Source organism: Pyrus communis, chromosome 15 (assembly GCF_041283825.1).
Source record: "Pyrus communis isolate YQ-2024b chromosome 15, ASM4128382v1, whole genome shotgun sequence".
Classification (NCBI taxonomy): domain Eukaryota; kingdom Viridiplantae; phylum Streptophyta; class Magnoliopsida; order Rosales; family Rosaceae; genus Pyrus; species Pyrus communis.
In genome coordinates, this window is record NC_142579.1 from 31,896,808 (window position 1) to 32,001,113 (window position 104,306).

Sequence of the window (104,306 nt, forward strand, 5' to 3'; positions counted from 1 at the left end):
TGGCCCCATTAACGTTTCTATAGTCAACACAATACCTAACTGTATTAGTTATAGCTTTTAATATAGGTACAATGTTGGCCAACCACTCAACATACTTGGCAGACCTAATAAATCCAACCTTCACTAGCCTTTCAATCTTTTCTTTGACTTTTTCTTCGATTTCTTTTGACAATCTCCGTGGTGCTTACTTCATAGGTTTATATCCCTCCTTAATAGGCATTCTGTGTTCTACTAAGGTTGAATATAAACTCGGCACCTCGGTGTAATGCCAAGCAAAATAGTCTTTAAACTCATGGATGAGACTGACTATTTTTGCCTGATCTTCAATTTCCAACAGGCCACTAACCTGTATAGGCCTTGAATCTTCCTTAGTTCCCAAATTAATGGTCTCCAAGGGGTCTTGTACCTCTAGTGGTGGCTTGTCAGGTTCTGCACACAAAAATTCGACTAACTCTAGGCTCTCGTGCAAATCTTTTGGCCCATCCCGGTCATATATACATTCAACCATTTAGATGGCTGCTTCTAACTCCCTTCTAAAAAACTCTTCATCACCTCTGTTCTGGCTGCTTGAAGTTGCTTTCTCTTGTTCCTCGGCTAAGCTCTCCCTTTCTTGTTTTCTCTCTCTTCCATACACCAACAGTCTTTTGATTAAGGATCTGACTGTAAATACTTGGTGCTTTTTTCTTTGTTTTGACATTATTGCTGTTGAGGAGTTGAGATGATATGGGGTCTATCCCATTCCTCCCTTATGAGGAACAATTCTTGTTCCAAAAGCTTTTGGGCTGTTACCTTAGTCAGGCGACCGTTCTTATTAGCTCCTAAGCAATAGAGAATCCCAATACTAGGATTATAAAAGCTGGCTTCTGCCACATTGGCTGTAGGGAGGAATAGTTGTGACTTGGCCTTCACCATTGCCTAAAATCCTGGTCCTATGACTCTTTCCTCATAGTAAACTGCTATTTGTTGATGCAAGGTAGAAGGCATAGAGAGACTCTGATGAATCCAATCTCGGCCTAGTAAAGATCTATAGGTGGAAGTACTGTCTACAACAAAGAAGGCTAGCATGATTTTCTTGGAACCCAAGTCAACCTCCATGGGCAATATCCCATGGGTTTTGGTGATGGTTCTAGAGAAACTGGAAACTGTTAGATATGTGGGGATAAAATCATCCTCACTTCTATATCATCTGTTTATGTGGCAATACATTAACGCAGCTCCTCTATCAATCAAAACCCTTTTTGAAGGGTACTTCCTCTAGATGAGCTGTTACATAAATAGGCTTGAGATAGTTAGCTAGGGGTCAAGCTCGGGTGACTAAAGACCATTCTGTTTGAGTACACTTTCTCGAGCTCTTTCTTTGTGAGTTCGGGCAAACTTATTCTGCCCAACTCCTATTTTCCTGTTTCTTCAACAATAACATGTGCCATTAAGTTTTGTTGCCAGGTAATCACCCTCCATTGTGGCAGGTTGATTAGGCTCGGTGCAAAACATGGCAGATAAAACATATTTCATGTTTACGTGGAAGTTGTTAGGTTCAGGTAAGTCCTCCTTCTTGCCCCCAATATGGTCCATGAATTCATTTAACCAAGCCTGTGCTTCTTTTGGCAACATCATCTTGGGCAACTTTTCCTCCCAAGTTATACCAAAGTTTGGCATTTGTTATGAAACTTCGCAAAGAGTATCAACCAACAAAGGTGAGGGCATGTTTCTTTTAAGCGAGATAGTTCCAAAATATATTGGCTCCGGGCTCCATCTTGGTGTTGGCATCATTACCATGTCCTTTTGAGCTTTTCTCAAGATTATGTACTTTCCTAGATGAGGGCTTTGCGGCACATGATCTCCTTCCCCCTCACTCTTGCTATTTGCCTTCTCTACCTCCCTTTTGGTTCTCCAATGAAGTTGATTTCTTCCCCTATAAGGTACTTTCTCAAACTTCACATTTTCCAAGGTTTCTGATGTAGCAAGGACTTTTAAAGAGTTCATATGGGCTTTGTGCTACTGTTGACCCTAAAAATTACAAAGCCTACATGGCCCACAGGCCGAATAACTAATAAGCTAACTAAGTCATTCGGTTGAATGCGGGGCGTGCCAAGTCGTCGGCCGAGCTCGGCCGAGGAGTAAAATTTGTTGATGTTGCGTTGAGCACTTTGCTGACTTCTTTATCTTGCGACTGGGACCGAGGAAGGAACACTCTCGGTCTTTAGGTTCTAGAGCCTGAAGACGAGGTTGCTAGTTCTACAAAGTTCACAAGTCGTCAGTGCCTGATTCGGTCACCGTGATTATATTCGTAAGAGTATAAGCACGTCGAATCGACACCAGACTATACGAACACAAATATTCAAAGGTGATGTATATCTTGATGGTGAACGTAGTTCGGCTGTTAGAATGCCGAACTTTAAAACTTACTTGTGAATATCCAATCATAAAATCACTCGGCGTCCGATACGCCAAACGTCGTAACTCGTAACACCTTACTTTGTTTAGATGGCTGATAAGATAACCCCTGCCAATAAGGATTCGAAAACCCTTCTCGACCGAGACTTGGATAAATAATTAGTCGGCCTCGACGCAGTGCTGTTTATCCAAACTGAAGATGCTCCTCGGTCGGCTGATTCTGCGGCAACAGTGCTGTTTATCCAAACTGAAGGTGTTTGCTGGTTGCCTCCACAGTGCTGTTTATCCAAACCGAATGTATGTTGACGGAAAAAGAAAAGGAAAAATCTCAAGGTATTTGAGAGGTTTTGCGCAGGGTAATTATATGTTGAATTGAATGTCCTTCTTTGTTGCATGATTTCTTGTATTTATAACACCCACTCCTTGAGACCGAATCAAACCCCTATCTGGATTGGGAGTCCTTACCCCATTCCAACTTTACTTCGAACAACCCTACTCCCATTAGGACTTTGAACTTACCCCCCATTCGAGGCTTTATTCATCGCTGGCCGAGAATCCTAGTTGCACCAGAACTTCCTCGACCTTCTTTATTTATTTGGACTATTCCTTCTTATGATAGGACTCGACCGACCCTGCTAAATGGCCCGGAATCCATCAGGCAGCCCATAGTATTTGACACAGCTTTGGACCGAGCACAACCCTATGCTCAGCCCAACAATATTATTTCGGGCCCAAACATTGCCCCCTCGCTTCTGAGGTCACCGACTGTCAACCTTTGGTCGGATTTCAACCTTGAATAAGCGGAACCATCTTTTGCTCTTTAGACTTCGCTGTTCTTGATAACCATTACTATGCACATTTATGGGATATGATTGCACTATCCTCGTTATTCCCGACGTACAGCCATGTGTCGACTCTTTGCCAATCTTAACAACTTTCAATCATGGCCCTCGAAAACGTGCACCCACAGAAGCGTCTCTTCCTCATTAATGCATTAAAACCGTCGCCGCACGCAATCGTGCGTCCTGGATCCTTGAAAACCCCGATCCTATCCTTGCAGGTTCCCAAAATATCCGAAATGATTGGGGCCATTTCCCGGTTAAATTTCCCCCCAATTCAAACTCTAGTGCTTTCGAATACCAAACGTTTGATCTTCTTTCTAAAACGCCTATAAATACCCAAATTTCTATCATTCGTATCCCACGCTTTCAGAAATTTTGAAATCTTCCTTTCGCCATTCCTGCTTGCTCAAACTACGCGCCCTCAAGCTCATCTTTTCGAAACCCCATTTTTAAACCTACGCACTACTCTATTCCTTACCAATGGCCTCCTTCATCTCCAAGCTTTCCGATGAGTGCAATAAATGCAAGGACTTCATCGACCGGAGCACCATCAAAACGTTATGCTTCGAAAATAACCTAGCCACCACTCACCAAAATCTGGGTCTCAAGGAACAGTGTTTAACACCCTTGTTGCAGGGGTTTGATTGGTCGAAATGGTGCTTGGCACGGCCCCAAGGAGCTTGGCCTTCGATTACTGCAGCCTAGGCCGCCTGGGTCGACCGAATGGGCGCATTCTTCGGCAAAGAGTGGAAAGCTCTCGGCATTCATAATGCCATCATGCTCTCGACCATGGAGATCACCATGGATTGAGAACTGCTCATGGTGGTCCTGAGTTTATGGTGTTCGGCTACCAACACCATGATCCTTCCTTTCGGCCCCACCGTCCTTGATATCTCGGCTATCCTTGGGACTTCCCCGTCTGGTCTCCCAATCGATACCGCCCTTTCTTGATGCCCATTGCCTCTCGACCTAAAAGTGCTGTTCGACGAACGGGCCGTCGAGACACTCAACCGAGGCGATCGGGAGCTTTCGAAAGAAGAGGTTCAGAAGCTACACAAGACCTTCTTCAACTACAACACTCTTATCCACCACTTCACCGGTCGAGGCGACGAGAGCCTTAGGAAGGGAGAACATGAAGCCTTCATATTCTACTAGTACAACAAATTCATTTGTTGTACCAGGTCGAACAAATCTTTGGTCTAGAATATGCCGGTGGCTAAAGCCCTGGCTAGCGGTAACTCCTTGGCGTCAGTCCGGCCATCCTCGCCAATCTCTTCCGTTGTTTGGTCGAGACGACCATCAACAAAATCGACCCGCACCAGAACAGACCCCTCTGGGTATTCCAACTCTGGCTGCAGGTTTACTTCTCCATACTTCGGCCCAAGGTCCCCGTTTTCCAGCGTACTGTAGCGCTTGGCCCTCAACTAGCCTCTCGACCGGCGCCTCCTCACTGGGCCGACGAAGTCCTCAAATACTTCTTCGGTCTAGACGTCATCTCTGACGACGAGTTCCTGGTGTGCCGGCGTCAGGAATACCCCACCTCGATCAGGCTTCCAACGGCAGCATGGGCAGAAACCGAAGATGCTGATCTTCGTCAACATTAGGGGTCATTCGTACTGGCCCGCGACCTTCCCTTTGGTTGCGATGTCCGCCGAGCTAGCTGGGAGGTCTATCATCCCCATTTCGTCGTCTGGCAGCTCGGCTACCTCCAAGGTTGCCCCGTACCCCTGCTCGCTTCTCGCTCCCTCTTAAGTCGAGGACGTCTTTTTGGTTCCTCCGAGAGGAAGTGTAAGATGACGAAAAAGGAGTTTCAGGACAAGTGTAAAAAATTTCAGCTTCGACCGACCATTCCTGAATCTTTGGGTACCGACACCTTTGGGGACTGGTGGGACGAGTACACCTGTGACTTTTTCGGCGTCTCGGCTGAAGACGTGGTAAGCAGAATCTTCGGCAACCAGCCCAGACAAGCTCCTGCGGCTCAACCCAAGGAATCGACCCAAGGTACATTGTCCTTTCGTCCTTTGTACTTCAATTACTTGCCCCTGTTACTGATTACTTCGCTATCTCAGGTGGTCGTGTGTTGAGAAAGGCGGAGATGGTCATCGCGACGTTGGCCAAGAAAAAATTGGTCCATACGAAGAAGACCGTTACTACTGGGTGGACATTATCAACCAAGCGCCCCCACAAAGACGTCGAGACAGGGGATGACGCTCATCGCCCTTCCAAACGCGTCAAGAAGTTGACGAAGAAAGGCGACCGAGAGATTCATGTTATTCCTAGCGACACCACAGGGACGACTGCTCTTGCCGTCTCTCATTCCATCCCGGCTGCCCCAGCTTCGGCGGACCCTATTCCTCCAACCTTCCCCACGACTGGGGTTATGGCCGATCCGGTCGCTGTACCAGCTGTAGCTTCGGAGCCGGCTATTGCGCCTGCCTTGGGGGAAACAGCCGCATACATCGAGGCATTCCCCATCCAGCGACCGACGGTCATTCTGGAAGAGGTATGATTCCACCGCTATCCTTTATTTATTTAACCTTATAGTCGTAACAAAAGTTTCCTCATGACGATGAAAGCGATGAGAGTGACGAGATCCCGCTGGAGCGTCGCCCTCGACCAGCCAACTCTCCTCCCGTCCATCCTCCTTCTGTGGTCGAGGCAGCAGTCCAACCGGATCCCCTTACGGCGGATTGTGGGAAGAGGCCCCTGGCCGATCCTGAGGCGACGGTCGAAATACCGTTCCATCCGCGAGATGAAGACCTTCCCATTCCTCCACAAGAAGTTTCCTCGGCCTTTGTAAGTCTTACTTATTTTTGTTGATTTTATCATAACGCACTTGTTCTTAAAGAAATATTAAATGTTAGGTGCCCGAACGTTCATTTCATCGATAATTTTATACGCCGACAGGCGTTGTCTATATTTTCTGGCCACCGTCGTGGCCATCAAATGTAGATAACCTCCATTGGCCGCTTGAATTGAGAAGCGGTCTTACGCACTGGGCTCGGCCATTAAGTTCCATGGGTTCGAGCAATGAAACAGAGGGCATGGCCGAAGTCTCATCCCGGCAGGTCTAAAAACAATCATTTTGTCATGCACTTCATGCATTTCACATCTTATTTTCCTTTACGAATTTTCCTCTATGTGCAGCCTTCGTGGGAAGTAGAGCTCGACGCTCTTCTTCAGAGCACGATTGGTGTGGCCGGCTCCTCTGCTGCCCCTGCCGAACCAGTGAAGGCCGTGCCCGAGGCCCAAGCTTTTGTTAAGCTACACGAGCTCATGTCCCTTTCTGCCTCCCAAGTCCTCCAATGCAAAGGTCTTGACTCTATTGGGGAGTGCTTAAACGACTTTGCCAGCGGCGGTTACCTGAGCACGGAGAATATCGCTTATCTTATTGACGTTCTGGAGCAGACTCGGCAGCACTTCACTATTTTTGAACAAGCTCTACGGGCCGAGGACGACTTGAAGGCGGCCAAGCTTGCGCATGAGGCTGGCCGGGCAGAGGTGGAAGTGATAAAAGCAAAGAAAGCGCAGTTGACCGAGTTTGTTCACCGGATCTCCGATCTCCAGCGTCAGATTGCTGAGCTTCAACGGCAAAGGTCCGCTGCTGCTTCAGAGCTTAAGAAGGACTTTGAGGCGAATAAAGCTCGGCTTACGGCCTTCACTGCCGGCGTGCGGCATATCCAGCAACTGCAGCTTAACAAAAAGACGAGGCAGGCTGAGTTAATTTTGAGCGAAGTGAAGTGGCTAGAGTTGAAAGCTGCCCTCTAGACTTTCCTCCCTTTGACCCCCCTAGAAAATTATTTTTATTTTATTTTAGGAGCCTCTCGAATGTATCTGTTCACCCTTTTCTACGAATTAATACAATGGTATTTATTCTTGCATTTCCCATGTGACTGGATAATACTTTTTTAAAAAATTTTCATTAATCGGCAATTTGTGAATTAAACCGGTCCGATCTCTGAGATGATATGCCCCTTTGCCGAGAACTTTGTGAACAATGAAAGGCCCTTCCCAATTTGGCGACCATTTGCCAAACCTGGGGTCTTTAATCCCAACAGGCAACACCGTTTGCCAAACTAATTCTCCTTAGCCGAACATTTTTTGTCTGACGCGCTGGTTATACGCTCGCTCGGCAATTTTCTTCTGTGTTATTAATAAGTTACCCGCGTCAATCCGATTTTCTTCCAAGTCTTCTAATTCTTGTTGCATAGCTTGACTATATTCGGCACTAAACAAACTACTCTGCTCGATCACTCGTAATGAGTTTATACTCAACTCGATTGGTAACATAGCGTCGTGTCCGTAAGTTAACGCGTAAGGAGTTGTTCCGGTGGCCGACCGGGGTGAAGTTTGGTATGCCCATAATGCTTCGTTTAACTTTAAATGCCACAGCCTAGGCCTCTCTCTTACCGTTTTGTCGAGAATGCCGATCAACACTTTATTGCTTGCCTCAGCCTGCCCGTTTTCCTGTGGGTAATACGGCGTAGATTGCTCAAGTCGGATATTCAGACTTGCTGCGTATTCCCTAAACTTGGCGGCCGTGAATATAGTGCCATTGTCGGTTATGATCGTTTCTGGCACGCCGAATCTGGTCACAATATTTTCCTCTACGAAATTGCATACTTCTTTGGCCGTTAGTTCGGCGTATGACCTTGCCTCGACCCACTTAGTGAAGTAGTCAGTTGCTACTATTATCCATGCATGTTTTGCCGCCCCCGACGATGACGTGATTTTTCCAATTACGTCCATTGCCCATCCCCTGAACGGCCATGGTTTAGTAACCTAGTGGAGTAATTTGGCCGGGGCTCTCTGCACAGGTCCATGAATTTGGCACGATATGCATCTCCGTACATATTCGATGCAATCCTTTAATATACTGGGCCAAAGTAACCGTGTCGTCGAAGCAACCAGCGTATTTTTCATCCTGATTGGTGAGAATTCCTTCATGTACCTCAACCATCGCTTGGGCAGCCTCGTGTGGGTTGAGGCACAATAGTAGTAACCCGTCCTCACCCTTTCGGTATAATTCATTTTGGTATGACACGTAATTCATGGTGAGGACCTTCGTTCTCCGGTTGTGTTTCCCATCGGGGTTATCGAGGTATCGTAACATCGTCTTTCTTCAATCGTCTGGTTGTACCTCGACGGCACATACTTCTACGAGGTCTCCCCGTTCTAGTAAGGATGGTAGCGACATCACCCTTGTGCGTATTATGTGATTGCGCTGGAGAGTTTGCTGATTGACCAAGGCTGAGTACGATTGCAGAGTGGGTGTTACCCAGCTTAGCTTGCCCCCCGTGAGTTGTGCTCTGGAGGCGATTTGGGCGAGTTCGTCGGCGTCTGTGTTATGAATACGCGAAATATGCTCAAATATGAGTCGTTTAAACGACTCGGCCAGATAAGTGGCGACCATGTGATAGGGCACTAAAGTACAACTCATGCAACGAAACACGCCGTTGAGTTGGTAAATCACGAGTTCAGAATCACCGAGGACGAGAAATACGGGATGCTCGTAAATCGTGTAAAACGTGAAGGCCGATGATGACAGCTTTATACTTGGCCTGATTATGTGTACAGTTGAAATCCAACTTGAGAGAAAAATACCAGCGGTATTGGTCGGGTGACTGAATAGCAATACCAATACCAGCCGAGGTCGAAATACTAGAACCATCAAAATGCATAGTCCGATGGTTATCGCGTGTTGTGACTAAACCGATTTCGACATCGCTACCCCCAAAACCATAAGGAGAAGGGTGTTGGGCCAAAAAATCGGTAAGAGCTTGGCCTTTGACGGCCTTTTGGGGGACGTACTGGAGACTGAACTCGGATAACGCGAGCATCCATTTCCCAATTCGGCCTTTGACGATAGGCCGAGTGAGCATGTAACGAATCACATCTGTTTGGGAAATGACCTGCGTAACAGATGGGAGCATGTAATGCTGAAGTTTTGATGCGGCGAAAAACAAAGCTAAGCACAGTTTTTCGACGGGTGAATAATTGAGCTCCGGCGAACTCAGATTACGACTAAGATAAAAGATAACTTGTTCACGCCCCACATTGTTATCTTGCAGGAGGAGACAACCAATGGATTCAGCGGCTGTCGAAATATACAGTTTAAGAGGTTCGCCGCGACGAGGTGGAGTACGGGTGGTGTGGAAATGGACACCTTGATTTGCGTAAATGCCGTTTGATGTTCTTCGCGCCATTCAAACTTGTCGAAATCCTTAAGTTGGAGAAGCGTAGAGAATGCCTTCATCTTGCCGGCCGAATTGGAGATGAAGCGACAGAGAAAATTTATCTTCCCGAGCAATGACTGGAGCTGCTTCTTTGTTGTCGGGGGTGGGGCGCTAATGATTGCACATGCTTTATTTTTGTCGACTTCAATGCCGCGATGGTGCACCAAAAACCTTAAGAAATTACCGACCGATACACCAAAGACGCACTTGGCTGGGTTCATTTTGAGATTATTCTTGCACATGTAAAGGAATGCTTGCCACAGATCATCCAGGTGCGTTTGGCGGCGCTTTGATTTTACCACCACATCATCGATATAAACTTCGACGATTGTACCGATTAAGTCGTGGAATATCATATTCATGGCTCGTTGGTATGTGGCGCTGGCGTTCTTAAGGCCGAATGACATGACTACCCATTCGTAGGTACCGAGTGCTCCTGGGCAGCGGAAGGCGGTCTTGTGGACGTCGGCTTCAGCGATAAAGATCTGGTTGTAACTGGCATAGCCGTCCATGAAAGATAGCAATTCATGATTGGCTGCAGCATCAATTAGCAAGTTTGAGATTGGCATTGTGTATTCATCCTTGGGAGTGGCTAGATTTAGATTATAGAAATCGATGCAAATACGGATGACTTCACTTTTCTTTAACACCGGGACGATATTGGCCAACAATTCGACGTACCGAGAGGTTCTAATAAACCCAGCTTTTAGAAGTTGAACTAATTCGTCCTTGATGCCAAGTTGTACTTCGGTTGAGAACCGGCGTGGGGGTTGTCGAAAAGGCTTACACCCATCCTTGATGCGCAACTCATGTTCTACAAGGTTTCGGTCAAGGCCTGGCATCTCATGATAATTCCACGCGAAATAATCTCTAAACTCATGAAGCAATTTACAAAGCTCGACCTTCATAGAAGGTGGTAGCAACGCGCTGATAAACAATGTTCGAGGATCATCAGCTGTGCCAACATTGATTTCTTCCAATGGGTCCTTAACCTGGGGTCGATTGTCTTCGAGTTCGGCCGGTGCGGCCTAAACTTTGTCAAAAGATAGAACGGGGCCGTTATCTGCTTCGGCCAAAAATTCTATTAAGTTTATGACGGAATGTTGCTGCTTGGCAATGGCGTAACAATGGGCCAGCAGACGTTCCATTGTCGACGAAACCACGGCCTGACGCCTTTCTTGCTTGGTGGCGTCAATCATCGGCATTGGTAATTAAATCTGCCAAGTCGAGTCTCGCCGAATCCTGTTGGACAGTCTCGGTGCCTACCTCAATAGCTTTCTGTACCGAAATTCTCATCGGCCGTCCATTCTCATTAAAACCCTGGAGGGTGATATAGCCAACGTGATCGTCGTAATAGCGAGCCTGAATCATGTTGGTTTCAAATGGCTGATTATTGGCTGGGTGTACTACGATCGATTTACCGTCCTCAAAGATGAGAACTTGGTATAGTGATGAAGGAATGCAACTGGTTTGGTGAATCCAATCGTGGCCGAGTAATGCATTATAGTCGGTCTTGGAGTCAATTATAAAGAATATCGTCATGTGGTGACGACCGACAATGCTGACTTCTAACGGGAGCACTCCTTTGGTCTGAGACTTGTCGCCGATGAAGCTGCTCATAGTTATTCCTGACGGGATAAGCTCGTTATCAGAATGGTGTAAGGCCTTCATGATAGACATCAGTATAATGTTGACTGTGGCTCCGCAGTCGACAAACATTTTAGAAATGGGAAATCCTTCGATATGAGCCGTGACATATAACGGCTTTAGATGTTGGAGATTAACCGAGGGGGAACGGGGGAATAGTTCGGCCAAAGCTGCCTTAAGGTTGTTGCCATTTTGGACTTCCCCATCGTCGTCATTTGTGACGAAATCCACTTGTGTTGCTTCTTCAGCAACTACGTCCCTATCCAAGAAATTTAACTGATGGGTACTTGGTTGGAACTCAGCCGGTAGGACGTGGACTATACTGATCTCCATATATTCGAGGATCGAGGGACCCATCGGGTCGTGGTCGTCGTCTTCCACAAAAGTAATCATAGTATCAGTTGTTGGAGCATCCTCAATCGAACTTTTGAGTGCTTCGGCGCGAACCGGCTCCTGAGGCGTATTGACCGAGTCTATCTTATTCTGGCTGTCTTCCTCGACCATGTTTACTGTCGAAGATTTATTTTGTTCATGTACTTTACGAGCTCGTTCTTCGTAGGCGATGCGGGCATTCCTTGTGTCCAAATACGCATCCAAACGCCCCACCCTTTTTTCCTCATCGTAAGGCCAAAGAGAGATACAGTCGAGAAAACTTCAAAATGATATCGCAAATGCTGAAGGTCTTCGAGTGAAAAAGGTAATTCGGCTGTGTCGATATCCGTGTAGGGATCGACCTCAAAGCCGAGGACCTGAGCCTCCCGTATATGTTGGAATCTAGCTTTCATTGTTGGGTCAAAAGTTTTCTAGATAATTTGCTCGGCATCAGGGCAAGTTAGTGGTAGGTCGAGGAATGGAGGGTGTAGATTGCGTCGTATTTTGATGAACGGTTCTAGCGGTGGTAACGAAGAAAGTTTCCTTTCGGCCCCTTGTCTAAAATGTTCGAGACGAGCTCTCGTCTCCCTAGGCCGGAGAAGGAACTTGATGCATTTCTCGGACTCTTCAATGGTGATCTCAAAGTCACGAGCTGCTACCTTTTTCCCTTCGAGTAATTCGGTCATGATAGTCGGGGTTAGCCGATCATCAATGCTTCCCACGGCCTTTTTTGGCTGCCACCAGTTGGCAGGGTTGGCCTGCGCTTCTTGTCGTCGAGCCATGCAATCTATTCGTTGACGACGACATTTTTGAGATTTAGACAACGCCGTATATAGGCTAGTCGGAGAATTGTAACTGTACCAGCGTTGATCTGGTGTCCTGGGCGGTTTGAAAGTTTTTCGATCTACTGGCGAGCCCGAACTGCTGGCATTGCATGAGTAATAATCCTCGTTATAGAAAGGTACATCAAATTCAAGACGCCGCCTGACCGGGGCCTGGCCTTTTGTTCGTACCTGTGGGCCGAGTTTCTCAAACACTTGGCGTCGTGGACCGTTACTAAGTTCCCTTGGCGATTTTGTAAAGGTCGTGGACGGTGGGCCTACAGTTGGTGCCGAAAATGTCCTCTTTCTAGGTTCGACTGGTGTTTTATAATGATCGCATAAATCCATTGATTCATGAGTTTCCTCGGAACTCGACCCCGTCATAGGTTCATCGATGGTCGACCCCTAGCACTCGGTAGGTAGTGCATTTGAAAACAAATCAATCTTCAGTCTTGGTTGACCATTCTGCTTACGGACATGCTGTACCGGGCCGTATTCGGCCCTCCCTTTTCCTTTGTTTTAAGGGAGATGACCATACTAATTGTTGTTGAGGGGAAGAGATTGACGTCGACGGCCATCTGTTTCTTCGAGAATTTTAGCTTTCCTTTCTCGATCCAACTTTGAATCGTGTCTCAGAATACAACATAATTATTGGTTGCATGCTTATTAGAATTATGATACTTGCAATATATTTTGCCCTTCAATTCGTCGGCCTTAGGGATGTTGTGTCCCGGCCGAAGTTTGATGATTTTTGCTACCAATAATTGATCAAAAATTGCATCGGCCTTGGTGATATCGAAAGTGTACACTTTCGATGTTTTACTCATCTCTTTGGCGGCCGAGCTGGTCTTCGTGTCTTTGGAACTAACTTGAGCTAATGCCTTGCAGACATAAGGTTTATCTATTATTATCTCGGCCGTGTCCACACTGGCATACTGGGTATCCTCGCTTTCGACCAATGCATAGCTAACCGTGGGATTCTTATACAACGTTCCCCGGGATGGTGACTTCGACATCTTCTCTTCTCGGAGCAAATAATCATACTGCTTAACGTGTTGAGCAAGTTTGTATTCCACGTCCAAACTGTTTAGGGCGATCCTGACAAATTCAACTTCAGGGAAAGGTACTCGGCACCAATTCTTGTCCGACTTAAACCTTGTTAAATATTCCATTAGAGATTCGTCGAACTCTTGAGCCATCCTAGCCAACGATGATACAGACATTTCCATCCCCGGCTGATAGAATTGTTCATGGAATTTCTCGACCAATTCCTCCCAACTTTGTACGGAGTTCGGTGGGAGATTAATGTACCAAGCGAAAGCTGAGCTTGTCAGTGAAAAGTTAAACAACCGTAGTTTATGGAAGTCACTATTGACATCTCCACAATGCGCCGTGAACCGAGCCACATGTTCTAACGAGGATAAGGATGATTCTCCGGCGAAGAGACAGAAATCGGGGATCTTGAAGCCTCGCGGGTATTCGAATCTCTCTACATAAACCGGGTATGGATTGATGAATTTTGGAAACTTCGGTCCCTTCTTTAGGGCCGAGTCGATCATTCTTTGGACCTCGGTCATGTTGACAGAAGCTGCTTCTTTTCCCTGGCTTGGTTCGTTAGATCTATTACCTGGTCCGCATCTTTTCTCTAAGTTGATTGGTTATAACCGGGCGGACCCTTTCTCAGCTTGTACTGGAACATTTGTAGAAGAAGGCTGCCGAGGTTGGCTGACCTGGCTATCTTCAAAGACTTTACTAACCAATAGTTCAAGCATCCTGGTCTGTGTGTCGTTGTTGCTTCGAATTGCGTCTAGTAAATCATTCATCTTTTGACCAATCGACTGCTCGACCTGTCGATATTGTTCATCGAGTCGTCTCCGAAGAAACGACCTAGTTAGTGGATCAGAACCCTCCCCACCATCTTCGTCGTAATCTTCCACTATTCCTTCAACGAACATGCCTGCTGTTTGGTTAGGGACTTCTTGGTTGCAAAGTTGTCCGCCGAGACAGATTTCATTCTCTCGGCGCGTCGCACTTGTAGCCTCGGGCGGCGCAACAATGATCGAATTTTTCGCCGGATGCAAATCCTGCCCAAGGCCTTGCATTGGTAAGTCAGCTATTGACTTTCCTATGATTGTTTTCTTTTTTACGGACCGTGTCTCAATGGTCATAAACTCCGAAGGTCTGGCACAATGGTCCCACTGGGCGTGCCAAAATGTTGACCCTAAAACTTACAAAGCCTACGCGGCGCGCAAGCCGAATAACTAATAAGCTAACTAAGTCTTTCGGTTGAATGTGGGGCGTGCCAACTCGTCAGTCGAGCTCGACCGAGGAGTAAAATTTGTTGATGTTGCGTTGAGCGCGTTGTTGACTTCTTTATCTTGCAACTGCGACCGAGGAAGGAACACTCTCGGTCTTTGGGTTCTAGAGCCTGAAGACGAGGCTGCTAGTTCTGCGAAGTTCACAAGTCGTCGATGCCTGATTCGGTCACCATGATTATATTCGTAAGAGTATAAGCACATCGAATCGACACCAGACTATACAGACACAAATATTCAAAGGTAATGTATGTCTTGATGGTGAACGTAGTTCGGCCGTCAGAATGCCGAACTTTAAAACTCACTTGTGAATATCCAATCATAAAATCACTCAGCGTCCGATACACCGAACGTCGTAACTCGTAATACCTTGCTTTGCTGAGACGGCTGATAAGATGACCCCTGCCAATAAGGATTCGAAAACCCTTCTCGGCCAAGACTTGGATAAATAATCAGGCAGCCTCGACGCAGTGCTGTTTATCCAAACTGAAGATGCTCTTCGATCGGTTGATTTTACGGCAACATTGCTGTTTATCCAAACTGAAGGTGTTCGTCGGTTGCCTCCACAGTGCTGTTTATCTAAACTGAAGGTATGTTGGCGGAAAAAGAAAAGGAAAATCTCAAGGTATTTGAGAGGTTTTGCGCAAGGCAATTGTATGTTGAATTGAAGGTCATTCTTTGTTGCATGATTTCTTGTATTTATAACACCCACTCCTTGAGACCGAATCAAACCCCTATCTGGATTGGGAGTCCTTGCCCTTTTCCAACTTTACTTCGAATAACCCTACTCCCATTAGGACTTTGAACTTACCCCCTTTCAAGGCTTTATTCATCGCTGGCCGAGAATCCTAGTTGCACCAGGACTTCCTCGACCCTCTTTATTTATCTGGACTACTCCTTCTTATGATATGACTCGACCGACCCTGCGAAATGGCCCAGAATCCATCAGGCAGGCCATAGTATTTGACACAGCTTTGGGCCGAGCACAACCCTATGCTCGGCCCAACAATATTATTTTGGGCCCAAACAGCTACCTATGAACTCTCCTGATCATAGAGGTTTCTATTTCTCTAACAGGCATTCCATATTTTCCAACTACGTACCATTTCCACCTGAGTCGGGCATAATCTTTCTTAGTGAATGTGGACACAATGCTCTTTGTTCTTCCCTTCATTCTGACATCATTATAACTTGGTTGGGGCGCCTTACATCCACCCATTTTGGTATTTTGGCTTCTTTGTCTTCCACTTCTTCAAAGGCTTCGTAATCTCTGAATACTTCTGACAAGCCCTTCAGTTGAGAATCCCCTTCCAACCTTTGGAAAACATTCTTGGAAGTCTCTTTCTCAGCTGCTCGCATGATGCTTCTGCGGGTTTCTTGTTCTTTTTCCTCTTTTCTTCTGAATAACTCCAGATCAATAATAGCTCTTGATGTTGGCACTTCTAACTCATATTCACATTGACACTTACTACACAACACCAGCCCTTTAACTATGGTTGCTTTTAGTGTCTTGGGCAACTTGATAGTTCCTTCTGTCAGTCTATCAACTTGCCTCATTTCCGCTTTCACTTCCCAGGTAGCTTTCCCTTTCTCAGCCCAAGTCAGGTTGATCATGTTTATTGGGGCTTCTGGGAAGGGATCAGTGTCAATCATCATGTTAGCTTGTGGTTTCTCCAGCAACAACTTCCCCTTCACTATGAGGTCTTGTATCCAATCCCAAAACTGGACACAGTTAGTTATGGAATGGTTGAAGGTATAGTGCAGCTTGCAATACTTCTATCCTCTTAATTCTTTTGGTTTAGGCATCTTTTTTGTGTTGTCGAGTACAATCATTCTTGCCCGCACTAATTCTTCATAAATATTCGAGGCCTTGGTTAAATCAAAAGAATAACTCTAGTGTTTAGAGGGCTTTATAGGGATAATTCCACCATCATTCATCACCACTTTCTGATCTTTGACTGGTTGGACTAACCCCTTCACTATTAACGGTTTGAAAAGGGTAGTCATCTCTGCCGCATACATGTCCATCCCTTCTCTTTCGTGGTAATCACTTGCTTCTGGCTTTGTCATTTCAAACTCTACTTGGTGGATTGTAGATTTATTTTTATAAAAAGGGGAAACCTTGGATAAGTGTTTGACTTGTTGTTCCTCAAGCAATAGCTTCTCGTACTTTGTGGCAGCAATTACCAACTTTTGCAACTCATTGAACTATACATCATAAATTTTTTTTTCTCAAAGGCAGCCTCAAAGCCTTCTGAGCAATGGATATAAATTGCGCATGATTAATAGGGAATTGGCACCTCATTCTTGTCATTCTGAACCTCATCATGAAGTATTCTATAGACTCATGTTCATATTGCTTCACCTCTACTAGGTCATTAATAGACATCTCGGGCTTCATCCTGTAGAACTGTTCATGAAAAGCCATCTCCATTTGCCCCCAGTTAGTAATAGAATTAGGGGGGCAAAAGAGAGTACCACTGAGATGCTAGACCCACCAACGAGTTCCTAAACAATCTTAACTTATAATTAGGATTGTCTTCAAATGCCATGCAATGGTCGGAGAACTTGAAAATGTGATCTCTAGAGGACACACTGCCATCATCTCTACTAAAAGTGAGGAACGTGGACATCTTGAAGTTGAGTAGAAATGAATTATGCTCATTGCATTTATGTTATTAATTCTTAGTTATTTTAAATCTTCAAGCTTCTTTTGTGTGTTTTCAGGATCATAAGACGTATTTGACGAAATGATGCATTGTGGAGCGTTTTGGGGCCTTTTGGAGCACTTTTGGGCTAAGGATGGATAACTTATGCTTGGAGCCAAAGTGTTGGACGAAATTGAAGGCCTTGTATGCACTTTAGGACATAAAACAAAGGGCCTAGCCCATTCTCTTCCCAAAAACCATCCTAACCCATGCATAACCTACCAATTTCAGCCACATGCATCACAAACACACAACCTTTGTGCCGTGGCCTCCCACCCCTAATTCCAGCCATCCCATTTCATCATTGCAGCCACCATTCACCCTAGTTGTCAATCACATGCTTTCCCATTCTATAATTCATCCACATGCATCTTTAATCATTCACTCACATGCTTTCCCAACAAACAATTCAGCCACATGCACACAAAACCACCCATTGCCGTGCACTCACTTCCCATTTCCAGCATTCCCCTTTGCATTTCCAGCTTTCCACCAACCAACCTAGTTGTCATTCCACATGCATTCCCTCTTTAATCATTCCCTCCTAACTGCCATTCACATGCTCTCCCATCCATTCTCTCCCTATAAAACCATGCAATGCATTCATACACACCATTTCATTCACAACACAAAACAATCACACAACACACCAACACAAGACATCCCTTTGTGCCGTGCCTTCCTCCACCATTCCAGAAATTCATACACACTTCACACCATCACACAACCATTCCTCCATACAAATACCACCCCAAAACCTATCCTTAGACCTTGTGCCGCAACAAAGAGGAAGAGAAGAGGGCCTAAATGTTCATACAATTCAAGTTTGAGTTGTTGGAATGTTTAGGTGTTTCTTTTCCTTTGATTTCAATGTTTAATTTCAATTCTCTTTGTCTTGTATGTATGAGGAACTAAACCCCCTTTAGCTAGGGAGTGATTCGAAACCATGTTTATGCTTGCAATATGAATTGATTACCTTTGGTTGGAATTTCATGAGTTGTGGATTCAATTTGTTTAACTGTTTGATTGATAACTTATTTATGTATGTTTATTGAGAGTGCACGCTTAATTTTCATGCATGAATATTGATGCGAGTTTTATACGCGCACAAATTAAACCCTCTTTTTGTCAAATTGTAGTATAGGTGCAAGTAGGGATCGTTCTGGACCGGGGATTAGGAGGGATTGTTAATCTCTTGGAAACTGACTTAAAAACGTAAAAACAATATAAAACACTAAACTAGACTCAAAGAATTCAAAAAACTCCAAATACTTAAAAACATAAAATAAGACAAATCAAATGATTAAGACTTAACAAAATAGGGGGGGATTGTGGTTGGACGAGATTAAACTAAACGGACAGATTATAATTTAAAACAGATAGTAAAGATGAATGTGATGAAAATATGGATGATGGAATAGCTAAGGGGTTTTTCTCCACACATGTTACACTTGCATACAAGATTGATTTTCGGTTGGTCTTTCGATAAATTATGAAACTCAATGCTCCAAGTTAATTAGGTCCGCTTAAATTAACTTTCAGATTTCCCTAGATTCGTTGGATTGAATGGAATACGCATTACAACCAAATTATTCTTAATCAAAGTCCCTAACTATGGAATACGCATGATAGAGACATTCAACAAAGATCATTAAGTTCAACGGAAATCATAAACATTGACGAGGCATTCGTTACTATGGAATACGCATGAAACTTATGCCAAGAATTCGTTTAACGCAATTGTTTATAAGCAACCTCCACTACTTGTGAATATAAGTTCGTAACTATTAGGTGAAACTCACTTATATTCTAGCGTCATATTCATTCAAACGGTTAAACAAATTGAATCCACAACTTATGAAATTCCAACCAAAAGTAATCAATTCATATTGCAAGCATAAACATGTATTTTGAATCACCCCCTAGCTAAAGGGGGGTTTAGTTCCTCATAACTTTGAAATCAAAGAAACACCTAAACATTCCAACAACTCAACTTGAATTGTATGAACGTTTAGACACTCTTCTCTTCCATTACAAAACAAAGAAAATTGAAGTTAAACATTGAAATCAAAGAAACACCTAAACATTCCAACAACTCAAACTTGAATTGTATGAACGTTTAGGCACTCTTCTCTTCTTCGTTATTATGGCACAAGGTCTAAGGGATGTTGTTGGTGTGTTGAATGGATTGGGGAATTATGGAAATGGATGAGGAAAGATAGAAAATGGAAAGAAACTCACGGCTAGGGAAGGGAGAATGTGTTTGTAATGTGTTGTGTATGAAATGAGATGTGAATTGAATGAATGAATGCAAGGGTATTTATAGGAGTAGTGGAGGGAACATATGGCTATGTCATTTGTAGGTGAAGTAGGTGGATGTTGTAGGTGAAGTAGGTGGATGTTGTAGGTGAGTAGGTGGATGTTGTAGGTGAAGTAGGTGGATGTTGTAGGTGAAGTAGGTGGATGTTGTAGGTGAAGTAGGTGGATGTTGTTGGTGAGTAGGTGGATGTTGTAGGTGAAGTAGGTGGATGTTGTAGGTGATTATGAGTGATAAGTGATAAGTGTATGATATGTTAAGTGATAAGTGAATGATTATGATAAGTGATAAATGAATGTATGATATGATAAGTGGTGAATGATATGTGGTGAATGATAAGTGGTAGTGTTTAAGTATTTAAAATAGGGAACAAAGCCCTTCCTTGCATGGCAAGGAAGGGAGACACAAGGAAACACACGACAATGTCCTAAGGTTGCTAGGAATGTTGTTTTTGTGTTCTAAAATGCGTAGGAGTTTTCAATGATGCTCAAACATGAGGTCTTTTTAGGATTTAACTTTCCTACTTCAAGTCTTCAATTTCGTCCATCCTTTTGGCTCCAAGCATATGATATCCATTCCAATCTCTAATTTGCTCCAAAAGGCTCCAAAAGGCATCATTTTGCATACTTTGCCCTTAGAACCTGAAAACACACAAAAGAAGCATAAAGAACTAAAATAACTAAAGAAACATAACGTAAATGTACGAGAACAAGCCATTTAAGTCGCATAAATATGCTCCTATCAAATACCCCCACACTTAGCTTTTGCTAGTCCTCGAGCAAAACAGAAAAACAAAACAAAAAGAACAAAACACAACCTACACCTTCCAACAATCGTATCAGGGACTTCCAATGCACATGACAAATTAAAAATCATTATTCTCACAGATTTGAGCCATCTTTACACTTAAGTACATTCTTACTCATAGTCACCACATACTAGTTCACAATTAAGCATTTAAAACCATGTTTTGAATGTAGTAACATGCCTTAGAGAATTCCCTCAATTTCTTACTAGATGTACTCTCGTTTTTCACACAGATTTTCTGACTACACACCCTACACTAGGTATATGTGAGAAGATTGATGTAATCATAAAAACGAACAGTCACATATATGTATTTCAAAGGAAGCAATTTCTGGAGTTAATAAGCATGTTTAGATATGATCTCATGAATGGAATGCTACTACTTAGACGCGAGGACCAGTGATACCATATGCTCATACCAAGTTCAAACTCCACAAATTGAAATACACAACACTCAAGATAGAAGTCAAGGGTTGTAACGGGGCTTGGGGTATGTGGATAACAAAGAAGGGATATGGAAAACAAAGGTTTTTAAAGAAATAGTGAGCAAAGCATTTGAACCAACTTAGAATTCACTTTTGAATGAAAACTCAACTTTTGAACAAAAAGGGAGAATTTAGACAATTTACGCCCAGAATTGGTGTTTTGGAACCTTTCTTCAATCACTTATTCTTTCATTTTTTTTTTTTTTTTAAGCTCTTTTTTCTTTCTTTCTTCCTTTTCTCTTTTTTTTTTTTTTTTTTTTTTTTTTTTTTTCTTTTCTTTTGAATCTCAAAACATAAACACTTAAACATTCTCTCCCCCACACTTATTTTCTTTCATAATGTAACTCAAAAGGAATTCAATTAAGTCATGCTCACTATCTTTTAAGAACAAGGGTGGGGATTGTCCTAAACTAGGCTAGGTGAGGAAAATGTGGGTAAACAAAGAATAAAGGCTAAACAAGGCTCAACGGGGTTAAAACTTACAACATATACGAAGTATGGGAAGTAAGGCTATTTGGCTATGGTGGTGGTCACTACACAACTTCTTCTTGAATATGTGTTATGCAAATCAATAACATGCTTTGAATGAAATGGGCATGAGTTCTAGCATTTAGTTCTATCATGATACAATTGCATTCTAAGTAGCAACCAAGCAAGGCATAATGAGATCATGCAACAACTTTAGAAAATAAAGAATCACAGAAAATAACTCTCCAAAGAAAGTAATGGCTCGAGTCTCACAGGGATGTAGCGTTTGTTTGAGTTTCTTCCTTCAAGCATGTTACAAAAACGAATTTTTCTTTTATGATTGCATGTGAAGTCATACATTATAACCATAACCAAGCATATACCAAGAGTAAATCAAACTTTTCTCTATGTTTATAACTCTTTCTAACCGTCATGCAATTATAAACCAAATCCTTATCATTGTGTTGGAAGGTACCCTAAGACACAAACACACAAAAACGACTTTTAAAACAACTCCTTTTGGGTTTTTCAAAACAATTTTTCAAATTTTTATGGGATTTTCGAATTATAAAACAAAACACACTAAAACACTCTAAAACAACTTAAAAACACCTTAAAACAGCAAGGAACAACATTAGAAGTTATGGTGGATAAAACCCTACGAATTTGCATCAAAACACTTTAGTTACCCCCCCACACTTAAATCAAACATTGTCCTCAATGTTTTAAGCATAGATTCACACAAAACATAAGTAAACACACAAAAAGCAACTAAACATATTAAACATGGCATAATGTAATTAACAAAGAGAAGAGTTTAGGGACGCAAATCTGGTTATGGAGTGTAAATTCCCTCTTCTCCTTGGTGATTGCATTGAGGCTTTGATCTTTGTGATTCCACAGGCTTACTCTTGAACTGGTTTCTGCCCATCGTTGATTTTCCTTTGTGCTACTTCTTGAACTGGGCAGCAGGATGGTTCTTTTGGTTTCCCCAGAAGGTCTGAGCTTCCTCCTGTTATCTGTTTCTTTGTTCAATCTTTGCAGGAGTGGTCCCTTCTCTGGAAGTGTAACAACCGTTGAAGATGACTACTCGAGAGCAACGCTAGGTAAGCAATCAGGAATAGATTCCAGGCAGTTGGCTCCAGATCGGAAGACTGACTCCAAGTGCCGGCTGATTGCTTCTTTTACTTTGCCATGCAAGTAAGAACAAGGACAAAGAAAAAGACAGGGAAAGAGCATGATATGAGATACTTTTGCTTTTGACCTTGATGATATGAGATACCTTTGCTTTGAAGAAGCGGTGAATGAATCACCACATGCTTCAATCCGCCGTTTCCTCCTGGGTCATATGTACTTCAGGCATCTGGTATCATCTTTGGGGAAGAAGAAAGAATTGAGTATTTTGAAAGGCTTTGCTGGGAGTGCGCCCTCAGAGGTGAGGGAGAGTTGGGCATTTTCTTCAGGTTTGCCCTGCCATAAAAGACGAAGGTCGACATATATAGAGATAATATCAAGTGGTGGTACTTTTTACCCTTTGTCGACAAACGTTTTGATCCCGCAAATCTGGCTCTTTGAAATAGTGGCGCCTCTTCGATCTTTGAATACGCCTCTTCGATTTCTGAGCAGGCACCCCTTCGATTTCTGAACGACGCCCCTTCGCTTTCTGAACGACACGTGGTAGTGCAGATGCGGCTCCTTTTGACAAAGCTGCACGCGTCTTCTGAAAAGCAGAGAAAGCGTCGCCGAACTTTGCGCTTGTCGGCTAAAGATGTGTAGATGCGATGATGGCCTCCACGTGTTTTCAGCTTTGTCAGAAATCTTTTGACAAAGTTGAACGCGTTTTCTGAAAAGCCGAGGGAGCGTCGCCTAAATTACGCCGGAAAATCCGGCTCTTTGAATCGGTGGACGCGTCGTCTTGGCTTTTTATAGAGCTATCAATCACCCCAACACACACACTCTGAAGATTTCCCATTCCTGAAACTCGACTCCGGCCCTTTGTGAAATTTTAACTCCATCCACCCCTTCTCTTTGAACACTTTTGAAAAAAAATGGCAAACTCATCGAACCTTAGCTTAGATTTGAGTCTTAGCAGCGATCCGGTTGCGCCCCGTCAAGGTAATGTATGGCGCCCTTCTTTTTTATCTTCTAACGGTCCTCTTTCAGGTGAAGACTCTGTGATGCAGGACGCCACAACAGCTACAATAGTAGCTAAAAACCTCCTCACTCCAAAAGATAGTAGGCTGCTGTCAGGACGGTCCGATGAGTTGGCCGTTCAAGAGTCCCTCGCACTTAGTGTTCAGTGTGCGAGTTCTGTGTCCAACATGGGCCAACGCCTGCTTGCTCGGTCCCGCCAAGTGGAATCGTTGATGGCAGAGGTGGAAAGACTTAAGCAAGAGATCCAGCAGCTTAAGTACGAGAATAGAAGTTTGCATGTGCTTGCAAATAACTATTCGTCGGGGATGAAGAGGAAGCTTGATGAGCTGCAAGAATCTGAGGGTCGAATTCACAGTGACCGTCAAAGGCTTGCGTCTTATCTCCAGAGGCACCTTTTTCCTGGGTCATCCAGCGTTTGGCCAAGTATTGAGGCCTGGAATGCTCTAGCTCCGATGCCTCCCGCTCCGATGGCTTCCGCTCCGATGCCTCCCGCTTCTATGCCTCCCGCTTCTATGCCTTCCGCTTCTGCGCCTCGTAGTGGGGCTTCACGCAAACAACCTTTGTGAAGCTCCACCTTTCTCCATGTTTAGTATCTTTCTTTCTCTCTTTTTTTTTTTTTTTTTTTTTTTTACATAAATAAAATCAAACGGCATGGAATTTATCTTTGAATGGGCGGTGATACTTGAAATGATCCGGTAATAGTTTAAATTCCAGATTGGGTGCCTGAATCATTAACCACATGTTAGTATAAAAGAAAATTGAAATTCGGGGAGGTGGCTTACCTGTGTGCTCCAAAATGAACTCCAGAATAAACACCCCTTCGAAAGTTATGACTTGTCCCGTGTCATAAAATCCAACTTCCTTGGGAATTGTGGTTTCAAATATGTCCTCTTTGATGCCTTCTACATCTTCTCCAGCCACTACCTTCTCTTGAATCATTCTTCTTGGTGTACAAAGTCCTTTGAAGAATTCAACACCATCTAAAACTTGCTGTGTTGCACCAAGAATTTGAATAGCATTTTGCACCTTTGGGAAGGCTTCCACGATGTCCTTTTTACTCTCTTCTTGGTTGGGAATCAAAAACCTGCTAGGAAAAGGGACATTGGGTGGAATAACATCAGAATAACATGGAATTGGGACGTCCTTACTGGTGGTGGGTGGTTTAGAGGGCTTAGGGGGCTGCGGCAAGGGTTGTTCTACCCTTGCCGTGTGCATGTCTTCTTCCTCCTCCTCAATTAGCAGCTCTTCATCCACTTCTAGGCTATGTTTGGACATTTTTAGGTCAGCTCCAACCTCCATAGCACTTCTCAAAGTGATAGCATTATGGATTTCAAAATCTTCCTTCGAGTTTTCAATAGTTGAGTTGGAGAGTTCACTTTGCTCTTGAATTTGTTTCATGAACTCCATAATCTGCCCAAATTGCTCGTCCAATTTACCCAACTTCTTGTCTTGATTTTGTTCGTCCTGCGTCAAAGAGGTTAGTAATTGAAAATTTTTATCATTATCCATGGACATACTTGAACTTGATTGGAATTGTTGTGGGGGAGGTTGTGGTGGCTGCATAGGTGTTGTATTGAACTCCTCATATGGTTGCCAATATGCTTCTTGTTGAGCCTCCTTGGCTTGATTTTGTGACCCCTGCGCCAAAGAATTTATTTCATTAAGAATTTGATTATAATCTATTGGCGAACTTGAATTTAATTGAGCATATTGCATATGAAGTTGTGGTGGCTGCATAGGTCTTGAATAGAACTCCTCATATGGTTGCCAATATGCTTCACGTTGAACTTGTTGATCTTCCCACCATATAGAGTTTGAATGATCCCTCCAATCTCTTTGTGGACATTGATTGGCTTGAAATCCTTGCCTATATGAAGCACCAAATGTAGGGACACTCTGCATTGTGGTCCTTTCGGCATACGGCGACAATTTAGAAGTAAGATTTGCCAATTGAGCTTGAATGCTAGCAAAATCCATATCTTACTTCTCTAGTACCTAAAATCAAAGAAAGAGAACTAAATCAAATATCAAAAGTAACAACAAACAAAGAAAACAACACTAAGTGAGAAACTAAAACGAAAACAACTAAACAAAAAAAAAAGAAAAGAACCAAGGGATTAGCAAAGTTGCTAATCCCCGGCAACGGCGCCAAAATTTTATGCGAGTTTTATACGCGCACAAATTAAACCCTCTTTTTGTCAAATTGTAGTATAGGTGCAAGTAGGGATCGTTCTGGACCGGGGATTAGGAGGGATTGTTAATCTCTTGGAAACTGACTTAAAAACGTAAAAACAATATAAAACACTAAACTAGACTCAAAGAATTCAAAAAACTCCAAATACTTAAAAACATAAAATAAGACAAATCAAATGAATAAGACTTAACAAAATAGGGGGGGGATTGTGGTTGGACGAGATTAAACTAAACGGACAGATTATAATTTAAAACAGATAGTAAAGATGAATGTGATGAAAATATGGATGATGGAATAGCTAAGGGGTTTTTCTCCACACATGTTACACTTGCATACAAGATTGATTTTCGGTTGGTCTTTCGATAAATTATGAAACTCAATGCTCCAAGTTAATTAGGTCCGCTTAAATTAACTTTCAGATTTCCCTAGATTCGTTGGATTGAATGGAATACGCATTACAACCAAATTATTCTTAATCAAAGTCCCTAACTATGGAATACGCATGATAGAGACATTCAACAAAGATCATTAAGTTCAACGGAAATCATAAACCCTCTTTTTGTCAAATTGTAGTATAGGTGCAAGTAGGGATCGTTCTGGACCGGGGATTAGGAGGGATTGTTAATCTCTTGGAAACTGACTTAAAAACGTAAAAACAATATAAAACACTAAACTAGACTCAAAGAATTCAAAAATACTTTAAAACATAAACTAAACAGATTCTAACAAGTTCAAAAGACTCAAAACTCTTAAAAACACAAACTAAATTGATTTCTAACTAATTTGACATTAAAGTAAAGGGGGATTTAGGTTTTGACAAAATTAAACTAAATGAACAAATTGCAATTAAAACAGAATGTAAATATGAATGTGAATAAAATATGGATGATGGAATAGCCAAGGGGTTCTTCTCCACACATGTTACACTTGCATACAAGATTGATTCTCAGTTGGTCTTTCCATAAATTATGAAACTCAACGCCCCGGGTTAATTAGGTCCGCATAAATTAACCGTCAAGTTTTCCTTAAGTTAATGAATTGGATGGGTTAGCGCAACGCAATTCACCACATTCTCCAAAAGTCCTTTACGTGAACAGCACAATAAAGATACAATCAAAGATCATTAAGCATTATGAAAACTATAAGTGTTGACGAGGCATTCGTTACTATGATGAGCATGAAACTCGTGCCAAGAATTCATTTAACGCGATTGTTTATAAGCAACCTCCACTACTTGTGAATATAAGTTCATAACGATTAGGTGAAATTCACTTATATTCTAGCGTCATATTTATGCATGAAAATTAAGCGCGCATTCTTAATAAACATTCATAAATAAGTTATCAATCAAACGGTTAAACAAATTGAATCCACAACTTATGAAATTCTAACGAAAGTTAATCAATTCATATTGCAAATATAAACATAGTTTCGAATCACCCCCTAGCTAAAGGGGGATTAGTTCCTCATTACTTTGAAATCAAAGAAACACCTAAACATTCCAACAACTCAAACTTGAATTGTATGAACGTTTAGGCATTCTTCTCTTCCATTCCTCATACGTACAAAACAAAGAGAATTGAAGTTAAACATTGAAATCAAAGAAACACCTAAACATTCCAACAACTCAAACTTGAATTGTATGAACGTTTAGGCACTCTTCTCTTCTTCGTTATTATGGCACAAGGTCTAAGGGATGTTGTTGGTGTGTTGAATGGATTGGGGAATTATGGAAATGGATGAGGAAAGATAGAAAATGGAAAGAAACTCACGGCTAGGGAAGGGAGAATGTGTTTGTAATGTGTTGTGTATGAAATGAGATGTGAATTGAATGAATGAATGCAAGGGTATTTATAGGAGTAGTGGAGGGAACATATGGCTATGTCATTTGTAGGTGAAGTAGGTGGATGTTGTAGGTGAAGTAGGTGGATGTTGTAGGTGAGTAGGTGGATGTTGTAGGTGAAGTAGGTGGATGTTGTAGGTGAAGTAGGTAGGTGAAGTAGGTGGATGTTGTAGGTGAAGTAGGTGGATGTTGTAGGTGAGTAGGTGGATGTTGTAGGTGAAGTAGGTGGATGTTGTAGGTGATTATGAGTGATAAGTGATAAGTGTATGATATGTTAAGTGATAAGTGAATGATTATGATAAGTGATAAATGAATGTATGATATGATAAGTGGTGAATGATATGTGGTGAATGATAAGTGGTAGTGTTTAAGTATTTAAAATAGGGAACAAAGCCCTTCCTTGCATGGCAAGGAAGGGAGACACAAGGAAACACACGACAATGTCCTAAGGTTGCTAGGAATGTTGTTTTTGTGTTCTAAAATGCGTAGGAGTTTTCAATGATGCTCAAACATGAGGTCTTTTTAGGATTTAACTTTCCTACTTCAAGTCTAACCCTCTTTTTGTCAAATTGTAGTATAGGTGCAAGTAGGGATCGTTCTGGACCGGGGATTAGGAGGGATTGTTAATCTCTTGGAAACTGACTTAAAAACGTAAAAACAATATAAAACACTAAACTAGACTCAAAGAATTCAAAAATACTTTAAAACATAAACTAAACAGATTCTAACAAGTTCAAAAGACTCAAAACTCTTAAAAACACAAACTAAATTGATTTCTAACTAATTTGACATTAAAGTAAAGGGGGATTTAGGTTTTGACAAAATTAAACTAAATGAACAAATTGCAATTAAAACAGAATGTAAATATGAATGTGAATAAAATATGGATGATGGAATAGCCAAGGGGTTCTTCTCCACACATGTTACACTTGCATACAAGATTGATTCTCAGTTGGTCTTTCCATAAATTATGAAACTCAACGCCCCGGGTTAATTAGGTCCGCTTAAATTAACCGTCAAGTTTTCCTTAAGTTAATGAATTGGATGGGTTAGCGCAACGCAATTCACCACATTCTCCAAAAGTCCTTTACGTGAACAGCACAATAAAGATACAATCAAAGATCATTAAGCATTATGAAAACTATAAGTGTTGACGAGGCAGTCGTTACTATGATGAGCATGAAACTCGTGCCAAGAATTCATTTAACGCGATTGTTTATAAGCAACCTCCACTACTTGTGAATATAAGTTCATAACGATTAGGTGAAATTCACTTATATTCTAGCGTCATATTTATGCATGAAAATTAAGCGCGCATTCTTAATAAACATTCATAAATAAGTTATCAATCAAACGGTTAAACAAATTGAATCCACAACTTATGAAATTCTAACGAAAGTTAATCAATTCATATTGCAAATATAAACATAGTTTCGAATCACCCCCTAGCTAAAGGGGGATTAGTTCCTCATTACTTTGAAATCAAAGAAACACCTAAACATTCCAACAACTCAAACTTGAATTGTATGAACGTTTAGGCATTCTTCTCTTCCATTCCTCATACGTACAAAACAAAGAGAATTGAATTTAAACTTTGAAATCAAAGAAACACCTAAACATTCCAACAACTCAAACTTGAATTGTATGAACGTTTAGGCCCTCTTATCTTCCTCGTTGTTGTAGCACAAGGTCTAAGGTGAGGTTTGGGGAATTATGGAAATGGATGAGGAATGGTGGAATGGGGACTCACGGTTTTGGATTCTAAGGGGAAGTGTTTGTGTTAGTTGTGGTGTGTGAAATGGAGAGATGTTAATTGAATGAATGAATGCAAGGGTATTTATAGGAGTAGTGGAGGGAACATATGGCTATGTCATTTGTAGGTGAAGTAGGTGGATGTTGTAGGTGAAGTAGGTGGATGTTGTAGGTGAGTAGGTGGATGTTGTAGGTGAAGTAGGTGGATGTTGTAGGTGAAGTAGGTGGATGTTGTAGGTGAAGTAGGTGGATGTTGTAGGTGAGTAGGTGGATGTTGTAGGTGAAGTAGGTGGATGTTGTAGGTGATTATGAGTGATAAGTGATAAGTGTATGATATGTTAAGTGATAAGTGAATGATTATGATAAGTGATAAATGAATGTATGATATGATAAGTGGTGAATGATATGTGGTGAATGATAAGTGGTAGTGTTTAAGTATTTAAAATAGGGAACAAAGTCCTTCCTTGCATGGCAAGGAAGGGAGACACAAGGAAACACACGACAATGTCCTAAGGTTGCTAGGAATGTTGTTTTTGTGTTCTAAAATGCGTAGGAGTTTTCAATGATGCTCAAACATGAGGTCTTTTTAGGATTTAACTTTCCTACTTCAAGTCTTCAATTTCGTCCATCCTTTTGGCTCCAAGCATATGATATCCATTCCAATCTCTAATTTGCTCCAAAAGGCTCCAAAAGGCATCCTTTTGCATACTTTGCCCTTAGAACCTGAAAACACACAAAAGAAGCATAAAGAACTAAAATAACTAAAGAAACATAACGTAAATGTACGAGAACAAGCCATTTAAGTCGCATAAATATGCTCCTATCAAATATGACGCTAGAATATAAGTGAGTTTCACCTAATAGTTATGAACTTATATTCACAAGTAGTGGAGGTTGCTTATAAACAATCGCGTTAAATGAATTCTTGGCAAGAGTATCATGCTTTTCATAGTTACAAATGCCTTGTCGATGCTTATGATTTCCAAAGAACGTAATGATTCTAACTTGTATATTTATCATGTTGTTCATATAGAGAACTTGTTAGGAATAATTTGATTGCGATGCATATTCATCCAATTCAATGATTCTAGGGAAATCTGAAGGTATTAGGTCAGCCCTTGATTGTTAGATAGATACCGACAGAATATCATAGTTAACAGCTTCTTGATTGCATCCGTGAAAGTTCGAGATTGATGGTTCGAGTTAGCAGGTAGTTCCGGAACGGACCTAATTAACTTGGAGCGTCGAGTTTCATAATTTATCGAAAGACCAACTGAAAATCAATCTTGTATGCAAGTGTAACATGTGTGGAGAAGAACCTTCTAGCTAGCATTCATCCATATTTTCATCACATTCATATTTACATTCTGCCTTTAAATTACAATCTGTGCATTTTATTTAATTTCATCAAAAACTCAATCCCCTCATATTTTGCTGAGTCTTAGTCATTCGAATTTGTTTTATTTTGTGTCTTTAAGCATTTGGAGTCATAAACACTTTTAAATTCGTCCAAATTAAGTTCTAGTTTCTGTTTTGAGTCTTTTGATTTGTTTTAGTGTTTTAAGTGTTTAGTTTTGCATTCTTTGAGTCTAGTTTAGTGTTTTAAACTTTATTTTACGTTTTTGAGTCAGTTTCCAAGTGATTTTGCAATCCCTCCTAATCCCCGGTTAAGAACGATCCCTACTTATACATATACTACAATTGTCACAAGATGGTTTAATTTGTGTGTCACATAAGTTTCGCATCACTCATCGATATACTCAGGGTATGGCTTCTGATAGGTGATCTTGAACAACGGATGAGCTTGGGGTTGAGCATTTTGGACCATCATCCTTCTTAAATCAGCTAACTCATCTCTAAGTTGTTGGTTAGCTGCGTTGTTGTATGGGGTATGTGGGGTTCCCTATATCGGGCTACAATCATTGCCCGATGAGGTTTCCTTATTTGGATCGGGCTGTCTCCACTTGGCATTCCCTCCCTTACTAGCCAATGGTTGGCGTCTATAAGGAGGAAGTTTGTCTGCCTTGGTAGGCTCGCATTTTCCACTGGATTCTCCGATTAACTGGGGCATTCCATACTTCTTTTTTTCTTGCCCGCTTTGCCCCTACTATCTAGTGAAAATAATAGAGGGTAGGGCAACTCCGCTTCTTGGATTTCCTCTAATACAGGCTGATTAACTCCAGATCATTCCTTGTTTTTTCCTTTATCCTTCTTTTCCTCGAGCAAAGGAAATAGGGGGATAACTGGTTCTTTCTCAGGACTTGCTTCCCTCATCATTTCCCTAGCATAACCATTCTTTGGAGTATTGTACTCCAGATCTAATTTTTTTTGTAGACTTCCTGTTAAGGAACAGACTCTACTCACTTCTCCTTTGGTTTCCAGAATTATACTTTCCATAGTTTTTAGTACTTACATCATGGTGGCTTGCAAGTCTTCATTGGTCACCTTCCTTCTTGACATCTCGGATAAGGTTGGGCTTTCTAGAATAGCTGGTCCTTTGGTTCTAGATTGCTTTTAATGAAAACATATCCATTAAACAAACAGGATCCAGATGTAAATGAGACTCTTAAAATAGGAAAACATATGAAATAACTTGAATACATGTTGGAGAATACATTTAAGCAATAGATCTACTAATTTAGAACACAAACAAAGAGCTTTAGGCAAGATTTCACCTTGTCTGGCAAGGTTGAACTTCTTGCAGTCACTTCTCTTTGAGTTTACAGGGGTTATATGCTAAAAAGGGATGGATGATAAATGAGTTTACACGAGGGATTCGATACTAGGATGCTAGAAGGTAGCAGAGCTTTAAACTAAAGAAAGATAGGCTTTCTAAGGAAAACTATTGGTAAAAGATTTCAGATCTGGGTTGATTACAGCTTATGTTTGTTTGTTTGTTTGTTTGATTGGTTGAGTGTCATTGTCTTTGGGGTCTCTTCCTCCCTTTATAGACAAATTAGTCGATTTTCATGACTTTGTTCTTACTCAAAAGCACTTAGAGGGTAGTGAGTGATCAACTTTTTACTTGAAATGCCACTAGAAAATGTTATTTGGCTAATAATCGGTTAATGTTCATCACTTGTCACTTCAATGGTATTGTCACTTCAATGGTAAGCACATGGTTTGTATCTTGGCTGAGAATGCCTTAATTTGCCTTTGGGCTTGATGTTGGGCTTCGGGCAAGTCCCCTTTTGATTTGGCACCCTTGGGCTTTCCTTCATCTAAGTCCAATGTTCAAATATTAACCCAAAAACATTTCTTAACTTTCATTTCCAAACCTCGAGCCCTTTTTTTTTAAAAAAAAAAATATTATTATTAAAGAGAAGGAGAATGATTTCAAACTACTACAATAATTTAGGGAGGAGAGCGTTTTGAACCCAAAACACATGGGTAGAAACTCAATACCTTATCCACTAGGATAAATTGGAGACTGCAACAAAAATCTTGTCCAATTGCTGCATGCATATCAGACATGCATAAGAGCAGCTCCACCAGAGTTGATAGCCCGATGGACTAGCTATCAAATAGTGCCAAAACGCCCAAGCAAGAAAGTCCAGCCCAAGCTGGCAATTGAGCCCGAGAGGGCCCAAGAGAGAGTCTCATGGGGAGTTGCTGGCCCAAGAGCCCGGAGTAGGTATGATGCAAGGCTAACGTTAGAGCGACGTCAGCTCATCCTCATTAGCTTTCTGCTTCTTTAGCTTTCTGCTTCTTTTTCCTCCTCACCTTCGATTTGCAGATGTCCCAGGCCTCCACTTTACCATCCTCAACTTTCAAACCCATTTCTCACAAACCCTAAAACAATCAAGTCTAGATACCATCAAACACCCAAACCCACCACCTTCCCACCCCCGCAGAACCACCCAAAATCGCCTCTATCCACCGTCGACACAACCCATATGAAAAACCTTTCCGAACTTTACAAAAACCCAACTGAATTTAGAGGAAAAAAGGACGACCCAGCTAAGAAAACAGCTAGATCACGCGTAAAGCAGATCAAATTCGACGAACCCTTGAAGCGAAATCAATCAGCTCGACAAACCTTTTGGTACTTTATTTGTTGGGACTGTTGCCTTTCTGATTTTTTTTTCTTTTTCTAAAAATTTAGATTAACGGGTTTTTCTTGGTTGACTTGATGGATTAATGTTAAAGCTTGAAACTTTCACACTTCCCATTTGAATTAATGTAAGAATTGATAAAAGATCGATTATTTTATTAAAAAAAATATTAATATTTTATTGCTTATTGCCAGGGCTATTCAATGTAGAGGTGGAGATGCAAAAGGCAGTTACTGTTATTAAGGGCAATTAATGTTCACTGGGTGGATTCAATAGTGAATAGCCCTAAAAGACCTTTGCAATGGTGGAGTTGCTCTAAACGTATGATGATTAGCTTGAGATAGGCTTAATTAACTAATTGGGAAGAGTTTGTTTTGCATCGCGAAGTTACATCAGTTAAACAGAAATGAGTAATTGTTGTAAAGGTGACTAGATGGTTGGCCACTAATCACTATGTTGCTCGTGATTTGCTTCTATAAAAGCAAGCCTTATGGAACACAACACACCTAAGGATGAAAGTAAGAAGTTCACAGAAGAGGAAGAGAGAAAATAGAGGAATAGGAGAAGAGATAATAAAGAGAGTTACTTTTGTACTCCTATTATTCTAAATTATAACGAAAGCACCACCGCTGCCCCGAGGACGTACTCCAGTCACACTGACTGTAAAGGAACCTCGTAAATTTTGTGTCTTGTTTTATTTATTTCACTGCACACACCATCGATTTTACAACATTAATCATATTATATATGAACCTAAATAAAGATGCATCAATATGCAGAAACAAAATATGAGACATCATATATATGTATATGATGAGTCATCTTTATAGATGTATGCCAATTTGACCTTAAGGGAGACTAAATGTGTAGCTAAAATTTTGTCAACTAAATTACATGAAAGTTGATAATTGAATTATTACTTAATTATTAATTAACGTATTTATTTTTTTATTGGTAACCCATAATTTAATTTGTAAATTTAATCTATAATTTTAGTCAACTTAGTATTATTCTTTGACCAAATATGAGTCATCACATGTATGACCCTTTTCCTGTATTATTATGTAGTTAAAGTTAATGCAGGAAATCGAAATCCATAATCTATCTAATTAATTAATATAATTAACCTTAAAAGTGATAAGACATCCTTTGCTTCAGAGTTCAGACTACAGATATTTTGCATTCATTAATTCAAATTTAATTAGATTGACAAGATCTGCTCACCACTGTTAAAACTGATCGATATAAATCTTTCATGGCATTGCCATTGCAGCTTACTGATATTGTTAAAAAAATCAGAAAATTTTATTTTTCATGTTTTAAACAACTGTGCGGCTGTGCCCACTTATCTATCATGGCATTGGAAAAATAAAATGATAATATAAATAAAATAATATAATATGGGGAAATGACAAGAGTCCAAAGGGGTAATATGCCTGGTGGGATTAATATTATTATGTTGTTAAAGTTAATGCAGGAAATCGAAATCCATAATCTATCTAATTAATTAATCACCTTAAAAGTGATAAGACATCCTTCACTTCAGAGTTCAGACTACAGATATTTTGCATTCATTAATTCAAATTTAATTAGATTGACAAGATCTGCTCACCATTGTTAAAAAATCAGAGAATTTTATTTTTCATTTTTTAAACAACTGTGCCCACTTATCTATCATGGTATTGGAAAGAAAAATGATAATATAAATAAAATAATATAATATGGGGAAATGACAAGAGTCCAAAGGGGTAATATTTCTGGTGGGATTAGGGCTGGTTTGGTATTGCTGTGCTTTGAAAAAAAACTGCTTCTGCTGTGCTGTGAGAATAAGCAGCTGTGAAATAAAGCAGCAGAGTGTTTAGTAAACTTTTTTGTAAAAGTGCTTTTGAAAAGAAAAAAAAAACAGTTTTATAGTGTTTGGTCAACTTTTATGTAAAACAGATGTGAAAAAAAGCTGGTTTTTCAAAGCTGGGTTTTGCAGCTTCTTGTTTTTGGCTTTTTTCATCCAAAACTGTGAAAAAAAACTAAAGCTGAATGTTTACCAAACACAAAAACAGCTCCTGGCTTTTTTTTATACCAACTTTTTTCAAAATCACCTCAGTACCAAACCAGGCCTAAGAGTAGGGAGTGGGGAGTGGGGACTTGCTTCTAGAAACCCCAAGAGGGTTTGCCTGCTCAAGTGATGGGTTTCTTTCTTTTTTTCTGAGTTCTAGAAACCCCAACAGGGTTTGCCTGCTCAAGTGATGGGTTTCTTTCTTTTTTTCTGAGTTCTAGAAACCCCAACAGGGTTTGCCTGCTCAAGTGATGGGTTTCTTTCTCTCTTCTTTTCTGAGTTCTAGAAAACACTTCATACTTTTGTTCTTGGGTGCACGCTACCCTAATGGCCGGTGGATATATGGATGAAAGTTCAGCAAATCAGTGTTGTCTGTTGTCAAAACGATACACACGATTTGATGTACTAACCCGATCGAACTTAGAAACAACGATAAAACGCCACAAATTTGGTAAACGGACGGCCCTACTGTGCCCCGGCCATGCCCCTTAACTCGCTCGTTCAACAAATGTGCAATATTGGCCTTGGATTTGAGGGTTTGACATTTGAAAACTTTTATTTTTCACGGTAAAGATAAGTATATCATCACTATTAAGATTAACAAATTGCCTAACAGAAACGATAGAAAGTAACAAAAACACTTAGAGACATCCAGATGCATGGAGAGGGTTTTTTGGTGGGGCAGCAAAAGCACTTAACATTACAAGGCTTAGCTAGCCAGGTATCTATATTGATGTGGTTCAAAAACTTCACAATCAAAATTTTAAAACATATCTATATATCTACCACTATATCGGGAGTTTTAATGAAAAGCTCGCGATACTATTTACTTTAACCAAAAACCATCTATTTATACTAAAAAGTCAATTTTCATATTATTCAATTTACTCTTTATTTTATCTTTATCTTTAAAACTCAAAATTTTCAAATCATTTTCATTCGTTTTCCTTTAAAAGTAATTCCCCAATAAATCAATAACCATCACAACTTTATATCTTCTGATGTAAAAAAAAAAAAAAAAAAAAAAAGAAAAAAGAAAATCAACTTATTTTATTAAACACACAATTTTAATTAGTCCTATAACCACCTTCCACTCATTAAAATGCGATGATCCTAATCCCTTACTTTTGTTAAAACAAGGCACCAATCACTCTCATACGTCTACGTCTTATTTTTAGAATATATTAATAAAAAATAAATTTACGTGTTATAATTTGAATAAAATAGTACGTCATCGAGTTCCACCTACACCAGAAACTTGTTCCTCACCTTTGTAGTGGGGAGGTCACCTTAATTATGCATGTGCCTATAAATGGGTAAGCTCCCAAGACAAAATCCAAGTTGTGAGCTGGAAAACATAAAATGGAAAAGCATCCTCATTTCAGTCCCCTAGCTTACTTCTCAGCATTCATATTTTCTTGTTAGTTAAACTTCCGAAAATGGTACTTACTACTTAGTAATCATTTTTCTTTCTGAGTAATATACTTCTTGTCTTGGTTAATGGAATTCGTTGAAGTATTTGTTTCTCGGACTCAACGATATATAAACTGAACATGTTAATGTATGTTTTCTTCAGGAGGGAGGGAAGATGGGTTGGACTGTCGCCGGTGCCGTGGACTACAAAGGGTTCCCAGCCAACAATTCCAGAACTGGTGGTTGGGTGGCCGCCGCGCTTATATTAGGTAAATATATGTATATGCTTTTATTTTTCATGGTTTCTGCATTTCTTCCGCCACCATTTTAGCAGTTCCTGTTAATTCCAAAATTTTATGCATGAAAGTGATCATATTTGATCGACGTGAGAAAGATCATGAACGCTACTGGTTAGCCGTATGTTAGCACAACTTAGCCGTATGATGGAGTAGAAAGGTCATGTGAAGGTGATGATAACGTTGAGAGAGGGGTTTTGGGGGGTGTAGAGCATATGTTTAATCTTAAGGCCGTATGGTGGCTCGGTTTGGACTAGACTATATCAATTAAATTGGCAACTTAAAAATATTGGGACCGAACTTTTAAAATTGGACAACAGTCCAACAAATTGTGTCTTACAAGTCCCCTCCAAAAGGGCAGAACTCTATGCAGTAAATAATTTTCTCGTTTTTGTTTTTGTAGGAATCGAAATATGCGAAAGGCTTTCGACCATGGGAATAGCAGTTAACCTGGTGACATACCTAGTCGGAACAATGCATTTGCCGAGTGCAGCTGCAGCCAACATTGTCACAGATTTTGTGGGAACATCTTTTCTCCTGTGTTTGCTGGGAGGCTTTCTCGCTGACTCCTTCCTCGGCAGATACAACACAATTGCAATTTTTGCTTCCATACAAACACTGGTTCGTTTTTATAAATTACGTCCCTTAGAGCCCGTTTAATAATCATTTTAGCTTTCAGTTTCAAGTTTTAATTTATAGCTTTATTTTAAAATTTGAAAACAAGAAACTTGTTTGGAAACGGGAGTACAATGCATGTTTTGTGACATAAAATTGATTCAATCTTTGCCTTAACATATCTGACGCAGGGCATGGTTGGATTAGCAATATCAGTGAAATTGCCACAGCTACGCCCACCTCACTGTGACACTACTGCCGCCACCAACCACTGCAAAGAAGCCAATGGATTCCAAATGGGAATTCTTTACCTTGCTTTATACATAATCGCATTAGGAATCGGCGGCCTGAAATCAAGCGTTTCGGGTTTTGGAACCGACCAGTTTGATGAAAAAGATGACAAGGAGAAAGCCCAAATGTCCTATTTCTTCAATAGGTTCTTCCTCTTCATTAGCACAGGAACTCTGGTGGCAGTCACGGTCCTCGTCTACATACAAGATGAGGTCGACAGGAGTTTGGCCTATGGAATATGTTCGGTTTCTATGTTTATAGCCATTGTAGTATTTTTTGCAGGGACGAAAAGATACAGATATAAGAAGAGCTCGGGAAGCCCCATTGTTCAAAATTTTCAGGTTGTTGTGGCTGCTATAAGAAAGAGAAAGATGAAAGCTCCGCTTGACATTGCCTCACTGTACGAGAATAATCCTGAGGCTTCGAGAATTGATCACACAGATCAATTCCGGTAAGTTTACTTTGTACGAAATGATTAAGTAATTTTTTTCAAGGTTGTCTGTTGTCAGATATGTGATAAAATGTTACGTTTGAGTTTGGATAGTTTCTTGGACAAGGCTGCCGTTGTGGTGGAAGGAGATTTTGAGGAGGGAACTTCTACGGGATCTAGTACCGCGAAGCCTTGGAAGCTATGGACAGTTACAAGGGTGGAGGAGGTCAAAATGATGGTAGGATTGCTTCCAATATGGGCCACAACCATCATGTTTTGGACGGCATACGCGCAGATGATCACCTTCTCTGTAGAACAAGCGTCCACCATGGAGAGATCAATCAGAAAATTTCAAATCCCGGCTGGCTCTCTCACTGTCTTCTTTGTGCTAGCCATAATGATCACTCTTGCTTTTAACGACCGTGTCATCATGCCTCTTTGGAAGAAATGGAATGGCCAACCAGGTATACAAATATGCACGAAAACAAAAATACTAATGGTCAGTAGCGGATTCAGAAATTTTGCTGTACAGAGTCAACGTGTAACACCTCCCAAAATTTTGTAACAAAACATATCCCTTAAAATTAAACCATAGTATTTCATTAGTGATTCATGGAACCAATTGCATTACTTGAAAAACATTCTCTTTTGTGCCATAGGTTTCACTAATCTACAGAGAATTGCAATCGGCCTTGTCTTATCAACTATTGGAATGGCAGTAGCAGCGCTATCTGAGAGGAAAAGGTTATCTGTGGCTAAATTTGCACGCAGCGCCACTGGAACTCTGCCTATTAGCGTGTTCTTGTTGATCCCACAGTTCTTCCTGGTGGGTTCTGGTGAAGCTTTCATATACACTGGGCAGCTCGATTTCTTCATAACCAAGTCACCCAAAGGAATGAAAACAATGAGCACCGGTCTCTTCCTCAGCACTTTGTCCCTCGGTTTCTTCGTTAGTAGCCTATTGGTTTCGATCGTGAAGGCAGTGACAGGAAACGAAGACGGGCAAGGATGGCTCGCAGACAACATAAATTATGGGAGGCTTGATTGTTTCTATGGACTATTAACTGTTCTAAGTGTGATCAATTTCTTAGCTTATCTTGTTTGTGCAAGGTGGTACCACAAGACTCACAAACAGCATGCATTTGTTTTGCAGATGGCTTCTGCTAATGGTGCATAACTAATATGATTTGTATGTAATTCCAGCAAATGAAGTATCTTCCCCTAGCTTTGATGTGTAGTTCAGCTTGCGTAATCATTCATTACCCTTGCCCTTGTCGTTAAGAAGAAAATATCTTCTAGATATTTTATGTATCATTGATTCACTTAGGGTTTTGATAGGGATGGTTATGATTTAGGGTTGATTGTTTTGGGCTGTGTGGGCTCGGATGTGAGTTATGTTAATTTTGGTGTTATGAATTTTTTTAGTTGGTAGTTATTTAGAGTTATTGCTTTCACGTTATGTTAAAATTCATATTTTGTACACGTCTTTGATGTACTGTTAAAGTTGTTTTAATGGATACTGTATTTCTTGAAAAAAAAATGTACATGTTTGATAAGAGATTTCTTGCTTCCTCAGTAGTTCTTCGATGCCATAATCATAGAACAGAAATGAATTAAAAATGAAAAGAAAAAAAAAAAAAAAACCCAAAAAAGATGTCCGGCACAATCCACTGAAATTGTGGAATTTATTAGGCACCCATTAACCGAACAAATTCCAATATCTTCGGTAGACTATTGCTGAACATGAAGAAAAAAAAATGATAAATTTCGTTCCGACTGTGGCATGAACACTACAGATTATTTCTTACATGAAAACAGTCGTACATGAATAATGCCGAGTTTTCTTCAGGAGGCGGGAAATGAGCTCGATTGTTGTTGCAGATGCTGTGGGCTACAAGGGGCACCCGGCTGACAAGTCCAAAACCGGTGGTTGGCTTTCCGCAGCGCTTATAACGGTTGTGTACATGTTTTTACCTTCTTGATTGCAGCATTGATTTTGATCTGTGATTACTATGATGCGAACACGATGAAGTATAAGATTCAAACAAAATTTGCGGTTATGAGGGTGAGAAATTATAATTTCGATTATTTGTTTCTTTGTAGGGGTCGAATTCTGCGGAAGGCTTTTCACAAAGGGAATAGCAGTGAACCTGGTGACATTCCTAGGTGGAACAATGCATTTGCCTAGTGCAACTTCAGCCAATATGCTAACAAATGCAGTAGGCACATACTTCTTCCTGTGTTTGGTTGGCTGCTTAATCGCCGATTCCTTCCTTGGCAGATACAAGACTCTTGCAAACTCCAATCGGCAGATACAAGACTCTTGCAAACTCCGCTGCAATACAAGCACCGTTAAGTTATCCGGTCTAATCCAATCCTAACCGCCAAACGTGGCCTTGATCCTAAATACTTCACAAATGTCATACTCCGGTGCATTGCGATATTAGCAATATCAGCAAAACTGCCACAGCTGCACCCACCACCTTGTCGTCTGAGCGCCAGCTACTGCAAGCAAGCAAACGGATTCCAAATGGGGGTTTTTTACCTTGGTTTGTATACAATGTCAGTAGGTATTGGTGGCCTGAAATCAAGTGCTTAGGGTTATGGAAGCAACCAATTCGACGAGAAAGACAAGAAGGGGAAGGCTCAAAGGGCCTACTTCAACAGGTTTTATCCTCTTCATCGGCTTTGGAACTTTGATCGCAGTCACAGTCCTCGTCTACATACAAGACGCTCTGGATCAAAGCGTTATGCACAGAATATGATCCATTACAATGCGTAGAGCAATCTTAGTGCTTTTGGGTGGGACTAGAAAATACAGATATAAGAAAAACTTGGGAAGTCCCATTGTTCACATCCTCAAGGTTATTGTGGGTGCTACGAGGAAGAGAAAGATGTCCTTTTGCTTACGACTTCGCCTCTTAGAAAACTCCCCTATGGATTCAAGAATTACACACACAGACCAGTTCCAGTAAGTTATAATTAATTAGTACTTTCAATCATAGGAAATTAACTAAATAAACAGTAGTAATTTTCAATTAACTTTTCGATATGTAGCTTCCTGGACAAGGCAGCCATTGTGGCTGAAGAAGATTTTGAGGAAAGCTCTTAGAAGTTAAGGTCGGCTACAAAGGTTGAGGAGGTAAAAATGGTGATAAGACAGCTTCCGATATGGGCAACAACCATCATATTTTGGACTAGTTATGCACAGATGATGGATGACCTTCTCTGTACAAGCAGCATCCACCATGGACAGGTCGATCGGAAATTTTCAAATCCAACTGGCTGGCTCTCTCACCGTCTTCTCTGTACAAAAATTAATGTTGCGAAATCAGGCTGTGAATTTAGACTGCACGTACGTAACGTTATTTCTAAGTGAAAGACTCATTTTTTTCTGCTTGCAGTGCAACAATACAGGTTTCACAAAACTGCAGAAAATGGCAATTGGGCTTGTACTAGCAACTATTGGGATGGGAGCAGCAGCACTAGGTGAGAGGAAGAAGTTAGCAGTGGCAAAAGCCAACGGAGGATTGAGTCCTTTGCTGATTAGGGTTTTCTTGCTCCCTCAATTTCTTGCTGGTGGGTGCCGGTAACGCTTTCACGTACACCGGGCAGCTCGATTTCTTGGTTTTGTCGTTAGCACGGGCCTCTTCGTTAGCACCGTATCCTTTGGTTTCTTCTTCAGTAGTCACTTGGTTTGGATTGTTACTAAGGTGATAGGAGGCAAAAATGGGGGATGGCTTGCAAAAACCATAAACCCGGGGAGGCTTGACTGTTTTTATGGGACTTTTAACCGTTCTCGGCGTCATCAACGTCAGTGCATATATTTGTTGTGCAAGGTAGTTCAAGCCACGAAAACTCACACCACCACCGGATTCTGCCGCTAGTGGCGGTTCCCCTGCTGAGGAAGATACGTGCTAGTAGTAAAAAATCAGTGTACCCATATATAGAGTTGGGAATTTAGATTTTTACACTCGTTTTCCTCCCGGAATTTAAGTTCAGGTAGTAATGTATGAACACCTGTTTTACTTTTATGAGAACAAGCAATATGTAGGAGCATAGAATGTCCTGACAGAAAACCCAACAACAATTTGAGAAGAAATCTCAAATCCAACCATTTCACTGAATGAAGTAATACCGCCTCTTTCGACCAATTTTACTGCTGCAAGTCATACAGCGATCAAAGAAATCGGAGAACGACAGCTATAAAATTGGTGTTCAACCAAACCAAAATTGGGCAAGCATTCAACTGAGTAGAAGCAAAATATAAGAGCAAACCGGCATACATAACACAGTAAGAATAAAGCACATTAATATTGATATACTTAATGAGTTTAAGCTCTCTTTGTAAACTAATTACGAGTCTGAGAACATTTATAATTTCCTACTCATAAAGATAAATTGCCACAATGCACGGCGATGATCAAACATCAAACCCCCCGGTAATTGAAATTGACCGCAGCTAAATTGAACTATTCGATATAAAAACAAAAATATGACCAAGAACAAAGAGCAAGTAAAACACAATTATCTAACACCACATACCCCCAAACAATAGCTGCTAACTCGGACCAAGTAACAAGCTTTCCATTTCCTTCCTCGATTATCTTTGATCTAATTCCCTATCTCCATATTTCGCACTCACAGTGTTGAATTTATCTGTTTGAAAATCAATCCTTAGTCTCACTCTTCTTTCCATTCCCTTCTCCGTCCCTCTCCTCCAACAACCTACCGGCCTCCACATTTTCCTGTTGAGACTTCCTCTGCGCCTCGGCCGCCTTAAGCCCCTGCAATTTGGCATGATTGTAGTACGCAACACCGCCAAATGCAATCAGGTACCCCATCAAATTGATAGGTGTCACGGTATCCTTGATCACAGACCACGAAAATGCAATCAAAAGCCAATCTTTGACAACCCCAGCAACATTCATAGTCAAAGCAGATGTCTTTCCCACTAACAGAAACACCGCCAGATTCAACGCAAATGCGCACAGCGAATTTGTCCCAAAAATCACGAAATCAAAGTGAAAACTCGAGGTCTGCCTCAACACCGGCAGCTCAACAATGACCCACGGCACGCACAAGAAGACGAAACAACACGGCGCAACATAGTAAAGTGAAGTAATCGGATTCAAGCTAATACCCTTAGCATTAAGCAGAATCTGAATCAGAACCAACCTCGTGGCCTCGAACGCCACGGCCAACAGCTGCAATGTGACTCCCCATGAGTTGAATTTCGCCTCCCCGTAAGCCGCGATGGCAACGCCGACGGAGATGGAGACCATGTTGAGCATGGTGTCGCTCTTGAAGGCGTCCTTTTTGAAGGCGACGCCGATGGAGTAGACCGCGACGGGCATGAGGGCCTTGAGCATCTGGATGAAGGAGACGGAGAGGAAGATGTAGGCGGAGTTGGAGAACCAGAGGGAGAGGGCGTAGAGGGCGCCGATGGGGACGACGGACTTGAGGTAGAGGTCGCGGGAGATGGAGACGGCGTCGACGAGGCGGAGGACGCGGACGAGGAGGAATGCGAGGGAGGAGCAGAAGGCCATGTGGATCATGGTGAGGGAGATGGGAAACGGCCAGTTGTACATTTTCCGGTCGAGGATGTACTTGTTGTAGATGATGACGGTGAAGGAGAGGAAGATCCAGACGGAGACGTAAGCGTATGAAAGGAGGACCTTCTTCACCACCCCCTCTGAAAGCGCCATTTTTTTGAAATCTGAAAACCCTAGCGCTAATTTGGGGGTTTGGTTAGATTGGATCTGAAATCTGAAATCTGAAAACCCTAACCCTAGATTAGGGTTCTCAGAGGACTGAGATTTAAACAAGGAGGAGACTCTTTCTCTCTCTAAATCTCGTTCTCTCACTAAAATGACTCACAGTGTGGAAGGGGGAAGAGTGGTGGAGGAGGAGTTGCGGTCGGATTAGATCTGTGGGATATGGGCTTTTTGATAATTTCGGTGGGATTTTGGTATTTTGGAACATGAAATACTATAACAAATTTGTAGATGTTTTACCGGTTATTAACAACACTTTCCAGGGAAGAATATTATAGTGTCTTAAAACCAAGATTCTAAAAATTGCTAGGCGGTAGTCGGATGTCAGATAAGGGTCTAGTGCCTAGGTGAATTTATGTAAATTTATTATATATCTTGTACATAAGTGTCTATTTATATCTAAAAAAACATATACTTATATGGATAATAAAAAATGATAAAATGCAAAATAGAAGTAGAAGAATACATACATCCCAAAAGTTCAGTATTTAAAAACTGTAAGCATATAATCATAATGAGGAGGATTTGGATGATAGACTAAATTCTTCTTGTTCATGAATCATGATCCTTGTATTGGATTAGACATAGACTAAATTATTTAACTTTGTTGTATTTAGTTTATTTCTTTTCTTTGTATGTATCCCTTCAACCAATTTGTTTCACTATTAGATGAACTTGTAGTGAATCCATCATTTGCAAATTAGGTACACCATTTCCATAAGTATACCACCAATAAAAAATATATTAAAAAAAAACTGCCTAGGACCACCTAGGTGCCGCCTAGCTTCCAGCCGATTTTTCCAAACGCCTTGCCCAAAATCGGGGCGGGGTTCCACCGCCTAGCACCTAGACGGCCGCCTAGGTCGATTTTTAGAACAGTGCTCAAAACCAATAAGACAATGTATTCAACTGATGACGTTTTATCACGGTGATAAAATTAATTATGTTTATTCACTTTAGTACGAGTTGGATTCCACTGATTATCTTCTTTTCAAAAAATAATTATTTAAGTTACTATTGTTGTTGTCATCTACAAAAATACGTTTTCACATAATAAAATCTTATTTGTTATGTCTTCTGTATTAATTTGGAGACATTTGTTCACATAAATGTAGTAGTCATGGTATAAGAGTTTATTTTAATCTAGATACTTTTTTTTTTTCTATTGAATTGGGTTCGTTTAGAAGTAATCATACTCTTTGTAAAGATCTATACATAAAAAATAGTATTGTTCTTTACTGTTCCACACAATATCTTAATAAAAAGTTAAAATACAAATTTTAGACATGTGCTCAGAGATGACCAAGTTAAGATATTGTTTATCATTTCTCTGAAGTACCATACGTATCAAAACTCAAAAAAGAGTTGTTATCTATACGCATATTTTTATTTTTTACACATTTATTTTTAATTTTATCATTTGATATTCTTCAATTTATTTGTTAGAACAATAAAAAATTGAGTATGAAAGATAAAAAAATATGTGCGAATAATAAAACGCATATCAAAAAAATTTGTTTTGTTAAATTTATAATCAATGATCTACTGAACAAAATTAAATAGTAGAATTTCTTAGTCTTGAATTTCCTCAATCTTTTGCAGGACAATGCAGTTAATTTTTTGATCATTACAACCCCGTTTGATGGACAAGATGAGATGTATTATTTCCAATTAAATTAGACTCGGAAATAACGCATTTTGTCGTCCATCAAATGGGATGAGATGTGTTATTGCCAATGTTTGATTAAAAAAAAGGTAAAATGGACTGGATTTGGATACAAGTTCATCTCCGTCTCCCGCTCTCACAATCTTTTTCTTTTGCTCAATTTCTTCTCCTTGGTTGTTATCCTTTCGTTGGATTTGGCCTTCGATCATCGTTTCGGTCTACTTGTTCGATTGCCGGTGTTCATCTTTTTCGTTTTGGTCAGCGTTCTTGTTCGATGCCTGCCAATTAGCTAAGCTAGCTGTCCCGTATCCCAAGAGAGACGATAGAGATGTTTGTATGGTTGTTGACCAACAGAAGAGCTGTTATGCGTTTATCTATCCCAACCTATCCAATTTGATTGTTTACACCAAATATTAAATACATATCTCAACCTATTTATTCTAATCCTAACCTAACCAGTTTAAAATTCAGTATCCTATCATGTTTAGCCCACCAAACGCGCTTGCATGTTTCAGATCAAAGACTTTCGAAAGAAGAACATGGTGACATCAAATGGGCCTTGAGGTTGCAAATTGTGCAGTCCCAAATTAGTGAGGGTGGCCTTGAGGTTGCAATAAATCTATGGTTTTGGCAGTCACTCTCTACTAACAATGCTTCTGGTCATTTCCGCTTGAATTAAGTTAAAAAAAAAAATCCTAATCGGATATGCTTGCAAAAGAAAAAATAAACAGAAAAATATTTCATTGTTTTAAAAGTTACACAGAGACGGTTATAATGGTTAAAATTCATATTAAATTAAAATAACATATTATTGTTCCGCCGGCAGGCCGGCGGACTGCCAGGCAGCCGTGAGGCATTTTCCGGCGATATTTTCTATTTGCGTAGGGTAGTTCTAATTTTCTAAAAAAAGCCGTACACAATCATGATTGAAACAAAATTGTGTTGTATGAATAAATATAGCTATGATGTATGCCCCCACATAATAGGGTGCAAATATTTATTTTTCCAGCTAATTTAGCTTACTTTCTGGAGTCTGGCCATTTATTGACCGCCGCGTGTTGATTCTTCTTAAATAGTAACATGGTTCTAACTTCTAAACTTTACTTCCAAGGGATACTTTTGCCCCCTCCCGGACCCTTTCTCTTGAATTTGGACACTTGTCATTTGTTTTTATTTTTTTTATCTAATAGTGCATAATTAGATTAAAAGATCACAATGGTATATAACATTGAATATAAATATGTAACTTAATTAAATACCGTCACAATAACATTCCGACCGACCGTGTTAGAGTTGACTCGCAACAAACCGCACTGCTGAAAGTCGCTCAAGAAAAGAGTGCAGGTTGCCTTCCAGTCCCCCTCACGTTTCTCCCTCCTGCAATCAGATTCTGAGCACACCCACTAAACCGAAAAATTAATCACTTACTATATTGTATTCATTCATTCCGTGAACCCCACCAACCACCTCTCTCTGTTTCTCTCTCCTCAGCACGGATCCCCTATCCAGGCGCACTTGCCCATATCCTCCGCCGCCCAAACCCAATCCCCCCAAATGAAAAAAGCTTCCATCTTTCTCCTCCTTCTCAGCTGAATAAATCTTGGGTTTTTCTTCTTCTTTCTTGCTGTGAACTTGGTCGCCGGCAATGGAGACCAACAAGCCACAGAAGAAAAAGAAATGGTTTTTACCGTTGGTGCTTTCACTTCTTCTCTCCACCCTTCTAATATTCATCACTGTTTTCACCTCTTCCAGCGCCTCCTCCTCAAGGTTTTCCCGACCCCATGTGAAAAATCACCTCCCCCATTTCGTCGAATCGAAGCTAAAGATTTCGGAAACATCCAAAGACCCAGTTCCTAGATTGGCCTACTTGATCTCTGGCTCCGCCGGCGACGGCGGCAGCTTGAAGCGGACGCTGAAGGCGCTGTACCATCCGAGGAACCAGTACGCGGTGCATTTGGACCTCGAGGCGTCGGCGGAGGAGCGGCTGGACTTGGCGAAGTTTGTGAAGGAGGAGCCGATGTTTGTAAAGCTGGGGAATGTCAGGGCGGTTCTGAAGGCCAATTTAGTGACTTACAGAGGGCCGACGATGGTTACCAATACGCTGCACGCGGCGGCGATTTTGTTAAAGGAGGGCGGCGACTGGGATTGGTTTATCAACTTGAGCGCTTCTGATTACCCTTTGGTGACCCAAGATGGTAAATTAAAATTTACAGCATTTTAATAGCAAAATGTATTTTTTGGCTTTCTGATTCTTCTACCGCTATTTTTTCTGCTTTGGGTAATTTATGAATTTTGTTTCTAAATTCGTGCTAATTTTGGTTAAGCATTGGATTTTGCTATATTTTCCGTATTCTTGCATTGGATTTCTTGGTTTCTCAGGCTTATTTTGGCAGCTGCAAAACAGTTTGTATAACTTATTTATTACTGCTTTTGGTTTTGGCAGACGTGGGTTAGGCCAGTTGGCGAGGATAATGTGTTCGTCCTTTCCCTTCCCCGTAAATTAGGGTAATAGAAAATTATATTGCCTTGTCACAAAAATGGTTACTGCTTTTGCTCATTGCTAGCTGTACTGAGAAGCATTCAGATAGTTGAGGGAGGGGGTAGGCCTTGTAGTTTCGTTTGTGATCTCTGGCGTTCATTCAATCCGTTAGTTTTTGTGCTTTTATTTCGTTGAATATAGAGTAGCGGTTAAATGAATAAGCTTCATTGTCGTATCCTAACACCTTAATTTACGTGTTTGTCCAACAGATTTGCTTCATGTCTTGTCATCCATTCCAAGAAATCTTAATTTCATTGAGCACACCAGTGACATTGGCTGGAAGGAGTATGTTCATCTTTCCTTATTTCGGAGTAATTTTTAAGTTTTGGTCAAGTTCGAAAGTAGGACACACTGATATGTATAGCTGCTCCTAAAAGGTTTAAATTCCATGAACCCCACAGGGACCAGAGGGCAAAACCCATTATAATTGATCCGGGGCTGTATAGCCAGCAAAAATCAGATGTGTTCTCAATCTCACAGAAAAGGAGCGTACCGACTGCATATAAGCTGTTTACAGGTGAAAATATCTGCTTCCGCTGCTTCTCATTTTGTTTCCTACAGCTACTTAATGGTTATTGATCTTTCGCAGGATAGAATGCAAAAATATCATCTACTAAAAGAATTTCTGCATAACTTGGTAAACACGATAGGATTAGACACCAAGTATGGTTTAAGAGAAGTTTAAACTATTTTTTAGCACGTATCTGGTTGATGGTCTGGAAACGTGTTATATCTTATATATTACTTTCAAAGAAGAAAGTGCACTGCTTATGGTGTTCTGTAACACAGGTTTCATAGCAACTTCCTTCTAAAAGTTTACGAATCTTAGTTATGCGAATGCACCTCCGAATCATAGGTTGTGAGTTCTTTTCGTTTGTTATATTCTTTATTGCTCTGTTCGGCTTGGTCGAATTGATTTGTTCAAGTTTAAACCCTAAGTCCCTCTATACATATAACTTATAGCTGATTCTGGATTCTGCTCAACAATTTCCTCAGGCTCTGCTTGGATGATGCTCTCCCGTCCTTTTATCGAATATATTTTATGGGGCTGGGACAATCTGCCAAGGATAGTCCTTATGTATTATGCCAACTTCCTTTCTTCACCAGAAGGGTATTTCCACACTGTCATCTGCAATGCTGAGGAGTTTCAGAACACTACTGTGAACCATGATCTCCACTTCATATCTTGGGACACCCCCCCAAAACAACATCCACATTTCCTCGTCGGTGATGATTTCCAGCGTATGGTAGACAGTAATGCGCCGTTTGCCAGGAAATTTGGGAGGAACGAGTCAGTTCTTGACACGATTGACTCAGAGCTTTTAGGCTGCAGTGCTGATGGATATGCACCAGGTGGCTGGTTCAATACTCAAGCAAATGGAAGTGCGACAGTTCCGGATTACAGTTCAAAAAACATCACCACTCTCAAGCCGGGTCCAGGTGCTGAAAGACTAAAACGTCTCATCACCGGTTTGATATCTGCAGAAGATTTTCATGCGAAACAATGCACCTGATACCCGGAATCCAGATAAACGACCATGTTAGTCTTATAAGTTATACCAAGTAAGCGTTGCCGACCATTGATCTTAGTTCATAGTAATAATGGCTGACAAGGGCATTTTAGCAGGCTATAGGTACTTAGTGGGGAAGACAAGTCAATACCTACAATCATATAAATATGTATATTTTACCAATTTACCATATCTGGTAATGTTCAGTACAATATTCTTCTAGTTGAAAAGCTGAAGGTGTACTGTAATGTATTATACAGTTTACATAATGATAAGTGTTCTTGAGTCATGCTTGATTAATTTCTCTGAATCAGGTTCGAGAATCGAACAATTTAAAGGAGTTGAGAGTATTAACCATTTCTTCTGCTGTGGATGACAGAGATCACCAACAAGGAATTCTTCGGCCATGCCATTTGCCTCTATCACACTGGAACCAGGTTTCTTCTTCATTCCGGCTTCCAAGATCATATTTCTGCCTCCTTTGCCTCAAATTCCCTGCCAGCTTCCTTGTACATATTATACGGAAGAAGATGAATGCCACAGTCCGCTACTTCCGTACCAGCAAGCTTTTTCCAAATTTGGTCCCCAACTTCAACATTCCCATGAACTCTACACGCAGCCGGTAATGCCTCCCATGCGTTGGCGTTCCCTCTTCCTAGTCCTCCCATCTTGTCCTCTACAAATTGGTCAGCTTCCTCCATGCCCGCTCTAGCCGAAAGGTCAACAATGCACGCATAGTGCTCAATCCTGGGTTTAACTCCGTTAAGGTTTCCATTTGATCAAACAAGTCAAGGCCCCTGTCAACCATTTGATCAAACAGTTCAAGTGATTTCCTTGCATCCCCAATCATTGCAACTGATCATACCATTCAACGCTCTAGCATCCTTATTAGGAATGCCCTCAAAACCCCGTAAAGTTGCTTCCACATATGCGCATTACATGTACATATCAACGAGAGCAGTGGCCAATCTCGTGTTAAAATCAACATGGCACCTTTTAGCATTAGGAGTGCACCCACAGTCCTTATGTGACCGCACCGAGATATGAGCAGAGGTAGTGACAAGTATAACAAGAACCGACTCATATGCTTTGTGCCTGCTTCTTGCATTTGCCTGAATAAAGAAAGCACCTCTCCGAAGTCGCTCACCTTAGAATACAGCCATCATTGCACTCTGTTTCTGTCAGGCATTTCGTCAAACAACTCGGGCATTCTCAACATCCCCTGTCTTCACATATGCGTCAATCATTGCCGTCCACACCATCACATCCCCTTCAGGACTTTTATCAAAAACCACCTTTGCAATTTACAAGCCGTGGATTACGGCATAAAACTCGATCAGCGAGCTAAGAACAAGAGTCGTCACCGTACCCGAATTGAACTACATGACCATGAACTCATCGACTGCTGAGCTTCAAATTTGGGCCGAGAATCGTGCACGCCAGGGCCGGTCGTGAATTTTTTTTCGTATGTTGTACATCGAATATTAAAGAAAATAAACCTTTTTCACATTATGACTTTTTTGACAAATGATAGGATAATTTACACTAAACTCATAAAAAATACGGTGAGGGAATTCAAAAACGAGTCCTTGAATGACAAGTTGAACACTTTTAACTAACTGATCTACAAGCTAGTTGCACATTATGAAACCTTTGAAATGAATTTTTCATATTTAAGATCTCTAATTTCTACATGTAAGCAACAAATTGCTACCATCAAAGGGCACATAGTAATTCAAATATGTTTTTGTTTTTCGAGCGCTCATGAAAAGTTGCGGTTCATTCTAAATATATAAAATCATAAGGAAAAATTGTACAAAGAAATGTAGGATGATATTTTTGGATTTCCAATAATAATACTTTGTTTAATAAAAAAATAATGACAACACAGTTTATTACTTAACCCTGAAAAAATTATCAAAAGATACAAAAAACCCAAATTTATATTTAGACGAACTTGAACATGATTTTGCGAGTAAATTCAAACTGAAAACAAAAAACCACTACTGAAAATACCGCATTTAATAACCTAATTAATGTTTGTTTGTTATTTAAAGTAGACATGAAAAAAAAAAAGAAAAAAAAAAGGGAAACTACCCCTTTATGTTGAGAGAAGGAAATAAATTTGGGTGGGCACGGAAACATAAACCAAATAAAACCATCTTGTCATCTAAAACATATTACTATTTAATATGAGCATTTACTATATATGAAGAATAAAACAAAACCTCATACATATATGAACCAGCTTAATTTTTTTTGGTGCCCCTCGTTTTTTTGAGCCCCAAGAGGTCGCCTTGGTGCACGCTTTGATCAACGGCGGAAAAGCGTAGTTGTTCGGGACAAACCCATAATTCAGCATGTCCAAGTAGCACGAAATGGCAGGAACCAGCGAATGCGACTGAACGTATCCTCTGATCATGGTGTTGTAAATGAAGATGTTTCGGTGGTGCTCGAAAATTGTGCAAGCGTAGGAAAAGAAGGAAGCATCTTTGGAGGTTGCTGCGGCGGAGAGGAGCGACGTAATGGCGTATGGTTTTCGGGCAAACGACATGTGAGGATGTGGGCGTGGATTTGCTTGAGCTGGTTTAAGGTTTTGAATTATTGTGAGAGGGGAACAAGGTCGTTGCTCCCAATGGTTTTCTGAATAATTGGCGGGTAACCCTTGGGCAGTCCCCAGGTGGACTTTGGACATATGGGGGTATAACTTGATCAAAATGATCATGGGCGTGGGATTTTATGACTTTGTAAAGTCAAAGTATATTTCAAAAGTATTTTTATTGTGAACACAGAGAAGTTTTTATAAAGAGTTATATGTGTTTAGTGAAAAAAAAAAAAAACAATTCGGAAGTGCTTATAGAAAAAAATACTTGGAAGTGCTTTTTGAAAATTATATAGCATCTGCTTTTTTTAGAAAATATTTTCATAATCCATAAGTTTTTTTAAGTTTTTCTATTAGACATAGCCTGATGCGTTTTTATAATCAAAATGCACTTTTAACCCTTCTAAAAGAAATCACTAGTATCTTCGAAACCTATGACGTTTACGTACTTGGTTTGTTTGCCCCAAGAACAATGACTCTTTTTCTTAATGAACTACTCGTATCCATGACGAGGAAAATCGAACTTAATTGGAAAGGAACGTATACGTTATCCTAGTCAACTGACTTAACCAACACTTGCCGTTGAAAAGCAATGGTTGAATGGCACATTGTCTTTTTTAATCACCTGCTAATATTATATGTTTATATTCCATCAATTTGAAGGCAAATGCAATTAAAAATTGGAGATTATGTGGACTTTGTTCTGCTTGTTCCTATTTGTGAATTTACTTTTTGTTACAGCAGATAAAAGTAGTGGAGGTAAAACCAAACAACAATGAGAGATTCATATCATATGTTCACTCATCTGCAATCTTAATCATTTTCTTTCCGGTGTTATGACCCCGAAAAAGTCCAATGAAAGCAGATGGAAAACTCTCCAAACCACACGAGATGTCTTCAACCGCTTGCAAATTGCCCGTGCGAAGATGATCCACGGTGGTGGAGATAAAATCAAAGTACACATTCATGAGATCAGCTGCTAAAAACCCTTGGATCTTAATTCTCTTGTAAACAACGTCTAGCATATTTGGCGCAGCTCGCTTTCCGGCATCTGTGTACTCAGAAATCACGCCGCAGACAACAACCCTACCGAAGGTGTTCATGTTCTCAACTGCTGCTTCCAGCATCTCAGCTCCCACATTGTCAAAATATATATCAATCCCATCCGGGAAGTACCTGAAGATCAAACCCAATTTAGTATTAACCCGTATTTCGCTTCAAAACGATAGGATCAAAGAGAGGTTTACTTTTTGAGAGTTGACTTTAAATCGAGCTCTTCCTTGTAGTTGAAGGCATCATCGAATCCGAGCTTTCCCTTGAGCAATGTGACCTATCAAACAGAACATTCGGATCAATTTTCATGAACAGATTCCGATTGAACGTAGTGTACCTAAAAGAAAAGTTTTGTAAGGTTACCTTTTCTTTGCTTCCGGCACAGCCAACAACATAGCAACCGAAGAGTTTTGCATACTGTCCGACCAAATTTCCAACCGATCCAGAAGCTGCAGATACGAAAACTTTCTCCCCCTTTTTAGGCTTGCACACTTCAAAAAATCCCCCATATGCTGTAAGTCCACTAAAACCTGTGACATTCAAAATAACCAAATCAATCCAATTGTCAACGAATTACGTGATTCAAGGACACTGGGTGCCTCTATTTTTAAGGGTAAGAAGATATAAACATGGAAAATGCCTTGAGCCAATATTGGAGTATCAATCGTTGCGACGATGAAGTAAAATTACCTAGAATTCCAACTTGATAAGAAAGTGGAAATCCTAAAGGGTCAAATTTCCTAAACATGGTCCCTTTTTTTAGAACAGTGTACTCTCCCCAACTGATGAACCCCACAACCAAGTCATCCTTCTCAAACTCTGGATTCCCAGAAGCCACAACTTTTGCCACACCATAAGCATCAATTTCCTGCCATCACCATAAAAAAAAAAAAATCAAAAAACTCAATTATGTTGAGACGGAAGCTGCTATTTACACTTTAAAATCACATTTTTACACTAAAAAATCAAACATGGTATTATTTACTTTACTCTTTATTTTGTCTTTATTGTTAAAACTCAAAGTTTTCAAATTTTTTTCATTAGTTTTCCTTTTAATAAATAAAATAAGAGGCCCAAAATGTCTGTGTTTGAGTGCTAACAATATTTTCCTTTATGAATTTTGTAACAAATAAGTTTCAGAGCTTACATCTCCTGGGGCGACGGCAGCTGCATAATTTATGGTTTTGTGGGAGGAGCTGAACCTTTTCATGCGGTTGAGCTGGTACGGATCGATCGACACATAGAGATTTTTCACGATGACATCAGTGGAACCAGCGGAAACTGATAGAGCAAGGGGTGAAGTTTTGACCTCAAAGTCTGACTCTTTCGGTTCTCCGTCGTCGAGGGGGGATTTTATAGTAATGTACCTGTTGGTTACCTCCATTTTCGGCTGCCTCTTTGTGCAGGCAAAGCTCACTGGATATACATATATAGAGAGAGTGAGGGAAAGATGAGTGAGAAAGGAGGATAAGTTAAAGAAGAGAGTATTACAAAATTGGAATCATAACGTTGTAAGAAGCCACACAATTGGCTGATTCTCTATCGCTAACTACAGTACTTGGATATATCAATGGATATATCGAATATCGGTTGCTTTCGATAGAAATGATGAAAATTTAGAATGAAACTATAGGGATTGACAAACATTAGTTTTGACGAAATATAACAGTTCCTCCGATATTTAACATATATGTCAGAAATATCGACAATATTTGCCGATTTTAGCCTAAACTTAAGAATTTAATTTTACCCTATTGCATAATTACTATGAAGTACAAAACGAAATTAATAATAAAACTCAAATTTATCAATAAACTCAAACACTATAATTAAACCATACGATCCTCTTTGCTTATCCTACGTTCATTATGACTAAAACCTTAATAGCTCTCATAGAGAAAAATAATTTTTTTTTTTTATTGTTGAATGATGATTTTGAAGTTTTGAATCCTCCAACCAAGGTATGAATCAATTTATGAATTTTTTGTTCGTTTGATTTCAATTTTTTAGAGTTTAGAAGTTATTTTACTCTAATTTTTTTCAAAAGAGGATTTGACACCGCTTCTCCGTAGTGGAATTTGTAGTAAATTACTCCTTCAATTGAGAAGATTGAACTAATTAATTAAGTTTATAGAATAAATTTTTGCGATTTAAAAGGTTGAGGGGTTGTGTCACAACTTGTAGTATTTTTATAACCTTTCAACTTGTAGTATTTTTATATAAAATTACAGTAAAACAACTTGTGTGAATTTGCAGCTAAATTAAAAGGTTGAACTGGACATGTAGGTGGGGCCATAGCTCATTTAATTACCTGATGTAGTATTTTTTAAGAAAGAAATATAAAAACAAAACAAGCCTTGATTTTCCATAACGCTTTCTCTCATCAATGTGGGTATTCCTGTTAGAATTTCTCTATCCCACATTGGTCACAGAGCTTGAGAACAAGCCATTTAAATATAATTACCCAATTATAATTAATACCGAGGCATTTTGTATTCAAACTCCATACCTGATGGATTGAGTAGGTGGTAAAGTGGGAACAGTATGAATGTTATTGGGTTATTGGAGTGAGCCCTCATCCTGTCTACCTGAAATTTAAGAATTCCGATTCTCCTGTGAATATATAGTCTTCTCCCTTCTTCTTGCTCAAGCTCTTCAAGCCATGGTCACAGATGTAAGTAAACATTCTGCCTGATGCCTTAAGGACTTACAATTCTTTCGAATTTCGAAATGTGTATTTGTTTGTTAATGCTTTTGTAAAGTTTGTTTCTTCTCTGTGTTCTTGGTTCAGTGTTTGACTAGGATTATAGGACTGATGAGAACTGAACTCAGTTTGCTGTCTACAAATGTGGGTTAGACTAGTTGGTCTGGGTAGTGCGTCCACCTCCCTGTACCTAAGTTCAAATCTCCTCCCCGTATTATAATAGTTTAAGATATATGGTTTGCTTCTGGCTCTGGTTTTGGTCACAGGCTCATAGTTGTTGTTATTGGAATCGGTTTTGTTGAACAAAATTATTATTTCTGGCTTAAGAAAGCAGAACTGGAGACATGCATGCTTGCTTTGTATGAGTTCAATTTCAAGGAGGAGGAAGAAGAAGAAAATAGTGTAATTAATCAATCTTAAGACTTAGTTTTAAAGAAATGGTGTTCAATATTCATTTGTCAGCTTGAAGAGATCATGATTGGAGCTTTTAATTGCCAAAATTCAATGGTTCTATAACTTAACTCGGGAGAGACCAACAATTATAGATCCAATAGGCAGTACACTAGTTTGCATTGATGTACTAAACTCGGGAGAGACCAACAGTTATGGAACCAATAGGCAGTACACAGCTAGCTATACTAATAGCAGAAATAATATTTATCACGCCCCGATCCCGACATATGTCCAGGATTGACACGTGACGTCACCAAATACTGGTCTCTAACATACCCTGCCTCCGGAAAAAGGTCAAACATAACTTAAGATCTGAATGCACAATTATTCTTCGTAGACTTTATGGCTGCATCTAACATCCTTGTTAGACTGCCTACGTACCCTAAATAGGGATCAAGCGATTCGTAGTTCATTACTTCAGTACATTCAAATATTCATCACATAAGTCGTTATGTCCCAACAAAATATCACAATGAATATCATGCAATCTTTCAAAGAACAACGACAAAGCACAATCATATTCTCTCGCCATATTTATCAACAAGTCAGTCATAATAATAATAATGATATCCAACATAATAATCCCATAAGACGAATAACATTTCCACTTCATCCATCACATGAATCATCACGTTCCCACATAAAATCACATTTCATAACGTGTAACATATTAAAGAATTAACAAGGCACAACATTATTCTCCAGAAATATTAATCAACTAAAATAATCATAATAACAACACTCATATCCAACGTCACTCCACAATCCCATCAATTAATCAATTCGTGAATCAAGATGTATAATCTTAGCATTTAATTACGTTCATCAAGTAATGCGATAACAAAACATTTCACGAATTAACCAAGAAACTCTATATAATTCCCCACTTGGATTATGAGTAATAAACATGGTAATTTTAATTTATTTTCACAATATCTATTGTGGGTAGTTCCCATCCACTTGAATTTAGGATTCTAAGATCACCTTACGGAATGAACAAGAGCAAGGATTACGGACCACTCAACGGAATCCAACAACATCAGGTTCCGGACCACTCAACGGAACCAAAATATCAAGCGGTTTCTCGTAATCTACCCAAACCTATCATATGTAAAGTCAATGCCTACATCCTGGGATTGATGCACTGATAAATCATGCATTCAGATAAGCTGCGAGGCTCAGGTGAGTGGCAATAATATAAGCATGTGATACAATAATAAAACCAGCCATCAATCACAATTTATAAACCTTTAATATAAATCATTCATAAGAAATCAATACCAAACTTTTGAAAACTCCGAGGGAGTCACCCAGACATCCAACGGTTTGCCTGGAACAATCACAACATCTCACAACCATATTATCATACACACAATGAAAAGTAGGGTTAGAGCGATACAGTTCGGCCGAAGCCTACGTCTTTGAAGCTATCTCAATTCAAACTCAATGAAACCCAAAGTGGATACTATCCCGGACCATCACTCAACGGAATCGCGGAGTAAGAGAGATTCCAGACCATCACTCAACAGAATCCGAGTGGATACGATTCTGGACCATCACTTAACGGAATCGCGGAGTGGAGTAGGAAGGATTCCAGACCATCACTCAACAGAATCGCAGAGTGGAGTAGGAAGGATTCCGGACCATCACTCAACGGAATCCAAACTAGGATACGATTCTGGACCATCACTCAACGGAATCGCAGAGTCCAATGCATAACAACCAATCAATGAAACACCACATGAATCAATTTACTCAAGTTATAAAGGTTCAACGAAACAAGAAATAAAATAATGAAACGAGGGATGAAACACGTTTCAAAGCAACAAACCCCATGACAATGGGTTAACGGTCCATCACTAGCCCTCACCTTTCATCAAATCAAGTCAATCATACAAAACAAACCATATTTCCAATATGCACGTCAAATCCCACTTCGTAAAACTATCTCGATGGCTAAATATAAAAATTAACAATTTATAGGAAACATAATTATAAAACCATTTCATATTCACATATATTAAAGTCACTCACATTTCATCATATCATACCATCTATGCAAATCAACCAACTTTCAAATATGCACGTCAAAACACATATCACAATCATCATCAGTACACAAGCCAAATCATGTTTAATAAACATAGGTCTATGGCTAAATATATACATACATACATACATATACATATATATATATATAATCACATTTCAATAGAAATCACATTATAAAACCAAGTCATATTCACAGATGATACTAATATAAGAAATCAAGGTAATAACCATATCACATATGTTCAAGTCACTCTCTAACCAATGTAGGCCACTAGACTTCACTTAAGTCTCCCATAGTACTAATTTTATTATTTAGAACGTATCGAGACATGTTGACCACAATTCAACTCTCGGTCAACGATGGGGTCCACCACTCTACGTAATTCGATCTTGAAGATCCGCGCATCAGATTTATGATCCATAACTTCCCAAAGTCCACATTATTATTCTAAAATAACATACTAAAATTTCATTATGATCCAACGATCGGATTGTCGTTAATCACACAAACAAGTGGCGGTCCAAATTGATCACCACACCAAACAATTGAATTTTGGGAAACCAAGCTAGACATAGGTTCACAGGGTCACTAGAAGGTATTTGGAACCTAGACAACACTCGTGAACAATTCCACACACCGCCACACGCAGTGGTAGTCAAGATGGATGGTTTAGAAACCCCGAATTTTCAACATTAACTAGATGAGCTCAAATTTACGTGGTAGCTAGAGCTCAACAAGGGAAACACTTTTCACAACTAGGCCGACGATAATTTCTAACCGGAAACCGTCCAAATTCACCGGAGAAAAACCGGATTTCTAGGGTTCTAAACACCCAACTCTAAAATGAATACGAAAACACAAACTAAGCATACCAACTTGAAGATTATGAAGAGTAGATGAAGTTTTATACCTCACTGGAAGGAAAGGGTTGCCGGAATCACCGAAAAAATGATAAAACCGCCGGAAAAGTCGTGGGCTTTGTGGCTTCAAACTGCAAAGATGGAAAATAAATTGGGAAATCTAATACTACAGAGATATAGGGTTCGTCAAGAGCTTTCCATGGACACCAAGATCACCCAAAACGGAGCTCAGATGAAGAAGATACAAGTGGATCAAGTTTGTGGGTTAATGGGTCAAAGTCTCCCCTAAAACGGGTTAGTAGCAGCTCTCCCCTCCATTTTCAGAAACTTCCCCTTTTTTTGGAGGTTTCTCTCCCATTTATAGCATTTTGGTAAAATTATCAAAATGCCACCGACTTCAAACGACTTTAACTTCTCCGTTCTGAGTCGGAAATAAGATCTGTTTACGCCTACGCGCTCATGGAATCCAACTCTACCTAACCAATTCAAGAGTTGACCGAAAAGGTCGAGAAAATTTGAAATGACAATACCCCTCACTTTGTTTTTCTCAAAATTGGAGAATTAACGAACTAGTTCCAATCAAATCTTCGAAATACATTAAGAATAAAATAAAATAAAAATTTTGGGGACGAGATATCACAGTATTGCCTAAAAATCCTAGTAACTGATGATAATCTGAAAGCTAACCTTGAAAAGCGAAGTACGATGTCGGGAGAGACCAACAGTTGTGGGTGTAAAAATAAATCCACATATTGAATTGGGTTTATGGGGGTATATTTGGTAGTAAATTAGGGTTTAAAGACATATTAATAGGTTAGTTAAAAATCAAATAAGTGCAAAGAGTCAGTTGGGTGTAGAAATAGGTTGCATGAGTTTAAATAAAATTTCCCTTTTCATATCTTTCTCTGATTTTTTGGATATTTCCATGTTAATACCTACAATCATATATATATGTATATTTTACCAATTTACCATATCTGGTAATGTTCAATACAATATTCTTCTAGTTGAAAAGCTGAAGGTTACTGTAATGTATTATACAGTTTACATAATGATAAGTGTTCTCGAGTCATGCTTGATTAATTTCTATGAATCAGGTTCTAGAATCGAACAATTTACAGAAGGAGTTGAGCGTATTAACCATTTCTTCTGCTTGTGGATGATATTTCTGCCTCTCTTTGCCTCAAATTCCCTGCCAGCTTCCTTGTACATATTATACGAAAGAAGATGAATGCCACAGTCCGCTACTCCCGTACCAGCGAGCTTTTTCCAAATTTGGTCCCCAACTTCAACATTCCCATGAACTCTACACGCAGCCGGTAATGCCCCCCACGTGTTGGCGTTCCCTCTTCCTAGTCCTCCCATCTTGTCCTCTACAAACTTGTCAGCTTCCTCCTTGCCCGCTCTAGCCGAAAGGTCAACCATGCATGCGTAGTGCTCAATCCCGGGTTTAACCCCGTTAAGGTTTCCATTTGATCAAACAATTCAAGTCCCCTGTCAACCATTTGATCAAACAGTTCAAGTGATTTCCTTGCATCCCCAGTCATTGCAACTCCAGCGATCATACAGTTCAACACTCCAGCATCCTTATTAGGAATGCCCTAAAAACCCCGTAAAGCTGCTTCCACATATCCGCATCACGTGTACATATCAACGAGAGCAGTGGCCAATCTCGTGTTAAATTCAAGATTGCACCTTTTAGCATAGCAGTGCACCCACAGTCCTTATGTGACCGCACCAAGATATGAGCAGAAGTAGTGAGAAACAATAGCCGCTCAATAGGCATTGTGCCTGCTTCTTGAACTTGCCTAAGAAAGCACCTCTCTGAAGTTGCTCACCCGAGAACACGCAGCCATCATCGCACTCCACGATATGGTGTTTCTCACAGGCATTTCGTCAAACAACGCTGGGCATTCTCAACATCCCCTGTCTTCCCATACCCGTAACCCGTCAATCATTGGCGTCCACACCACCACATCCCTTTTAGGACTTCTATCAAACACCATCTTTGCAATTTATATGGATAACGGCATAAAACTCGACCAGCGAGCTAAAGAACAAGAGTCGTCACCATACCCGAATTGAACTACATGACCATGAACTAATCGACCACTGAGCTTCAAATTTGGGCCGAGAATCGTGCACGCTTTGATCAACGGCGGAAAAAGTGTAGTTATTCGGAACAAACCCATAATTCAACATGTCCAAATAGCACGAAATGGCGGGAATCGGCAAATGCGACTGAACGTATCCTCTGATCATGGTGTTTTACATAAAGATGTTGCGGTGGTGATGGTGGTGCTCGAAAATTGAGCAAGCGTAGTACAAGAAGCATCTTTGGAGGTTGCTGCGGCGGATAAGAGCGGCGCAATGGCGTATGGGTTTTCGGGTACACGGCATACGAGGATGTGAGCGTGGATTTGCTTGAGCTGGTTTAGGGTTTTGAATTTTTGTGAGAGGGGAAACAAGGTCGTTGCTTCTAACGGTTTTCTGAATCGTCTGAATTGGTGGGTAACCTTTGGGTAGTCCTCAAGTGGAATTTGGACATAAGGGGGTGTATAACTTGATCAAACTGATCACGGCCGTCGGATTTGATGACTTTGTAAAGTCAAAGTTATTTCAAAAGCAATTTTATTGTGAACACAGAAGTTTTTATAAAAAGTTGTGTTTAGAGAAAAAAAACACTTAAAAGTGCTTTTTTTTCTTCTCAAAAGTGCTTTTAGAAAAAACACATGGAAGTGGTTTTTCAAAATTATATGACGTCTGTTTTTTATAAAATATTTCTATAATCTATAAGTGTTTTTTAAGTTTTTTCTGTTAAGCATGGCCTGAAATGTTTTTATTGTCAAAATGCACTTTTAACCCTTCTTAAAACAAATAACAAGTATCTTCGAATCCTATTACTTTTACATACTTGGTTTGTTTGGCCCAAGAACAATGACTTTTTTTTCTTAATGAACTACTCATATCCATGAAGAGGAAAATCAAACTTGATTGGAAAGGAACATATATGTTATCTTTTCTTTTATTTTCTTTGGATTTTGGAGCTTGGACCAAGCAATTAGCTAAAAACTACTTAATCACCTGCTCATTGCTTAACAACTTCCACTTGCAGTTCAGAAGTCCTAATCAAGCTTATATTATATGTTTATATTCCATCAATTTGAAGCCAAATGCAATTCAAAATTGGAGCTTATGTGGACTTTGTTCTGCTTGTTCCTATTTGTGAATTTACTTTTTGTTACTGCAGATAAAAGTAGTGCAGGTAAAACCAAACAATAATGAGAGATTTCATATCATATGTTCACTCATCTGCAACCTTAACCATTTTCTTTCCTGTGTTATGACCGCGAAAAAGTCCAATGAAAGCAGATGGAAAACTCTCCAAACCACACGAGATGTCTTCAACCACGTGCAAATTGCCCGTGCGAAGATGATCCACGGTGGTGGAGATGAAATCAGAGTACACATTCATGAGATCAGGTGCTAAAAACCCTTGGATCTTAATTCTCTTGTAAACAACGTCTAGCATATTTGGCGCAGCTCGTTTTCCTGCATCTGTGTACTCAGAAATCACGCCGCAAACAGCAACCCTTCCGAAGGTGTTCATGTTCTCAACTGCTGCTTCCAGCATCTCAGCTCCCACATTGTCAAAATATATATCAATCCCATCCGGGAAGTACCTGAAGATCAAACACAATTTATTATTAACCCGTATTTCGCTTCAAAACAATAGGATCAAAGAGAGGTTTACTTTTTGAGAGTTGACTTTAAATCAAGCTCTTCCTTGTAGTTGAAGGCATCATCGAATCCGAGCTTTCCCTTGAGCAATGCCACCTAAAAACAGAACATTCAGATCAATTTTCATGAACAGATTCTGATTGAACATAGCGTACTAAAAGAAAAGTTTTGTAAGGTCACCTTTTCTTTGCTTCCGGCACAGCCAACAACATAGCAACCGAAGAGTTTTGCATACTGTCCGACCAAATTTCCAACCGATCCAGAAGCTGCAGATACGAAAACTCTCTCCCCCTTTTTAGACTTAAAATTAATAATTGATTTAGAATTTTAATACTCACACCTTTATTAAACTCCTAACTAATTTTCAATTCAAAACATTTCCAAAATAAATAAATAAATAAATTAGAATAAGTTTGTACCCATTAGCTTTTTTAAAAAATGTTTTCAAAATTTTAATCTTAAAATGTACTCATTCTTAAATATACCAATTTGTTATATGTAAAATGTAGACCTGGCATTCGTGTCGTGTTTCTCGTGTTCGTGTCGTTTTCGTGTCATACCCGATAGCTTAACGGGTCGTGTCGTGTAATACCCGTTAAAGTAAACGGGTAATATGACCCGACCCGAAATCAACCTGTTAATATTTCAGGTAATATGACCCGACCCGTTACCCGTTAAGAAAAATATATTTTAAATCAATAAAAATGAAAATGAAAAACATAATTTGACCCAAAAAAATGTAAAACATAATACTAAATCAGTATATGCATACTAAATTTCGGAGTTGACCCCTTAATGAAAGTTGTAAAGCTTTTTATTACGAGTGATTACATTTTTCACACTTCTACAATAATTATTATTAATTTTATTAATTTTTCACTAAAATAAATAACATTGTTCATGAGATTTGGAGGATTTTAAAAATCTAAACGACCATGTAACCTTGCCAATGGAACTCAAAGCTTACATGTTATTCCTTTTACAAAATCCTCAATTTTCATAGATCATCATGACATAAGATTTTGTGGTATATATCCACTTCTGTAAATATTTTAAATTGACGATCAAATTATTTCATTGTATTCATATAAGATCAAGGAGTGTAGCTGTAAAAAATCATCAAAATCAGAGTTAAAATAACCGTTAAATCGTGATTTTTCGTTTATAACCGTCGAAACATTTTGTCTCGTTACTTGATCTCTGAATGTTTGTTTTTTGCAATTTCTGGCGTATGCGATCTCGAAGCATATATAAACACGTTTGATGGTTGGATCATTGAAATTATTTTCATATGATGCGTATCCCATCAAAACGATACATTAACTAACACTAAGTGTTTATTTATATTTTCATTAAGTATAACATAAGATTTTGTGGTATCCACTAATGTAAATATTTTAAATTGAAGATCGAATTCATTCATTGTATTCATATAGGGTCAAGGAGTGTAGCTATAAAAAATCATCAAAATCGGAGTTAAAATAACCGTTAAATCGTGATTTTTCATTTATAACCGTCGAAAAGTTTTGTCTCATTACTTGATCTCTGAATGTTTGTTTTTTGCAATTTTTGGCGTATCTGATCTTGAAGCATATATAAATAAATTTGACGGTTGGATCGTTGAAATTAGTTTTGTAGGATGCGTATCCCATCAAAACGATAAATTCACTAACATTTAAGAGTTTATTTATACTTTCATCAAGTATAACATAAGATTTTGTGGTATCCACTAGTGTAAATATTTCAAATTGAAGATCGAATTCATTCATTGTATTCATATATGGTCAAGAAGTGTAGCTGTAAAAAATCATCAAAATCGAAGTTAAAATAACCGTTAAATCATGATTTTTCGTTTATAACCGTTGAAAAGTTTTGTCTCTTTACTTGATCTCTGAATGTTTGTTTTTTGCAATTTTTGGCGTATGCGATCTCGAAGCATATATAAACAAGTTTGACGGTTGGATCGTTGAAATTAGTTTCGTAGGATGCGTATCCCATCAAAACAATAGATTCACTAACACTTAAGAGTTTATTTATACTTTCATCGAGTATAACATAAGATTTTGTGGTATCCACTAGTGTAAATATTTTAAATTGGAGATCAAATTCATTCATTGTATTCATATAGGGTCAAGGAGTGTAGGTATAAAAAATCATCAAAATCGGAGTTTAAATAACCGTTAAATCGTGATTTTTCTTTGCTTGCGGTGGTGATGGTGGTGCTCGAAAATTGAGCAAGCGTAGTAAAAGAAGCATCTTTGGAGGTTGCTGCGGCGGATAAGAGCGGCGCAATGGTGTATGGGTTTTCGGTAGACGGCATACGAGGATGTGAGCGTGGATTTGCTTGAGCTGGTTTAGGGTTTTGAATTTTTGTGAGAGGGGAAACAAGGTCGTTGCTTCTAACGGTTTTCTGAATCATCTGAATTGGTGGGTAACCTTTGGGTAGTCCTCAAGTGGAGTTTGGACATATGGGGGTGTATAACTTGATCGAACTGATCACGGCCGTCGGATTTGATGACTTTGTAAAGTCAAAGTTATTTCAAAAGTAATTTTATTGTGAACACAAAAGTTTTTATAAAAAGTTGTGTTTAGAGAAAAAACACTTAAAAGTGCTTTTAGAAAAAACACATGAAAGTTCTTTTTCAAAATTATATAACGTTTGCTTTGTATAAAATATTTCTATAATCTATAAGTGTTTTTTAAATTTTTTCTGTTAAGCATAGCCTGAAGTGTTTTTATTGTCAAAATACACTTTTAACCCTTCTTAAAAACATAACAAGTATCTTCGAATCCTATTACTTTTGCATACTTGGTTTGTTTGGCCCAAGAACAATGACTTTTTTCCTTAATGAACTATTCATATCCATGAAGAGGAAAATCAAACTTGATTGGAAAGGAACATATATGTTATCTTTTCTTTTCTTTTCTTTGGATTTTGGAGCTTGGACCAAGCAATTAGCTAAAAACTACTTAATCACCTGCTAATTGCTTAATAACTTCCACTTACAGTTCAGAAGTCCTAATCAAGCTTATATTATATGTTTATATTCCATCAATTTGAAGCCAAATGCAATTCAAAATTGGAGCTTATGTGGACTTTGTTCTGCTTGTTCCTATTTGTGCATTTACTTTTTGTTACTGCAGATAAAAGTAATGCAGGTAAAACCAAACAACAATGAGAGATTTCATATCATATGTTCACTCATCTGCAACCTTAACCATTTTCTTTCCGGTGTTATGACCGCGAAAAAGTCCAATGAAAGCAGATGGAAAACTTTCCAAACCACACGAGATGTCTTCAACCACGTGCAAATTGCCCGTGCGAAGATGATCCACGGTGGTGGAGATGAAATCAGAGTACACATTCATGAGATCAGCTGCTAAAAACCCTTGGATCTTAATTCTCTTGTAAACAACGTCTAGCATATTTGGCGCAGCTCGCTTTCCTGCATCTGTGTACTCAGAAATCACGCCGCAGACAGCAACCCTACCGAAGGTGTTCATGTTCTCAACTGCTGCTTCCAGCATCTCAGCTCCCACATTGTCAAAATATATATCAATCCCATCCGGGAAGTACCTGAAGATCAAACACAATTTATTATTAACCCGTATTTCGCTTCAAAACAATAGGATCAAAGAGAGGTTTACTTTTTGAGAGTTGACTTTAAATCAAGCTCTTCCTTGTAGTTGAAGGCATCATCGAATCCGAGCTTTCCCTTGAGCAATGCCACCTAAAAACAAAACATTCAGATCAATTTTCATGAACAGATTCTGATTGAACATAGCGTACTAAAAGAAAAGTTTTGTAAGGTCACCTTTTCTTTGCTTCCGGCACAGCCAACAACATAGCAACCGAAGAGTTTTGCATACTGTCCGACCAAATTTCCAACCGATCCAGAAGCTGCAGATACGAAAACTCTCTCCCCCTTTTTAGGCTTGCACACTTCAAAAAATCCCCCATATGCTGTAAGTCCACTAAAACCTGTAACCAAATCAATTCAATTGTCAACGAATTACGTGATTCAAGGACACCATGTGTCTCTATTTTTAAGGGTAAGAAGAGATAAACAGCAAAAATGTCTCGAGTCAATATTGGAGTATCAGTCGTCATGACGATGAAGTAAAATTACCTAGAATTCCAACTTGATAAGAAAGTGGAAATCCCAAATGGTCAAATTTCCTAAACATGGTCCCTTCTTTTAGAACAGTGTACTCTCCCCAACTGATGAGCCCCACAACCAAGTCATCCTTCTCAAACTCTGGATTCCCAGAAGCCACAACTTTTGCCACACCATAAGCATCAATTTCCTGCCATCATCATAATAAAATATTAAATATAATTATAAAAAGCTCAATTATTTTTGAAATGGGAGCTGCTATATTTGCACTTTAAAAGCATCATTCAGCACTTCAATAAATAAAACAACAGGCGCAAGATGTTTGTTTAGGAGTGCTAATAATATTTTTCTTTACAAATTTTGTAATCCATATGCTTCTAAGCTTACTTCTCCTGGAGCGATGGCAGTTGCAAATCCTATGGCTTTCTGGGAGGAGCTGAAACTTTTCATGCGGTTGAGCTGGTACGGATCAATTGACACATAGAGATTTTTCACGATGACATCACTGGAACCAGGGGAAACTGATAGAGCAAGGGGTGAAGTTTTGAGCTCGAAGTCTGATTCTTTCGGTTCTCCGTCGTCGAGGGGGGATTTTATGCTAATGTACCTGTTGGTTACCTCCATTTTCAGCTGCCTCTTTATGCAGGCAAAGCTCAGTGGATATATATATATAGAGAGAGAGAGAGAGAGAGAGAGAGAGAGGGAGAGAGGGAGATGGAGATGGAGAGAGATGAGAGAGAGAGAGAGAGAGAGGGAGAGGTTCAAGAAGAGAGAGAGGCAAAGCTCACTAGAAAAATCAAATAGCCGGTCAGTTCACGACAAAACCGGAATCAAGATGTGATAAGAAGGCCGCACAAACGGTTGATTCTCTATCGCTAATTGTTGTGCGGAAGCTTCAAATATGAAACCAAAGCTAATACGGCAAAATATGACAAGACAAATAATCCAACAATAACACAAGGATTTATACTGGTTCGGCGTAAGCCTACATCCAGTTCCGAGACGGCAAAGAAATTCCACTAATGTCAAAAGGAGATTACAAATAGAGTTTTAACTCTCAAACCCAATAGCCCACATACACCCAATAGCTCTCACTCTCACAAAGAACAAATGGAGAAGATGGAAACATATACCAAATTCCTTCTCTCCCAAAAGCCACAAAATGTAGCACAAATATCTTTTATTGAGTGATCACTAACAAAAGGGGATTACAAACAAATGGGAAGGAGCAGCACTGTTTCAAATGGGAGAGCCGAATGCTCTCTCCTCTGCTCTCCTTGCTCTCTGTATTCAGCTCAAAACATAAAATGAGCTCTACTCTTTCTACTCACCCTCCGTAGCTTTCTATCTCTTTCTCTTCTCTATTATTAGGCTGCAAAGGCAACCACCAAAACATAAAGGACCAAAACCCACGGGTGTAGAAGAGAAAGAAAACATTTTCCCTTTTTTTCTTCCCTAAAACAAGGTAAGGTGTTGTCCACCTTTTTCATATTTTAATAGCCGAAAGTTATATTGTCTTGTTGTCCACTTGGTCACAAATCCAACACTAATAACATGCCAAAACAAAATACAAGCTGAAACCTCCAAATATATCTGATGATGGTCTTTTAACCAAAATAGTTTATTAGATTTGCATAATTCCTCATTCTGATCATTGAGATTTGAAATCAGTAGAAGTGGTCCCTGAGTTTGTTCATCATCAATCATTTTGGTCATTCTTAGATAATTTTGTTATATAATGACAAAAATACCCTCAATTTAATAAACAAATAACCAAAATGATTTAACAAAAATTGAGGGTGTTTTTATCTTTTTATCTTTATTTAATGGAGGTTTTTCAAAGAGGAACCAAAATGGTTGATGATGAACAAACCACTCGTATTGATTTTAAATCTCATAAACTAAAATAAAGAGTTATGCAGATCTCAAATATTATTTTGAGTAAAAAAATGAAAGCAACCAATTAAAACTCGATCCAAGAAGATGCTTTCATCTTAGATTATGGTGTTGTACCCCTTTTTGGGGGTCTTTTACATTGGTTTTTGCAGTAATTTTAAAATTCGTGTTTAATGCACGTTTATTTTTGTGGTTTTATATTTTAATGGTGAATATTGTTAAAAAAAAAAAATGAAAAAAAAAAGCCTCAATGAAGATTTTTTTGGTCGAGCTGGCTGAAACCAACCATGCATCTAAGATCAATTTTACCTTTAAAAACTGCTTGGTTAAGAGTTAATTCAATTCACTCAGATGAATAGTAATTGATTGCAACGAATAGTAACTGTTCAAGTACATTTTCTCCTTAAATTGAATAAACTAATTAATTTGTATTAAAATATTATTAATTTTTTTTAATAAAATAATAAAAAATAATTTTATTTTTAATTTGCGATAAGATTTTTAACAAATCTTGTCACGTCATGTGTTATTATCTGAAAGTACAATTTTTGTTAATAGATTTTTAAGTACAATTTTAACCAATTCTGAAGCGCCACATGTCATGATTATGTAAGAATTTTATAAATAGATTTTGAACCAATCCCGTCGCGCCATATGTCACTATCTGTTTAGAATCCTTTAGAATAGATTTCGATAGGAATTTTAACCAATTTAGACCAATAGGCCATTTTTTTGCAAACAAAAGTATATGAAAACTTTGGTTGAAAGTATTGAAAATGACACGCCCGACCCCGATATCCTTCAAACACCAGGGTAGGCACGTGTTGGCCGACATCCGAAGGTGACGAAACCATATTAACATGCATGTAAATTATGAAGAAAAAAATAACGTAAATAAAACACGTAAATTTTACTAATAAAGAATATGCAAATGTAGGAACGTATTCAGAGCATACAACTAACCAAGAATACTATATAATGAATGTTATAAAAAGGTAAGAACAAAGGAATGGGTCCTACACCAAGAGGACTCGAATATACCAATGTGGAAGTGCCTTGACGCCGAGATTGTACGCCTCGATTCTAAGTCTTGAAGGGGCGCAAAACAAAACATGAGTGGACTAAATTTATATATAAGTAATACTAAACCAATTATTCTTCAATGTACTAACCCCCAGGTTTAGAAAACTCATATAGCATAATAAGTAATAAGTTTTCCGAAAACCCTAACCTGCCATAAAACTTTCATAAAACATAAATTGTATAAAGTGTGCTTAGTAGTGGAATCACAATTAGGGGTGGGCATAAAAACCGCCAAACCGCAAAACCGCATCGAACCGTAAGAAAAAAAACCGAAAAAAACCGTGTTGACCGGAAAAGTCAACTTTGAGTGAAAAACCGAACCGAACCGTTCAAACCGGTTCCGGTTCCGGTTTCGAATGACCAAGAACCGGTCGAACCGAACCGAACCGTTTTATTAATAATAAATAAATAAATTATATATACACACACATGTCATGGTATAATAGGTTGAAAAATTGTGTACAGGAGCTGCTGCTTCTTGCTTGCTCTCTGAAGTCTGAAAACTTGCAATTTGTTTCATCATTTTTTTGTTTGTTGACTGATTGACCAGTGCATATGTATTTTAGTTGTCTCTTTTTGTTGACTTGGTGCCACTACCAAAGACATTTGCATTAAAAAAGATGTGTTGTATGCAACTTTATGTAATCAGTTTTAGAAGATGTATTTGAATGCATAATGATTTGGTGTTCAAATAATTTATTATTAGGAACCGTAAACCGGCAAGAACCGAATCGGAACCGGTGTAGACCGAACCGTAATGTTCTAGTCATAAATTTAAGTGGAACCGCACCGAATCGAACCGTTAATATATTTCGGTTCCGGTTCCAATTTAGGGGTGGAACCGCACCGAACCGCACCGTGCCCACCCCTAATCACAATCGCCCAAAGGCCCTACATCACCTGCCCGAAGGATATATAAGCAGCACTCGCCCGAAAGGCCCTACATCACCTACCGGAAGGCATATATAAATATCATTCTCCTGAAGGCCCTTCATCGCCCGCCCGAATGCCATATATAAATATCTTCCGCCCGAAAGCACTACATCGCCCGCCCAAAGGTCATATATAAATATCTTCCGCCCGATGGTCATATATAAGTATCATTCGCCCGTAGGCACATAGTATGAATAACCACCAAGTAAGCACAGAAAATCATGGACATAATCTTTCCAAAATATATCTCATCGAAGCTCAAACATCATATCATAAATTCATAGGAGAGTTCTAGCTCAAATCCTCATCACAAACCATGTTCATAAGTATATAATCATAAATATTTCAAAGAACGTAAATCCGATAAAGCATGATATTTCATAAAGCGTAAATCCGATAACTCATAAACATTTCTTAAAATGTAGTCATAAAATCATGATTTTCTTAAAATGTAGTCATAAAATCATGATTTTCATGTATGTATTTCTAGTAATTAAATCATGCATTTTGGAAGGGATCCACTCACCGATACTCTGTCGTTGAAGAGTCGTGCAAACTAGAGAAGACGAGGTCGCCACTAACAAACGCACCTAAGCACATAAAGGGACCAATTAATAAAACTCTACTAAAATGATTGAATTTGAGAAAACAAATGTCGTAATCAGATTCATGACATCGAAAAACCTAAGGAGGGACCTCGATTTCCCCCACGCACCGCCATGCACAGAAATGGGCCGTCGAAAAAGTTGCCGAAAAATTCACCCGTGGAGGCGCGTGTGCTCCACACACCAGCCATGACAGCCTTTCATGCGCTGACCATAAAAATCTGGGAATTAAGTCTGTGTTAGGTCGGATCTAGGTTTTGGTTGCTGGGTTGGACCAGGTTATTGGATTGGGCCCGATTATTGGGTTTTGGATCCAATTTTGGTTTGTGGGTCGGGTCGACCCAGTTTCAGGCCGTGGGTCAGCCGGTTTCTATGAAAATGGCCGAGAACCTAAACGGAGTTCGATTAACTCCATTTCACAATTGTAACTAGCATGCCATACATGGATTTGAAGCTATGAAGGAGAGGAATAAAAATATACCACTAGTGTTCCTGGCCGTGGCTTAAGTTGGCGAAAAACGGCCTGCAAGTCATGGCATCCCTTGCCGGAAACTGGATTTGCTACCCCCGAGCTGATTTCGTGTTAATCCTTCACAACAACAAGTATACCACTTAACAATAGAACTCAAACATCAATTTGAGACAGAGAAAGAATGACTCTGAGGCTCACCTAATCAGAGGTGGTGGAACTTGCCGGATTCGTCGACATACGATGGTAATGGTGGTGCTCTCGATCTTTGCACTCGCAGATGAAGAAAAGGGATGAGAGATGTGAGAGAGTCCGATAGAGATGAAGGAGATTAGCGAGAGATCCAAAAGATTTCGAAAAGATTGAAATTCTAAAAGAGTTAATTAATCTGGACCGTTGGATTTCGAAAAGATTGAAATTCAACAACCCAAAACTGGACATATGGCTAACGATAAGATTTTTGACATTTTCTCTTCTTTTTTTTTTGGGCAGAAAAACCTGGACCGCTGATATGAAACCGAACGGTGATTTTTCCATGTCACTAGCCATAGGGTCTGAATTTCAAATTTTTTTTACCGTTGGAGAAAACTAGCCGTTATAAATCTAACGACCATCGCTGCACCACGTACCCCCATGTCCCGCTTCTATTAGTGTGCCTGCATCGCGATGTCGGGAATGCGCGGCCACGCGCTTGGCGTAAAAAAATTGTGATTTCACATAGCTGACCTCAGCCTGCGTCAAGTTGACCGGGTATTGGGCCAGCTAATTTTCTACTAGGCATGTGGTTGGCCTCCCCTGGAGACCAACTGATTCGATGGGTGGAGTGAGTTTTTTGGGGGAGAGGGAAAATGGGTTTGTTTGCCCAGCTAATACATGGAGGGCTGGAGTTGCTCTCAGATGTGACTGTGAGGAAGTTTCTCAATAAAAAACCATGTGAGGAAGTTCGATTTTTTTTATTTTTTTATTACAATTCTTGGTGGATGATTTAAAATTTGGATACTATTATCTATATGTAAATTTTTGAGCTATTATTAGAGTTAGTCCACTGTCTTATTTTTAAGGAAAATTAATGAAAATGACATGAAAATTTTGAGTTTTAACGATAAGGACAAAATAAAGGGTAAAGTGAATAGTACCAGGTTTGACTGTTTAGTGTAAAAATGTGATTTTTCATTAAAATGAATAATACTGCGGATTTTTCATTAAAACTTCCTTATTTTTATACTTTAATTAAAAAGTTCAATTTTTTTTGGTACAATGCCTTGTGGATGGTTTGAAATTGGGGTACTATGATTTAGATCTAAAAAATTGAGTTGGCATTGGATTTAGTCCACCGTCCTATTTTTTTTTACTGTAATTAAACTTTTTGATTTATGTATCTTTATTCACATTTGTAATTTGAATATTTAAATATGAAGATCTAACCATTTTTCTGAAAAATAGTTAAAAGAAAATTTATATGTTATCATATATGATTTCCATGTCATGCGTTGCTTATGTAAATTCAACTTGTGATGGAGGTAGAATATACGAAAACAAATAAAACTTAATCTACCTATCATCCATGAAAATAGTTTAAACAAATTTAATCTTCATACATTTATGAATACATACTGGTTGTTGTGGACCTTTTTAATCGAGTTGGATTTGGGTCTCGGTTGAAACACTCAACTCTCCTGGTTTGCTTTGGACATCAAGTCCTGAAATACGTTGAAATAATTAACACGTCTTAGGAAGCATTCAAGATGAATCAATGACTCCAATTTAGCAATGATTGTATCAGTTACATAACCCCGTATATTACCAGTGGATCATGGCTATTTGGTCTCATTTATCCAAGATGTTGGTATTTACTTTCTTTTCTTCACAGCTCATTGTTATCCGATGCCAATGGATCGTTAAAGACAATTACGTACGGTGACAAGGCTGAACCGGCACAAGACATATCGTCAGTGTGTGGAAGTCTAATTCCCACTTTAGAACGACTTGAGTTACCAAGCGAGGTACGCCTTACTTGCCTTGCTTTATACTGCACTTGCTAGCCTGATCATTCTCAGTTGCTAATGTAAAATCTTCTTTTTATGCTCCTTTGTTCTCTTCTCAGGCCTGATAAAGTAGACCAGAGTCTTAAGGTGTTTCGGAGATTAGCGACTTCACTCAAGGAAATGACGATTCGACGGTTAGGCTCATGAGAACACCAGAACCGCCTATTATAGTCTGACTCGATGAATTTTGCATTAACGTATCCGATTTTGTATTCTAATGTTATGGTGTTGTATATTCGGATTGTGTAAACTGCAAAGTATTACAACTTTTTGTCCGTCAAAAACTCCAATTTCTTTATAAATGCTGTAGTTTTGCAAAAATGAACTGTTGAAAAAGTTTAGATGAGATAATTGATTAAGTGATCGAATTCTGATACGAGCTGTATCAGGTAAACAACAAGATCAAATTTGGAGACAGGGTTCTGGTTGAATCACTCCGAAGGCAATGCCATGGGCATTGGTGCAGTTCGAAGTCAAGTTCTGTCCTTGTATAGCCGGTCTAAGGTATATAGATTTCAAAAATACTCCGGTGCAAGCGACAGAGCGACTGCAGTTGAGATTGATAGCCACTTGGGAACTTGATGTACCATACAGGTTGTTGAAGGAGACATCACTTATATGAACGCCAGTATCCTACAACCGAAAGAAGTATAAATCGAAATGATGCGAAAAATTCAAGTTTGCATTCATGGAGGGGAGTGTGATCGCTTTTACCAGTTCCTTGCAGGCGCCCCTTTTGCTGCAGTAGTTTTGATCGATAATTATGGGGTTCTTAACGGAACGGAAAAACATGTGCTCGAACGTGACCCGTCGGACGTAACCTTTGCCGGCCTTGATAGGGCCAATGTAGGAACAAAATGTTACTCAAAACACTGAAGATTGAATGAGAATGTCTCTCGAATTTGTTTCCGAAATTTCGGGTTTTCATTCGGTACCTGCCATGTCTTGATTCGAGCTCCGTTGGTGGTTCCTTGGAGGTAGACCTGAGTTACATGAATGTTCTCCACCTGAACAAAATTCCCACTCCTCCCTAAGCTGCCAATGCTGCTTTCAAAAACAACAGGAGGGTGTGAAGAGAAAACAAATACGCGAAAATCATTACTCTTGAAATAACGAGTTTGGAGTAAAGCTGACCTGATTCCGTGGCCGGGGCCGCATTTAACGTAGGAGACGACTATATTGGATGTATGGTCTCCAATGGAAACACAATCATCGCCTGTTGATGAAATCATTAATTTCGTATCAATGTCAACTAACATGTAATTTTTCCATCAAGAAAATAAAAAAGAAAAATTGAAAAATTTGAGAAAACTTTTACCCGTTGCTATAATTGCATTAGTGACAAACACGTAGTGAGAGGCAGAAATGTGAATTCCGTCAGTGTTGGGGCTTCTTTCCGGAGCTTCGATCAGCACATTCTCTATGTGAATTCCTTCGCACCCTTCTATTAAGACATGGACTTGAGAGCTATTTACGAAATGAACCTCACTAATGCTGCTGTTGTGACACGACACAAACTTCATTGCCTGTACTTAAACCGTATGTAATCTCCATATATAATGACAATTATTGCCTTCATGAATAAATATATTTGTGTAGGGAGAGAGGTTTAGTGATGGTACTTACAGTTGGGGCCAATACAGTGCATCCCTTCTGAAAAGAAAATTTATATCAGACAACATATCGATAATTTCGTTCTTCTAAAAAATTATTGGGTACGGCCGTCCGTATTACGTCACACGTTCGCCCGAGACACTGAGGGAATCTCTCTATTCAGGTCCGCCATCGCCCTGTAAGCTCCGATGGCGGGGATTCGTTTGTCTGTCTTCGTGAATGGGTGACGTGACACGGGCGGCTGCATTTGAAAATGTACCAGGCCAGGGTGGGCTCTGCAGGACTGATCCCACCAGCCTTTGCCTCTTCCATTGATTCTGCCAGGGCCAACTACCTTGAGCCCGCTGACTCGTTTGAAAGCTAGCCATTGACTTTGGTCAAGCTCCTTCCATGCTTCAGGTGAGTTTGGTGCCAAAAGTCTCCCTAGTATCTACCGAAAAATAACCAATAAATTATATATTTCTTAATTTGTATAAAAAAAAATCAAATTAGATTCATGGAAAAATAATAACATTCACTCAAAATTACAGAAATGATTTTCGTATTGTTTTAGAAGACAAAAATGAAAGGAGAGTGGAGAATGAAAAATTGGGAGTGTGAAAATTATTTTCCGACAAGCTATTGAAAACTGCATCCGAAAAATCTTACCAAAAAATTTATGATTTTTGGCTTGCATGGACCGCCGAAGACGACCGGATTAACCAGAAATTTCCGTCGTGGAACGATCAAGGTAGAAATTTCAGATTCTGAGTTGCATGTTGCATTCCAAGCCAGCAAGAATGCCTGTAATAATACAAACTAATGGCATTAATCAGTGGATTAAATCTTATGTTACGAAATATAAACAGCTTAATTAATTAGATACATCCCAGAAAAACATAGTGTACTTACTTCGGAATTATCAATGTTGCCTCCGGCACTGATAGCTCCGAAGTCTCTGACATCAAAAGTCGTTAGATTTGCAGGTTCGGTTGAACAAGCAATGGCGGCGGAAACTAACGACCCCAGAAGAAGAAGAAGAAGAAGAAGAAGAAGAAGAAGCAGATAAAAATAGCCCCCCTGCATTGGTTCAGAAATTTTGGAAGGACAAAAGCTTTTTAAAACCGATATAGAAATATGGGGGACAATTAATATAAAAATATAATACGTGTTTGAGAAAGAAAATATATAATATATAACTGTTATTGTTTTAGTTTAATGTATATGTGAAAACTATTGTTTTGTGAGGCGAAATGATAAGCGGTTTTATTGATAATTAACCACGGATGAGATTTAGAGGTTCCACGAATTAGAAGAAATAATCTTGAAATAGAAGGCCAATTTAGTACTGATTTGGTTTTATTTATGTAAACCTATTTATAATTCTTGATTTGTTTTACCTATAACTTTAAAAAAATAAGTCATGATTAAGGTTTTTTATTGACAATTGGATTTGACCAATGTAAAAACAAATCTAGGACATGAAAACTAATTTAGAGCCGAGATCATCAGTTTAATAAAAGTTCACATTTTCTAGAAAATAAAAAAAATAAAACATAAAACAAGAAGACTTGAGATCTGAAATGCCAAGAAATAATTAAATTAAAACATTTTACACTAAGTAACTTTTCATAAATAAATGTTTAATTTAGAAGTTAAGAAAAAGATTTAGCTAGCTTTTCTCACCATGGCATTCCTGGAATTAAGCTACCACCAAAAGGATGCAGCACACTTTATGGTATCTGCAAATTCAAAACATAATGGAACAAAAAGCAATACCCAAATTCTAATAATTAGAGATTTTGACAAATGATATTACATTTACAATAAATTTATCTAAAGTATGGGGAAGAGGATTCGAACGATGCAGAAGGAATATAAAAACGTTAAGTAACTTATTAGTACCAGAGTAATTCCATACCTCTTGATTTTCCCAATAGCTATAGTGCTTGACATTGAAAATTGGAATTGTATGAGAAACTAGTTAGGGATTTTTTTTTTTTTTTTTTTTTTCTCTTTCAAACCTTGCATTCTTTGTCATGAATCCTTACATTTGGAAGAAAAAAATGGGTATCCATTTTAAGGAGATTATTAACCTAATAAGGTTAATTAGCAAAAGTTAGCTTCTAATTTTCTGCTTTTGGGAGATGTTTATTAACTAAGTAGTTTTATACAAGAAACTTATGTTTCTATATTCAAAATCCAAAACTGCTAGAGTATATAACATCCCATACAATACTGTCTTAGTTACCACACATGCATTTATGTTATGGTCGTGAAAAACGTTTATCCAAGCCAAACTACACATCTGAAACGCACAATATGTGATTTAAATGTTCTTTTTTTTTATCTATTTTTCTTTTCGTTTTTATTTTTAAACCAATCAATAGTAATTCTCATTGAATGGTTGCCGATCTTTTCTCTTATCAAAAATGAAAGAAGATTCTTTAGTTCCAATTACCAACCTTCGAATGCAACCAGTTGAAACTGCATGTCGAGATTAAATGATTAGCTAGAAACTTTGTTCGATTGTTTAGAGAAAAAAGTAGTTTTGGTTATTTTCTTCTTCTCTATAAAGTGGCTTCCATTCCATACCATTTAATTACAAACGTCAACCAAATAATCGATATATTGGGAGTGAAATCATGAAGAGTATCTTGTTGCCCAAGTCTAGCCAAAGTGCAACCCTTTCAATCCACACAATCCCTCATGAGTACAATCTATTTGCAAAATACTAAGGAGACTCTATTAAAAGTGAAAATCTGATGAACTCTTTGCTACTTTATATTTTTTACACAATATTTTATAATATTAGTACGAAAATTGACGTTAAATTGTGAGGTGGTAAAAAGTACACGAAAAAGCATACTTTTGAAAAGATCCTCTTAGCATTTCTCATCTGCATGCATGGACATCTTCTTCAATAATTACAAGATCTTTGCTTCTTCAAGAGGATTACCATCTTCTTAGTTATTTCGAGCGTTCCTTTTTTCGATTAACAAGTATGACACAACTGTGAATTTGCCCATCAAATTCAACCAAAAGAAAGGAAAATGCATGATCTTGAGCTAAGCCAACAACAAGAGCGGTTATAAATTATTTTACTTGACCACAAAATGGGTAATACTTAAGACCATATTCAAAATCAATGTGATCAATATATAAGATTGTTTTTTTAGTATATTACGGTGAGTTGAAATCCAATTTATTGGATTTAAGAACTTCTATTTTATTTTATGCAATAATTGTCGTTCATGAGATTTTCAAGTCATTATAGATAAAAGTATATACTTTCATATTTACCCAATTTGTACAGATCATTAACAATGAAAAATCTTATATTACTTGTCGTGGCAGGTCCTAATTGGCTGCATAAGATATTAATGCTTTTTATTATGTAATTATCTTACACATGGTAAGCATTCGTCGATGCGACTACGCTATTAGGATTGCATATTAGGGTGCAGGAGAAAATCTCTCCTCTTGGACCCTTATGTTCTTGGTTTCTCTTTCTAGACAATGTCAATATATGTCCCTTTTGGAATAGTTTAGGGCTTTCTTATTTCTTTTAATACAATGGTATTATCTTTTAAGCAGATTAATTTAGATTAAACTAACCCAACCAGCTAGTCATAATAACTAGGTATCAAACTCGTTAGCAATATGAGTTAAAATTGAGATTTCTCACGAAGAAGAATACTAGTTAATTGTATTGTCAAATGACCATACATTTTTTTGTATCAAGATAGAAAAGAAGAAAATTAGATTATGACTAACATTTAAGTTTAATTGTTCAGGTTGGCTCAATAATATTCTCAATCAGTGTGACTCATCCAAATCCAAAAAATAAAATAACAAAATAAAAAGAACAATAACAAAAACAAGTTTAGCACATCCTAAGTGGAATCGGATCCCCTCTGGATCCATATATACTGAGTCTGCTGAGCAGGTAATTCGGGTAGTTGAAATTTGATCCAACGGTTACAATTATTATAATTTTTAAGGGGCTCCTTGTTTATAGTCATTGGATCAAATTTCAACAGCCCAAATCGCCTGCTCAGCAGGCTCAATTTTATTGGATCTCGAGGGGATCCGGTTCCTTGAGTGAGTTGCCAAAAACTGTTTTCTATCTGAAAAATCATTGTTTGGCCAACAAGTTACAAAAGGGTTTAAGCAAAGAACCAACCAAAAGGATTCCACTATCACTAAAGCTTACAACATATTTGGCCGAGTTGTCAAAAGGATCATTTTCTACCCAAAAATAGGGTTTTTGGAGAAACAACTTAACAGAACAAGCTTGATTTCCAAACAAGTTTAAAACATTTTGGTTCAGTTTCCAAGAATTGTTTTAAGAAACAGTTATCAAAATTAATACAAAAGTAATAGCTTCCAGCCTTTACTCACATCCAGATTTCAATCTGTCTTTTCAATTACAAATCTTGGGTTCCCCCTCATTCATCCCCAATCAACCAAGATTCAACATTTTCCCGAGAAAACCCCAGAAAGTTTGCAACTTTACCAAGAAAATCCCAGAAAGATTCAAATTAGCCATACATCTGATCCAACGGTCCAAAACCAGAATCCATAAGAGAAAACTCACTTGAGTTTCACTCTTTGTAGACTGTTGAGAGTTGAAGCTCGTACGCTCATTCCCCAGAAAAACTTCTACAGCAGCAAAGCCACTGCAAACAGATCCAATCCCAAAATTTTCCCGGAAAATCACGCATTTTCCGAGAAAGTCACAATTCTCCCGGCAAAATAAAACCCAAACTTTTTCCCACCAATTTTCAGATTTCGAATGGCTAATGCTTGGAAAAGAGACAAACCCATGAGACCCCTTTTATTCCTCTTCTCTGCAACTATCGTCCTCATCTTCGTCTTCTTCTTCCTCGCCGCCCGCCCTTCCGCCACCCTCTCCACTCCCACCGCCATCGACCCCACCATCCGAACCAATCTTCCGATCTACGGAATCTCCTCATTCAATTGCGAGGAGTGCCCGCAGTCGCACCCCGTCATCGCCAACGTCGTCGAAGGCCTCCGGTACCCCTTCATCTACTCACTCGCCGATTTGGGCAGCTTGCCGGGGAAGCCCCACAAGAACATCGTCAGATTCCTCAAGAGGAAGCCGTTCCGGAAGCCCGATATCTCGGCGACGATTCAGGGGGTTCTGGAGAAATTCAAAGGAGAAGGGAGGGACAACGGGCTGGTGGTGGACGTCGGTGCCAATGTCGGCATCGCCAGCTTCGCCGCCGCCGTCATGGGTTTTCAGGTGCTTGCTTTCGAGCCGGTTTTCGAGAATTTGCAGCGGATTTGTGATGGGATTTACTTGAATCGTGTGGGGGATTTGGTGACGGTGTTCGAGGCCGCCGCCTCCGATAGCCCTGGCAATATCACCTTCCAAAAGGTACCCCCTTTTTGCAATTTTAATTTTGGGTTTTTGATTTAAAGTTTTGTGCTTTTGTTAGCTATGAATTGGGTTTGTTTGTGAAATGAACAAATGATTGAAGATGAGTAAAAATAAAAATTTGCAATTTGAGAGTACATAGGATGGCGATTTGGGTGCGAAAATTCTTCGTGCAGGACATCTGTTTCATAGTCGGACTAATTTGGATTCGAAGGTCTAATAATGTGCTATAGTTACATGATGGGTTGAATTGGTGATGCTAATGAATCCATGTGACCTAAGCTGAGTTTTTGAGTGATTTGTGATGAAGTATTCCCTTTTTTGGCCTTTGTTTCACTAAGAATATAGAAGCACAGATGAATAATGACGAGAATGCGCCAGGGGATAGTAGAGGATTAAATACTTAAGATCGAGAGGCTGCTCTTACCAAACGGCATTCGATTAGCACAATTGAAAACTCTATTTTTGGCATTGTTGTTTGGTTTGTATTAGATAATTATCAATAAGCTCTCCAAAATTATGTAATGCTGTGATAATCTCCTGTCTGCTGCGTTTCTCATGTGAATTCTGCTTGTGTTACCAGTTGGTTGGTCGGATGGACAACAGTGCTATTTCAGCCACCGGCGCAAGGCTGGCCTTCAAGAATAATGAAGAAGTGGCAGTTCAAGTAAGGACCATCCCTCTTGATGACGTGATCCAGGAATCAGAGCCTGTTCTTCTGCTCAAAATTGATGTGCAAGGTTGGGAATATCATGTGCTGAAAGGAGCTTCCAAGTTACTGTCCAGAAAGGCAGGAGAAGCACCCTATATCATCTATGAGGAAGATGAACGGCTGCTACGAGCCAGTAATAGCAGTGCAAGAGAGATACAAGAATTCCTGAAGAGTGTGGGTTACAATCACTGCACCCAGCATGGTACAGATGCACACTGCACCAAATTGGGTTAACATGTTTTTCGTACCTTAGACTTTGCCACAAGAAACAGAACGAAGCTACCACATCATGGTTGGTTTGCATATAATTTTCTGAAGACGGACTAGTCATACATGATTCTGTCAGATAAATTACATAATGATCTAACAGATATCAATATAACACAGTGAGAACGTGCAGTCTGTAACGTGCTTGGCTAATGCACAAGTTGAGGGCAAGCTATTTTGGGAAACATTCCGTGAATACATTGAAATGCATTGAAAGGAGATTGGTTCAGAAGAAGCTACTTGTTGAGATCAACCGGATTTTTGTGTTGGTCGGCATGCTGCAGTGTGCCTTTGAAGGCTTTTAATTGTAAAATGATTTTTTTTGTTATCTGATCTTTACTAATAGATCAGCATTCATCCCCTAATTAGTTAAGTAATAAATCATCTTGTTAGTAGCAGTTGAGCAGAAAATATGGCATGTACAGTATATTTCATTTATGTATAATCCTAACCTCTAAGTATTCTATCAACTTGGAAGAATGGTAGCCTAAAGGGGTCTTCGCCTTCCTCTTTCAATAGCAGCATCTGCAACGGAAAATCAAATATATTCAAAAGTTCTTAACGGGAGTCGACCTCAGCAGGTAACCGGAGCCATGGATGTCATGGACAACACAATGGGGTGACGTGACCTGTGTGGCCATTTGGCTTCACATGTAGGACAACATGCTCTGTTATAACGAAGAAAGTTGAGGTTTCACCATAAAACCAATTGACAATATGAGAAGTAGCACAACCTCTTATAAGCCCATGTAAGGTCTTTCCTCCCATCAATGTGGGACTCATTCTCACCAACCATAACCCTCGACATGTCCACCCTGTTTTACTTCTTGCCAAAACATCCAGTAGGGTCATTTTTCCGGCGCCAGAACACCCATTAGGGCTGTTATGACTCCGCCTAAAATTTCCGTTCACACCCTTGTGAATTTCTTTCCGGAAGCCCTCATTACTTATGCCTTGATCTTTCTTTTCATGTGGCATGTCAATCGCACATCGTATTTCATTAAAAGTAACCGAAAGAGATTGAAAAGGCAGAACCATCCCGCGCTGGCGCTTGGTACTATTGGCTTCCATGTCACTTCCCTCATACTGCAGTCAAAGCCTCATTCGACACTTCTGATGCTGCACAGGGCTCTTCAAGTGCTGTACATTTAGCAAATTGATAGTACATAAAGATTTAATTACTGTTTGAAGACAGAACGAAAAATGTCTAAGTTTGTTGGTTCTTACGATCAAGATACTCCAGTACGAACGTGAAAAGGAAGTTGAATAGAAGAGTAAATCCAATCAAAGCTGCCACTCCAACCCAATACCAATGTGCTTCCGGAAATACTCCTCGAGAGTTCCAAGACCGGAACCTACAATACAAATTTACACTCATATTAATTTGCCAATTAACATTTTTCAAAATATATGAACCGAAGCATGTATATTGAAGTATTTACATCGAAGTATATGTATCAAAGTATGTGTACTGAAATATGTATTAAAGTATGTGTACTGAAATATGTACCAAAGTATATGTACAAAAATATGTACCAAAATATTAGTTCGCCTACAAAGCATGTGTGTCGAAATATATGTATCAAACTATGTGTACCGAAATATTCTTATCGAAATATGTGTACCGGCCAGAATGTATGTACCGAAGTATGTGTATTGAAATGTACCGAAGTAAATGTATGTACCAAAATATATGTATCGAAATATATGTGTACCAAAATATGTGTATCGAAATATATGCACTGAAGTATGTGTATCAAAATATATGTACTGAAGCATGTGTATTGAAATATATGTATTGAATATGTGTACACAAATATATGTACCAAAGTATATATATACCAAAATATAGTACCGAATCATGTGTACCAAAATATATGTAGGTATGTACTGAAGCACGCGTACCGAAATATATGTACAAAGTATATGTACCAAAATGTAAGTAATTGTACAATTCTCAAAATATAATGTAGATCACTGTGGTTCATATGTATAGACCCGAAATAGAAGGTTGTCGATGTAGTTGAGAGAGAGAAGACCATCATCTTATACAAAGTGAGGAAGTTGGAGATGTCCGCAAAGTGAGGGTCATACCTTATATAGTTATAGGTCAATATGAAATGTTAGAACTTAAGTGTAAATCTTTGAATTTCAAATCAGTAATAAATTCTGCAACATCTCTTATAAAAACAAATATTGTTCACTAACATAAAATTAGAAGAAAGAAAACCATAAATCAATGGAAAATGGATAAATGACGTGAAATATGCATGCTGACATATAATAGCGTTAAATGACTAAATTCAATTCTTAATCTTATATCAGATATTAATCAAAAGTTCATTTTCTCCAAAGATTACACCCTAATTTCCTATATCCTTAATTATAGTTTGAATCGAGCTTTGGAAATTATTTGTAGTGTAAACTATCTCATTTTATAGTAAATTACTACGTATAATGTTCAGCCTTCAGTCTGAAGAAATGATTATTCTCACATTTTTATTTTCCATCTTTCTCACATTTTAGTTTCATTTTTCAAATGTCATTTTCATTATTTAAATTTTCACATGAGGTATTGGGATATGTGTCCCATACTCCTATACTGGGTTTACACTGCAGTTCTTCAAATTGTGGAATCCAGATTTCCAGACTTCAAAATCCCAGTAGTGAAAGAGTTAGAGGACAAAAACCTTGTCTCCAAACCAACTGTGATTGTCGGAGTCTTGCTTCAGCAGTTCGGGCAGGCTACAATAGCGGGGCTGCTGTTCTTGTTGATAGGCCCGACCACTCTCGGCCATACTACTACTGTGGACTACCAGAAAACCTTCATGGCACCGTTGCACACAACGGTGCAATTTCTCTTCGCCATGCTTGTATCAGACACGTGGCAGTACTTGATTCATCAATGCATGCACGAAAACAAGTTCCTATACAAGTATACGTATTCCTGCTACCATAGGCTGGTGGCGTTGTACGCCTACGGAGCACTGTACAAACACCCCCTCGAGGGGCTGGTGGTGGACACCATGAGTGGTGCTGTAAGCATTTTGGCGTCGGCATGTCTTTGAGGATGTCAATTATTTTTTTTCTCGTTGGCCACCGTCAAGGCAGCAGACGACTACAATGGAATGTAGATTTCATGGCATCCTTTCCACCTACTTTAATACAAGTTAAAACTTGATTAATAATTGTAATAAAAATTTATATCATGTAAAATGTGCTACATCATTGGGTGCACAAATTTAATGCAAGAATTTGGTGTATGTAGCACTACCCTATAAATATAGGTAAATTCACCTAAAACATAAAGGTAAATACTTTATTTATGTGTGTGTATATATATATTTATATGAACAAAAGTTCCTAATAATATAATAATACACGAAATATAATTTACTTACGAAACAAAAAAATGTTTGATTCAAAATTAATTCATTTATAATTTACGTAAAGTATAGATAAATTATTTGCACACGCATATATAATAATAACAAAATGTGCCTCATAAAAGAATGTTGGACTCGCCTCAAGGTTGGGAGCAAAGGCCATTCATCAAACGGGACGTCAGAGCAACCAGGTGGCATAGAGTATTCGCGAAAATTTTTGGCAAGAATATGTATAAACCGGTGAGTCTCTGCAATTCTACTCAACCCGGCTTGAACTAGCTCGAACCGACTTCAATTGGGTCAGATTAGCTCAGACCAGCTCGACGCGTATCAAGGTACCTTATGATATACTTCCAGCTTCATTGACGAAATCAGTATCGACATGATATGTTTTCTTCACTACGCAACCCAATATCGTATAACTTCACCTCCTTGTTTGGCCACCATCAAGGCAGTGGACGACCACAGTGGAACGTGGATTCCAAAAACAATAATCACTATACCACGCCATCCAGTATGCCCTGCATGTGGTCATATTTTGGTTTCGTTTGACAACACCTTCATTGCTTTTCAAGTGCATGATAAAAAAAATAATAATAATAAAAAGAAAAAAAAATAGTTTTAAAAAACACTCCTGGTACTTTTAACGAAAAATTACATTTTTTATCTTTTCTTGGTACTACTCACTACATCTTTATTTGTCCTCTTTCATTAAAACTAAATTTTTTTTTTCTTACTTTTCATTAGTTCTCCTAAAAAAAATGGCATTATGTGTCTTATCTAGAGCCGTCTTTGAGTTTTTAGTGACTTGTGCGAAATTTATAACAAGGCCACTTTTTAAGATAGTTTTTTAGAAAGAAAAAAAAAAGTAGGACAATATATTGATACTAGAAAGTAATAACTTAAATCAAAACAAACTTCAGGACTTAATGATTATAAGTGTACAAATATCATTAAATAATAAGTAAAAATAGCTACAATCATAACTTTCATTAAATAATAAAAAACAATTCAATCTTGAACCACAAAACAAGAAAATAAGCTTCAAAAACTCTTAGCTTTAAAGTTTCACCTGAACATATAGCATTATTATATCATAAAATTTTTTGAAAAAAAAAAAAATTAGGATGTTGTAATTGGCACTCCAATATCTCATTGTGCAATCTAAATTTTTATAGTTAGAAAGAAATTTTTTTACCCTTATAATTGTCACATCCCGGCCCGGGCCCCCACCACATCCCGGGCTCGACTCCACCGTAGCACGATATTGTCCGCTTTGGGTCTCCACTACGCCCTCACGGTTTTGTTTAAGGAAACTCACACGAGAACTTCCCAGTGGGTTACCCATCCTGGGATTGCTCTCACGCGAACTCGCTTAACTTCAGAATTCCAATGAACTCTTAAGCTAGTGAGCTCTCAAAAGACCTCGTGCTAAGTAGAGATGAGAATATATATATATATAAGGCTTACATGATCTACTCTCCTAGACGATGTGGGGTGTTACATAATGATTTCACAATGAGATTTTAAAATTCTAATAAAAGCATTTTTTTTTTTTCATATGACATTATTACATGTAAATATTAGATGCCAAAATTTCAAGGCCCTTTTAAATTTTGGGTTTGCTTCCCCCAAAGGCGACTCTAGTCCTATCCTAGTGGATGTATTTGTTTTCGTGGGAGGGCTGTGGTTAGGCGATATTCATATTGTGGATTCGATGTGTGGTTCGGTTCATGAACTTTCATTTGACATTATTACATATAAATATTAAATGCCAAAATTTCAGGGCCCTTTTAAATTTTGGGCTTGCTTCCCCCAAAGGCGACTCTAGTCCTATCCTAGTGGATGTATTTGTTTTCGTGGGAAGGCTGTGGTTAGGCGATATTCATATTGTGGATTTGATGTGTGGTTCGGTTCATGAACTTTCATTTGACTATGCTAACTACACTCCAAGTAGAATTGTGTGTTTGCTTTGAAGTAATTGTCTTACACGAATATAGTTGCTTGTCAATATCCGTTACAGAGGTGGTACAAATTCACTCCTTCACATGCAGCGAGAAAACTTTACTTAATTATGGGCGTTACAAGCCCTAAAGATGCGTTACTTTAGTTGTTTTGAAAAGTAAGATTTAAGAGATTTTTCTACAAGTGTAGAAACATGTACTGCAATAGTAAACCAACTCTAAACATTTTGGATGAAAACACGAGGTTTGGCCAGGGTATGTGGGCAAGTAATGTACAAGTGAGCCATCACGATTCGCTTATCATCAACTAGAACGTTGATGTTTTGATTGAACACTCGCATGGCCTTTTCCCTTGTTTCGTTGCCGATGAACTTGACTTTCCGCTTACACCACCCCCCCCCCCCCTGCCCCCACTGTCATGGGGTCATGTCACCGTCGAGTTTCTTGGCATCAGGATTGTTGGAAGAGCCATGCTTGCCCGCTGAAAGAAGACAAATGCTGCTGAAACCCAATTGAAACGCAGCGTTTTGTTTGAGCTGCAACGATTTCATTTTACCAAAGGGCATTGAGGTAATTAAAATGTCTGTTTAATGTTTATATAAAGAAGTACCTTATCCTCTGTTTTATTAGAGTCAACTCTTCACTCTCCACAGGTTCTGAATAAAGGCCGTAACTTTCTTACTCCAAAAAAGAGAGAATTTTGAAAAATCCTCTTCGAATGGCGACCTCTCTTTCTTGTCACGCCTCTTTGTTCCTTCAATTCCATAAACAAACCAAGTACTCTCTCTATCCTCTCTGCAATTTTAGTTGATTGTTTTCTTTTTCTTTTTGTTAATTCAGTGAACACTTCGATTTTTCTACAGGGGTTTATATCGAAAATTCGACTCGCGGGAAGGTTATTCGGGTGAATGAAGTGTTTCGGAACTCGAAAGCTGCAAACTTTCAGTCTTGGGAGGTCAAGGTGAGGCATTTCTGACCAACCCATTTTTCCAACATTTGAAAATCTTGCTTTCCATTGATTTCCTTTGCTAAAGCACCTTTTTAGGCTTGGACCATTTTATGTACTTGTTTTGTGAAGAAATGTATAGAACTGAAATGGGTTTAATGAATTGTGAAATTAGCAGTGTGAAACGTATGTTTAATGACCAAAAGATTCCCCAGTTTCTAAGTAAATGTCTTTATTTAAGAGTTGAGGTTTGGAAATTGGTTATAACTTATGAGCTTGCTAGAATGTTGGGATTGTTGGATGGCGGGGAATGGTAGGATGTAACGATTGTTTTTGAAAGTTGCAGAAAGAATTGTTGCTTGTGAATCGTGTAAGCATATGAGCAGAGGACTATGCGAATCGGTTAATAGCATTATCCAAGGCTCTTCTTTTCCTCAGACTTCACTTTGGTGTTGTCTTGCAGGCCACTGATGGTACTCCAACGACCAAAGTAAATAGCATAGTTTGTTCTGCATGTGAGGGAAATGGTAAGCGAACAACTCGTCTTTGAATGTATCTTATGCTGAATATCGACTTGAAAGCTTCATGATGAAATATCTGAAAGCATCAGGCAACTATTTCCTCATCGTTTCCCGACTCTCTGGCATGATATATAGCTTCTTGTCTCTATCTTGGAGGAGTTATAGGGCTTAATCGTCCATTGCTTGATAGTATTAGTATCTGAGAATTTCAGCTCACTGGTTTTTTATTTTTGATCCATCAACCAGGTGCGAAAGCGTGTAGTCAATGTGAAGGTACAGGAGTTAATTCTGTAGACCACTTCAACGGACAGTTTAAAGCTGGTGGAGTATGTTGGCTTTGCAGGTAACCATGTTGACTCGAATCAAAATCTAATATCATCGTAATTTTCACGGAGGAACAAAAGTTGACTTTCCTAATAAAGAGATTTCATACTTCAAATGCTGCATGCTGTGCCTTCCCCTCATCAAATTGACCAGCTTATAGTTCATCCTAGTGGGAACACTCCCATTTCGTTGTTTAGCTCGACTGTGTCTTTCACCTTTCGGAATTCTTGTGCTATTTCTTTTTCGTATGTGCTACCATACCATCCGACACTAGTAACAATGTTTTCTTGCAGGGGGAAGAGGGAGATTTTGTGTGGAGATTGCAATGGTGCCGGGTTTTTGGGCGGCTTCATGACCACGCATGACGCCTAGATCGTTGCAACCAGCAAGGACATATACGATCCTTAGAAATTTCGACCAGAACAGAAAAGACCAAAATATGTTGCTCAGTGTAGTGAAATGTTGTACTTGGTAAACAAGTCAATAACTCATTCCTTTGATTAGATATTGTAATATGGTTACTGCATTTAAGACAGACCGCGATACTCTTTACCCGCAAGTCTCCATTACTCGAATCCCGTGTACTAGTGATAATGAGTAGTGGCACACTCGCAATCACCAAACTTGCTCACATGCCATGTTGTGACTAATTTGGAATCGTCAACTTGGCATCTCATTGCATCTGAAAAAACACATTGGGAACTAGCCTCTAAAAATGAGTAGCGATTTTCATGCTCCGTCGCATTTTCTCCTCACGCTCCTTTTTATTTTTGTCCAATGATTTTGCTTTGACTTGTTGAATCCAAAAAAAATCAATTTTCCTGAAGATTGATCAGATAGAGATCAATCCATAAATAAAAGGAAACTCTAACAAAAAACTCCCAGTACTGTTCGCTTTAACGAAAAACCACATCTTTACACTAAAATATCAATCCTTACTATTCACTTTACCCTTTATTTTGTCATTATCGTTAAAACTCAAAATTTTCAAACCATTTTCATTATTTTTCCTTAAATAAAAAGGCATAGGCGATATCTCATTTACAATTTCACAATTGTTTTTTGCTTTACACACAGTAATTGTAACCTCGTGTCTACACAGACAAAGTTTCCAAGATTACAACAGTGGCAGTACAGTCATATCAGGTGGCATCATGACAATATAAGACGCAGAATCTCTCCCGAATGTTTGAACGATTTCTCGGTTTCTTCCAAGCAGTGGTTCTTCTCCTCCCTCGTCCAGCTCTGTCGATGCACGCATGTAAAAGTTAAATCAAGCCAAGATATGCACGAAAGAAGATTTTGCAAACGAAGAGAAACAAATTAAATCTACCTCTGCAACTTTATTTAACTTCTCCCGTACATTCTGCAACAGTTGAGGAAGCTCGCCGTCCCATTTGTAGAATTCCAATTCCTTTTTGTCAAGTATCATTTCCGCCACCTGAAGTTGGGTAAAAATAAACATAACATGTGTTAAGAAGTTGAAATGAGAAAATCAATTGTTTCCTACACGCATAAATCAAACGTTAGTTATTCAATTCGCTACCATGCTATGAACCCTTTTTCCCTCTCTCTCAAATTTGTATAATACGAGTATTCTTATGACTGCTTACTATTCAGAAAGAAGAAAAATGCAGGTAAATCACAATTGCTGTTAATCCCAGAGACTCAATTTACATGAACAGCGCTCAAAAATAAGTAATTATCTGAAACGATATGTCAGAATTACAGATTAGATTATCCTGGTATCCTTATTCATGCACTAAACCAGCTCACAACAATGTGACATACACTATGACATGTTAACATGTTAAAATAAGTGGGCACACTTTCCAGCCATTATTTATGTACCTTTTTCCCAATCATTCGACCACCAGCCGAATGAGCAAAGTATATGTTGTAGAAGTGGCAAATAAATGCTTGAGGATCCTTCTCCGACAGTTCCTTAAGATACTCTGCGTAGGTTACACCCGGAGCAGAAGGTTCTGGTATGGCATACCCTTGCTCCTTAAACCACTTCAAATCTTTCGCCAACTTTTCAGACCTTTCCAATCCAGTATTTCTGAACTCAGCGTCTATGCCAAAAAAATAAAAATAAAAATAAAATAAAAAAGAAAACGAGTGCAACATTACGAATTAGCTCAATCATGTCATACAATAACACACCAATAAGTACAAGTAATTTTGCAAACACTCAGATAAACATGAACGCTCGGAATCTCATTTCATGCTCATATCTAAAGGCTCCCATCCTTTCATGACAATCAAAACAGAACAAGAAAAAACTTTGCTCATAAAACATATTTAGGTCATAAAACATCTTTTATAAAACATAACAACCCAACGAATGAGCTTGGTTGTTGTTCTTTTGCTCATAAAACATGTTGCTCTGACAAAGTACAGACTTCAATATGAGAGTGGCAGAACCAATTGTTTAGGCAACAGCTACAACTCCTAAGTCCAAAGTAACTGAAGGAAACCGGCGTTTCAAATGAATGAAGTCAAGAGTCAAGACAGAACTTATTAACCATCCAACTATATAACAGAACACAAAGAATGTTATAGAAGTTGCACCGGAAACATTCTGCCCGGCAGACTGTCAAAGAAAAGCTTTATGCAAGACAGTAACTGATGCAGTATCCTAACATAAAAGTTGTGCGACATACAAATGCACATATAAGATTGTACTTCTTTGTTGGTGCAGTATCCCTACACACTCAAAGAAACATACATTATCGGTGATACTTAATGAACACAGATCACTAGCAGTCTAGCAATTCCTCGGCACTATAAAACTCGAAATCAAACAGTCAAACACGGCGATAAGCATTCTACACAGCTAAAGTATTACAAGATCATCCAACATCCAAAACACATGATCAAAATCCAAACTTTAACAACCATATCAAAGCCAATAACTCCAACAGAATAAACAACACCCAGAAAACATTCAAACAAATATAATATCAGCCAACAAATTTGCATTCAAAGATCCAAAAAATTCAAACTTTTAATCCAAAACGATAAAAAAATTTACTCACAAAAAGGAAAGGGGGCTTTTTCAACAATCCCTTCAAGGGTATCGTAAACCAACTTGCTATCCACCAAAAACTTCAAATACCCATCAACAGTTGGCTCCCACTTAGCCACCGGCCCCTCCTGCGGCTCCTTCACCTCCTTCTCCCCCTCCTTAGCTTGGTCCCTGGTGTGCAACTTCATCGCCACGAACCTCATCTCCTCCACGAACCCCTTCGCCTCCCCGGGGTACCTCTTCTTCGCCTTCTCCGCCGTGGTGGCCGAAACCACCCCGGCCACCGCCGCCGCGTTGGTGGGCACTCTGGAATTCATCCTCAGAAACGAAAAAGAGAACTTCTTCGGAAAGAAATCGGAGCCCAAAATTGGGGGCAACTTGAACTGGTTTTTGTTGAAAAGTGATTGGGATTGCGAAATCGGGGTTAAAGAAGCCATTGCTTAAAGTCCAAAGCTTGGAGGAAGAGTGAATGAGTTGATTAAGTGTTCAAAAGAGATGCGTGAACGGAAAGTTCAGATTAAAAAACCCCCAAAAAAAAAAAAAAAAAAATACAAGTCGGTTTGCGGACACTTCAGTCTTCAAGGCAAAGCGACGGATTAAAGAAAACAAAAACAGCAAATAAATGGAGAATATTGAATTGGATGCAGCGTGGGGTGGTGGGTTGGGAGCGTATGGGTCTGCCGGCGCTTTGTTTCTATCAAGATTCAAACTTTTTGAGAAAAGGGTGGCTCTGTTTTCTTGCTTTTTTTTTCGGGTGGGAATCGTAATTTTACTGCTCTGTTATTGTTCTTCTGGTTCACATTCCATCCGTAATACAGGGTTTAATGGTATACAGAATTCCCATCATATAGGAATTGCCAAAAAACGTAACTTTATACGTTCAAAAAAATCCATACAATTATGGCAATAAAAATACCACTTTAAGCAATTTAGGGGGTATTTAATTGAGATTTTGATTGATTTTAATTATTTTAATGAATCTAGGGTATTTAATCAGGATTTTAAGTTATTCTCTAAAATTAAATGTGTATTCAAGATAGTTTATTAAAATCCTTAGAAATCCGGATGTATTCAATTAGAATTTTGAAGAAGTTTATAATATTTCAAGGGTATTCAATTTGAATTTGAATTTAAAGAATTTGGAAAAGTTTAGGAATTATAGAAAATTTGTAGTGTATTTTAAGTATCCATAAATCTCACATCTTCTCATGAGATTTCGAGGAAATTGAATCAAAATTTTACATGGAATCTCTACAAATCAATTATAAACTTTATAAAAATCTATAGATTTATAAATCCATTAAAATCTCTCAAATTCTCAATTGAATACACTCTCTTAAAAAATTCAGGAAAACTAATGAAAATGGCTTGAAAACTTTGAGTTTTAACGATAAGAACAAAATAAAGGGTAAAGTGAATAGTACCATGATTAACTTTTTAGTGTAAAAATATGATTTTTCGTTAAAGGAAATAGTATTGAAAACTTTTCGTTAAAGTTCCTTTTAAATTTCACAATATAAAAATATATAAACTTAATTTATAATAAAATAATATACCAATCAAACGTGCCAATATTAAAGATATCGTACCAATCAATTAAAACGTACCTAAAAAATGTTTCTACTACAAAAGCAAACGTACCCTTATATAGTTATCTCTATAGATCGAATAAACTTATATAACCTTGATGGTATACCATTAAACGTACGTCGTATCATATTTCCTAAGCAATACAAATAAACACAATTTTCATATCTTATTATTACCAACCATCAAGGATGAACTTCAAAAATCAATCATTAGGAGAAATTCACACAATTAATTATTATATTAATGGGATCCCTTTTAGAAAGAAAAAAAAGGAGAAGAAACAAAATGACTCGATTGTTTTGGTAGGTTTATCAACTACATTTATTTTAGATAATGATACCAAAGATTGATATTTGAAATTAATTATTGCAAGTGACATTTTATTACAGTGATGGAAAAATATTGAGTCATTGCATGACAATGTAGGTTCAAACTCCGTTGGTGACTAATCTAATAAAATCTATTGGTAAGGAACTTAAAAATTAAATCTCAAATTTAAGAGAACAAGGAAAGGGGCATTTAGGAGATAAGGATCTTCTTCGGATCCTATTTGTGAGGATTTCGGAGATCCTCCAATCGTGTCCATTTATCGTACATTATGCACCTAAATTTTCGTCAGGTACTATTTATATTCAACTTTAAATAAAAAAATTTACAATGATTTTTTAGGAATACAAAAACTTTATTTTATTTATAAACTATGTAATACGCTGACATGGAAATTAAAATGATGATGTGGATGAAGCTCAAACGGGCTGAAGTTGGGAGATGACCAAATTAGGCTGGGAGATGTATGTGGCTTAGAGCAGTTCCACCCCTAACACAAATGCACTAGCACCCAGCGCATTTTTCCACTTAGACCCCAATGAATAGTAATAGACCAAATGCATCTCCAACCCTAACAAAGAATAGCCTAGTCAATTTTATTAAAATATTATTATTTTTTATTATAAAACAATAAAAATAATAATTTTATTAAAAAAAAAAAAAGGTATCTAGTAAATTTGTGGGCAGTCCAGACAATTTCTCCCCTCTTATTTTTGCAAACAACGCACCCAACCGCTTTATTCATCTTTTTCTCCTTCCTGCCTCAATAACACCTCTTTCTCTCTCTCTCTCTCTCTCTCTCTCTAAAGGTTTGTTCCTTTTGCAGAACCAGGCCTTCATCAACTTTAAGGTATGACTTTTCCTTCATTTTCTTAAGCTCTTTCAATTTCCCGAGCTTGATCGTCGTTTTATTGTTTCTGCACGATTTTCTATAATTTTTTTCACATTTTTTCTAAATTCGGATTTGGAGGAGCTCTGCACCAAGAACCCGAAATCTCCCTCCGCCCCGGAATCAACCTCAGTCCCGAGGAGCTTTGCACTAAGAACCTGAAAGCAACCTCAACCTCAAGGAGCTTTGCACCAACATCTCTCTGTGATGCGTTGATCTTGCAGGAGGTTGATGACCCGGCTGACGTCAGATGGCCCGGCATGTGGGTCTGTCGATTTTAGGCCGGTCTCTTGCCTGGCTTGGGCTGGGTGCTAGTCAAAATACTGGGCTGGATTGGATAGCCTGGGTATCGGGCTGGTTTTTTGGCTGGGTGCTGGCCTATCAATTCCCCGGTGGAACTGCTCTTAAGGGACTACTGTGATGTGGACAACTGGGGAACAGTCTTTTGACTCACTTCCATGTTCTTTTCTACAAAAAGGACATGAAACGCCGCGTTGGTTTAGGTGTTTTTTTTTTTTTTTTTTTTTTTTTTTTATTTTAATTGTCAAGTATAAGCTTTATTGATAGAAGAAAATGTAAAAGAGATAAATTTAAATAAAAGCGGGTAGTGGGCTGAGTTGACAAAGAAGTACAAGCAAAGCACTTTATAGCTCAATTGGATTCTGTCTGTTGACATAAGTCATCATCACCACTACTACTATGTACATCATCAATTTGCTATTTGTATTAGCCGATATACGGTTAGCACCAACAAAAGACAAGGGTCATAAAACAAAACCACAAATGTGAAAAAAGTCTCAAAAGAAGAACAAATATAATCCAAATTTCACAACAACAAAGTTGCACAAGAAAACACAAAGTTGGTTCTGATAAACTCAACAAAAGAAATAAGTAGCCAGAACCAGCAACCATATCCACCATTCGACGACCAACAAGAGAAAACTTCTAGTGCCAACAAAGCAAGAAGACAAAACACCATCAAAATCGTAGAAGGCAACGTAGAGACTCAAACTAGCAGTAAAGCGATTTTGCACATCTTCATCTGAGTGAGCAACAATTTGCTTTCTAGGTGGGTACCAAATAAAGTTACGCAACAGATAATTATTTGAGAGGGTTTTAACATCATGTTGACTAGAAAACACTTTTGTTTATAAACATAGTTTTTGACATGTACGTTTCTAGAAAATTCCCTAAAGAGTCTAAAGTATTTCAAAAATTTGTGTCGAACGTAGTCGGAAACACTTTTGGTTGTCAATAAGTGTTTTTAACTCTTCAAGAAGCAATTTTAATCATTCTCTTATTTATTCAGTTTCAAGTATCCCCATTCTTAATAGGAGAGGAACTTACGAGTGCAAGTTGGATATGAAAATTTCAACTGGACTTAAAATTCCTTGATTACGATTTCCTTCGTCTTGAAGTTATACATATACTTAGTAAATACCATAACTAACTATACTCGATTGGAAGTACTTTTGAAATGATTGAAAACGTTTTTGGTTGAACCAAAAAACCGCTCCTTAGTAAAAATCCAAGTGAATCTTGGAAAATCACTTTAAATGATCCATACAAGAAGCACATATATGTTGCTTCTTCCACAAAGTACTTCAGGTGCTTTTGGAACTCAAAATAAATTACACCAAAAGCGCTTTCAATCATTTTAACAGCATTTCCAAATGTGCCCTACTTCATTGAAATGTCCTTCTTTTAGAGAACGTAAAAGGATTATTTATTCAAGTGGAAGACCAGTAGACAACAGAGACGCTTTGGCCGAGTGGTTAAGGCGTGTGCCTGCTAAGTACATGGGGTTTCCCCGCGAGAGTTCGAATCTCTCAGGCGTCGTTACTTTTTTAATTTTTATTTATTAATACTTTCAGAAGTTCTGGGCTCTGTTGTATATGGGCCCTAGAATAGTTAAAAGTTATATGAATGTTATTGCGCGCAAAAGGAAAAAAAGGCCCAACCATTACTTTCCTTTTTCTTTTGTCTTTTCACAAACTAATTTTTAAACCACTTTAATCATAATTACTAGAGCTATTCAAACTCGAGTGCAAAGAGACGAGCGCACAGCTTTGAAGTCTGAACCACTGCCTAAATTATATCGGACAAAAGACATTTTTTAAGAAAGAAGAGTTATCAAAGTTGATTTCAGTAAATTTATCATACTACTACATAATATCAATCTATACATAATATAACAAATATTTAATAAGTAATATCAACGCTTATTAATGTCAACATCACACTCAGAATATTTCCCACACAAACAATTTTATTTTTATTTTACATTATTATACGTGTCACCTTTCTGGATGGATTAATTAAATTTTGAGCACACTTTCCTAATCTCACCTTGTGTACCAATTTTCACCTCAATGCTACCCATTTTAATCATAGCTTTTGGGAATTCAAAGTCAAATCTAAACCCTAGCAATCCCCTAATGTTGCCAACATAGTTTTGCATTATCTTACGCGTTGCGTCATCACCCCAAAGCCTTTGATCCGACTCCAAAACTGCATTTCCATCCTTCACATTCTTGAAGAAGCTCACATCAAACTTGGTCTGGCTTCCTCTGTCCAATGCCACCGGCTTCGTTCCATCGCCGTTCATCGGGCACAGAGCTTGGAGTTGTTCTAGGAATGCTTGGTTTATGGTCGGGTCGGAGTTGCCTGTGGCTGTGAAATTGTAGAGCCGGTATCGGATGAACTGGCAGTGCGTTTCGCCAATGGTATGTCCCCCTGCACGCAATTCCCCATTAACATACGAGCTTTGAAACTATCAGGTTTTTCTTCTTTTTTTTTTTTTTTTTTTTTTTTCTTTTCTGGACATTACGTCCGTTCTTTATTATGTTACATGACTGTTGTTGACATGGTGATTTCATTATCAATAACATATTAATAACAAAACGTATCAGATAGAGTTTGATTACCAACTAGGGTTACGAGATCATGATCGTCGAGGCCTTTAGCAGCAAATTTTTGCCTTTGCACGGCAATTGAATCAAGAGGAGAAGGTAGGTTTGAGGCTTGAGATGACAAAGAGACCCTGCCATCCCTTCTTCCGGTAGGCACTGACCAACTTGGACCGTCGCTCTGAAATGAATAGACCAAGAAAAAAATAATTAGAAACCGCTAAACATCAGGTGGTGAAAAAGCCTTTATATACTGAAGCAAATGTTGAGGATGCATGTGATGAGAGGCTAGTCAATTACTAAGTCAACAGAATCTCGAGCAGCCAATGCAAGAATATCAGCACACGAGACAACTCCAGGACACAAGGCCTCTACTTGAGCTTTTGCATCATCAATCACTTCGAATCCTTTCAACCCTAGATTCGGCAAGGCATTCCTCTCCGATGAAGCGCCCTTGATCAAAACTGAACCGTCACAACCCTGCAGATCATGAACACAAAATGACTCATGTTACCAAAATTAACGAAGACGCATATATGGGTTAGGTTAGTCGGCTAGAGCAATATGCTAACATAAAAAATAAAAAAACGAGAGCAAAAACCTCAACGAAGCAGTCGTGGAAGTGAAGCCTGAGCAAGCCTGCAGCAAAGGTGGGATCCTTGTTGTAGTATGATTCAACTGTGGATCTCACCATGGCCTCTGCTTTTGGACATGAGGAAGAGTAGAATCCAGCTTTCAGTTGACCTTTTGCAGGCAAAACCATTACCAGAATGATAAGCAAAACCGACACCACCTTCATATCTGCTATGCACAAGAAAACGCAAACCCAATTGGGTTTTAGAAATTTAAATCTATATTGCTAGTTCACTCTTTCACTACCAAAACATGTACCACTACTCTTGTTTATAAATGGATTTGCTTGCCTTGTTTCATTGGATTTGCTTGAAACATCTTTTATTAGTGGAACGTGTGGGGCCCCATATATATTTAAACTTTAGGGGGGAAGTAGGATACTTCTTGTATTTTGGTCTTACTCAACCTCACACTGAACTTATTAGGAGAGAAACTTGGGTATGACAGTCTGACCACCTGGATGGTTACACTCACAAAATAACAAGCTTCACAATATTTATATATCATCCGACTCCACATAAGTACATCATTCAATTCACACGGTTCACCTGTTGTGAAGAGAGCTCAACCAACTATTTATCAGGCTGCCATACATAAATATTCTCCTCGTAGTGAAATAGTGAGATTTGGAGTGGATTTCACTATACATATGCATCATGCAGGTTGTATTCAAATGTGAAATGGATATAATGGGATAGGCGCTTTGATTCTCAACCTTTATTCGTCCACGCGTTTTTCCCCTTTTTGATGGAGTTATTTCTTCGAGTCCCTTTTCTCTTTTCATCCTCAAATTGGAGTTCCCATTTACTATTTTTGGATAGAAAGTTTGATGAATAATGCTAATATGGTGGCAGATCAGTTGGCGTCTTTCAAACCTCCGAAGATGAGAGATCAGTTTTGGGCCGATAGACTCCCATCTTCGTTGGTGCACGTTCTAAACAAGGATGTTCTACCTTGCCCTCCTTCGAGCTAAGGTTTTAAGTGGTGTAGGTGGTGAGACGCTCTGCACTAGGTGCAACATCCTTCTCCCTGTATCAACCTTACACTACTTTTGTTTGTAAGAACTCAGTATGGTTCTCCTTTGTCAGTCCCTCTGTGGGCTTTCATTTATACTCTTCGGCTTTGCCCTAGTAATGCAATTCCAGTTGTCCAAAAAAAAAAAAAAAAAACTAAAAAGAATTTAAAAGAGTTGCTATTAACACTCTAAATAGGACATCATGCATTTCTTTTTTTATATAAACAAAATGAATACACGATAACCTTTTTCGATACTAATAACAATTTCCTAAAAAGAGTCGATAATAAACTAATCAATACGTGATCTGAAATAAAAACAATAAGTCGATAATAGGCAAATACTAGGAAAACACCACGAGCGAATGAATCTTGAGGTTTGAACGAGAAACATTTTTTGTTTGACAATCACACCGTTTAGTTATCCATACTTACGATATAAACGAACGACAATATTGATATGTTACAGATAGATACTGAAACCAAATATCTAAAGATTCTGTGGGTTGGGGAACATTATACTCCTATTAAGCCAAATAGTTTATTTTACAGAACTTAATTATACTACTGAACAGTCTGAACTCAGTCCAGCTAACATTTTGCACTTTACATCTGTGTTAGTATATAAAAAAGCATGCATAGCAGATGCATTTGAAATTTTAAAAATTAATTAACAGAAACAAAAATAAAAAGGGCAAAATACTAGTTTAATTTCCATAACCTATCAATCTAGCTACTTGGCAACTTGTTCCAGAACAGGGGCTTTTTTCCATGCGTCTTCCAATCCGCTTGTTTGCAGCGGCGGCAACGAGAAGACGCTAACCGTTGAGCTTCCGCTCCTAATTTCCTTCAACGCGCGCAATGCCGATATTGTACTTTTCATGTACAAGCTCTCCATATACTCTATCTCTGAAAGTTCTCTGGATACTCTGCTAATACCATCACTCTTGGTAGGGGCAGAAGTTGAAGGATTGCGCCCGTCATCCCCATAAGATCCTTCAGTTGATACGGGATCAACGTTCATGGAAAAGAGCTGGTCAAGCGTTATCTCACACTCCTTCACGAGCTTGTAGAGCAAGTCGGTGGTGAAGAAAGGCTGTTGCAAGACCTTCTGGATAAAGGGCAAGCGCATAAGAGCACCTGTTCGTTTATCGTACTTCTTCAGTATCTTTACCAATCCTGTTAATTAAGATTGAGCTCGTCAAACCAAGAAATATATCTATCGAATGCAGGTCAGAACCTCCAAAATAAATTTAGAGGAACATCTACATCGATTCTAACAAGGCATTAAACCCTACAGCAGTCTCTTCGCTTGGGAAAATATAGAATTTCATTTGGAAATTAAACGCATGAAGAATTAAGGCAGCAGTCCCGTAAAGTTACATATAACTAGTATTCATCTGCGTATCATATTTTTCTTTCGATGAAAGTCTGTATTCAACAAGAAGTATTTGAGAACTTTAAAATACATTCCTAGATTAGCTGTTCGTCATGTAACTTGTCAAATTTAAGATACCTAAACACTCATCATTAGTTGATACCTAAACACTCATCATTAGTACCCAAACGAAAATCTTGACTTGCTTACAAACGTCATTGAGAACTCAAAGATTTAATGCTAAACAATAAGGTTCTCATATAATAATTAACAATCAATGTTAACTAAGCATATAGATAATCTTTCGATGGATGTTTTACTAATCTTGACAAAACATTTCAAGTTCAATATGGCTTATAATCGTAAATTCCTCGATATTGAATAGTTTGTTAAAGGGTTCTCATGTCAATAAATTAAGCATACCCAACAACGAGCAGCATATACTTTTAATCAGTTTAAGATTGCGGTATCTAAAGCAAACAAGTAAAAGATCAAAAGCTCAACAATACAATACCTGTATAGTTGAGGGCGCTGTAATTCTCCAACAAAACCATCTCTCCATGGAAGTCCACAATCTCCTTGCGGATCTTAATAATCTCGTCGCTGTAAGGCTTTGCTTTCGCTACTCTGTCTTGTATCTCCTGCATTCATACACAACACATTCATCTCCTGATCGAAAAATAAGAATTTTTGCAGTTTCAACAATGCATTGTAGTAATTAACAACGACCCGCGACACAAGGACTTTCATGCCACGAGAAATCAAATGTTCTGCACCTAACATGGGTGCATTGACTGACACGTATTTATAAACTTAACTTTTCTTAACTTTATTGTAGTCAAAATTTGACTAGGCCACAAAGAGGTGAATGATTTGATCTCACCACGAGATGCGAATATTGCGAATCCCAAACCAATTATCCTTTGACATGTGAAAACGTTTAGATGCGTGAAAATGCTTAGTTTGCTCGGGATACTGTCACAGTTGCATCCCATGATCACCGTCATAGGTAAGTTGCCCACCAAGAAAAATGACGCAAGTTAGCACTAATTTCATTTCCGGCACCAGACGGTGTTTTTTAACGGAGATACCGCAGCCTAGCACCTCAGCCATACAAAGTGAGGTGTGAACCCGTTGAAGGTGACAGGTGGCAGCCTCTCACACGCATGATTATATTTGCGGTTCACAAGTGTAACGGCAAGGCGCCATAAAGTATAACGACTAACGGCCACTCGAAAACAACGAGGAATAAAGATTCCGTGTGCGCAATGCACACATCGAGCAAAGGTGTCGTTTTGGAAAATTAAAGTCGAAATTAAGAAAATAAACTAGTGAGCTCCAAATTTAGAGATAAATCCAGCAAATTAAACTTCAAAATTTAGAAAATCAGCGATAAATATAGAATCATGTTACTTAATTAGCCTAAGACTCTGTTTGGTTCCGGAGAAAAGAAAGCTGAAAATTTTCTCAGGAACCAAACAACTGGAGAAAAAATTTAAATTAGAAGACAATACCTTCAATCTAATAATGTACTCTTCCTCCTTCTCGACGAAGAAGGAGTTAAATTTCTCGAGCTCGTCCTCCAACAACTGAATGAAATTGATCTCCGCCGCGGAAATGCCCTCCTTATTGCCGCCGTCGTTAAAATCGGCGGCGGAGGCGTCAATTCTGGGGCGCTTGGCGGGGCGGTCGCCGGCCTTGGGTTCGATGAGCTTCAACCGCTTCTTGAGCTCCTTGTAGGACAAGAACTTGTCCCGCCATTCCGGCAGGGTCTCGTCGATCTGGTTGCTCAGGCTCTTACCGAACTTCATCTGAAAATATTTTTCTCTTTGGTTAGAGAGAAAAGGATTGGAATTTTCTCGGGAAAATGGGGAAAATGGGAGGGTGGTAGTGGAGGGTAAAGTGAGGGGATATAACGGTAAGGAGGGAATATTCGGAGGGCAAATGTTGGAATATCCTTTAGTTTTCAATGAGTATTATTCCCTTTTCATTTTCTCAGTTCACAGTATGCGAGATAGATGCCTGATTTATTATTTATTTATTTATTATCTGGTTCGAGGAGTGTAGCCGGAGTGACTGATCCGAGTCCGAGTGTGGGGCCCAGTAGGTGGGAGTTGAGGATTTAGAGCCTCTCCGGTCTCACAACCCGCCATACATAGATTAAGCAATTCAGATCGTTTAAGGAAGATATATGAGAGTTAAAGATAGATATTGTATATGAGGTGAGCAGATGAAATGATTAATAGAAATTACATATTTAAATTGACTGGTTCGAATTGTTGAGTCTTTAGACTCCAGAATGAGATATGAAGACGGTCTCAATTCGGGAGTTGATAGGGCTTCAAACCTTCTGTACCAACAAGGTGGTACTGAAAAATTGCTAGTTAATCGTTAGTTCATATATAACCAACATCTCATAATCTACGGATCAACAAATATGTTTTCTTAAAAATTAATCACCTTTCTTTTGATCTACACCCTACGAAGCTCATGTAAAGCACCAATTTATGTGTCAATTTTGACCTCTTTTTCACCTCCTTAGAGGCAATTCCACAAAATTTAATATCTTATTAGTGAAATCTTATCAAATATCTTGCGTGCTGAGCATAAATATAGCAAAATGCCATTAATTCATAATTTGTGATGCAATGTCAAGGACCTATCATCTCAACACTCAAGTGGTCTCCAATCATTGATCAAGAAGGTGACATAGCCACGAAGATTTTTCCCTACAAAAGAAGAAAAAAAGAAGTAAGCCGAGTCGATGATTTGTGGAAGACCCGAGCACCCAAGCCAAATATA

General features: G+C 38.9%; 11 protein-coding genes, 1 non-coding gene and 5 pseudogenes across 14 annotated transcripts; 7 read left to right on the forward strand and 10 right to left on the reverse strand.

The window, feature by feature from the left end:
- Window positions 1-36,772: 36,772 nt before the first annotated feature.
- LOC137712614 (protein NRT1/ PTR FAMILY 6.2) lies at window positions 36,773-39,943 on the forward strand. The gene is made up of 6 exons (XM_068451723.2): window positions 36,773-36,905; window positions 37,040-37,145; window positions 37,576-37,793; window positions 37,979-38,529; window positions 38,623-38,972; window positions 39,168-39,943. Exons 1-6 carry the CDS (start codon window positions 36,903-36,905, stop codon window positions 39,683-39,685), a joined length of 1,746 nt encoding a protein of 581 aa, XP_068307824.1. The 5' UTR covers window positions 36,773-36,902; the 3' UTR covers window positions 39,686-39,943.
- Window positions 39,944-40,304: 361 nt separating this feature from the next.
- On the forward strand, window positions 40,305-42,433 carry LOC148690867 (protein NRT1/ PTR FAMILY 6.2-like; annotated as a pseudogene).
- A 370-nt stretch (window positions 42,434-42,803) lies between these two features.
- On the reverse strand, window positions 42,804-44,563 carry LOC137734383 (putative sugar phosphate/phosphate translocator At4g32390). Its single transcript, XM_068473662.2, has one exon. The coding sequence runs from the start codon at window positions 44,214-44,216 to the stop codon at window positions 43,179-43,181; it is 1,038 nt and encodes a 345-aa protein (XP_068329763.1). The 5' UTR covers window positions 44,217-44,563; the 3' UTR covers window positions 42,804-43,178.
- Window positions 44,564-47,216: 2,653 nt separating this feature from the next.
- LOC137748537 (beta-glucuronosyltransferase GlcAT14B) lies at window positions 47,217-50,301 on the forward strand. The gene is made up of 4 exons (XM_068488708.2): window positions 47,217-48,146; window positions 48,700-48,775; window positions 48,892-49,007; window positions 49,487-50,301. The coding sequence occupies exons 1-4, from the start codon at window positions 47,597-47,599 to the stop codon at window positions 50,002-50,004; spliced, it is 1,260 nt and encodes a 419-aa protein (XP_068344809.1). The 5' UTR covers window positions 47,217-47,596; the 3' UTR covers window positions 50,005-50,301.
- LOC137742918 (pentatricopeptide repeat-containing protein At5g66520-like) lies at window positions 47,530-53,110 on the reverse strand (annotated as a pseudogene). The gene is made up of 3 exons (XR_015956147.1): window positions 53,066-53,110; window positions 52,311-52,686; window positions 47,530-51,442 (listed from the first exon to the last, which is right to left on the reverse strand). The product of XR_015956147.1 is annotated as a pentatricopeptide repeat-containing protein At5g66520-like (transcript).
- Window positions 53,111-53,319: 209 nt separating this feature from the next.
- Window positions 53,320-55,142, reverse strand: LOC137737586 (2-alkenal reductase (NADP(+)-dependent)). Its single transcript, XM_068477122.2, has 5 exons — window positions 54,804-55,142; window positions 54,347-54,524; window positions 54,020-54,186; window positions 53,851-53,933; window positions 53,320-53,779 (listed from the first exon to the last, which is right to left on the reverse strand). The coding sequence occupies exons 1-5, from the start codon at window positions 55,038-55,040 to the stop codon at window positions 53,401-53,403; spliced, it is 1,044 nt and encodes a 347-aa protein (XP_068333223.1). The 5' UTR covers window positions 55,041-55,142; the 3' UTR covers window positions 53,320-53,400.
- Window positions 55,143-60,618: 5,476 nt separating this feature from the next.
- On the reverse strand, window positions 60,619-62,818 carry LOC137729780 (pentatricopeptide repeat-containing protein At5g48910-like; annotated as a pseudogene).
- A 174-nt stretch (window positions 62,819-62,992) lies between these two features.
- LOC137740608 (NADPH-dependent oxidoreductase 2-alkenal reductase-like) lies at window positions 62,993-63,776 on the reverse strand (the record flags this gene model as incomplete). Its single annotated transcript, XM_068480450.2, has 3 exons — window positions 62,993-63,409; window positions 63,481-63,563; window positions 63,648-63,776. Coding segments are annotated over 3 exons (591 nt in total), but the record flags the coding sequence as incomplete, so codon positions are not given.
- Window positions 63,777-66,627: 2,851 nt separating this feature from the next.
- On the reverse strand, window positions 66,628-68,224 carry LOC137742838 (2-alkenal reductase (NADP(+)-dependent)). The gene is made up of 5 exons (XM_068482813.2): window positions 67,973-68,224; window positions 67,598-67,775; window positions 67,283-67,449; window positions 67,116-67,198; window positions 66,628-67,044 (listed from the first exon to the last, which is right to left on the reverse strand). Exons 1-5 carry the CDS (start codon window positions 68,207-68,209, stop codon window positions 66,666-66,668), a joined length of 1,044 nt encoding a protein of 347 aa, XP_068338914.1. The 5' UTR covers window positions 68,210-68,224; the 3' UTR covers window positions 66,628-66,665.
- A 6,794-nt stretch (window positions 68,225-75,018) lies between these two features.
- Window positions 75,019-77,295, reverse strand: LOC137742754 (Pectin lyase-like superfamily protein). Its single transcript, XM_088685032.1, has 9 exons — window positions 77,122-77,295; window positions 76,879-77,013; window positions 76,490-76,660; window positions 76,243-76,269; window positions 75,935-76,142; window positions 75,751-75,832; window positions 75,552-75,660; window positions 75,331-75,447; window positions 75,019-75,249 (listed from the first exon to the last, which is right to left on the reverse strand). The coding sequence occupies exons 1-9, from the start codon at window positions 77,293-77,295 to the stop codon at window positions 75,019-75,021; spliced, it is 1,254 nt and encodes a 417-aa protein (XP_088541158.1).
- Window positions 77,296-80,311: 3,016 nt separating this feature from the next.
- On the forward strand, window positions 80,312-83,075 carry LOC137719495 (uncharacterized). The gene is made up of 2 exons (XM_068458539.2): window positions 80,312-81,613; window positions 82,197-83,075. Exons 1-2 carry the CDS (start codon window positions 81,008-81,010, stop codon window positions 82,557-82,559), a joined length of 969 nt encoding a protein of 322 aa, XP_068314640.1. The 5' UTR covers window positions 80,312-81,007; the 3' UTR covers window positions 82,560-83,075.
- A 2,099-nt stretch (window positions 83,076-85,174) lies between these two features.
- On the forward strand, window positions 85,175-85,756 carry LOC137742663 (sphinganine C4-monooxygenase 1 pseudogene; annotated as a pseudogene).
- A 2,836-nt stretch (window positions 85,757-88,592) lies between these two features.
- Window positions 88,593-90,409, forward strand: LOC137716924 (protein BUNDLE SHEATH DEFECTIVE 2, chloroplastic-like; annotated as a pseudogene). The gene is made up of 5 exons (XR_011065763.2): window positions 88,593-88,719; window positions 88,806-88,903; window positions 89,352-89,415; window positions 89,656-89,752; window positions 90,027-90,409. The product of XR_011065763.2 is annotated as a protein BUNDLE SHEATH DEFECTIVE 2, chloroplastic-like (transcript).
- Window positions 90,410-90,717: 308 nt separating this feature from the next.
- On the reverse strand, window positions 90,718-93,580 carry LOC137746275 (heme oxygenase 1, chloroplastic). The gene is made up of 4 exons (XM_068486353.2): window positions 92,775-93,580; window positions 91,585-91,808; window positions 91,067-91,174; window positions 90,718-90,978 (listed from the first exon to the last, which is right to left on the reverse strand). The coding sequence occupies exons 1-4, from the start codon at window positions 93,199-93,201 to the stop codon at window positions 90,886-90,888; spliced, it is 852 nt and encodes a 283-aa protein (XP_068342454.1). The 5' UTR covers window positions 93,202-93,580; the 3' UTR covers window positions 90,718-90,885.
- Window positions 93,581-97,327: 3,747 nt separating this feature from the next.
- TRNAS-GCU (transfer RNA serine (anticodon GCU)) lies at window positions 97,328-97,409 on the forward strand. Its single transcript has one exon. It is a non-coding gene; the product is annotated as a tRNA-Ser (tRNA).
- Window positions 97,410-97,762: 353 nt separating this feature from the next.
- LOC137725626 (peroxidase superfamily protein) lies at window positions 97,763-99,383 on the reverse strand. Its single transcript, XM_068464418.2, has 4 exons — window positions 99,081-99,383; window positions 98,780-98,959; window positions 98,498-98,660; window positions 97,763-98,306 (listed from the first exon to the last, which is right to left on the reverse strand). The coding sequence occupies exons 1-4, from the start codon at window positions 99,276-99,278 to the stop codon at window positions 97,885-97,887; spliced, it is 963 nt and encodes a 320-aa protein (XP_068320519.1). The 5' UTR covers window positions 99,279-99,383; the 3' UTR covers window positions 97,763-97,884.
- A 1,249-nt stretch (window positions 99,384-100,632) lies between these two features.
- LOC137745290 (SPX domain-containing protein 1) lies at window positions 100,633-103,538 on the reverse strand. Its single transcript, XM_068485225.2, has 3 exons — window positions 103,019-103,538; window positions 102,019-102,145; window positions 100,633-101,305 (listed from the first exon to the last, which is right to left on the reverse strand). Exons 1-3 carry the CDS (start codon window positions 103,313-103,315, stop codon window positions 100,860-100,862), a joined length of 870 nt encoding a protein of 289 aa, XP_068341326.1. The 5' UTR covers window positions 103,316-103,538; the 3' UTR covers window positions 100,633-100,859.
- Between the last annotated feature and the right edge of the window lie 768 nt (window positions 103,539-104,306).

Excerpts from the sequence above, each read along its gene's own strand:
- LOC137742754 (XM_088685032.1), bottom strand. The coding sequence starts at position 77,295 with ATGCAGGGGGGCTATTTTTATCTGCTTCTTCTTCTTCTTCTTCTTCTT. Across the intron at positions 76,270-76,489 it reads GCAGAGCCCACCCTGGCCTG|AAGGGATGCACTGTATTGGC; the intron begins GTACATTTTCAA and ends TTTTCTTTTCAG. Across the intron at positions 75,448-75,551 it reads CTCGAATCAAGACATGGCAG|GCCGGCAAAGGTTACGTCCG; the intron begins GTACCGAATGAA and ends GGCCCTATCAAG.
- LOC137719495 (XM_068458539.2), top strand. The coding sequence starts at position 81,008 with ATGGCTAATGCTTGGAAAAGAGACAAACCCATGAGACCCCTTTTATTC. Across the intron at positions 81,614-82,196 it reads GCAATATCACCTTCCAAAAG|TTGGTTGGTCGGATGGACAA; the intron begins GTACCCCCTTTT and ends TTGTGTTACCAG.
- LOC137712614 (XM_068451723.2), top strand. Across the intron at positions 37,794-37,978 it reads TTGCTTCCATACAAACACTG|GGCATGGTTGGATTAGCAAT; the intron begins GTTCGTTTTTAT and ends TATCTGACGCAG. Across the intron at positions 38,973-39,167 it reads GAAATGGAATGGCCAACCAG|GTTTCACTAATCTACAGAGA; the intron begins GTATACAAATAT and ends TTTGTGCCATAG.
- LOC137734383 (XM_068473662.2), bottom strand. The coding sequence starts at position 44,216 with ATGGCGCTTTCAGAGGGGGTGGTGAAGAAGGTCCTCCTTTCATACGCT.
- LOC137725626 (XM_068464418.2), bottom strand. The coding sequence starts at position 99,278 with ATGAAGGTGGTGTCGGTTTTGCTTATCATTCTGGTAATGGTTTTGCCT. Across the intron at positions 98,960-99,080 it reads TCCACGACTGCTTCGTTGAG|GGTTGTGACGGTTCAGTTTT; the intron begins GTTTTTGCTCTC and ends CATGATCTGCAG. Across the intron at positions 98,661-98,779 it reads CTCGAGATTCTGTTGACTTA|AGCGACGGTCCAAGTTGGTC; the intron begins GTAATTGACTAG and ends TATTCATTTCAG.
- LOC137742838 (XM_068482813.2), bottom strand. The coding sequence starts at position 68,209 with ATGGAGGTAACCAACAGGTACATTAGCATAAAATCCCCCCTCGACGAC. Across the intron at positions 67,199-67,282 it reads GTGCCGGAAGCAAAGAAAAG|GTGGCATTGCTCAAGGGAAA; the intron begins GTGACCTTACAA and ends TTTTGTTTTTAG. Across the intron at positions 67,045-67,115 it reads TTAAAGTCAACTCTCAAAAA|GTACTTCCCGGATGGGATTG; the intron begins GTAAACCTCTCT and ends TTTGATCTTCAG.
- LOC137748537 (XM_068488708.2), top strand. The coding sequence starts at position 47,597 with ATGGAGACCAACAAGCCACAGAAGAAAAAGAAATGGTTTTTACCGTTG. Across the intron at positions 48,147-48,699 it reads CCCTTTGGTGACCCAAGATG|ATTTGCTTCATGTCTTGTCA; the intron begins GTAAATTAAAAT and ends TTTGTCCAACAG. Across the intron at positions 49,008-49,486 it reads TGCATATAAGCTGTTTACAG|GCTCTGCTTGGATGATGCTC; the intron begins GTGAAAATATCT and ends CAATTTCCTCAG.
- LOC137737586 (XM_068477122.2), bottom strand. The coding sequence starts at position 55,040 with ATGGAGGTAACCAACAGGTACATTACTATAAAATCCCCCCTCGACGAC. Across the intron at positions 54,525-54,803 it reads CTGCCGTCGCCCCAGGAGAT|GAAATTGATGCTTATGGTGT; the intron begins GTAAGCTCTGAA and ends TGGTGATGGCAG. Across the intron at positions 53,934-54,019 it reads GTGCCGGAAGCAAAGAAAAG|GTCACATTGCTCAAGGGAAA; the intron begins GTAACCTTACAA and ends TCTGTTTGATAG.
- LOC137745290 (XM_068485225.2), bottom strand. The coding sequence starts at position 103,315 with ATGAAGTTCGGTAAGAGCCTGAGCAACCAGATCGACGAGACCCTGCCG. Across the intron at positions 102,146-103,018 it reads AGTACATTATTAGATTGAAG|GAGATACAAGACAGAGTAGC; the intron begins GTATTGTCTTCT and ends GTATGAATGCAG. Across the intron at positions 101,306-102,018 it reads CAGCGCCCTCAACTATACAG|GATTGGTAAAGATACTGAAG; the intron begins GTATTGTATTGT and ends CTTAATTAACAG.
- LOC137746275 (XM_068486353.2), bottom strand. The coding sequence starts at position 93,201 with ATGGCTTCTTTAACCCCGATTTCGCAATCCCAATCACTTTTCAACAAA. Across the intron at positions 91,809-92,774 it reads AAAAGCCCCCTTTCCTTTTT|ACGCTGAGTTCAGAAATACT; the intron begins GTGAGTAAATTT and ends TTTTTGGCATAG. Across the intron at positions 91,175-91,584 it reads GTCGAATGATTGGGAAAAAG|GTGGCGGAAATGATACTTGA; the intron begins GTACATAAATAA and ends ACCCAACTTCAG.